The sequence below is a fragment of the Scleropages formosus genome, chromosome 8 (genome assembly GCF_900964775.1).
Source record: "Scleropages formosus chromosome 8, fSclFor1.1, whole genome shotgun sequence".
NCBI classification, from domain to species: domain Eukaryota; kingdom Metazoa; phylum Chordata; class Actinopteri; order Osteoglossiformes; family Osteoglossidae; genus Scleropages; species Scleropages formosus.
The window spans coordinates 13,970,684-14,091,770 of NC_041813.1; the positions used below are offsets into that span (position 1 = coordinate 13,970,684).

The window sequence follows — 121,087 nt, forward strand, 5'->3', positions numbered from 1 at the left end:
GTTATAGTGCTAGGTGCTTTGGACTCAAAGAACCTAGGTTCAAATTCCACCTCCTGCTATAGTAGAGCTACCCTTGATCAAGGTACTTACTTGAACTGATATAGTAATCATTACCCTGCTGCATAAATGAGTAAAGTTGATTTGGAGAAAATGTAATCTAAATCAATCAATGAATAATAATAATTCATGAAATTTGGGCTGAAGAACTGAATGCTGTATAGTTATTTCACTTGCCTCAGGATTCCAATTTAGTCATTCTCCATCGCAGTGTGGTCAGAAGACCCATGGCTGAACCCAGAGGTGTCCACAAGGAACATGCCACGCCACTTGACATCTATAGCACTGTAGAAAATAAGCACCCTGGATGTGCCCCAGACTGAAGATTCGGAGTTTTACCTGGCAGACGAGAGGGTTTCCACAGTGCAGCAGAAGAAACCTCTGACTACAATTCGTACAGGTGCACCAAACAGCCGTTCTGAGTACTGAGACTTAGAGAAGGTGACACAGCTGAGATCTTGGGTGTCTCCTACCAGTTACTGTCAGAAATGCCCTGTCTGTTTCTGTTTTCAAATCCCGACTAAAGATTTACATGTTCACTCAGGCATTCCACCTCGAAATGTAATTCCACTTTCCTTGGTTGTTTTTTACCACCATTATAAACATAAATTAACTTAAGAAACAAATTACCGTACTAACTCTGTTGTTTGCTCTGGGGGGTGCGGTGGTGCAGTGGGTTGGACTGGGTCCTGCTCTCCAGGGGGTCTGGAGTTCAAGCCCTGCTAGGGGTGCCTTGTGATGGACTGGTGTCCTGTCCTGGGTGTGTCCCCTTCCCCCTCCAGCCTTTTGCCCTGTTTTGCCAGGTTAGGCTCTTCCTCCCCGTGACCCTGTATGGGACAAGCAGTTCAGACAATGTCTGTGCGTGTGTGTGTGTGTGTACACGCTCTTGCTGAGCACTGCCTTGCTACATAAGACCTGAGGAGGCTGGCTGGTGGTGACAGACGAAACCCATGCTGACTGAGGATGATGACCAACTGCCATGATGAACGAGATGTTCCATAATGAGCTGGGGATCCAAGATACCATTTAGCAACAATATCATTATTACTTGTTAAACTGGCTTACAACTGCTACTTAATCTAGAATATCCAGGAGGGGTGGGCAACCACTGGCACATGGACCCCCAGAGGTTTTTTCTCCCTCAGCCTTCAGTTGGGAGTTTTTGTTCCTTTCCCCGGTGGCCAGTAAGCATACTTATAGCTCCATAAAAGTACTTTATTATTGTAGCCATTAGTCGACTGTCTTCTTTGTTTGTATCTGTTTTTCTTGCGTTATGCCTGTGTTAAAGCACTCTGTGTTACTGCGTGAGAAGAGCGCTCTATAAAAATAAATTGAATTGAGTTGAACTTTGTAATCATCCTGAGGCACTTCACCTCTCAGTAGGGGGCAGTGTTGCAAAGCATGTGACTGCAAACACTGAGTGATACTTGAGGTCACACACAAATCCATCAGTCGGGCTATGGGAGGTTAGAGCCCTCAAGTATCATAGGAGATAAACATGTGTGTTCCCAAGCAGTGCTCATGGATCTGTGACAGACAACCAAATTGCAAACAGTAAATTCTGAACCATGCTGTTTCCCTATGGAAACACATTCAGCATTACTGTAAATGGATTTATGTGAATGAAAAAACTCAGCATATCCAGCATCCCCAGATATAATCCCAAAAAAATTGAAAAAGCATCAGAAAAAAGGCACATGGTATAATTAATTTACATGACACCTTTATCCAAAGCCACAATATTGGGCTCACACAAGAAGCAGTTCACATTTATAGCAGGGTATTCCTTCATACAGCAGGATATTCATTCATACAACATGAAATTCTTAAACACAGCAGTATAGTCTCCAATACAGCAGAGTAGTCTTCATAAAGAAGGGAACTCTTACAGGAGCAATTCAGCATCAATCCTGCTCAAGCATACTGCAGCAGGGCTGAGATTTGAAAGGAGAACCTTCAGACCTTGCTGGGGCCATCTAACCTGGCACAGGCCTATAAATAGCCCAACCACTTTTCCTTGCCTAGGACAATGTTTGTTTGCAGCCTGGAGCAAACATCACTACCTGAGCTAGACTAACAAAAGGATTGCTGCAGAAGGACTCCAGGAACTCTGAGACTAATTTGGGATGTCAGACCTCTTCTATGGCTGCAGTAATTTCCACTAATGATAGGGTTTATAATGTCAGTGAACCTGACACTTTGTACTGCCATTCTGATTTGCCATGGGTACATGTGACATTGTGGCAGCTGGTGTCTACCAATATCAGCACTGGTGAGTGAGATGGAATCATACTGTGCACATATGTCCTCAACAGTTGGCACCTCGGTGTACTGCCTGCTCCAACCTCTGTCTATCTGAAGTGCGATTATTTAATCTCAGTGACTGGCAACAGTCTCACACACACACACACACACACACACATTTTCTGAACCGCTTGTCCCATACGGGGTCACGGGGTTGTCAACAACTGTGACTGTTCCCTGGCAACAGTCATTCAATGAATATTCAATCCCCCATAATGCTCCAAATATGGCCACTATCCTGTTTGATGTTGTGCTCAGATAATAATTACATTATGATTTACCTATAATGGCACTTGACTTGGGGGATGTGGTGGCGAAGTGGGTTTGGCCAGGGCCTGCTCTCTGGTGAGTCTGGGGTTCAAGCCCTGCTTGGGGTGCCTTGTGATGGACTGGCATCCTATCCTGGGTGTGTCCCTTCCCCCTCCAGCCTTACACCCTGTGTTGCCATGTTAGGCTCCAGCTTGCCGTGAGCCTGCTTGGGACAAGCGGTTTCAGACTGTGTGTGTGTGCGCACTTGACTTACTCTTTATTATATTATTCATGTCTTATTTTTACTTGATTATATTTTCATCTGCATGTCTTCCCTTACCCTTCTTTACTGTGGAAATTTCTGGAACACCAGGCTTCTGTATGCCTGGTCTGTTTCATGGATAGCAGAAGCTGTATAAAGAAGGCAGTGGGGAAACTACAGGAGCAGTTGACCAACAATGGTGGATAAAAGCTGATGAAATGTGACAGATCTGTAAGGGAACAACTTTTAAAGCTTATTTTTGTCTAGTCAATGAAAACTTCAAGGAACTGCGAATAGATATCTGAAAAGATCAGAGGGTTTTTTAAGTGGATATCACAAACACTTCAAAAGTCTGATGTACAAATGTGCTGATTGTTTGATGACGTAGCAACTCGTCCTTGGGCCCAGGTGAGAGATGCGGTGGGTCTGCTGTGGGTCTTTGTGTACTCAAAGAGTCCAGGAGAGAGTGGAACAAATCACAAAAATGTCATTTAGGAGTCTAGAACTCGTTGAAAAACCATTAAGAGATAAAATATGTTTTGATTAATGGTTTTGTGTTGGACTGTGGAGGGAGTAGATTATATCAGATAAGATCTGCTTGAACCACCCTTCTCCTCTTGACTCTAGTAGCTGTCCAAGGCAAGAAGGAACCACCTGGTTCTCACAGGACAACATCACGGCACAATCTCTGAATTCAATAGGCTTTCATTTTCAAATACTCACACATCCTTTACTGTATTGTTTGTAGATTATTTGTTGCACTGCTTTCAAAATTTGTTACTGCTGTATGTGGTTACCTCACCCCTGCCATGGAGCTCTGTATGTTCAATGTGTGTGAAAATTATCTGCATGGTCAAATTGCTTCTATCTGCAACAATACTTGGCCATTAATTATCTCATCCTAGATGCAGTGTGGGTTCAGCTGGTGCTTGCTGTGTGGTGGGTCTGGGGTTCAAGCCTTGCTTGGGGTGCCTTGGAACAGATTGGCATCCGATTCTGGGCGTGTCCCTTCCCCCTTTGGCCTTGCGCCATGTTGCTGGGTACGGTTTGCCGCGATCCTGCTCGGGACAAGCAGTTGTTGACAATGGCTGGATAGATGCAGTGCATATACAGCATATTGAATTGAATTTAATCTAGAATACCTAGGAGGGGTGGGCTGCCACTTGGACCCTAAGAGGTTTTTTTTCTTCCTCGATTTTCAGTTGGGAGTTTTTTGTTCCTTTCCTCCATGGCCAGTAGGCATACTTATAGCTTTATAGAAGCATTGATAATGTATTACGCTAGTTTGTAGTTAACTGTCTTCTTTGTTTCTTTGCCTTATGCCTGTGTTCAAGCGCTCTGTCACTGCATTGAATTGTGACTATACAGTATTGTATGATACATTATTTGTTAATCCCTTTTTTGATGCAGAGAATGTCAGTGTTTGCAGTTGTTCACAATTTTGACAGCTGTGATTTATATATGATTTATACAGGTGGTTTGTGACCCTGAGGTGGACTTCAGTATAAGGTCTGTGAACATGGTGCCACCAGTTCCATTTCACTCATAAATACAGGCCATGAAATCCTTGGTCTGAACTGTTCTTTTTGGATTTTTATACATTATGTAGCAGCTGTGGGCCTGTTTTCTCAGCTGTTCAGGTCTGAAGCGCTACGAAGGCTGTGAACTATAGGAATCTCTACATTCAGTTTAATTTTGCCCTTGATCAATCTGAGGAAATCCTGTTTTGGGTATAAATGCTAAGGGAACTGAGGTAGTGCAGATGTCAAGCCCATAGTTTTTGTACCCAGTGGACTGATGATTGGAAGAGTAGTTGTTTCAAAGTGAAAGACTGTGACCCAGGAGGCCATCAACTGGAACAGACCACCTGGAGTCAGTCCTTGGGGCTTTACACCGATCAGCCACAACATTAAAACCACTGACGGCTGAAGTGAATAACACTGATTATCTCGTTACGATGGCACTTGTCAAAGGGTTTAATACATTAGGCATCGAGTGAACAGTCAGTTCTTGAATTTGATGTGTTGGAAACGGAAAAAAATGGGCAAGTGTAAGGATCTGAGCGACTTTGACAAGGGCCAGATTGTGATGGCTAGATGACTGGGTCAGAGCATCTCCAAAACGGAAGGTCTTGTAGGGTGTTCCTGGTATGCAGTGGTTAGTACCTAGCAAAAGTGGCCAAGGAAGGACAACTGGTGAACCAGCAACAGGGTTATGGGTGCCCAAAATTCACTGATACGCATGATGAGCGAAGGCTAGCCTGTCTGGTCCGATCCCACAGAAGAGCTACTGTAGCACAAATTGCTGAAAACCTTAATGCTGGCCATGATAGAAAGGTTTCAGAACACAACAGTGCATTGCAGCTTGCTGCGTAGTTGCAGACCAGTCAGAGTGCCCATGCTGACCCCTGTCCACCGCCAGAAGTGCCTACAATGGGCACGTGAGCGTCAGAACTGGACCATGGAGCAATGGAAGAACGTGGCCTGGTCTGATGAATCACGTTTTCTTTTAGACCATATGGACGGCCGGGTGCATGTGCATCGTTTACCTGTAGAAGAGATGGCAGCAGGATGCACTATGGGAAGAAGGCTAGCTGGCAGAGGCAGTGTGATGGTCTGGCCAGTGTTCTGTTGGGAAACCTTGGGTCCTGGCATTCATGTGGCTGTTACTTTGACACATACCACCTACTGTACCCAAAGATCGTTGCAGACCACGTACAGCCCTTCATGGCAACGGTATTCCCTGATGGCATTACCCTCTTTCAGCAGGATAATGTGTCCTGCCACACTGGAAAAATAGTTTAGGAATGGTTTGAGGAACATGACAAAGAGTTCAAGGTGTTGACTTGGCCTCCAAATTCCTGAGATCTCAATCCAGTCAAGCAGTGGGATGTGCTGGAAAAACAAGTCTGATCCATGGAGGCCCCACCTTGCAACTTACAGGACTTAAAGGAACTGCTTCTAACATTTTGCTGCCAGATACCACAGGTCTTATGGAGTCCATGCCTCAACAGGTCAAAGCTGTTTTGGCGGCATGAGGGAGACCTACACAATATTAGGCAGGTGGTTTTAATGTTGTAGCTGATCGGTATATACAAACACAGAAGCAGAAACAGCAGCAAGATTAAACATTTTTAGGTGAGGTTAGCACTTTAATAAATATCTTAGGCTATATGACCAGTGAAAATGCCCAGTTACATTAAATTAGTTTATAGCTGGATGCCACCAGTGGAATCAAGGTGCATTCAAGTATGAATATGGATTATAATGTGCACTTTGGAGGCTGATGACAGGCACTGCTGGAGGAAAAATGGAAAAAAGCTGTGTTGTGCTCTGCTATTTGGGACTTGATGGCCCTGAATCACTTCCCAGAAGGGAGGGATTGTAACATATGATGGCCATGGTGAAAAGGGTCTGCCATCACCTTCCCTGCAGACGTTCTAGTGTGGGAACTATGTAGATCCTGCAATTTCAGAATTGCACTGCTGATGGTCCTTTTTGCTGAGTGGGTGATGATGCTCTGTGGTCTGACCTTGTCCAGGATGGGCTCCTCGGACCAGATGGTTAAGGGTCATCATTCCTAACAGCAGTTTGAAATTTAACAGCCCCAGAAAGTACATCCTCTGCTGGTCCTTCTTTATTATGGAGTTTATGTTGGCTTTCCATTTGAGCTCTAAAGAAATTTATGCCTCCTGGAAATTGAAACTCCATCTTGGTCACTATTAAAATGGGGTACTAATAACGTGAGTGGGAGGAGGGGTGCGTGCTCTAAATATCCACACAATCATCTCTATGGTACAAGCTGTACCATGGTCGCAACTGCTATGTGTGAGCATGCTAACATAACACTGAATACACCATCGTTTATACTTACCAGAGGCAAAAACGGCACCGGATCTGGGCTAAAGAGAAACCCCATACTTTATTTCAAACCACCTTTTTATGCAGTCCATCATGAAGTCTATCGTTCTGACTGCTACTCCTAGACAATGTTCACACTGCAGTTAATGTGTAAATGCAGCACAGGAAGGATGCAATACCTGTTTCGTCCCAGCATCACTTCCATAAACCAACAAGCAGCAGTCTATGCCATTCACTTTGAAGCAGGCGGAGTGAGTTTTCCCCCCACGGAACTGAAGGGAAACATGTCCTAGGTTGTTTTTTATTTTCCAGACAGGATATATTGCCCCCAGCCTTGCACCAAATGATTCCAGAATATGATCCGGACAAGTAGTTAACAAAAGTGAATGATTACCTTTGCTGTTTAGTTCCTAGTTTCACTGTTCCCACAGATCACTGAACAGCTTGTCAAAAGGCAACAGAATTTTCCAGTGTCCCATGACTGAACATCAGGTGGACATCAGCCTAATAACTCAGTCCTCTGGTCTTAGGAATGGACAGCTGGTTCCACCACTGAGCACTGTAAAGGAAGACTGGTCTGTGTTGTTAGTCTTCCACCAGGAAGTTAATGAGGGCTGTCCTGGGGGAGAGGATGGCCTTCTTGATGGTACTAGTAGCAAGGTGCTGGAGGCCCAGCGGGCTCTCCAGCACCAGCTGCCGCACCTGATCCACATCCTGGGCCACCTGGCTGGGTACAGTGACCACCCCACAGGCCCGGTTGTTGATCTGTATGAAGCACAAAGAATATGGGCAACAGAGCTTAGGAGACAAACCCACTCTGAATAACTTGGTCTAAAAGCCCTTAGGCAATCATACCTGTTCAGAGTAGTCAGTTTGCACTGCATCTCAGCAAACGGGGAACAAAACACACACTGCAGTGCTGAATACTTCGGGAGCTTTTACCCTGACCACTACCCAAAGTCCTACCCCAACTCTTGCTAACAGTGTGCTGTGACAGTGCAGTGCTAACAGCATGCAGTGCTAACAGTGCACACACAGTCAGTGTGTTTAGCCTTGTGACCAGCAGATCCTGGGCGGGATACTCACCTGCACTGAAACATCCACACTTTCAGGGGTTTCCAGGTACTTGGGATCCACAGTGGGCCAGGGCTTTTGGAGCACATCGCCTCCTACAGACAGCAGGGCACTTAGTGGGTTCTGTACATGAGACAGGCCTGGAGGATAAGGAGATTAGAGGTCAGTACACAGAAAGGGAAACACACACATGAAAAAATAAACCTAGATGCATTTATGCACATATACACCAACATACATGTGCAGAGCAGCACAGGAACACGCACGCACGCACGCACACACACACACACACACACACACACACACACACAGAATACAGCCTTCAAAAAGTCTCTGATTTCAATGCTTTTAATTTTTTGTTTTGGGTGTTTACATTTTTACTTACTTTTCTATTTAGCTGTTTTTTTTAAAGGGATTTAAAGCATTATGCAATTTACCCATTTGCAGGAAAATTACAGTAAGGTCATTTTTACTTTATAAATTCAGGGTAAGTACCTTTATCAAGGGTACAGCTAGAGGTGGGATTTAAGCCTGTGTCCTCTGAGTCAAAAGGCAGCAACTCTAACCACCATGCCTCCAGTTGCCCTCTCTGCATAAGTATGCCTGTAATCATGCACAGAGGAGAGCAGAGGCCCCTTCCAGGATGTTGTTACTTTCATTTAGTGTTTGTTTCAAATACAAACAGAAACGTATTTTACACGCTGGAAGCACAGCAAAAATATGACTGCTAAAGATGACAGACTACCTCTCCACTTTATGAACTAACAATCAGTTTTTATAAACTTCAGGAGATTCAAGGAAAGTGTAAAATTAGGAGGACTTATTTTTGTTAACTGGCAAACTTGCTTTATTTCTGCATTGCTGTAATGTGTTTATCTTCCATAGTTATACACATGTGTCTTCACATAAGGGAACACATACTCACCTCTGCTGCTCACGTGATTCAGATGCAAGCAAATGGAAAAACATAATAATACTTGCACATATTAAGGACACCTCACCTGCCCAAAGCTCAGATGCCAGGTGGGGGGCCATGGGGGCTATCATCATGCAGAGCACTGCTAGGGCCTCTTCGAACTCGATGCTGTGCAGCACCACGTGGGGGGAGCTTTGCTGAGTCATCAAAACAAATAGTCACGTAACATGCTGACAAAATACTTTTTCTTTTTACATTTATTTACTTAGCAAATGCTTTTCTCCAAAGTGACTTCCAGTTAATTCTATGTAGTGTTATCAGCCCACTCATCTTATTCACCAAGGCGACTTACACTGCTAGCTACAATACTTACAAACCCCATTTCCAGAAAAGTTGAGACACTTTCTAAAAATGCAACAAAAACTAAAAACTGTCATTTGTTCAATCACTTGAACTTTTATTTAACTGATAAAAGTACAGAGAAAACATTTTCAGTGTTTTCACTGACAAAGCTAATTGTATATTGTAAATAGAAAAAACAACAGAATGTGACGCCTGCAACACACTCAACAAAGTTGGGACAGAGGCAAAACAAGACTGAAAAGGTTACAAGTAACACTGTTCTGGAAGGTTCCACAATTAGCAGTTTAACCGGTAACAGGTGAGGTTATCAAGATTGAGTATAAAAGGAGCATCCACCAAAGGCTTAGTCTTTGCAAGCAAGGATGGGTTGTGATTCACCACTTTGTGCCAAACTTCGTGAGAGAAGTGTCAGTCAGTTCAAAGACGGTGTTTCTCAGTGCAAGATTGCAAAGAATTTAGGTCTTCTACCATCTACAGTTCATAATATCGTGAAAAGATTCAGGGAGTCAGGGAAAATCTTGGTGTATAAAGGTCAAGGGCGGAAACCGCTGCTCAATGCGCGTGACCATCGAGCACTCGGGCAGTATTGTTTGAGAAACTGTCATGCTACCGTGATGGACATAGCCACATGGGCTCGGGAGTACTTTGAAAAATCATTGTCACTCAACACAGTCCGCCGCTGCATCAAGAAATGCAACTTGAAATTGTATTATGCAAAGTGGAAGCCATTTATTAATTTTGCGCACAAATGCCACGAGTTCTCTGGGCCCAAAGTCATCTGAGATAGACCGAAAGACAGTGGAAACGTGTTCTGTGGTCAGACGAGTCTACGTTTCAACTTGTTTTTGGGAAAAACGGACATCGGATTCTACGTGCCAAAGATGAAAAAGACCATCCAGACTGTTACCAACGCTAAGTGCAAAAACCAGCCTCTGTGATAGTATGGGGGTGCATCAGTTCCCACGGCATGGGTGATCTGCATATATGTGAAGATATCACTGATGCAGAGACTTATGTTGGAATTTTGGAGAGGTGTATGCTGCCATCAAGACGACGTCTTTTCTCAGGAACTCCATGTCTATTTCAGCAGGACAATGCCAGGCCTCATTCTGCATGAGTTACAACAGCGTGGCTTCGGAGGCATAGAGTGTGTGTGTGCTTGACTGGCGAGCCTGCAGTCCAGATCTGATCCCTGTTGAAAATGTATGGCAACCATCACAAAGAGGAGAATCAGACAACAGGGACCACGGATTGTTGAGGAGCTCAAGTCTTGCATACAGCAAAAATGGGCAAAAATTCCACTTGAAAAACTGCAACAATTGATTTCTTCAGTTCCCAAATGATTACAAGATGCAATTAAAAGAAAAGGTGATGTGACCCACTGGTAAACATGCCTCTGTCCCAACTTTTTTTGAGTGTGTTAAAGGCATCAATTTCTAAATTTGTTTATATTTAACAAATAGAATTAAGTTCATCAGTGAAAACACTGAAAATCTTTTCTTTATCCTTTTGTCGGTTAAATAAAGGTCCAAGTGAATGAACAGATTAGTTTTTGTTGCATTTTTAGAAAGTATCCCAACTTTTCTGGAAATGGGGTTTGTACAATGAGTCACTCATCCATACATCAGTGGAACACTCTCTGTCACTGGCACACTGTGGGTGAACCTCAACAGCATGTCTTTGGACTAAGGGAGGAAACCCACGCAGACATGGGGAGAACATGTAAACTCCACACGGACTGGGTGGGGATCGAACCTACATCCTCTAGTACCACCCAGGCGCTGAGAGACAGCAGAGCTACTCGCTGTGCCACTCTGCCGCCTCTTATCTCTGTGAACTGAAAAACTGCAGGGTCAAAGTCAGTGAGCAGTGAAAACCCACACAGACTGTCAAGTATCCCTACAGTCAGCTCAGCTGGTGCTCCCTGGTGCAACTTACAGAAAGAGCTCTGGTGAGGATCATGAGGCGAGAGATAGCAGCATTGAGCAGGAAGTCATCTGTGTAATGATGTGTGACCTGGGAAGGGAAGGGAATGTCTATGGCAGGTTAGCTCTGCTTGAACCCTCCATGTCTCCAGCTCTGATGTGCCCATGATTCGAGCACTTTCACCGTAATCTCTAATTGGAAAGGCTATGACAGCATTTACAGAAGCTCACTGGAACACAACAAAAGTGTATAACTGACAGCCTTTCCACCAAGCACAGCAGCATGAGTTAGAACATCACATTCTACCCCTCTGGATACAGCAAGAAGGGGCACTGGTAGCAATGACACACAGTGCATTACATAGACAAAGTCACTTGTCATAAAAACATGGCAAGAAAATTAACATAACTCACTCATAAATATAAATATGTGTTGATTGTCTTCCTATAACTGTTATGGTCTCTATGTATTTGTTATTATTTTTTAAAAATACAAATACAAAAGAAAAAATAATTATACAAATAACAGAAACAGAACAAAACAGAGCAAATGTCATGGGGACAAATACACAGATAAAACAAAAAGTTGAAACGTATAGAATTCAACAGTCTCCAAAGCTTTCAAGTTAGTGGAGGCCAGGATGGTATTGATACACTAACTGGCATTTGCTACAAAATAGAACACAGAGACAAATTCACTTTTATGAATACTAAATTCTGCAAGTGAAATGAGAAGATTAATCAGACTGTAAGCGAATCTCATATGCAGTGATGGAGAAAGAATCTGGCAAAGCTCCTTACCGCAGACACGGTGGCATTCTTCAATGTCCAGAGCTTCTTGGCCTCCACATGTTCTTTCCTGCTGAGCATCTCAGAGTTGGGCGAACCGCTTGTCTGCCTGGCCTCCCTCAGTTTGGTGACGAGACCCCACAGCCGTGCCTGCCAGCGCAACACTCCTGCGAGAGCATCCACTAGGGGGACAGGAAAGGAACAGGCAGGTCACATAGAGCATTGCAGATACAACACTGAGGTTACATGAAGGGGGCAAGATGGACTGAGGACAAGTAATAATAATGAAGACATGGGAGTCTGTTAAGGTTTGGAGAGATTGTGTGGCAAGCTGAGGGATGTCAAGGTGCTAAGACTGTGTGGTGTTGTGATAAGACCTTCTAGGATCTTCTATTACATTTCTGGGGCACGACGGATCCCTCACTTTTGTGATCCCACAGAATGTCTTGCTCAGGGGGTGCTGCAGACAGGATGCAGAGACGCACGGTGTCAATGCCATACTGATCCACCATTTTCTGGGGTACTAAGCCATTGTGTTTGGACTTGCTCATTTTCTCCCAGGTTACCTTCACACTCCGTCCACTGCCAATCTGGACTGGCTCAGGACCTGAGGGAACACACCCAGCCTAACATGTACTCCCAGAAAGGCACAAAACTCATTGTTACATACATTACATATTTCCTATGTAAAACCAAGCATCAGAATCCCCTGGAGTGAGAGATGGACAGACACCAGAGAGCACACTGTTCTGAGTTCCCTTCTCCTGACTCCCTTGTTCCAGCTTTAAGAGTTGGAAATTTAACACTTAACTCAATTTAGACATTTTACATCTGTGTCTTCCTGGAAGAAGAAGCAGGGAACTGTCACATCTAGCAACTACAGAATGCTCAACTAAAGAACAGGCTAAATAACACCTGAATCCAGTAGAGAGTGGGGGAAGCGGAGTGAAGGGGAACCAAAGTCAAAACACCCCCTTTTTGTGTTTTTCATGAGTACAAGACCATCCTGGTCACAGTGTAGATTGTGCACTGGACACAGCATGTGCTATATTCTACACCAAAACTGGAACTGACAGGCTTAGACCATTTACATCTTCAAGGGCAACAGGCTACTACTGTATTCACCCAGAGGTCTGTATCTTTACTGACACACTGGAAAAAGAAGTGATAACTAATATTATTAATCATTCTATAATCAGAGTTGTTGCAGTGAGGCGGAGAAAAGGCGTTGTCAAACTCATTACTGAAAGTGACATAAACAGTAACAGATATTTCTGTCACTGATGACAGATCAACTGCTGAGAACCTAAATCATCCAGTAATGGCAAAGAGGCTGGGGGGGATGTCAGAAACACCACATCATGATGTATTACTCATTACTCCTCACAGCTTACACGACACTCACTGCACCACAGAACTACACAGCTGCATCTTGAACCCTTGTCCACATCCCTTTGACAGCTAGCAGCCCATGGTCCTCTTCCCCGTCCAACTCACCTGAGAAGTCCACATCATTTCGTGACAGGTACTGGCCACTATCTGCTAGGCAGAAGGTCTGACCCTTGATCAGACCCAGAACCAAAAGTTTCTGGAAAGGCTCCCTGCCATAGGATGAGAGACAGGTACACACAGGAGAGTTTACAAACATGTCTGAGTTCATGCATTTCTACATATGCACATACACATAAGCGCACTTGTGTGCCGGAACACATAACTGCTCACACACACAGACAAAATGCTGTGCTCTGACCAGAGTCCTTCGCAGCGCAGTTCTTCAAAGTCAGTGTGTAATCTTAGCGTATGCACATAATGCCCACATTCCTCAGTACACCTGTTTTCTGAAACACTACCCTTGTGTGGACTTCCTGCATTTGGAATATACCTGTGCGAAACCAAATGCAGATCCTTGCAGAAGTGGCTGAAGAAACGAGCATAGTAGAGGTGCATGACTGCGTGTTCCTGCCCCCCAATGTAGACATCCACCGGCATCCAGTGGTCCGCAAGGGAGTGGTCAAAGGGCCTGGGGCAAATATGACAGCATTCATTGGAGAGAAGGAGAGAGCTGTACCACTGCTCACAGGAAGAATAAAAAAAGTATGGAAAAAAAAAAGCTACGTCAGCTCTCTTCTCTTTCTACTTCTCTGAGATGTTGCTTTTGAGAAGAGCGTCTGTTAAATCAATAAAGGTAAATGTAGGGTTGCCGGGTAGGCTCCGGTTCCCCGTGACCCCGTATGGGACAAGCGGTTCTGAAAAAGGTAAGGTAAGGTAAATGTAGGGATACCCACTAGGGGGCAGCATTGCAAAGCACACCATGCAATGTGCTTTCACTGTGGAGTCATTTAGCTCTGATACCATTCAAATCCATTCAAACTGCCCAGGATATGGGTGGGCAGAAGCCCAGGGTATTATGAGAAATAAGACAAAAACTGCTGAACACTTGAGTCACTTCAACGTGTCTGTGACACTTGGTCACCTGTTTGAAACCTGATCCAGGAAAGGCAATTTTTCAGGAAATGTACATTGGACAATGTGGCTCAATGAATCAATCAATTGCTAGATCAGTCATTAAATTAAATTAAATACCTGGATTTTAACATTCAAACCTTTCACATTTACATTTATTCATTTAGCAGATGCTTTTCTCCAAAGTGACATATATCTTAGAAAAATACAATTTGTGCATTACATTCAGAGAAAGAGAGACATAGTTGCAGATGAGCAATTCTTAAGTAAAGTTTGTTTGTTTCTTTCCACAATATGCACCGATGTTCATTGCACGAGTACATGCATAAAGCTCAGAACAGACAATTCCTGATCACCTTCCTACAATTTTAAGGTACACAAACATTTACATAAACATATACATACTTTTCCTAAAGATGTTGAACTACACACACACACACACATTTTCAGAACCGCTTGTCCCATACGGGGTCACGGGGAACCGGAGCCTACCCGGTAACACAGGGCGTAAGGCCGGAGGGGGAGGGGACACACCCAGGACGGGACGCCAGTCCGCCGCAAGGCACCCCAAGCGGGACTGGAACCCCAGACCCACCGGAGAGCAGGACTGCGGTCCAACCCACTGCGCCACCGCGCCTCCCCGATGTTGAACTAAGGAGCCACATATTCATTTATTGTATTGTTTATTATTCAGCTTACTGCCATGAATATTTAGTTTATTGCTTTTTCCCATGAGCCTGTGGCTTTCTGGCAGCAGGCCAAGTTCTACCCTCAGTCTGCAGAATACACTGATAGTGGGCAGGTAACCTCTTCATAGTATAATGTTTGTACCAATATGGGGACATTATCAGAGGGGGTTAGCAACAGATTACATATACTCCTTTACTTGTACTTAAGCAAATTTCTGGTCCAGCTCTCACACCATGAAGACATGTTGTGATTCATCTGGCTGTTTGCAATTGCAAAATGAATGGATAAACTCCCATAATGCCTCATGACAGACAGGTAGGACCTGACATTTGAGCCCGACCAACATACTGCTGTGTGTTCCTTGGGTCCGTGTATCTGAAGTAATACCAGGCTGAGTCCACAAATGTGTCCATAGTGTCTGTCTCCCTCTGTGCTGGACCTTGGCACCTGAGTGGACGAGGGACTGAGTGTTACACGCTGCCAAAAAAACAGTGACAGATATGGAAACCAATTCTGGCAATTCACACAATACTGTGCCTTGAAAAAGTATTCACCCTGATCTCTTTTTGCACAAAGTCTGGAACTTTTTATTTTTTAGAATGGGACGTTTTAACAAATTATAATTCAGATAAAAACATAGTGGTCAGAGTTGTCGCCTTTCAGTCAGAAGGTCCTGGGTCTAAATCACTGCTGTTATTGTAAGTTTGCTTGAACCAGGTACTTCACCTTAATTGCTCTAGTAAAAATTATCCAGCTGTATAAACAGGTTAAATCACTGCAAATAACTTACCATATGAAACTAACACCGTAAACTGCCTTTGACAAAGGCAACAGCTGAAGAAATACTGTAATCTGGGGTAGCATGGTGGCACAAAGGATATCAGACAGGGCACTGGCTGTAAGACCATAGGTAGGTTTGATTTCCATTCCATGCAGTTTGCATGTTTTCCTAGTGTTTGCATGATTTTCCTTCAAGTACTTCCACAGTCCAAAGCCATGTGCTTCATGTGAACCAGTGACTCTAAATTACCCTTAGTGTGTGTGCATATGTTTGTGTTTGTGTGAGTGAATGAATGAATTTGTATGTTTGTGACTGCCCAGTGATGGACTGGCATCCTATCCAGGGTGTACCCTGCACAGATTTAGGAAGCACACTTTGCTTCTGGGTTGGCCACTAGACCACCACAAGTCAGTACTTCATGCAATCATACAACTAATGCAACAACACAATGCCTACAAAAGTCCACTCTTAGCCCCAGTATGCTCTGGCCAGCCTCACACACTGACCTGGGGCACTGCGTGTTGGTCCAGTGGGTAGCAGCCTCCAGAGGTGACTTCCCCTTCGCTGTTAGAGACGAAAGCTGTGGAAGTGTGACCGGAAGCTCCTCCTCGGGCACTGCCACTGTGCCACATGTGGGGCAGTGCACCACAGGAATGGGTGTGCCCCAGTAGCGTTGCCTAGAGATCAGCCAATCCCGCAATTTGGTGCTGGTGAAGTGGCCGCCCACACCCCTGTCCCTGGCTTTCTGGGTGATAGCATCAAAGGCTTCCTGCCTGCTGAGACCAGTAAACTGTGGAGAGACAGAGAGAAAATAGAGGAGGAAAGGGTTAAAGTGTCCAAGAAACAGAATCTGTTATTCATATTGGTAGTAAGAGGATGAAGGGGAATATACGAATACAGGCAATTCCCGGATTATAAACAAGTTCCGTACCTAAATCTATCTTTAAGTTGGATTTGTATGTAAGCCGGAACGGTTGGGTACGGTTTGTGACTAACATGAGTTAGTCAAATGTTTGTTTTAGTATGTAGTATATTGAGTACCTTTCCATGCATAAAAAACATTAAAAAAACACTTCCGGATACAGTAAAATATCTTAAATATAACAGTACAGTGATAATGATAATAATAATAATAATAATAATGATAACAAAAAAAACAAGAATGTAACTACGGTATTTATAATGAAGAGAGACATAGAAAGATAAAATAATAAATGTTACTACAGTATTTATAATAGAGAGAGAGAGAAGATGAGGTGGAGGAGAGAGAATGTGTATGGGTACGTATAAAAAACATTAAAGAAACTTTAATGTTCGTTTTTCCAATGTTCGCTGGCATTCCACCGTTTTCCGATCGCTTTATTATTTCCACTTTAGTTTCAATCATGATCGTTTTCCTTTTCTTTGATGCATCACCATCACTTGCATCACATTTACGCTTTGGTGCCATGGTTAGGAGGGTAAAAACAAAAAAATTAATGCCAAATACAGTAACACACAAGACACTGTTAACAGCAACGTGGTCCGTGCCATACTGAGTGGCCAGGAGACTGAAGTGTGTGTGTGTGGACCCAATCATGGGATCTTTACTGTCGGTACACAAGGGAGCAAGCAAGATTTGTGGTTGGGGACACGCATTGGTTGGTTGAGGCACAAACGTAGGTCTTGGAGAGAATCCGATGTTGTAGTCGAGGAGGCGATGCAAGTGTCAGAAGTCGTGGACATCAGGAGTAGGAATGAGGGATTGAGGAGAACGAGGGACTTGGAAGAATGGGTAGGTTGTCATGGGTTCTCTCGAGAGCACTGGAGATATGGGTTTCTCAAATGAGATTCCACAACCAGGGTGTGCAGGTGCAGCTTCTTTAAACCCCACTGCTCTTATTTTGGGCAGGTCCAGACGTTTGGGGCATGGGCGTGACAGTCCGACTGAAAAGAAGGATGTCTTTGTCTTACATCAGGCTCACGTGCCCACGAGCTGACGAACCGCTGTAGACATGCAATGTTTTGAAATGCAATGCAATGTAGCACCCGTTTGTTATTACGAATCATTGTATGTAACTCAAATTTTTAATATAGTAGGCTTTATGGGGGTGGTTTGTAAGTCGGACGTTCGTAATCAGAGGACAGCTCGTATTAACCAATTCTCACTAGCTATCAATAACTGATTACGCCAGGTTGAAGGACAGGGTGCTAGGGTAGCCACACACAGATATACACCGCAAGAATATCTGACATGTGCAAGAATTTCTACTGATGAGAATTTAAGAAAACTAAACAATGGACAAGTGCAAGTTAAAAGAAGTACAAATGAGGAGATTCAAGCACAGAGAGTGAAAAACATGGGATGTACGGTCATTCCCCATTATCTGTAAATCACGTGTTCCTGGGAACAGCCTGTATAGTGAAAATCTGGATAATAACCAGAAGTATTGCAATAATTTCAATGGGAAACATTTTAACTTGTTCAAAAGCCATTTCAAGTTCACTCCAATATGACCCTAAAACAGATAATACCATAAGAAAAAAGTCGTGTGGCTGGATAACATAGTGAATAACAATAAATGATAATTTCATATCAATATAACAACAAAAATACAGATTTAATAAAGTCAGCTTACTAGAATAATGCACAATTGGGTGCTTTAGAATTGAGCAGTTCTTGTATCTTGAAAGCCAGTATAAGTGTGGTGTTACCCATCAGGCAGTGTGTCTAATACAATCCATTTAAGGCAACTTTTAATTGCAGTCTCTGTTCACACAGACTGGATGTCTCTTCCTGATCCATATAACCAAAAATTTGGGCAAAGACTTTACATCCATTCATTTAGCTGATGCTGTTCTCTAAAGCAGCTTACAATGTTAAGATTGCTTACATTTATTCATTTATACAGCTTGGAATTTTTTACTGGAGTTTTTTTAAGATAAGTACTTTGTTCAAGGGTATTAAAGCTGAAGGTGAGATTCGAACCTACAACCCTTGGGTCCAGAAGGTGAAGAAGGGAGTGTCCCATACCTCTGCAGAGCTGCTCAGTGTGACTCTTCCATCAGGGTGGGTCTGTAGCACTGTGTCCCATGTGAGGCCAAGCGCACTAGCCAACTCTGCTGCCTCCACACTGCAGTCTGGCACCCCTGTGTACAGTACGTGTACAGGGCATACAAAGAGGAAATTTAAGAAAAGGGGTAACTGATTAAAAATTTAAAAAGTAACTTCTTCTATGGGTGCACACCTAGACATATTGACAAATATCTTGTTAAGTGCTATAAAGGGTCCTAAAGGAATGAAGGTGAAATTTCCCCTATAATATATGAAACTGTCTAATATACTACTGCTGTAACAGTACATCACAACATGAAATGTGCCAAAAATAAAAATTTGCTATTAAATAGTAATATTTATATTATTATAGAGGCAACATATACTAAAATATGGACAGAGTTCATCTGCTATGGAATGGGTAAAATACATTTATATATAAAGACACAAATTGTAACAAAGATGTTACCCAAGTCCAGACAAAATGCTGACTGGTAACTGGTAGGAAAGGTAAAGTGTGGAAGTTCTCAGTTCTGGCTCCATTGTGGTGGAATGACCATCCCCTCTCACTCAGAATTGCAGAAACTCTGTCTACATTCAAGAAGGGCCTGAAAACTCACCTTTTCCGCACTCACTTTGCCCATGATCTCTCAAGCTCACGTATAGTGAAAATGTTCATGCACTGTAACTTTATGATCATGCCCAGATAAACCTTTACACAGCCACTACTTCTGTATTGAATGTAAATGTTTGTGTACCTTTTAAAAAAAAAAAAAACTGTTGGAAGGTCATCAGGATTCGTCCATCCTGAGTTTTACGCACCTACTCGTGATGAAAATCGGTGCATAAAGTGTAAACAAACAAACTAGGTTTACTTAGAAATCACATGTCTGCAACTATGTCTCTTACTCCTAATGTAATGCACAAATTGTATTTTCTCTGAGATGTATGTTGCTTTGGAGAAAAGCATCTGCTAAATTAATAAATGTAAATGTAACTGAAAAAACTGTCTACAGTAAAGAAGGTTTTGTAATTAAGGACTATAAACTTGTCTCTTTCTCTCTCTCTCTCACACACACACACACACACACACACACACACACACACACACACACACACACACACTTACCAATGACAGTGTCCAGGTGATCTTGGAACTGCTCTTGGGAAGAGATGATCACAGGCACTTCCTGGCCAGTGAACACATTAAGAGCAGTGACAGGCGTCAGACAGTCTGCCAGGGGTGCGAGGGAAAACATAAGAGGTCACAGTGAAATCACAGGTAAGTAGGTACTGTATGCCTTGGCTCTTCATTAACAGCATTCATTAGTCAGTTCTGTCAGAGCTTTACCCCAGAAATCATACAGCCACTGTCACAGCTTTCTTACATACATTAAACATATTTTACATGTGACACTGGCACCCCACATGGTTAGTTTGTCAAGGTTACTATCCTCATGGGGATAGTGTAAAGTTCTTCACAGCTGTTGGAGAGAGAAGCGGGGTTCTGAAGCAAGGCTGACTGTAGCAGATAGCTCTCTGATTCCCCCCAGAAAAGGATGTAAGGTAGGTCCTCTGAAGGCTATAGAGACAGTGACTCGCTGAAGTGGATTTAGGATCAGGGAATCCAGAAGCCCTTTGGATCGTGGATGACGGGCCTTGTCGTGGTGGAAGGACTTATGTGATCTAGGGATCTCCAGAGCTATATCGTCGGGAGCAGTATGCTCCTGGTAAGGTCTCCCATGGCAACAAGGTCTGGAGTGAAGATCCAGACTAATATGATCTGAAAAACCCCTATGGCGAACGCAAACAAGTCAAAGTTTACCCTGCTCAAAATAGGGTCACTGGGGACCTACCCCTGCAGCCAGGCTTGTGGGTTGTGTTCCTTGGCGAGCGCCCTGTCACCGGGCAGCCCACGTAACCTGGGCGGGCTTAGCCCGAAAAGGCAACTTGAGGAGGCCATGTGGGCCGACCACCCGCAAGGTCCAACATGGGGGTCCGGTGCAATGACTTTCAGGCAGCAAGAGGGGGCAGGGTGGCACATAACATCACGGACCCCCGTGGGAGAAACTGGTTCTTTGAACGTGCAATGTAACCTCACTGGAAGGAACGGAGCCAGAACTGGTGCAGGAGGTTGACAGATACCAACTAGATGTAGTTGGGCTCACCTCCACTCACAGTGTTGGCTCTGGAACCAAACTTCTCGATAGAGGGTGGTCTCTCTCCTACTCAGGAGTTGCACAGGGTGAGAGTCACCGGGCAGGTGTGGGGATACTCACAAGCCCCTGGCTGGTTGCCATACAGCTGGAGTTTGTCCTGGTGGATGAGAGGGTTGCCTCAATGCGACTTAAGGTCACAGAGAGGAAAACTTTGACTGTTGTGTGTGCTTCAGAGTATTCTCCTCCTTGGAGAGAGCAGGTGGGGTTCTGGACAGGGCCCTACCTACAAACTCCATAGTCCTTCTGGGGGACTTCAAACGCTCATGTTGGCAATGACTAGGAAATTTGAAGTGGGGTGATTGGGAAGAACGGCTTGCCCGATCTAAAACCGAATGGTGAAATGTTATTGGACTTCTGTGCTAGCCATGGTTTGTCCATAACAAACACCCTGTTCAAACACAAGGATGCTCATAAGTGTACTTGGTACCAGAGCTCCTTGGGCCAAAGGTCAATGATCAACTTTGTAGTCGTTTCATCTGACTTGAAGCCATGTGTTCTGGACACTCGGGTGAAGAAAGGTGCTGAGCTGTCAACCGATCACCATCTGGTGGTGAGCTGGATCAGATGGCGGGGAAAACTGACGGACAGGCTCGGTAGACCGAAGCGCATAGTGAGGGTATGCTAGGAATGACTGGCAGAGGATCCTGTGCAGAATGATTTTAACTGCCACCTCCGTGAGAACTTATCCCATGTCCCGGAGGAAGTAGGGGACATGGAATCTGAATGGATCCTGTTCAAAATCTCCATTGTCGAAGCAGCCAGGCACAGCTGTGGCCAAAAGCTTGTTGGTGCCAGTCACAGCGGCAACCCAAAAACCCGCTGGTGGACACTGGTGGTGAGGGAAGCCGTCAAGCTGAGGAAGGAGGCCTTTAAGGCCTGGTTGGCCCTGGGAACTCCTGACTCAGCAGATAGGTACTGGCAGGCAAAAAAGGCTGTGGTGGTTGCGGTTGCAGAAGCAAAATCCAGAGCATGGGAGGAGTTTGGAGAGCCCATGCAAAAATGACTTTCGGTCAGCCTCAAAGAGGTTTTGGAGAACCATCTGGCAGCTCAGGAGGAGTCGGAGGAGCTTCGCTCAAGCTGTGCTCAGCAAAGGTGGAGAAACTCAGACCTCAAATGAAGGTATTTTTTGGAGGTGAAAGGAGCACTTTCAGGAACTCCTAAATCCGAGAGATATGCCTTCCTTACAGGAGTCAGGGCCAGAGGCTTCCATGGTGGCAGAGTCCATTTTCCTGGTGGAAGTCACTGAGGTAGTTGGAAAGCTCCACAGTGGCAAAGCACCAGGGGTGGATGAGATTCACCTGGAACTGCTTAAGGCCCTGGATGTTGTCGGGCTGCCATGGCTGATACACTTCTGCAATGTTGAATGGACCTCGGGGACAGTGCCTTAAGACTGGCAAACTGGGGACCGGAGAGTGTGTGCCAACTATTGGGGTATCACGCTTCTCAGCCTCCCTGGGAAAGTATATGTATGGGGTGCCAGTGCCACTACTGCGGGCCATTCGCTCTCTGTAGACGTGGAGTGAGAGTTGTGTCCACATACTGGGCATTAAGTCAAGCCTGTTCAATGTGGGCGTTGGACTCTGTCAAGGTTGTGCCTTGTCTCCACTCCTGTTTGTGGTTTTCATGGACAGTATATCAAGTCACAGCTGAAGTCAGGAGGGCATTCTATGTGGGGGCTGGAAGGTGATATCTCTGTTTTTTGCGGATGATGTTGTCCTTTTGGCATCGTCACATGGATGCCTCCAGCACACACTACAACAGTTTGCAGCTGAGTGTGAAGTGGTTGGTATGAGGATCAGCACCTCCAAGTCTGAGTCCACAGTTCTCTCACGGAAAAGGACGACATGCCCCCTTCAGGTAAGGGGAGAAAATTTTGCCCAGGTGGAGGAGTTTAAGTATCCGGAGTCTTATTCACAAGTGAGGGGAAAGGAAGCGTGAGATTGGCTGCAGACTGAGAGCAGCGGCAGCAGTAATATGGTTGCTGTACCGGACTGTAGTGGTGAAGGGGGAGCTGAGCCATAAGGCAAAGCTCTCTATATATCTGTCGGTCTATGTCCCTACCCTCACCTATGGTCAGGAACTCTGGGTAATGACTGAAAGAATAAGATCATGGATACAAGCAGCTGAAATTAGTTTTCTCCGCAGGGTGGTGGGACTCATTCTCCATGATGGGGTGAGGAGTTCGGACATCCGGGAAGAACTCAGAGTAGAGTCTATACTCCTACGCATTGAGAGGAGCCAGATGAGGTGGTTCGGGCCCTCTGGGTGCCTCCCTTTGGAGGTATACCAGGCATGGCCAACTGGGACAAGACCCCAAGGTCAGCCTAGGACCCGCTGGAGAGGTTATATCTCCCAGTTGGCCTGGGAGCGGCTGGGGATCCCCTGCGTTGAGCTGGAGGAAGTCGCGAAGGACAGGGATGTCTGAGCTTCTCTGTTCCTTATTGCCCCTGCAGCCCTAGAAAGACTAAGCAGCCTAGAAAATGGATGGATGGATGGATGGATGGAATCCTGAATGCAATGGAAGATTTTTTTTTGTACTGTGGAAGTTTGTATTGTTGTCCATTCTTCCTGATGAGTGTGGCCATCCCTACCTGACAATCAGCTAAATGATACAGTAAAAAAAAACAAAGCATATGATATGAACACTAATATACCGAGAGAACGGCATGAAGTGTATTGGGCAGCAGGTGGCGCAGTGGTTAGAGTTGCTGCCTTCTATCCAAAAGACCCAGGTTTGAATCCCACTTCCTGCTGTAGTGTCCCTGATCAAGGTAGCTGCCCTGAATTGATAGAAACATTTCTCTGCTATAGTAATGGGTAAATCAGTGTAAGTAGGTCTGTAATTTAAGTCACTTTGGAGAGAAGTGTCACACATACTTTCTGAACCGCTTGTCCCATTCGGGGTCGCGGGGAACCGGAGCCTAACCCAGCAACTCAGGGCGTAAGGCTTGGAGGGGGAGGGGACACACCCAGGACAGGACGCCAGTCTGTCGCAAGGCACCCCAAGTGGGACTCGAACCCCAGACCCACTGGAGAGCAGGACCCGGTCCAACCCACTGCACCACCGCGCCCCCACGCCCCCCTAGAGAAGTGTCAGAATAAATGTAAGTAGGGAGATTCTCACCTTTATCCGGCTGAAAGGCCTCCTCAAGGGGTCGACGGCAGGGGCTGGAGCCTTGCAAAAGCCAGTGGGAGGGCAGGATGGAGACGAAAGCAGCCCCAAACACAGCCTCAGGAGATGATGTGTAGGCAATCAACTTCTCTCCCGTCTCCTTTCCGTTCAGCTGGGGAACATACACAGGTACAGGTGTGTTTAACTGGTGTGGGTGCCACCCATATGAATCCAAGGCTTAGTTTAACACCTTTATCATAGTACAGCCACTAAGAAAAGGCAGCAATCATTCATATAAATTGCTGCTAGAACACTGTAAATGTAGGAATGTAGATGATAAATATTTTTATTAACATGCATTCAACAGACCTATGCATGTGGTTTATGCTAAAAAAATGAAGAGAGAAGAGCACAATGTCTCCACTCGTTCCATACATAGATTAACCCCTAGTGAGTGGGATTCTCCCCTGAAATTAAAAATTTTGATTCAAAGAATAGGCTTAACCTGTTTCTGAAAAGCTGGTCATTCAAGTCACTGTTGAAAACATCTAAAATCAATAAGGTCGATTTACTCTGATTATTTACAAACTAAAGTCAGTCCATTTAACGGTAAAACATACATATCCTATCTGTTCTGTTTTCATCTAAAATTCATTATTTTGATACACCAAATTACCTGGTACAGGTACTTTAATTTGTTCTAGAATAATTTACCCTGCTGTGTAAATAATTGTACATAAAATGAACACTAGGTCACTTTAAACGGCAGAAACAGCACAGGAACCTGCAGCAAAAGTATGCGTACCTTCAACAGGAAGTCAAAATAGCAGCCAGTGCACTCGCCGATCCAGTTTGCCTGCATCATCTTGACTCCGTACCACTCTGGCAGGTCTGCTAAAGCATCCAACAGCGGCTGTTGAACACATGAGAGTAACAGTGATGTCACACTACATGTGCTAGCTACGTTTTAAACTATATTTGATGAGAAATATATTAGTTAAATTTAATAATAAAGAATCTAATAAAGTCACACAGAAACATCATGCTGACAAAAAAATGCACATTTTTATCCTTAAATGAGTCAACACACAAGTGACAAAATATGTAAGCATTCAGTCACTGGTGGGACCACTTCAGCAGCAATAACCTCAACTATTTCCTGTACCTATTCTATTTGTAATTATTTTAAGCTATGTTGGTAGAATGTCCTTCAGCTTAGTGACATCTGAGGGCTGTTTTGAAAGGACAGGTCACTAAAGATCCTGCCAGATTCCACTGGGGTTTACATTTAATTTTTCACAATGCTAAATGTTTTTAATGTCATTTTGGTTCAGCTTCAGGTCATGGGCTGAAGTGTGATACCTTCTAAAAACTTCTGATGTAATGGAAAAAGTCAACGAAGAATGCTGTCCAAGTTCTGAGACAGCAGGGCAGACCAAACCATCACACTCCCACCATGCTCAGACAACTGGAATGAGACAGCATGGGTGTGGGATTTTGGAAGGAGCGAATTCTAACAACCAGATATAAGGCCTTCTCCCCAGTAAATGTGTTTAGTTAGTGTCTAATTTACTTTTGTTTCATCCTGACACCTGTGACAACTAAGGCCCAAAATAAATCAACACTATAACATCATTTTTATTTAAATAATGGCCACAACAATCATGTTAAGAGAGAAAAGGAAACTGGTTTGTCTTTTCACTATTACAGGTTTTCCTTGTACAGAAAAAGTTTATCAGAGTTGAAAAAGTGATTAATACATTGTTGATTGTTGTTAAAATGAATTATGGTGCATTCAACCAGCAGTTCAAAGTAAATTTACAAAATCTCTGTAATTGTGTCATGGTGTTAAAATTATCGACTTCCTTAGCAGATAGATCATTGAGAATTAGACATCACTAATACTACTGGATACATTTATAGTGTTAATTGAAGACCTTTCAACATGCTTCAGGGATGAGAAGAAATTTCTTGTACAATCCTTTCAAAAAGTATTTGCTTGCTTTCTCCATTTCTGCAGTTTTTTTTTTTTTATTTTAGATTAAATTCGAGGTTTCACTCGGTTGTAGTAGTACATCAACAGAGCAGAGCAAAAACTGATACCACAATTGTTTTATTTAATTTTCTCTGCTGAGGTAAACAATGAAATGTACACAACTGTGAAAAAAAACTGTCACGGTCGGTAACTGGTTGTGCCACCTTTAGCTGCAACGACTGCAACTAAACCTTTTCTGTAGCTGTGGGCCAGCACTTACAGCTCAGAGCCATTTCACCAGGCTCACAAACCACTTTTTCACAAGGCCGTCAAGGAAGCCATTATGGGTACTACTGTTATAAGTATACAGATGAACCTCTACTTAGGTAAATTCGAATTACAAAAATCTGGATTTATATAAAAAAATTCCAGACATACACATTATTTTTGGATAGCATTTTTATTTTACAGAAAACATTTGAAATACGTTACACGCAAGTCGGTGTAACCAGACAAGGCAGGAAGTGGCATCTTCCCTGTTCTCGTGTGTTTTGAGCCATGAATGCATCTCCTCTCCTTAGTGTAGTGGTTTTTTTTGCATATTTTCTACCCTTCTCATTATTTACAATGCCTGAGGATAAGCGTGCACTTGAAGAAAAATGAGAACTGTCTCGCAAGGGTACATAAATTGATTTGGAGATGAAATTAAACATAATGAGGAGGAATAAAGGTGGACAAAGATTATCATCTATACAACGGGAACAAGGTTTAGCCGTATCGACTATGAATATGATAGTGAAGGATGCTGCATCAATAAAGGAGCACGTGAAAGGAACAGCTAGCATGAAAACAACAATAATAATGAAGAAATGTCAAGGTGCAATAACTGAGATGAAAAAATTATGAATTATGCAACAAAAGCACCCTCTTGTGTGCCAGCATACTGCTACATATATGGTAAGCATGCACAGAACAAGACTGTACACGTACCGTATGCAGCAGTAAAAACTGATTTAATTGACTAAGCCTACGTTTTATTACAGTATTTATTATGTCTGACATTTACTAGAGAATTATATTGTGTAATATACTCGTGTTTGCAAGAAACGCAAAGGAAATGAGAAGGCTCTGCTCTGTAACGGAGGGGAAGGGAGAATTTACATACGTAAATTTCGACTTAAGTAAGGGGATGAAGAACGGTCTATTTGCGTAAGTTGTGGGGTGTCAGTACTTGTAACTTTTTTTTACTTGAGTAAAGCTGTATAAATTCTTTTTATTTATTTCAGTTGACCACATTTACACCATCCTACTGGTTCTAAACAGCTCACAGTTTTATATGAAAGTTGCATTTGATTATAGAAAGGTGATCAAGCTACTATTGACATGTTTTATTGTCATCATCAGGAAAACAGACTTACACTTACTCATATCTTAGATGCTTTCCTCCAAAGCGATGTACATCTCAGAGAAAATACAATTTGTGCATTACATTTGGAGAAAAAGAGAAAGTTGAAGATGTGATTCTTAAGTAAACCTAGTTTGTTTCTTTCCACTTTATGCACCAATGTTCATTGCACGAGTAGGGGCACAAACCTCAGGACAGACTAATCGTGATCACCTACATTTTTGTTTTTTTTTTGTTTTTTTATAAAGGTACATAAACATTTACATACAATACAAGAGTAGCAGCTATATAAATGCTTATCTGAGTATGATCATAAAGTCAAGGTGCATGAACATTTACACCATACATGAACTTGAGAGATCATGGGCGAAGTGAGTGCAGAAAAGGTAAGTTTTCAGACCCTTCATGAATACAGACAGAGTTTCAGCAGTTCCGAGTGAGAGGGGGAGGTCATTCCACTACAACGGAGCCAGAACCGAGAACCTTTGCACTTTACTTCTCGTGTGCGGGACCACCAAGCGAACAGAAGTAGACGAGCAAAGCAGTCTGGGTAGGGTGTAGCGGTTGATCAAGTCTTGTAAATAGCTAGGAGCAATTCTGCTGATGTATTTGTAGGCAATAACCAGAGTCTTGAATTTGATTCAAGCAGCTATAGGAAGCCAGTGCAGAGAAATGAGAAGGGGAGATACATCGGAATGCTTTGGCAAGTTAAACACAACTCATGCAACAACATTCTGTATGAGCTGCAGAGGTTTGACTGAAGTAGCAGGAAGGCCACACAAGAGAGAGCTGCAGTAGTTCAGATGGGATGTCACCATGGCCTGAACAAGTAGTTTGGCAGAGTCAGTTGAGAGGCAAGGACAGATCCTGCAGATATTATGCAGGATTTATCAGCAGGTCAGGGTTGTGGCTTCAATGTGCTGAGAGAAATATAGACTTGAGTCAATCATTACTCCCAGACTCTTACCCAAGAAGGTAGGCAAAATGAGTGAGTTGTCCAGTTTGATCGATACATCGTGACAGGACGACAGGCCAGCTGGGAGGTGAAGAATCTCTGTTTTGGACAGGTTGAGTTGTAGGTGATGATCAGACATCCAAGCAGAGATGTCTGACAGGCAATGCATGCATAAATTCCTGATGCTCCAGGTGGAAAGGAGAGGAAGAGCTGGGTATCATCAGCATAGCAGCGGTATTTGAATCCATGGAAGGCTATGACCGGGCCGAGGGAGGAGGTGTAGATCGAGAAGAGGACCCCGTACCAAGCCCTGCGGGACACCGGCTGAAGGAGACAGAGAGAAGAACAGGAGCTCTGCCAGACCACCTGATAGAATCTGTTAGATAGGTAGACTCAAACCATCTTAGTGCCACTCCTTTGATCCCAAGCTGACTAAGAGAGGTGGTTGCCAGTGTCAAATGCTGCAGAAAGACTGAGGAGGATGAGGACCGAGTAGAGGGAGGCGGCTCTAGTCAATTGGAGAGCATCAGACACCGGCAAGAAGGGCCGTCACTCCATGGACTGACCAACTTTGAAGCCAAACTGATAATGATCAAGGAGACGGTTCCAGGTGAGGAATTCAGATAGTTGATCACAGGCCACATGCTCTAGAGTTTTAGACAGGAAGGAGAGGAGGGAGACTGGTCTGTAGTTTTGGACCGAATTGGGATCCAGGGAGGGTTTCTTTAACAGAGGTGAAATGAGAGCAGTTTTGAAGGCAGCTAGAGGAGAGCGAGGAGTTGATGATCTTAGAAATGAAGGTGGATAGTTGTGGGGAGATGTTCTGTAGGAGTGACGATGGGATCGGATCAAGCAAGCAGGTGGTGGCTCTGTGTGATATAAGAGATTTCAGATTCGGAGAGCGGTCTGAATTTGGAGAGCATGACTTCACAGGGAGGTCCAGCGCTAACCGGGCAGGGTGATGCTCGGTCTGTGATTGCATTGACTTTGTCACTGAAAAACAAAGCAAAGTCATCAGCAGTGAGAGAAGAAGGAGGAGGGGGCACGGAGGACACAGAAGAGTTGAGAAAGTGGCAAAGAGTCTGTGTGGTTTTTTTAGTTGCAGACTGTATTTTGTTTTGGTAGAAGGCAGTTTTAGCTGAAGAGACAGCTGAGTGAAAAGTAGCTAAGAGTTGTTTAAAGGCATCCAGGTCTAAACGAGTCTTGGATTTTTGCCATCTTTGCTCTGCAGCCCGGAATTTGGTCCTGTTAGCATGTAATGTATCAGTCAGCCATGGGGTGGCACTGGGGCATGTTGGTCTGGAAGATAGTGAACAGAGAGAGTCAAGACAGGAAGATTGGGCAGAAAGGAAAATGTTAGTGGCATCAGCTATTCATAGATCCAAGAACTGTCCAGCAAAAAGGAGAGCAGACAGCATGGCAGAAGCAAGGCAGGAACATGAGAGAGATTTTAAGTTGTGGCAGAGGGTGCAGAAAGAGGCGAGGGAATAGTGGTGAAGGTGCAGAAAGAGGCAAGGGAATGGTGGCGATGCAGGGTTGGAAGGAAAAGAAGTAGTCAGAGACAGCGGAGTAACAGAGAGGATGGGACAGCCACAGTTACAAGAAAATACTAGGTCAAAGCAATTGCCAGCTTGCCAACAAGAGTGACTGGGGCAGTGATAGAGTCGTCTTGTATAAACAGGCCAAAAACACACTGGCAAAGGAGATCAGAGTGGCTAAGAGAAACTACTCTGAAAAGCTGAAGAAACAGTTTTCAGCCAATGATACTGCATCAGTGTGGAAAGGCCTGAAAGACATCACCAACTACAAGACACCATCCCCCAGCACTGTGTCAACTCAACAACTGGCCGACGATTTGAATGAGTTTTATTGCAGGTTTGAAAAACCCTGTCTCACACCTCACACCTCACACCCTCCCTCCACGCATCAATTAACACCTCCAGTAACCCCCACCTTCCCCCCCTCCTGCAACTTTGATCTGTGAAGAGGAGGTGTGTCGGGTCTTCCGCAAACAGAAGACAAGGAAAGCACCAGGCCCAGACGGTGTCTCACCGGCCTGCCTGAAAACCTGTGCTGACCAGCTGGCCCCTATCTTCACAAAGATCTTCAACAGATCACTGGAGATGTGCGAAGTTCCTTCCTGCTTCAAACGCTCCACCATCATCCCCATTCCAAAGAAACCCAAAATCACAGGACTTAATGACTACAGACCTGTCGCCTTAACGTGTGTGGTCATGAAGTCATTTGAAAGACTGGTGCTGGCCTACCTGAAGGACATCACTGGACCCTTGCTGGACCCCCTGCAGTTTGCTTACCGAGCAAACAGGTCTGTGGATGATGCAGTCAACATGGGACTTCCTGCAACATCTGGACAAACCAGGGACTTATGCGAGAATCCTGTTCGTGGACTTCAGCTCAGCCTTCAATATCATCATCCCACACCTCCTCCTGTTCAAATTAACCCAACTCTCTGTGCCCACCTCCATGTGTCGGTGGATCACCAACTTCCTGACAGACAGGCAGCAGCTAGTGAGGCTGGGAAAATGTTCATCCAATACTCGCAAGATCAGTACTGGCGCCCCCCGGGATGTGTACTCTCCCCACTGCTCTTCTCTCTGTACACCAACGACTGCATCGCTAAAGACCCCTCTGTCAAACTCCTGAAGTTTGCAGACGACGCCACACTCATCGGCCTCATCCGGGATGGTGACGAGTCTGCTTACAGACACGAGGTCCAAGAGCTGGCTGTCTGGTGCAGTCATAACAACCTGGAGCTGAACACGCTCAAAACAGTGGAGATGATTGTAGACTTTAGGAGAAACACCTCAGTATTATCCCCACTCGCCATCATGAACAGCACTGTGGCAACAGTGGAGTCATTCAGGTTCCTGGGCACCACCATCTCACAGGACCTGAAGTGGGAGCCCCACATAGACTCCATTGTGAAGAAGGCCCAGCAGAGGTTGTACTTCCTTTGCCAGCTGAGGAAGTTCAACCTGCCACAGGAGCTATTGATGCAATTCTACTCTGCAGTCATTGAGTCCGTCCTCTGCACCTCTATAACTGTCTGGTTCGGCTCAGCTACGAAATCAGACATCAGAAGATTACAGCAGATAGTTCGGACTGCTGGAAGAATCATCGGCACATTCCCTCCGGCTCTCCAAGAACTGCACTCGTCCAGAGTCAGTAAAAGGGCTAGCAAAATCATTCTAGACCCCTCACATCCAGGCCACTTCCTCTTCGAACCTTTGCCATCTGGCCGGCGCTACAGAGCACTGAGCACCAGGACAGCCAGGCACAAGAAAAGTTTCTTTCCTCAGGCCATCTACGTCATGAACAGCTAAATCCCCCCTAGAGATTAAACCAGTGCAATACACAACACTATTTATATTTATATCTATTTATCACATCATATGTCTTACACTCCCTTGCATTATATAGAACATACCTGTACATACATACAATGTCTAGTGACTATTTTTGTATATTGGGTACTTTATATTTTTATATATTTTATCCCTCATTCACATACTCTATCTTCTCACCTGTCTTGTCACTGTCATTCTGTCTGTGCTGTGGAGGCTTTTGTCACCAAGACAAATTCCTTGTATGTGTGAACATACCAGGCAATAAAGCTCGTTCTGATTCTGATTCTGAACATGCCATTCGAAGAAGAACAAATCATGCAGGTGGAGAGGGAGAATAGAATATTCCCACCAGGGAGAGATGAGCAGGCCTGTGCCTCCACCTCTGCCAAAAGGATGAGGGGTGTGAGAGAATGAGTAGTTAGTGGAGAGAGATGGAGGTGTGGCTGTGTTGTCTGGGTTGATCCAGGTTTCAGTTAGGGCCAAGAGGTCCAGTGAGAGATGGGAGGCGTAGGTGGTATAAAGTCAGCCTTTCTCACCACAGACTGGCAGTTCCAGAGTCCCATGGAGAAATTAAAGCAGGATGAAGGGTCTGACAGACAAGGATAAACCAGGTATTGTAGCAGCGGGAGCGTCCAGGTCTCCGGTGGTGGCGACATCGAACAACTCGGTTGTCGTAGACAACTTTAATGGTCGACATGGTTGACACAACATCCCTCACGGAACACGCTGTCGGTGGCCTTCCTCGGTGGAATGACTCCCACAGGTAGACTCCCTTGTCTTTGCAGCAAGAGACTGCCGCAATCGCTACAGGTCACAAGCTGCTATTTTAACAAGGCTACTTCCTGTAATCGAAATTGAAAGTACTCCAACAATGGCAACCAAATCAAACAAACAGATGTGATTAATTGATCAACGGAGTCACGCCCACTCTGCCCTATGGGACACAGAATTATTTAGCTTTACATGCGCCCCAACAAACCGCAAAAAACAATTCAACAAATAAATTAATAGAAATACCGACAACTACACAAACACACAACCAATTGCTTCTGAGTATCCGCACAACTACACAACAAGAATGTACGTCAGGAAAAAGCAGTAGCAACAATAAACTTACCCGAGACATGACGAACTGCAGCGACGGTCCTCCAACGTAAAATATAACAACACTATCCTGGTTATGGGGGGTGCGGTGGCGCAGTGGGTTGGCCCACGGTCCTGCTTTCCAGTGGGTCTGGGGTTCGAGTCCCGCTTGGGGTGCCTTGTGACAGACTGGCGTCCCGTCCTGGGTGTGTCCCCTCCCCCTCTGGCCTTACGCCCTGTGTTGCCGGGTAGGCTCCGGTTCCCCGTGACCCCGTATGGGACAAGCGGTTCTGAAAATGTGTGTGTGTGTGTGTGTGTGTGTATCCTGGTTATGTCTGGTTGCACTATCTACTGCATCCATGTTGTCTGAGTGATTTCACGTGACAGCCAGCAAAGGGGACGGCCTTTGATTTCTAAATGTAATGGCTTCTTCACCTTTCTGCTAAACCAGCTCTCTGAGGCTCTGCAGAACCTGGCAGACAACCTCCATGTATGATCCAAAGGGGTGCCCACCTTGGCATAATTGGTGGTCTTGATGAACCACTGCTTCAGCAGCTTCTGCTCCACAAGTGCCCCAGACCTCCAGGAGCGGCCATTCTCATCCACCTGTTCGTTTGCCAGCACCGTCTGGTCCACTGGGTCCCAATTCACCAATGCCTGCACAGAGCACAAACACAAAGACTCACACATGGATAGACAATACACGTAAGCTCCAACACCATTTAAAAGTCAATCAATTGAAAAAACAGTAACACTAGCACACAGAAACTGATATTCCTGCAATGTAATGGACAAAAAGTTAAAACTGCCCACATCAGTACTTTTCTGATACTTGAAAAGAGTGGAGCACAATACTAGCGAACACTCCCCTAGGTAACATGATGCCGGTAATCTGAAACCTTAGTGTACGTTATTGATCACAGCGTGTACTCACATGCTCTCTATTCAACACCCAATTTTTAACAATTAAAGCAGCTCAGGTGAATGATATATTACTAAGGATTCGACCTTCAGACAACAGCTTTGGGTTGTTAAATTCAGGTCATGGGGAGGGTCTTGGACTTATGTTTAAGTAAAATGGAGACACATTCAAACATTTTGCTGAATTAGTCTTATGGGGCAAAAATGTTTCGTAGTAGAAAATTTACAACTTTTTAGAATAATTAAGTGATTTACCTTCAGCCTTGTTTAACCTGTTTGATAGAGCTATTTTATTAAAATACATTAATGTCCCTTCCTGATGGGAAGGAAATATCTCAATCTTCACTGATTTGATTGAGGTAAAAGCAAACTTGTGATTGATGCAGCACACTTGCATAATAACACACAATACAACAGAACAGAGCTTGGTCACAACTACATAAAGACATAGACAAAATCACAAGGAAAAACAAACAGCAAAAATTCCATAATCCATTCAAGATGTCATGGACTTTGAACGTTATGGCACTGGCTTTTTCCAATTAAAATGCCTTTAAAGTTTATCTCCTCAAATCCATACCTGGGGTTCTCCATGACAAGGGCATTAAGACAATAGGATGTCTATACCTCTTTCTGATAGGCCAATCCTGCCTTAAAGAGTCTGACAAAGAAGTACTGTGTCCACTTGTAATACTCGGGTAAACAAGTTGTTATTTCCTGTTGAAAGAACAGAGAAAATATATTTAAGTGTGGTCAGACAGAGGAGCTTCAAAGTGTTTGTCAGATCTCAATTAAGCCTAGATTTTAACAGTACTTCTGAATAATCAATCCAGAGGGATAGTGTTTGTTTTTCTTTATTTTTTCTAACATCATAAATTCGGAATTTTATTTACCAACAACACCAAATACACGGTAATGTGGTATAAAAGGTATTTGTACATTTTTTTTCTTGATAGATTTTTTTTAAAAAAAAAAAAAAAAGAAAAAAAAACAGTAGTGGCAGACAGAAGCCTGTCCACGTCCACTTCTTGCTGGGACTCACAGCTGCACTTGGTGAGGGACTGGTAGGAGGAACTGAACAACAGGTGTAGGCAATTCAAAAGAACAGCAACTTCAAAAAGTCTGACCGGGAACTAAAGTTTGCTTCATATTCTATGTAGAGGGTGTGGCATCAAGAAGCAGATCTGGACTTGGTTTGGACACATCTACAAGTTACACCAGCTAGACTTTGACTAAGTTTGTAATTAATATTAACGGACACATAGGGTGGATTAAAATAATTAATTGAAAAAATATATTTAGCTTAGAGTGGGGGCATGGTGGCGCAGTGGGTTGGACCGGGTCCTGCTCTCCGGTGGGTCTGGGGTTCGAGTCCCACTTGGGGTGCCTTGCGGCAGACTGGCGTCCCGTCCTGGGTGTGTCCTCTCCCCCTCTGGCCTTGCGCCCTGTGTTACCGGGTAGGCTCCGGTTCCCCGTGACCCCGTATGGGACAAGCGGTTCCAAAAATGTGTGTGTGTGTGTGTGTGTGTGTGTGTGTGTGTGTGTGTGTGTGTGTGTGTGTGTGTGTGTGTTTAGCTTAAAAAAAAATCTGATGAGTGCATCAGTGTTCTGGGGGGGCATGGTGGCGCAGCAGGTTTGGCCTGTGCCTGCTCTCTGGTGGGTCTGGGGCTCGAGTCCCGCTTGGGGTGCCTTGCGACGGACTGGCAGACTGTCCTGGGTATGTCACCTCCTCCTCCAACCTTGCGTCCTGTGTTGCTGGGTTAGGCTCCGGCTCACCATGACCCCACTCGGGACAAGCAGTTTCAGTCAACATGTGTGATGTATATCAGTGTTCCTTGAAAAACCTGCATGTTAGTTGGCTGAATCTTGCAAAGTGCATTGAGGTTTGACAGCATTTACAGGCTTCAAGGATGTAAAAGAAAGCCACATAGTTCTATTAACTTGAAAAGCACTGGATTTTGTGTTATTCACTTTTTTTCTGCATTTATCAGTTTTTACTCTTGATGTGTGACATGTCACTGTGTTTGACAGATAAAGCTGCTGTGATGTAAAACATTTCAAAGTAAGCTAAATTCAAGTGTATACTACAGTGCTGCTTGAAAGTTATGTAAACCCCGTGTGTCCCTAGTTTTACCACAAAATCATTATTCCATGGAATATAATCCCATTTAATATGGGGCACGGTGGCGCAGCGGGCTTCGCTGGGTCCTGCTCTCTGGCAGGTCTGGGGTCCAAGTCCTGCTTGGGGTGCCTTGCGACAGACTGGAGTCCCATCCTGGGTATGTCCCCTCCCCCCTCTGGCCTTGCGCCTTATGTTGCCAAGTTAGGCTCTGGTTCGCCGCGACCCTGCTTGGGACAAGCGGTTTCAGTCAATGTGTGTGTGTGTAATCCCATTTCATTTTATGGGAATAAAAGAAGCATGAATGATTATTATTTAGCAGACACCTTTATCCATCTTACATTTTTAGGTTTGTACCCTAAACTACCTAGTTATTTATCCATTTATACACAATTGTATTTTACTGAAGTAAATAATAGGCAGCAGTCTGTTCAAAGCACTAAATCAAGAGTGTGATCCAGAGCAAGGCTTTCACAATGCATGGTGATGGCTCCATGGACTGTGCCTCTTGCTCTGAAATAAATACACAGCAGACAGGAGTGCAGCTCACTCACACGGTCCCAGTTAAAGCACAGTCCCAGGCCATTCAGCTGTTCTTTCATGGACTGGATGTTCCTGTCAGGAGAGATGAAGGGAATCAGAGAGGGAAAGGAGCAAAAGGGAAGAGAATGACTGGTACAGAGCACAGGGAAGAGACAATTGAGACGATGATCCTTACAGCCTGAAAGAACTTGCATACTTACAGGACATTCATACCCTAAACACAACAAGTGGTCCTCCGTGCTAATTCTTAGCCTGTGTCCCCACTGTTACTTGTATAGGCCTTTTTCAGCACATTTACATTTATTCATTTAGCAGACGCTTTCCTCCAAAGCAACAAACATCTCAGCAAAAATACAATTTGTGCATTACATTAAGAAAAAGATACATGGCTGCAGACATGTGACTCTTAAGTAAACCCAGTTTGGTACTATCCCCTTGATGCACCGATGTTCAATGATCGAGTAGGTGCATAAAACACAGGATAGATTACTCGTGATGACCTCCTACCAAATTTTTTTTCTTTAAGAACAAGGTACACAAACAATCTTTCTTATTCTAGATATTATCTTATTATCTTATTCTGGGAATAAGGTACACAAACAAACTTTCTGATTCTTAAGTGCAGTTTGTTTGTTTGTTTCTCTCCACCATAAGAACAGCAGCTGCATAACTCAAGTAGCTGCATTTTAGCACCTTTACTTCTACAATCTCCCTGGAGCCAGTAAGGATGAATCTGACCACTAAGAAGTACTAAGTGATTGGAGCAGAAAGCCACAGAGAGACTAGTTCTCCAGAGACTGAGTTTGACAACAAATACATATCACATATGTGCCTGCACACACACCCGTAGCTACAAAAACTGTGTGGATGAGTGGGCTGCTTGTTAAACACAACACTGTCAACAATAAGTAGCAAGTGAAGAACAGCTAAGAGGGTGTAAAGAGGAAGTGGCAGAAATGGAGAGAGCAAATTTTTCATATTCTCCATTAGAACAACAGTGCATGGGATATGGTCAGTCTACTCGACTTCACTGTAGCTTACACATAAATATTACTACATCAGTTGTTCATGAGAGGCTTTGGTATAAAAGATATACACAGCTATTTGTAAAAATTGGAAATGAAATCCAGCTGTGATCTAATGCAAAGTACCCTTCCCAAGTGTGCAAATGAAGGCCTGATGGATTGCACAGACATATTTCTTTGGGTAACAGCATAAATCAAAGAAAAAATTAATCATAATGAATACTCCAACTATAATATTAATTGGTCATACTGAACTGAATTATAACATTTGTTCACTGGTGTTTACCACGGCAGCTATTTGATCAATGATACCTTCTGGTCCATTCATCCGGGTCGAGTCCTCTCTCAATGGCGGCGTTCTCCGCAGGGAGCCCAAATGCATCCCAGCCCATGGGATTCAGCACCTGCAAGGAAACCACCCTGTTATAAACACACACACACACACACACACACACACACACACACACACACACACACATATATATATATAATATATATATATGAAGAATCCATCCATTCCTACCATTCTCAGCCCGTTCACACACCTGTTTGTGTGTTTATCCATTGGCACTAGTGGTGGCCAAAGACATTCCAGCCTGGTTGTGATATACTTATATAACAAGAAGTCCAGTGAACAAAAGGACAGAGTCCTTTTATCGGGATGAGCACTTGAAATTGCTCAAGTCTTGACAGGTGAAATGCCCATAGAGCAGGTGAAGGGCATGTGCAAACGGAAATTATTATTGATTGGTAGGAATCAGGGCTTGCACACCCTTCCTCAATATATATCATGTTGAAATGCAGGCGGTCCCCGGATTACGAACAAGTTACATTCCTCAGTGTCTTTAATTCGGATTTTGACGTGAGTTGGAACAGTTAGGTAAGGTTTGTGTCTGACGTCAGCAAGTCAAATGTTTGTCTTAGTATATCATATACTTTTCTATGCATAAAAAACATTAAGGAAACACTTCCAGCTACACTAAAACATCCTTAATAAAACAACACAGTAATAATAATAATACAATGTAATAACAATAATAATAATAATAAATGTAACTACAGTATTTATAATCAAGAGACACAGAAAGATATAATAATAAGTGTTACAACAGTACTTATGAGAGCGAGAGAGGAGGTGGAGGAGAGAAAGAAAATGTGTGTGTGTGTGGGTATAAAAACATTTAAAAAAAAACTTTGTTTATTTTTCCAGTGTCAGCTGGCGGTTCACATTTATCCAATCGCTTTATTATTTCCATTTTAGTTTCAATCGTGATCATTTTTTTCTTTTCTTTGATGCATCAATATCACTTGCATCACATTTACACTTTGGTGCCATGATTACGAGGGCAAAAACAACAAAATTAAAGACAAATACAGTAACACACAAAACACTACTAACAGCAACGTGGTCCGACTGAAAAGAATGAAGTCATTGTCTTACCTCAGGCTCACGCTCTCTGCCCACGAGCCGACGAACCGCTGCAGACGCACAATGTTATGATGGGTGTCGCAAAGTAGCAACTGTTTGTTATTATGAATCATTCTGTGCAGCTTGAATTTTTAATTCACAATAGGCTTTACGGAGGATGGTTTGTAACTACGTGTTGTACGTAAGTTGGACGTTCGTAACCCGGGGCTGCCTGTAGCTAACATTCTAACCCTATTTTTGGAGAGTTTTATTATTTTTCTATTTTTGAAGACTTTCTGTTGGTCTCCAGAGTTCAATGTTCACAGAATGCCTTTTACTACCTACCTGGTGACCTTTCATCCTGTGGAAGTGTGCAATGGCATCACAGATGGTGTACACTCTCATGTGGCCCATGTGAAGTTGGCCCGAGGGGTACGGGAACATGGCCAACACATAAAATTTCTTCCTCTGAGAACCCTGAGTAAAAAAGCCAAAGGGAGCTACAATGAAAGAATTCAAAACATAACATTCAGACATTTACCTTGGTCACCCAATGCTTTAATTCAGAGTAAAATTTTTCTATGTACCTATTTACATAGCCAGATATAGTAAATGCTAAGAAGTGCAATGCTACACTGAGAATTCATGGACAATTCAGTCCGCTTTGGGCAAGACAGCTATACACTGTGAATAAATACAACCTGGAGCTGAACACGCTCAAAACAGTGGAGATGATCGTAGACTTCAGGAGAAACACCTCAGCATTATCCCCACTCACCATCATGAACAACACTGTGGCAACAGTGGAGTCATTCAGGTTCCTGGGCACCACCATCTCACAGGACCTGAAGTGGGAGCCTCACATAGACTCCATTGTGAAGAAGGCCCAGCAGAGGTTGTACTTCCTTCGCCAGCTGAGGAAGTTCAACCTGCCACAGGAGCTACTGATGCAATTCTACTCCGCAGTCATTGAGTCCGTCCTCTGCACCTCTATAACTGTCTGGTTCGGCTCAGCTACGAAGTCAGACATCAGAAGACTGCAGCGGATAGTTCGGACTGCTGGAAGAATCATTGGCACATCCCCCCCGGCTCTCCAAGAACTGCACTCGTCCAGAGTCAGTAAAAGGGCTAGCAAAATCATTCTAGACCCCTCGCATCCAGGCCACTTCCTCTTCGAACCCTTGCCATCTGGCCAGCGCTACAGAGCACTGAGCACCAGGACAGCCAGGCATAAGAAAAGTTTCTTTCCTCAGGCCATCTACCTCATGAACACCTAAATCTCTCCCCTAGAGAGTAAACCGTGCAATACATAATGCTATTTATATTTAGAACTATTTATCACATATCTCTTACTCACACTGCCTTGCATTTGTATCTAGTGACTATTTTTGTATATTGGGTACTTTATATTTTTTAAATATTTTTTATCCCTTGCTCACATACTCTATCTTCTCACCCGTCTTGTCACTGTCATTCTGTCTGTGCTGTCGTAGTTCCTGTCACCAAGACAAATTCCTTGTATGTGCGAACATACTTGGCAATAAAGCTCGTTCTGATTCTGATTCTAAATAAGCATGAATTTGAATAGAGCTTTGCAGAACAAATGTCTACAAACTGGGAGATGACTATTTTTTTGTCACAGTTTAGAGAAATAAATGTAATTTATAAATTAATATTGACATTTTCTATTGATGTGACTTTCTTGGACTTATAAAGAAGGGACATGGAACAGTCATGCTTTGTGCACACATAACAATTGTTTTCTAACTATTAAGCAACTGAAACAATTTGGACTCTCTGGTTCTCTCTTTGTCCCCTCCCAGTCCAGCCTTCCGCCCTGTGTTGCCGGGTTAGGCTCCGGGTCGCCGTGATCCCACTTGGGATAGGAAGTTTCAGCCAATGTGTGTGTGTGTGGTTCTCTCTTCGCACACTGTTCACTTATGTGACTCAGTCCATGAAATGTAACCCCATCTGAAGAAAGCTCAGAAAACACATCTAAAGAATAAGGAGAATAAGGGGTAACAGGCAAACGGTGTATACAATTCTAGTGAATGGACTACAGGAATCCATCAATAAACTCTCTTTATTCAAAATAAAGGCATTTTACCTAGAGAAAGGTCCCCACAAAGTATTTTCCTCAAAAATGTGTCCAGGAGGTCTGACATCATCTAAAACCGCTTGTCCCATACAGGGCCGTGGGGAGCCGGAGCATAACCCTGCAACACAGGGCGTAAGGCTGGAGGGGGACACACCCAGGACCGGACGCCAGTCGGTCACAAGGCACCCCAAGCGGGACTCGAACCCCAGACCCACCGGAGAGCAGGACCCGATCAAACCCACTGCGCCCCCGAGGTACAAACCCTTGCCCAGGAGGTACTGAAAAAACTACAGAAACACATAAAAAGACATACCAGCCCCTCAGGCTCTCTGCACATCAGCTCCTTGATGCGAGGCCTCCAGCAGCACTCTACCCTGCGCCGCGTCTCCACCTTGTACTCCCTCTCCCACACGCCTGTTTCACTGTAGATGGACCGGTAGGCAACCACAGCACAGGGCAGTGCCAGGGCAGTATCTCTGTGCTGGAGGGACCAAGCCAGCCGCAAGTGACACGAGAGTAGCCGATATACCTCCAGCTGCATGGCTCCTGGGGAACAGTTCAGTGTCAGTACATGTCATGTGAGCCAAAAGATATGACCGATTCACTAGCTGTCAGTAATTTAAGGCCCATCATCCACTATCAACAGGATTTTCTGTTCTTACTACTCTTACAGCTAATGTTTTACTTAACCTTTAATTAACCCCTATTACTAATCTCAACCCAATCTGAAAATAAACCTTTGAGAATCCCTTAATTAGTTTATCACCAGATTTTTTTTCCCCCCATGACCATGGATCATTACGGTGTGCTCTTTCGTTTATACTTTATACTACGCTATAATATTATTTTGAATTATTCTGTGTTTCTCCAGGATATCCCAGAAGCTGGGGCTCAAAAAGTTCAAAGTTCATAAAATGTGGTTAAAGGGCTGGTGAAGAAGGGTGAAAGGTGGATACCTCAATGAGGCAAAGAGTCCAGCAAGAAGATGGTATTAACAGCACAGATGAGCCTGATGTGTTTTGGGACTTCTTGATTAAGGATGGAAGGGTTACATGAAAGCAGGGTCAATCTGGAAGAATGAATAAAGGTTGTAAAGGCAAGTCTCCAGGTCTGGTTATGGCATCTCCAAAGAACCAGGATTTGAGCATCAACCAAATCCTGGACTTCAACATGGTAAAAGTCGCTGCGCGAGAATAATGCTGTAAATCAGGTTGTTCAATACATATGGAATATAAAATCACATTAGTTAATACTTTTGTATTTAGTCACACTGCTACGCACCAAGACTGGTGGACTGCAGTCAGCTCTGCATCTTGTGGACAGGACTTTCATCACAGTTACAGCACAGACACACTGCACTGTCACTATGGCTCACCATCATCATAATGATGATCTTTATCCACTATCTCAACAGAACATATGTGAAGTCAGCTAATATGTTCTTGTATTTTAACCAAAGTCTATTCCATAATGGTTGTTGTAAAACTGTTCTGTTAAATAATGTAATTAATTGTCATTAGATGCCAGTACACTTTCCATCTGACATGACATGACATGACATGATCCTCACTTCGACTCTGTTTTGAAAGAGTACCTTAAACACCAAATCCACCAGATTGTACCTTCGGAGAACACACACAGCCAGCCAGAAAACTAGATATCACAATTATGATCAGATGCCGGCTGATTCACATAGCCTCACCACGGCACGTGCTGGGACACCATCATGTTGTATTAGATAAGAATATTTTGTCGCATTAGAAAAGGGAACACAATTATGTTGTCCGCGCTGTCACAGAACGAGAAACAAACTGGGGAAATGCTCGAATTTCATCTACCGACTTACGCCGAACGAACTGACTGTGCCACTCAGTGACACACTGACTGACTGAGTGACTGACTGAGTTTTCTTGAATGATCGAATTGACCAGGGAACTTACAGTTTTCAGATGCAGAATCCTTCTGGTTAAGATCTGATTTTAATTCGTAACCGCAACTGTGTTTAACATACTTCCAGAGAAATCTGTACAGAGAATTCAGACTCGCTAAGACGTTCGCAAAGCTCATACTGTTCAACTTTCGTGGGCGTCGCCATCTTGTTCAAATCAAACTTTATTGGTCTCTGTCACAGAGACAGGAGCGGCCAAACGAAGAGACACGGGGCGGGTATCGCGTGTGGACGCCACTCATAGACCAACAATACAGGTAAATTAGTTCGAATATAATTTCCAAGCACTCGAATACTTATTTTATAAAAGATATGGAATGGTAAAACACCAATTGATTCTATATTCTATAATTACAATAATCTTCTTTATTACCATCCTTAGCTGATGTGTTTGTCCAGTGACTTATACGGACAAATTTGCAACGATGTACCTATATATATTTCCTTTTTTGAATTTAAATAAACTTAAGCTGTTGAAAATAACACCATTTACTTTTTTTGTTTCTTGGAAGCTTTAAAGCTTCTCTCGATTAGGACCACCATCTGGCATAAGAATAATGTCCCTTATTAAGTTAAAAGAAATTAAAACATAAGTCAAAAGGTTTGTTGTGTTTCATTTTTCTGTGCACCACAGCCCCTGAGATCTGACTAAGATCCTGCAGCTTCCTGCCACTTACCTTAACCTACACTCAGTTTTTTTTACTCCATAACATGAAACAGAAACAGAAAAGGACAGTGATTACTGCCGTTAGCTCAGTTCTTTGTTTACACGGTTGTCTCTCATATATTGAATGTTGTTCTGTGGCAATAAACAATGTATACACATAGATACATAAAACTCATAAATAGAAATGATCACTGGTAGCTCCTTGGAATATCACAACCGGAACAGCATGTTACTGAGAGTGTGTTTTACTATTGTGACCTGTAGAGGGTGTGAGTCATTGTCCATAATGGGCTGGAATTTATTCAATCCATCTCTTTGTGACCTCCAGCAGGGAGTCCAGCTTCACTCCCAGGACTCAGCCAGCCTTCCTGATTAACTCGCTGAGTCTCTTAGCATCTGCTGTGGTGATGCTACTACCCCTGCATCCCACTGTACAAAAGATTACACCAGAAACAGCTGATTGGTAGAACATCTACAGAGTCCTGCACACTGCAAAGTACCTGACCATCTCAGAAGGTAAAAGTAACTCTGTCCTTTCTTTTATAGGACTGGTGTCCCTCACTGTTGCATTTTCATTTTCCCCTGTTGTAAAGATGCACCCCCAGGTATTTATATGTCCCCAATACCTCGACCTCAACTTCATCAGTCCTTACCAGGCACAGTAAACCCTTGGGCCTCCCAAAGTCCACTACCAGCTCCTTAATTTTTTGCAGTGTTGAGCTGCAGCTGGATTGCACCAGCAAACAAAGTCCTTTACCAGGTTCCTGTCCTCCTGCCCATCCCTGATAAATCCCAAAATTGCTAGGTCATCCAAGACTTCTGCCAAAGACACTACTCTGTGTTGTAAAGTCAAAGGTGAACAGGAAGAACTGTCCCTTGATGGACCCTCATGCTGCACTTGGCCATCTCTGACACACAGATAGGCAGCCTGATGAACTGTGGTCTGCCAGTTAGGCTGTCCAAAATCCAGAACGAACTGGATGAGTGCACCTGCATGAACTAAGGCTTCTCTCATAACAGCCTAGGCTGTATAGTGTTGAATGCACTGGAGAAATCAAGGTACATGATCCTCACAGTACAGCCTGCCTAGTCCAGTAAGCTCTGTTGAGCAGGTAGATGATGGCATCTTCCATTCCAGTGTGCTGCTGGTAGTCAAAGAGAGGGTCCCATTAGGGAGGTTTCATTATATATGAAGTCAGAGCTAGTTGCTAGTAGGCATTCAGGTCTGTTGGCCAACCTTTTTTGGGGACAGGTACCAAGAAAGGTGTTTTCCACATTTTTAGGACTTTAACATTCACATTTATTCATTTAGCTGACACTTTTCTCCAAAGTGACTTACAATATTAAGATATCTACAATTACCCATTTATACAGCTGGGTAAAAATTACCAGTGGCAAACCGTCAGGGCCAGCAAGGCCTTCTCTGCTGGCCTAAACACTATCAGAATCACTGATTTACGTTTTAATATATTTTTTCCATGAATGTGTATTAAATTATTCCCAATAGTCTATTCTCTTCATTTCATAGCTTTTCTCTTGGTTGCGCTGCTTCTAGTAGTGTATATTTATGTTAGAGCTTTTATCCAATCATATTTCAGCCATCATGTGTTGCCAGGAGGGTGAGGAGCTCAGTCACCCTGGAGGAGCTCGGAGTAGAGCCGCTGCTCCTCCGCATCGAGAGGAGCCAGTTGAGGTGGCTCGGGCATCTGTTTCGGATGCCTCCTGGACGCCTCCCTGGGGAGGTGCTCCGGGCTTGTCCCACTGGGAGGAGGCCTCGGGGCAGACCCAGGACACGTTGGAGAGACTATGTCTCCCGGCTGGCCTGGGAACGCCTTGGGGTTCCCCCAGAGGAACTGGAGGAGGTGTGCGGGGAGAGGGAGGTCTGGAGTACTCTGCTCGGACTGCTGCCCCCGCGACCCGGCCCCGGATAAAAGCGGAGGAAGATGGATGGATGGATGTGTTGCCAGGGTCAAATAAATCTGCCTAGAGGCCTTCAGAATCAACAGTGCGGGCGCCTGTAGCTTAAAATAAATGGCAATGAAACTTGCTTTAAACCAATCAGATTTCGAGTTGGCGACACCGGGGCCATCTAGCAGGCGTACAATAACATTGGCATTTTCACGTCCTTTGATTGGATGGTCAGAGAGCGTACTAGTCAGAGCTAGCAAACCGCATCTGTAGTGAACTGCACAAGCTAAAATATAAAGTTGGTAAGCTTCTTCAAGAACCATTTATGCTTTTGCGTTTTCTTTCCTGTAGAATTTGCACAAAAATACACAATTTGCCTTAATTTCAAATCCCCGGGGTTTCCATGGTCGGAGAACTCAAAAGGTACAAAATAAAAAATGCACGGAAAACCCGGGGTGGACTGTATTTTTTGTCATTTTATTAGGTTAATATTGATGCTTCTTCTAGAGATGATGTATGTGGCGCAGTTGTGGCTGCAGTGAAAGGAGACTTGTTGAATTATGTTAACTGGGTTTCTTGCTTTAGTAATGGCATTCATTCTTGCTGCATGAGATACCTGTCTCTGTGATGTAATGCCCTGTTATACTCTGCGTTTCTGTATAATACTGATGGTTTCTATAGCTGTGGCGTCATAATGATGGTATTAAGAAGTGGATTAATTCGGGTAGGACACCACTGAATGCCTAGGTATGAAATGCATGGCCCACCACTGCTTTTTACTGGTGCAATTTAGGGTAATTACCATATTCAAGGGTACTACAATCAGAGGTGGGATTTCAACCTGCAATCTTTGGGTACAAATGCTGCAGCTATAACTATGCTGTGCTAACCACTATGCTACCAGCTGTCCCTTGAACACGGTCGGGTGGAACATACACAGCAATACACCGGAGTTGATATACACACACCTTCAGTACCCTTGGACTGATGCAGTCTGGTCTTGCTGCCTTTCCTGTGAGTCTGCACAGCTACTTCCTCAGCTGGCTAACAATACAGGCAGTCCCCGGATTACGAATGAGGTCCGTTCCTCAGTCTGTCTTTGTCGGATTTCTATGTAAGTTGGAACAATTAGGTGAGGTTTGTGTCTAACGTCTGTTAGCAAAATGTTTGTCTTAGTGTATAGTTCACCTTTCTATGCATAAAATACATTAAAGAAACACTTCCGGATACACTAAAACGTCTTTAATATAACAATACAGTAATAATAATCCACACACACTGTCCAAAAGAGCACGTTCCGCAGTGAACCAGAGCCTAACCAGGCAACACAGGGCACAAGGCTGGAGGGGGAGAGGACATAGCCAGGACATGATGCCAGTCTATCTCAAGGCACCCCAGAGAGCGGGACCAGGCCAAGCCCGCCACGCCGTCGCGTCCCCAATGATAATACAATGTAATGATAATAATAACAATAAAGTAACTACAGTATTTATAAAAGAGAGACATAGCAAGAGATAATAATAATGTTATTACAGTTTTTTATGTATGGTGTATATGTTCGTGCACCGAAACTTTATGATCATCCCCAGATAAGCCTTTACACCACCACTACTCATGCATTGTATGTAAATGCTTGTGTAACACATTAAAAAAAAAAAATTGTAGGAAGGTTATCAGGATTCATCTATCCTGCATCTACTTGATCGATGAGCATCGGTACATGAAGTGGAAAGTAACAAACTAGGTTTACTGAACAGTTACATGTCTGCAACTATGTCTCTTTCTCTTAAAATATTACACAAATTTGTATTTTTGCTGAGATGCACGTCGCTGTGGAAAAAAGCATCTGCTAAATAAATAAATGTAAATGTATTTATAAGAGAGATAGGAGGAGGACCGAGAGAATGTGTGTGGGTGTAGGTATAAAAAAACATTAAAGAAACTTCAGTGTTTGCTTTTCCAGTGTTCACTGGCATTTCAGCTTTTCTAATTGCTTTACTTTCACGTGATCATTTCCGGGTGTTACTGTATTTGGCTTTAATTTTTTTGTAAAAACATGGAGCCCCTCATAAGACCTAAAAATGGATGTACAGAGTATTAAAGGTTGTGTTGGACGTCACAACTGATAGTGGGTATGTGACTCCAAAGTTTGAGACCAAAAAGTTTACACAGAACAGGTATTTAAAAAATCCAATTTACTTACACAATATACAGCACTGTGAAGTATCTATAATTTTGTTATTTTTGATATTAAATAAAAGCAATTCTCAGGTCAGCTTTTTTGCTTTCAGACTCCATATATAAAGAGAAAAAACTGATCAAAGTATTGTTTTCATGTAATTTCCTTGGTGTGGAAGATAATGTGCAATCATATGTAATTGCCCCTTCATCACCTCTAACTGTAATGCTTCCATTAACTGCTCACCACTGTGTTGGAATTCTGGAAACATTTTCAGGTTTTTGATAATGAACAGCTGTTTTCAGGTCACTTTTCACTCCTTGTGTCAGGAAAGTATTTCACTTTTAATCAAAGTAAAGCAAAGCAGCCTTACCTCTTATTCTTGAATTTTATTAAGAAACCAGTCTCACTCTTGATTTTGGATCACAGGAGCAAATGTCAAAAAGTTAAGCTTTGTCACCCCTGAATGCATCAACGCTGTAGATTAGAATATGACAGCTAGACTATCTAAAAAGCAGTCTGAAGGTCAATGGGTCCATCAGTTTTCCACCAGGATGGATGGATCACTTCCATAAACCAACAAGCAGCAGTCTATACCATTCACTTTGAAGCAGGCTGAGTTTTCACACCAACGGAACTGAAGGGAAACATGTCCTACATTGTTTTTTTTTTTTGTTTTTTTTTTTTATTTAAAGATAGGGTATATTGCCCCCAGCTTTGCACCAAATGATACCAGGATATGCTCCAGATTGCCATGATCCTGATCAGGACAAGTGGTTAACAAAAGTCAGAAGGCAACAGAATTTTTCACATCAGCCTAATGACTCAGTCCTCTGGTCTTGGGAATGGACAGCTGGCTCCACCACTGAGCACTGTAAAGGAAGACTGGTCTGTGATGTCAGTCTTCCACCAGGAAGTTAATAAGGGTTGTCCTGGGAGAGAGGATAGCCTTCTTGATAGTACTGGTAGCAAGGTGCTGGAGGCCCAGCGGGCTCTCTAGGACCAGCCTCTGCACCTGATCCACATCCTGGGCCACCTGCCTAGGTACACTCACCACCCCACAGGCCTGGTTGTTTATCTGTATGAGGCATAAAGAATAGGGGCAGCAGAGCTCAGGAGATGAATGTCCATACATCAGTTTCCTAAAAATGCATCCACAGCACAGTGATGAGTAACAAGAAACAAGAAGGTTGTACAATCTCAGTTTTAATGTAAAAACCCCTTTTTGGCTTTGTTTATTACTTTGACTGTACATGAAAGCAAAGAACACTTCTCCATATGCTTTGATCTGGACACGTATACATGTTCCTTTGTATGAGTTGAAGAACCTATCTATAAATCTGAATACAGGGAAAAGCATAAACTATCAGGCATCCTTAGTTAATTGAGCTTTCCCTCCAATAATATGTGTGGATCTGTACTTATGGGGGGGCTTTTTGAAAAGCTAGATGTTTATGTCCGTATGGGACTAACACCTGTTGTAGCAGAACTACATTCAAGATGTTAAAAAAAAAAAAAAATGTTGAACATATGATTCTATGACAGTTTATAAGTACATAACAGTTTGTGTAATTGTGTGTAGTACAAACAGGGTATACTGCACATGTAATGTGATCAACATATGGTTCTATCAACAAGTGGTTACAGTATGTAGTAAGAACATGTAGTATTAACAACATGTGATGAGTTTTTACCCTCAGCAGGCATAGGGGGGTACTCACCCAGACTGACATGTCCACAAAGTCTGGTGTTTGCAGGTACTCGGGGTCCACGCTGGGCCAGGGCTGCTGGAGAACATCACCCCTTACAGATAGCAGCGCACTTAAGGGGTTCTGCATGCAGGACAGGCCTGGAAAACATGGAGATCAAAGGTCAGTACACACAAAGGGAAACACAGGTGAACACATACACAAATAGCCATATGCAAAAATATGTACACACAGGCATACATACGTAGTGTATTCACATGTAAAGTATATGTAAAATATATGCAGGCAGTCCTTGACTTACAACAGAGTTATATTCCATCATCGCTAATGTTGCAAATCCTCCTACTCTAAATGAGATGAACCATAAGCTATATGAACAATTAACATAAGTTAATGCTATAATAGGTTTCCTGTAAATATAGAATAATAATTATTCTCCAGTAGTATATTTTCGTGTTGCACTATTATTTTCAATTTAATTTCTAAATGCATTTCCTTTTACTTTTTCTTTTATGCAGCACCAGAATAGTGAAATATTGGTTTGCAAAGGGACTTGAATGGAATCACAAACTAAAAGTTCTGTAAATAAAACAGAAACACTGAGACACACTGAGTCAATAATAAATATGGTGCCTCAATGGCAGAACCTAGGCTATGTTATCATATAGCAAATGTAGCAGTCAACATTACACATCAAAACCAAATGTCAAAGCTTGAAAATAGTAAATTTTTCATGAGATGATTACCATAAATCTGGGTTGACGTTAGCTGCATGTGTTTGAGGACCACCTGTACAGGCACACCTATGCACACGTTTGCACCAGTATGAATATTTTGTGTCAGTAAGCTTTGAAGTAGCTTACTTCTTAGAAACACTGAGCACTTGGAGCCCCTTTGGTGAAAAAAAACAGTATCGAGCAGCAGCCTCAGAGAAGAGAAGGCTGGGGCCATGTACGTACACACACATAAAAACAGCCCACACTTGAAATAAATAAAAGATTCTAAAACTCAGATTATTCAAACCCAACAGAAAAACATATTTTCCACAGATGGATTTTCAGCCCTAGTGACTTGTTTAAAGTCTATAACAGAGTAATATGGTAAATATATCCTCAGCTGGTAAACTCTTGGTGTAGCAGTGTGGCAACTGTGCTGTTTCCTGTGAACATGGGGCCATTTGGCACACAGCACCCCAAAAACCATAACACCATTTACTTCCACTTCTGCTTTGCTTCAGACAGAGCACCTCACCTGCCCAGAGTTCTGATGCCAAGTGGGGTGCCATGGGGGCCGTCATCACACAGAGCACAGCCAGAGCCTCTTCAAACTCCATGCTGTGCAGTACCACACGAGGGGAGCTTTGCTGGTACATCAATTTTGGGCACAAAACAAGAAGTCACAAGCAGTTCCCAGGAGCAGTGAAAATTTTTACGACAAATTCTTTACTAAAAACTAAACTTTACTAAACACCACAACCCACCTTCAGTGAGACAATGAACAGCAAATGGTGTTGCCTAATTCTCTGCTACCACTTACAGTCAGCATCTTCGTGAGGAATATCAGTCGAGCAATGGCTGCATTCAGTTTGAAATCCTTTGTATATTTTTCTGTGACCTGGAAAGAAAAAATTAACAGGTCAGTTCTGCTTCAACCTCCCTAAAACTTATGCATGCAGAAACAAATGTCTCATGTCTTAGTAAGTTCTTCAATTTCACTAGAATCCATAAATGGAAAATGTGATTATAGCCTTTACAGCAGATCACTGGTACATTTAATAAAAAAAAAAAAAATCTGCATTACTCAATATTGTTGACCCTGACCCTCCTCAAACATTACTTTCTAGACCAGCACGCCCCAGTTTTGCCCCAGGATTGACTGATACCTTACATACTAACAGTACAAAAATCCAGGCTGAAGAGCAATAATGGCAAAAATCCAAGACTTGCATGGACCTGGATGTCTACAAACAACGCTTAGCTACTTTTCTCTCTACTGTCTCCTTAGCTAAAACAACCTTCTTCCACAATAAAATACAGTTTACAACTAAAAAAACCACACAGACTCTTTGCCACCTTCTCATCCTTACTGTGTCCTCAGCTGCCCCCTCCTTCTTCTCTCACTGCTGATGACTTTGTTTTTCAGAGACACATCCCAATTTGATCCAAAACTACAGACCAGTTTCCCTTCTCTCCTTTCTGTCTAAAACTTTAGAATGGGCAGCCTGTGATAAACTATCTGAATTCCTCACCTGGAACCATCTCCTCGCTGGATACCAGTCAGGATTCAAAGTTGGTCACTCAACGGAGACAGCGCTCTTGGCAGACTCTGATGCTCTTCAATCAGTCTCCTTCGTGACCTGTCTGCAGCATCTGACACTGGCAACCACCAGGTTCTACTCTCCTCTCTTAGTCATCTTGGGATCAAAGGCACAGCACTAAAATGATCTGAGTCCTACCCATCTAACAGATCCTATCAAGTGGTCTGCCAGGGCTCCCGTTCTTCTCCTCTGCCTCTCTCAGCTGGTGTCTCGCAGGGCTCAGTACGGGGTCCTCTGCTCTTCTCAATCTACATTTCCTCCCTCGGCCCTGTCATCGCCTGCCATGTATTTAAATACCACTGCAACGCTGATGATACCCAGCTCTTCCTCTCCTTTCCACCTGGAGCATCAGGAATTTCTCCATGCATTGCTGTTTGCCTGTCAGACATCTCTGCTTGGATGTCTGATCATCACCTCCTACTCAACCTCTCCAAAACAGCTGGCCTGTCTTCCTGTCAATCTCTTGATCAAACTGGACAACTCGCTCGTTTTGCTTAACTCCTCGGCTAAGAGTCTGGGAGTGATGATTGACTCAAGTCCATCTTTCTCTCAGCACATCGAAGCTACAACCCTGACCTGCAGATACTGTACGTCCTGTATAACACCTGCAGGATCCATCCTTATCTCACAACAGACTCTGCACAACTACTTGTCCAGACCATGGTGACATCCTGTCTGGACTACTGCAGCTCTCTCCTGTCTGGCCTTCATGCTCCTGCCATCAAATTTCTACAGCTGATACAGAACGCTGCTGCCTGAGTTGTGTTTGACTTGCCGAAGCGTTCCTATTTATCTGGCGGGGCTCCCATTCTTAACAAAATTATTTTGATGGGTGATTTCAGTATTCATATAGACGTGTCATCCGATACTCTCGCTAATAGTTTTATGTCTTTCAAATTCCGTTGGTTTTAATGAAGTTTTTTACAGTTCTACTCATTCCTGTAACCATACACTCAATCTCGTCATAACCTACAGCATAGATGTTCACCATGTAAATATTATTCCTTTAAACAAGATTATTCCCGATCATTACCTATTAACCTTTGATCTATACCTGCAGGTGCCCGTCTGATAGCAGTAAGACCAAAATCGTGCAACATATTGATGAAAATACTACCGCTAAAATTGTTGTTTATATTAGAAACTGATTTTGAAACTAGCGCAGATAGTGATGAAATGGCTTTTGAGTATAATTCAGTGGTGGAATTCACCTTAGATTCTGCAGCTCCACAAAAAGAATAAACTTATTGAAACTGTAAGAAACTCACCATGGTTCAACGAATCAACTTGTGAAATAAAGTTAGAATGTCGCAAATTATAGTGTAAATGGTGTTCAGCTAAACTGAACGTTTATTATGCAGCCTAGTCCGATTGTCTAAAAAATTATAGAAAAGCACTTTTTCATGCCAGATCCGAATACTACGCAAAATTAATGAATGAAAATCAGAAAAACCTGGTTTCTTGTTTAATACCACTGCTTACTTAACTGGTAAACACAAAGATAAAGGTATAAATGTATAAATTATATTTCTGCTACCATTACTAATGCTGAATTTATGTTGTTTTTTTTAATAAGAAATTAGAGAACATCCGGGTATCCAGAATGCCCTCTAGTTCGGTCTTAGCGTAAGCACTTCTCATAATGATAACATTAGTTGTCCATACCATCTCAGCAGCGTTGACGTAATAACTGTAGAGGAAATTACTGTGCTAATTTGGTCTATGAAAGGTTCTACCTGTCTTTCAAATCCAATCCCCATTAAATTAGTCAAAGCCGCAGTTTCTGTGCTTGCAGAACCTATTGCTAATATTGTTAATACATCGTTACTTAATGGCTGTGTTCTGAAAGCTTTTAAAGTCGCCGTCATTAGACCCCTATTAAAGAAATCGGACCTGGACTGTAATAACCCAAGTAAATATCCACCCATCTCCAATCTACCGTTTTTATCCACAACTTTAGAAAAGACCATAGCTTCTGAAATTGTAAAATATCTTAATCATCATAATATATTTGAAAAATTTCAATCTGGTTTCCGCACTGGTCACAGCACTGAAACGGCGCTCACACGTGTTGTTAATGATATTCTCATCTCTTCTAATGCTGGTCAGGTCTCTATTGTTATGTTACTTACTGTAGACCATAATATCCTACTGAATAGACTTGAAAACCTGCCTGGACTAAGGGGTACTGTCCTGAAGTGGTTTGACTTGTATTTAGCTAACTGTGAACAATTTGTCTTGAAAACAGATGACTGCACCCCCTCCATCGCAACTACAGTTCGATGTGGTGTGCCACAGGGCTCTGTGACGGGTCCATTACTGTTCTCACTGTATCTGTTACACCTGGGGGACATTATTCCATCCGTATGATGGTGATACACAGCTATATGTTTCGTTTAAGCCTGATGACACCTCACGTGTGGTGTCTTTAGCTAATTATTTTACCAATATAAAACTATGGATGAGTATAAATTTGTTCTAATTGCCAGTAAAACAGAGGTACCTGTGGTGGGTGGTGATACCAAAACTCTTCACACAATCACACCAATCTTTGCCACAAATGGTATTAGTTTCAAGTGTACAGATTGTGTCAAAGATTTGGGTGTCCTGTTGGATGGGAAACTGTCATTTGTATCTCATGTAAATGCTTTAAGTTGTGCTTCCTTCAGTTAAGAAACATGGCTAAATTATGGTGATTCCTATGTAGACAGGATACTGAGAAATTAGTTCATGCTTTTGTTTCAAGTAGGCTGGAATATTGTAATGCTTTATTATCGGGTTGTCCATACCAGACTGTATCCAGGCTACGGTTGGTACAAAATGCGGCTGCGAGACTTGTTACTAGAACTAGGAAGTATGACCATGTAACACCAGTACTTAAAACGCTGCACTGGCTCCCGGCTACTTTTAGCGTCAATTAGAAAATCCTGCTTTTGACCTATAAGGCAGTACATGGCATTGCTCCAGCTTACTTTTGTGAGATTGCTGATTCTTATATCCCAGGACGATATCTTCGCACAGTGGATACAGGTTACCTTAAAGTACCTGTGATCAATAAGACCTCAGCAGGTGGTCGCATCTTTAGTTATAGATCACCTAAACTGTGAAATAGTCAGCCAGTTACTGTCAGAAATGCCCCATCTGTATCAATCTTCAAATCCAGACTAAATACTTACATGTTTACTCAGGCCTGTCTCGAAATGTAATTCCACCTAACTGTGTTTGTTTTTCCCACCTCTGTACCAAAGCATATTAAATTTACCTGTACAAGTTACAAATTACTATTTTTTTTCTTGTTGAGAATTGTCTCCCTACATTAAGACCTGAGGAGGCCAGCCAGTGGTCACAGACACACCCCATGCCGACTGAAGATGACGACCAACTGCCATGATGGACGAGACAGACCATGCTGAACTGGGAAATCGAGCTACCATACAGCAACAATGCCATTATTACTGACTTACTTATTAAACTGGCTTAGAAGTCTTATTTAATCTAGAATGCCCAGGAGGGGTGGGCAGCCACTGGCCCTTGGACCCCAGGAGCTTTTTTTTTCTCCTTCGATTTTCATTTGGGAGTTTTTGTTCCTTTCCTCTGTGGCCAGTAGCTGTATAAAAGTACTATATTATGGTAGTCATTAGTCAACTGTCTTCTTAGTTTCTTATCCGATGTATTTGTTTTTCTTGCCTTATACCTGTGTTAAAGCGCTCTGTGTCACTGCGTGAGAAGAGCGCTCTATAAAAATGAACTGAACTGAATTGAATTGAATATCTCCTCTACTCGTTTCTCTGCACTGGCTTCCGATAGCTGCCCAGATCAAATTTAAGACCCTGGTTATGACCTACACGTGCATCAGTAGAACTGCTCCCAGCTATCTACAAGACTTGAACATCCGTTACGCCCCAAACAGACTTGCTACGCTCTTCCTCATCTGCCTGTTTGGTGGTCCCAGACACGAAAAGTAAAGCATGGAGGTTCTCGGTTCTGGCGTCGTCGTGGTGGAACGACCTCCTCCTCTCACTCAAAACTGCTGAATCTATGTCCACATTTAAAAAAAGGTCTTAAAACTGACCTCTTCCAAACTCACTTCACCCATTATCTATTAAGTTCATGTAAGGTATAAATGTTCATGCACTATAACTTTTAAGATCATCCCTGGATAAACCTTTACATAGCTACTCCTGTAATGTAAGGTAAATGTTTATATGTATCTTTCAAAAAAAAATACTAGGGAGGTGATCAGGAATTGTTGATATTCTGCTAAAGTTTTACGCAGCTACTCGTGTGATGAACACTGGTGCACATGGTGGAAAGAAACAAACTGACTGTATTTAAGAATCATGCGTCTCCAACTATGTCTCTCTCTCCTAACGTAATACAGAAATTGTATTTTCTATCAGATGTATGTCACTTTGGAGAAAAGTGTCTGCTAAATTAATATATGTAACTAATTAAGTGACATTATAAAAACAAGAAAATATTTTTGAGACAGACTATTATCCATGATGACATATAAAACAGAGTAGGGATCTGATGTTGAAGATTCAAAGTTATGCTATGAGTTTCTAACACGGTGCCGGCGCGAGGCAACGTGTTGACTGCTTCTCCTCGCGGACTTGTTAGTTTGTGTATATTATTTTGTTTGTGTCACTGTCCTTCCAGCCAGTTTATTCTCTTATTACCACCAAACACTTCTGCAAATACATGAAATAGTGCGATGAGACGCAATTCTTAATGTTAGAGAGCCGAACTCGCTACCTTCGCTCTACCGCGAACAACATCATGACCGCGTCCCACCTGAGACCACACAGAAGATGCGACCTCGGAGCAGGGCCGGTGTTCAGGTGAGAGCGAAATGCCGCGGGCTACGACCTCCGATGCCAAGCATTTTCCTGTCCAACGTTCAGTCTCTGGACAAACTGGGCGATCTCAGAGGACTACTTAAATTCCAAAGAGATTTACGGAACTGATGCGTTTTCTGCTTTACGAAGACATGGTTCACCGCCAGCACTCCGGACCACGCGGTCCAGCCCGAGGGCTTCTCAATTTACCACGAAGATCAGACTGGTTCATCAGGGAAAAAGAGAGGAGGGGGCGTATGCTTTCTTATTAACAACACATGGTGCACGAATGTGGAAGTGATTGCACAGAACTGCACTCCGGACCTTGAATACCTCCTGATCAATTGCTGACCGTTCTACCTGCCCAGGGAGTTCTCGGCTGTGCTCATGGCCCCAGTTTACATCCCACCCCAAAGGAACACACACAGCGCGCTGAATGAACTGTACCACATTGTCACTAAGTATGAGAACAAGCATCCAGATGGACTGTTCATTATCTCTGGGGACTTTAACCAAGCCGATTTCAGGAACGTGTACCCCAAGTACCATCAGCACATCTCCTGCCCCTCCAGAGGCTCAAACACCCTTGACCACTGCTACACTTCACACAAAGGTGCGTATTGCTCCATGCTGCGTCCACACCTCAGGCAGTCAGTCACGCCTTGATCCTGCTGCTCCCGGTCTACAAGCAGAAACTCAAGCGAAAGGAGCCTGTGACACACACTGTGCAGCGCTGGACACCAGAAGCGGAGGAAAGGCTCCAGGACTGCTTTGACTCCGTAGACTGGGACATGTTCAGAAACTCATCCTCCAATCTGGACGAGTATGCCACAGTGGTCACAGACTTCATCAGGTACTGTGTAAATGTCTGCATACCACATAAAACAGTCCGCTTATTCCCTAACCAAAAAGCGTAGATTACCGCCGAAATCCGAAAAAAGGGCCGTGCGCGAACTTGCGCGTTTCAGTCCAGAGACACAGACGCGTACAAGAAGAGCAAGTACGAGCTCCGCAAAGCCATAGCCAGTGCGAAACGAGAATATAGCAGGAAGGTGGAATCACAGTTTAACTGCACTCAAGATGCACGTAGGCTGTGGCAGGGAATCCAAACATTAACGGATTATAAACCACAAAGGCGGTCGGTCATTGACAGGTGCCGCTGCGTCTCTCCCAGACGAACTGTGTTTTATGGCCGCTTCGAGTTCAAGAACAAAGACGCCCCCACTGCGCATCCCCACAGAACATGATAACGCCGGTCTCACCGTCTCTATGGCATAGGTGAGAAAAACTTTTAGCCAAGTCAACATCCGCAAAGCTGCTGGACTGGACGGAATTTCAGGGCGAGCTTTAAAAACATGCAGTGAGCAACTGGCGACTGTCTTCACGGACACATTTAACACCTTCTTAAAAAGCTCAACTGTACGCACTTGTTTCAAAAACACCACCATCATCCCCATTCCAAAGAAGAACAAAGTGAGCTGCCTTAATGACTATCGCCCAGTGGCACTGACCCCCATTGCAATGAAATGCTTTGAGAGGCTGGTGCCAGGACACATTAAGGACACCATCCCAGACACTCTGGACCCACTGTAGTTTGCCTACCACCACAACAGATCCACTGAAGATACAATATCACACACACTTCACACCATTCTGTCTTACCTGAATAAAAAAATTGCTATGCAAGGCTACTGTTTGTAGACTATAGCTCAGCATTTAATACTGTCATCCCAACCAAGCTGATCCAGAAACTACGAGGACTGGGACTGAGTGCCGCATTGTGCAATTGGATCCTGGATTTCCTCACCAACAGACCCCATCGTGTGTGGATTGGCAGTAATACCTCCTCCCCAGTGATCCTCAACACTGGCACTCCACAGGGAAGTGTCCTGAGCTCAGTGCTATACTCCCTGTTCACACATGACTGTGTGGCCAGTCACAGCTCCAACACCATCATAAAGTTTGCTGACGATACCACCATTGTGGGTCTGATCACCAACAACGATGAGACGGCCTACAGAGAGGAGGTGAGGCTCCTGGCAGAGTGGTGCCAGGACAACAACCTGTCTCTAAATGTCAGTAAAACTAAGGAGCTGGTAACTGACTTCAGGAAACAGGGTACGGTTCAGAAACCCATCTACATAGGAGGGTATGTTGTAGAGAGGGTCAACAGCTTCAAATTCCTCGGGGTCACCCTCACTGGACTGAGCACACAGCATCAACCATCAAAAAGGCCCATCAACGCCTTCACTTCCTCAGGCGTCTGAAGAAAGCCTGGATGTCCACTACAGTCCTCACCACTTTCTACAGGTGTGCTGTGGAGTCCATCCTCACAGGGTGTATTACATCCTGGGGTGGCAGCTGCTCCATACAGGACAAGAAAGCCCTACAGAGGGTGGTCAAAACAGCTCAGGAAATCATTGGTACACAGCTACCAGCAGTCGAGGACACCTACACCACACGCTGCCTCAGAAAGACGATGTGGATCATAAGAGATCATAGTCACCCTGCACGGGCACTTTTCTCTTCCCTGCCATCTGCAAAACAGCTTAGGTCTATTTGAACCCGCACAGCTAGGTACAGGAACAGCTTTTACCCCACTGCTGTAAGACTATACAATACTAACCAATGTGCCACCTTTAGTAACTAGAGTTGGACTGCTCCACCCAAGCACATTGGTAAATTACACTGTCACTTTAAGCATTCTCATTCTCTCGTTCTGAGTTCTCTGACTGTCAACTGGCATAATTGTTACTACTGTTACCATTATTTATTGTTATTGCTGTCATTGCTGCTATTGTTATTTACTGTCATTGACATTGTTTTGTTTGTCATTGTTTTGTTTGTGCAGTATTTCTATTATCCTTGCCCATAGTCTGTGGAGAAGCATTCAGGAAGATTTTCATGATACATGTACATGGTACTTGTATCTATGACAATAAACTTGAAACTTGATGTTGACCTCAAGTTATGTTATTGATCATGGGGTCAGGTGTCAAGATCACGTGTGATGTAAAAAGGTGAGAACCTGTCAGTCACCACATGATTTACAAGTGCCAGGCAGCGATTACTCCATTCTATTATCAAATAAAAAATTAAACACCACAAAATTTTGCTTACCACAAAAATCTGGGCAAAAATTTTCTACAACTAGTGCTGACGCCTCCAGAAAAACTCACATTCATGATACGCAGGACAAGATGTTACATGCTATGCGTACATTATAACGGCTGTACACAGGCACCCAATCCAACTAATGTTACCATAAAGCCTCAGAGAATAACATCCAGCATTGCCTACATATATATCCATGACTCAAGACCAAGAAGCTTAACTTCTTTCCCTAACCAACACAACCACAAGGTACCACAGGATATTTAATTGAGGTTGTCAAGTGGGCACCTCCCTTCATCTGTGTTTTGTAGAATTAGGCCCATGACACCTCCAGAAGGCTTAACACTTTCCAAAAATGCATTGCATTTTCATTTTTCTATTAAAAACTTGAGTTCCTCTAAACAAACATAAAGAATTCTATAGTTACACATCTATTATGTCAGACAAAAAAAGACTCCTTCTCATTAAATAATGATTTTATGATAAAACTAAGAGACACAAGGGGTTCACACAGTTTCATGCAGCACTGTACGCGAAAAGAATTTTAAAGTTCAGTAACTATAAAGAACTTCCGCTCTTTTAAATACTTATATGAACCATTCTCAGCCCTTCAGAGCTGCCAGAAACACTGTCAGACAGACAAATCTTCCCTTTGAGTAAACATCCCAGTTGGATGGATTAAGAAAAAATACAGTAAGTACTGCACTGGGCAAAAGCATACGTACCTTGTTGAATTTGTATGCAAATAGCCTAACTTGCCACATGAGCTTCCTGTAGACTCTATCCTCCACCACCACCCCACCAATATGTACATGAGTGTATGAGGTACACGGCTCTTTACCCCAGAGATAGTGGCATTCTTCAGTGTCCAGATCTTCTTGGCTTCCACACGTTCTTTCCTACTGAGTATCTCAGGATTGGGAGAGCTGCCAGCCTGTCTGGCCTCCCTCAGCTTGGTGATGAGCCCCCACAGCTGTGTCTGCCAGTGCAACATCCTGGGAAAAGCATTCACTGCAACAGAAATGGGTGGGTCACAAGCAGCATGACTGATAGGACAGAACAGAGTTACAAAATAGAGACAAGACAGATTGAGGGCGAGTACTAATAAGGAACACAAAGTAAAGAAGACATGGAAGTCTGTTACGGTTCAGGGGCATGGCATGCTAGGGGCTGTCACGGTGTTCAGACAAGGCGTTGGTGCTGTGATAAGACCTTCTGGGGTCTTCTGTTACATTTCTGGGGCATAACGGATCCCTCACTTTTGTGATCCCACAGAATGTCTTGCTCAGGGGGTGCTGCAGACAGGATGCAGAGGCGCATGGTGTCAATGCCATACTGATCCACCACTTCCTGGGGTTCCAAGCCATTGTGTTTGGACTTGCTCATCTTCTCCCAGGTTACCTTCACACTCTGTCCACTGCCAATCTGGACTGGCTCAGGACCTGGAAGGATATGAAGAATTTGAGCTACCAGCAGTTTCACGCTCATTTACAGGAAGGCAGGCATCCTGTCACTGACATTAAAATGGTAAAAGTTTGTAACAACTGCCCATGACACAAAGAGAAGCCTTCATCTCTCTTTATAGGAGTTCAGTTGCTCAGCCATAAACTCACCCCCCTGAGCCCCACTAATAAATGTGCACAAAACTCTAAACCTTGTTTGTTAAAAGAAACAAAACTGCTGAGTACTGCTGTCGTCTTCTGTACCTTAAACCCCTTAAAACCAGGTAGCACCAGTTTCAAGTCAAACACTCATGCCCCAAATGCCAGGTAAACTCCCACATCCTCCTCCATTTCTAAAAGCCTGGAGCAATGTTTTTACTCTAATGTGGTAAAATGCAAAACTCTCATAGAGTGTAAATAATGCAAATCATCTTTGAGTTTTAATAAAAAAAAAAAAGTACTACATTAACTAATTAATGGAAAAATGGAATTAGTTAAATAAAGGCTGAATACAGATGAAGCCACACATTGTAATTACATTGAGCATGCAGAAAGATAGTGTTCAGATTTAAAATCTGTGGTAAATTAAAAGTTTTACCAAAGCCATCAGGAGGAATGGAGATGGGAAGAAATTTTAAATCAGTGAGTTTGCTTTGTTTATCACTTGGTGTTAGCTCCTCACTTAATTTTCCTGTCAAGAAACCATATTTGGCACACAGAGGTCACATGGTGAAGCCCACTGGGCCCTGGGACCACTGCATGTGCTGTCCTCAGCACCAAAACTGAAACTGAGTGGCCTTCACTATCTATATTCATATGGGTATAAATGTTTGCCGTCTATACACTTATGGATATAGATGGTACTGACTTTTGGCAAGATCATAAAGGGATGGTCCCCCAAAGTAAAGAGTGCTGTCTTCTTTAGGACATGGCTATTGATCAGCATCAGTAAACATGAACTGTGGAATGCCAGGGTCAGCTTTCTTCAGAAGGGGTTAGACTTGGGAGCAGTGGGACTAGTTCTGAAAATGAAGGTATAGCTTAGTCCTAAGATTTACAATACAGCAGGATATGATTCAGTGTGCATGTGAAGGAGAAGTAGAAGAGCCTCCTCTTTATGGTGATAATTTCTTCCTTAGTCATTTTAAAGGAATGCCTTGTGGAGGTGTAATTATGTGTTTTTTAATTTATTTTTTGGATGGTTTATTGTGTGATTTAACATGTTTTTAAAGAGTTGTATGTATTTTTGGTTTTGTTCTACATTTTATTATTTAATAACTGTATTATTACTGATTATGTATAATGTTTATTTTATATATAAAGGGGTTTTACGATAGTTTGTGATTTTACATGCCTGACGAATAACTGCCTACTCCCCATGTCAGGAAGAGAGACCTCTCTTTGATGTGGGTGCTCAGGGGTCTGTGTCCATGTTGCATTAAAATGCAATGGCCTGAGATGTGTGTTTAGGACTGTCTTGATTGTTAGAAATTATAATTTGCTTGTTTTAATTGAGTTTTTAATGAAAAATTGTGTTTTTTTTTTTAAACTTTTGTTGAATAACAGACGTATTACTTTTGATTTCACATCTAAATGTATTTTCAGAATAATCAAGTTTTTGGCTTCTAGCCTTTGTAAAAAGCAATAATTTGAATGGAATTAGAAAAAATGTATTGTAAATGAGACACAATGGCTACTAGACATACTGAGTCAATAAGAAACATAGTGCCTTGCAGCAGCATGGTTAGCCAATGTTTTCATACAGCAGCTAGAGTGGTCAGTATTAGGCATTATGACAAAATAATACAACAAAGCTGATTGGATAATAATCATAAGTCACACATATCAAAAGTCAAGGACAACATGTACTGTATTTACAGAGGTCTGCAATAAACTTTATGATGGGCGGCAAGGAGGCACAGCGAATAGCGCTGCTGTCTCACAGCACCTGGGTGGTGCCAGAGGACGTGGGTTCGATTCCCGCGCAGTCTGTATGGAGTTTGCATGTTCTCCCCATGTCGGCGTGGGTTTCCTCCCACAGTCTAAAGACGTTGTTCAGGTTCACCCATAGTGTGTGAGTGACAGAGAGAGTGTGTTCCACTGATGTATTGATGAGTGACCCATTCTAAGTAGTGTATCTAGCAGTGTAAGTCACCTTGGTGAATAAGGTGTATGGGCTGATAACACTGCATAAAGATCAGTGGAAGTTGCTTTGGAGAAAAGCATCTGCTGAATAAATAAAAGTAAATGGAATGATTACTTTACAGTATCTTTACGAAAAGATATCTGCCATCGTCAGAGTTGTTGCAGTGAGGCGGAGAAAAGGAAAGCGCTGTCAAACTCATCACTGAAAGTGACATAAATTCTGATTCTGATTCTGAAAACAATAACAGATATTTCTGTCACTGATGACAGATCAGCTGTTGAGAACCTAAATCATCCAGTAATGGCAAAGAGGCTGGGGGGGGGATGTCAGTAACACCACATCATGATGTATTACTCCTCACAGCTTACACAACACTCACTGCACCACAGAACTACACAGCTGTATCTTGGAGCCCTGTTCACATCCCTTTGACAGCTAGCAGCCCATGGTCCTCTTCCCCGTCCAACTCACCTGAGAAGTCCACATCATTTCGTGACAGGTACTGGCCGCTATCTGCTAGGCGAAAGGTCTGACCCTTGATCATACCCAGAACCAGAAGCTTCTGGAAAGGCTCCCTGCCGTAGGATGACAGACAGGTACACACACACACAAGTGAGTTTACAAACATGTCTGAGTTCATGCATTTCTACGTATGCATATACACATAAGCGCACTTGTGTGCATATATGCCGGAACACATAACTGCTCACACACACACACACACACACACACACACACACACACACACACACACACACAAAATGCTGTGCTCTGACCAGAGTCCTTCGCAGCGCAGTTTTTCCAAAGTCAGTGTGTAATCTTAGCGTACGCACATAATGCCCACATTCCTCAGTACACCTGTTTTCTGAAACACTACCCTTGTGTGGACCTTCTGCATTTCGAATGTACCTGTGTGAAACCAGATGCAGATCCTTGCAGAAGTGGCTGAAGAAACGAGCATAGTAGAGGTGCATGACTGCGTGTTCCTGCCCCCCAATGTAGACATCCACCGGCATCCAGTGGTCCGCAAGGGAGCGGTCAAAAGGCCTGGGGCAAATCCGACAGCATTCATTGGAGTAAAAAAAAAGCTACTTCAGCTGAGTTAAGCATGCAGGGATTCTTCTCTGAAATGTTGCTTATGAGAAAAGCATCTGCTAAATGAATAAATGTAAATGTAGGGATACCCACTATGGGGCAGTATTGCTAAGCACACTATGCAATGTGCTTTCTTTGTGGAGTCATTTAGATCTGATAGCATTCAAATCCATTCAAACTGCCCACAGCCCAGGATATGGGTGGGCAGAAGCCCAAGGTATTATCAGAAATAAGACAATAATTGCTGAACACTGAAGTCATTTCAATGTGTCTGTGACACTTGGTCACCTGACTGCAAATGAAACCTGATCCAGGAGAAACAATTTTACGTCAACTGTACATGGACAACGTCAAGCTCTAAAAAAAATCGCTTTTCAAAATTCAAGCCTTTTCTCAAACAGCGCTGAACTCAGAGCCAAACACCTGTTTCAAATAGAAACAAGCATCAGAAAAAGGTACCAATGCTGTTAATTGTCTCCAACAGCCATGGATGTTTAAGCTCATGGTAATTTCCCATGATCCTGTGAATTTCTGGCTGCAAGCCCAGTAAGACTACTGTCGTAAATCGAACCAGTCAACATTAAGAATTGCATCCAATTGTCGGGACTCAAATGATGTGTCCGGATTAATATAATAATTCTTATATAATAATTCTATATTAATATTATTTTAACATGAATAACGGGTTAAGTCAGGTGTGTCTGAAAAACCAAGATGTAGAAGTGACTCCAGAGAGTAGTCACTCTGGATTTTCCTGTTACTGAAATATCTCCAGATGTGCAGACCCATAGTACACCATCTGCTTTTTGCACCATCAGTAAAATGAATGGATGACCCATAATGCCTCATGACAGATAGGTAGGACCTGACATCTGAACCCAGTCAACGTACTGCTGTGTGTTCTTTGGATCCGTGTATCTGAAGTAGTACCAAGCCGAGTCCACAAATGTGTCCATGGTGTCCGTCTCCCTCCGTGCTGGACCCTGGCACCTGAGTGGACAGTACAGAGGGACTGAGTGTTACACACTGTCAGACAGACCTGTCACAAAATGCATTATCACAGTTATCACAAATGATGGACATGTAATTTGCTCAAACTGGCTGGTTCACATGTTATAATGGGAGGCCACACACACTCACTCACTTGCTGACAAAGTACTGAAAATAAAGGGAAGAATAACAAGTCTTTCTAGAAATGTGATTTGTCTCCTGTGTTGCTTGTACAATTTTTTACTATGTGAAAAAACTAAAAGGTAGTTTTCCCCTCACATAATAAATAAGGGAGAACTGATCACAAAAGATCCTTTAGAAATAAGGATGAGAAATCCCCCTTTGCCAGATAATTCAACACAGTGGGACATGAGGCCGGTGCTCTCTGGCGTAAAGGACTGGAATTAGTCAAGTCGTCAAAGAGGGCTTCTGACAGAGACACATGTCTGTTACAGAGGGAGGTTCCATGTATCCACTCTCTAAACACCATATGATCTCACACACAAACACACACACACACACACACACACACACACACACACACACACACACACACACACACACACCATATGATCTCAACAAGGATATATCTTTACACTGTTTCAAAATTAATTTTTTTTTTTTAAATAGGATATATCTTTACTAGGATATATCTTTACACTGTTTCAAAATTAATTTTTTTTTAAATTCAGGTTGATCTTTATTACTTGTTCCTTACATTACTGTTACATTAATGATTATAACCCGTGAGCAGCCCTTGTCTTCTTGGATTTATGTTATGTGCACCATTTAATCGCTGGTCTCTTTCCTGTTATCTATGTGTTCGATAATTATAACCTGTCATATGTTCTGTAAACTGTGTCTTTTTCACAGTTTGTATGCACAATGTAGAAAGCATCCAGCTGAAACACAGGTGTGTATTTGGCAAATTAAATTTATGTACAGTATTTAAATTGTGTATCTAGTGTCTCTAGCATTGTAAGTCACTTTGGATGAATAAGGTGTATGCAGGTACTACTACAAAATCTTCATTGGAAGTCACTTTGGAAAAAAGTGTTTGCTGAATGAATATGTAAAGGTAACAAATTTGAGTGTGCCCTACCCTTTTGTTTCACATATAACTGAAAAATAATTTCTCACTTTTCTAGATCACCTGCATAATCATTACTATTGATGGAGTGTACTCACATTTTATTATTTTACTTTTTTATTTACTCTTTAGTATTTACTCTTTTTGCCAGTAATGTATTCTGATTCATTGTATTTTATCACATGATCCTATTTTATCATTTGCATTATTTCCTTATTATGGAAGGAAAGGCAAAGCTCAGTGAGACTCTAGGTAGAGTTACAAACCCCATTTCCAGAAAAGTTGGGACACTTTCTAAAAATGCAACAAAAACTAAAAAACTGTAATTTGTTCTATCACTTGAACTTTTAACTGATAAAAGTACAGAAAAAACATTTTCAGCGTTTTCACTGACAAAGCTAACTGTATTTTGTAAATATAAAAAAACAACAGAATTTAATGCCTTGCAACACACTCAAAAAAAGTTGGGACAGAGGCAAAACAAGGCTGAAAAGGTTACAAGTAACACTGTTCTGGAAGGTTCCACAATTAGCACTTCAACTGGTAACAGGTGAGGTTATCAAGATTGAGTATAAAAGGAGCATCCACCAAAGGCTTAGTCTTTGCAAGCAAGGATGGGTCGTGGTTCACAACTTTTTGCCAAACTTCATGAGAGAATTGTCAGTCAGTTCAAAGACGGTGTTTCTCAGTGCAAGATTGCAAAGAATTTAGATCTTTCACCGTCTACAGTTCATAATATCGTGAAAAGATTCAGGGAGTCAGGAAAAATCGTGCAAAGGGCAGAAACCGCTGCTGAATGCACGTGACCATCGAGCACTCTGGCGGTATTGTTTGAGAAACCGTCACACTACTGTGATGAACATAGCCACATGGGCTCGGGAGTACTTTGAAAAATCATTGTCACTCAACACAGTCCGCCGCTGCATCAAGAAATGCAACTTGAAATTGTATTATGCAAAGTGGAAGCCATTTATTAATTTTGCGCACAAACGCCACCGAGTTCTCTGGGCCCAAAGTCATCTGAGATGGACCGAAAGACAGTGGAAACGTGTTCTGTGGTCAGACGAGTCTACGTTTCAGCTTGTTTTTGGAAAAAACGGACATCGGATTCTACGTGCCAAAGATGAAAAAGACCATCCGGACTGTTACCAACGCAAAGTGCAAAAACCAGCCTCTGTGATAGTATGGGGGTGCATCAGTTCCCACGGCATGGGTGATCTGCATATATGTGAAGATATCACTGATGCAGAGACTTATGTTGGAATTTTGGAGAGGTGTATGCTGCCATCAAGACGACGTCTTTTCTCAGGAACTCCATGTCTATTTCAGCAGGACAATGCCAGGCCTCATTCTGCATGAGTTACAACAGCGTGGCTTCGGAGGCATAGAGTGTGTGTGCTTGACTGGCCAGCCTGCAGTCCAGATCTGTCTCCTATTGAAAATGTATGGCGACCATCATGAAGAGGAGAATCAGACAACAGGGACCACGGACTGTTGAGCAGGTCAAGTCTTGCATACAGCAAGAATGGGCAAAAATTCCACTTGAAAAACTGCAACAACTGATTTCTTCAGTTCCCAAACGATTACAAAATGCAATTAAAAGAAAAGGTGATGTGACCCACTGGTAAACATGCCTCTGTCCCAACTTTTTTTTGAGTGTGTTGAAGGCATCAATTTCTAAATTTGTTTATATTTAACAAATAGAATTAAGTTCATCAGTGAAAACACTGAAAATCTTTTCTTTGTCCTTTTGTCTGTTAAATAACGGTCCAAGTGAATGAACAGATTACAGTTTTTAGTTTTTGTTGCATTTTTAGGCAGTGTCCCAACGTTTCTGGAAATGGGGTTTGTACATCAAGAATTCCTAGAATGAACAGCATTGAAATCCAGTCTGCATGTCCTTTTGCTAAATTTTAGTGCAACTTCTATACTTTTCTTTAAAAAAACAAATAGAATGGCCTTTTTTAAAATGAAAACATTCCCACTTCCAAAAACTCTAAACATATAAATGTTAATAAAACTAAATCATATTACATAGCCTTGGAGCACTAGGATTCTTATTTATACAAACCTCACATCTCTTGGCTCAAGTGAAAGCAATTACACCCAGTGCACCCTGTGCCACCAATACCCCCCCAGTGCTCCCAGTGCCCTCAGGCCAGCCTCACAGTCTGACCTGGGGCACTCCGTGTTGATCCAGTGGGTAGCAGCCTCCAGAGGTGACTTCCCCTTCCCAGTTAGAGACAAAAGCTGGGGAAGTGTGACTGGTAGCTCCTCATCGGGCACTGGCACTGGGCCACATGTGGGGCAGTGTACCACAGGAATGGGAGTGCCCCAGTAGCGTTGCCTGGAGATGAGCCAATCCCTGAACTTGGTACTGGTGAGGTGGCCACCCACACCCCTGTCCCTGGCTTTCTGAGTGATGGCATCAAAGGCTTCCTGCCTGCTGAGACCAGTGAACTGTGGAGACACGGAGACAGAGAAACAGAGGGAGAGTGAGAGCAAGCAGGAGAAGGTGGGGTTAACAGGTATACAAGTACAATCTGCCAATTAAAACAGAAGAAAATTATGAAAATCATGAGAGGTGTTGATGAGAAGATGATGATGAGGAGGGATGGAAGAACTTCAGCTAATTAGAAATTTAAAAAAGACAGAAAGCAGAGACTGGAGAATGTGCAGCTGAAGATGTACAATGATTGAAGATAAAGGAGAGGAAGCTAAGCAGATCAAAATGGAGAGAAGTGGACAGACAACAGGAGGTAGAGAAGAGAGTGTCCCACACACACCTCTGCAGAGCTGCTCAGTGTGACTCTTCCATCAGGGTGGGTCTGTAGCACTGTGTCCCATGTGAAGCCAAGTGCCCTGGCCAACTCCGCTGCCTCCACACTGCAGTCTGGTACCCCTGTGTACAGTGCGTGTAACAAGGCATCCAAGGAGAACATTTAATAAAATGGGTGACTGACTAAAAATATTAAAAATATCTTTTTCTATGGGTGCACACTTAGAGATATTGACAAACATCTAGTTAAGTGCTATAAAGTGTCCGAAAGAGGTAAAGGTGAGATTCCCCTATAATATATGGAGGTGTCTAATGCTGTGACAGTACACCACAATGTGAAACATGCCTAAAATAAACATTTACTATTAAATAATAACATTTATATGTTTTATACAGGCAACATACACTAAAACATGGACAGATGTCAGAGTTCATCTGCTATAGAATGGCTGAAATACACACACACACACACACACACACACACACACACACACACACACTTTCTGAACCACTTGTCCCATATACGGGGTCGCGGGGAACCGGAGCCTACCCGGTAACACAAGGCGCAAGGCCGGAGGGGGAGGGGACACACCCAGGACGGGACGCCAGTCCATCGCAAGGCACCCCCAGAGGGACTCGAACCCCAGACCCACCGGAGAGCAGGACTGTGGTCCAACCCACTGCGCCACCGCACCCCCCACTTGGCTGAAATATATTTTATATATAAAGACAACATAAATTGCAACAAAGCTGTTACCCAAGTCTAGACAAAATGCCAACTGGTAACTGAGACAATTGTCTGCAGTAGAGAAGATCTCATAATTAAGGACAATAAACTGTCTCTTGCTCTCTCTCTCACACACACACACACACACACACACACACACACACACACACACAAACACTTACCAATGATAGTGTCCAGGTGATCCTGGAACTCCTCTTGGGAAGAGATGATTACAGGTATTTCCTGACCGGTAAACATATTAAGGGCAGTGACGGGAGTGACACAGTCTGCCCGGGATGCAAGGGGTGAAAAGTCACAGTGAGGTGAAACAGTGGAGACAGGACACTGTGTGTGTTCTCCTGAGTCATCATTAACAGTACTCCCTCGAGTCGGTGCTGTGAGAGGGTACCAGTGAAGCACACAGCAGCAGTGCTCTCTCTCTCTCTCTATCTCACATTCATACACACACAGACACATGTCACTAATAACATATAATAGACACACACACTGTCCAAAACCGCTTGTTCCAAGCAGGGTCGCGGCAAACCAGAGCCTCACCCGGAAACACAGGGTGCAAGGCCAGAGGGGGAGGGAACACACCCAAGACAAGACGCCAGTCCGTCGCAAGGCACTCCAAACAGGACTCAAACCCCAGACCCAGCAGAGAGAGGGACCCAGCTAAGCCTGCCACGCCACCATGCCCCTCATATAATACAGTATGTACTACAGAAAGTTTTAATAGCAAAAAAAACGCATTTTTACTTCATCAGGGTGTACCCACAAGGTCTATTTTTCAGGTTATACTATGACTATTCTATTACTATACTTACGGCAGTAATCAAGTGCACAGAACAGGGTATCTGGAGAGTGTGTCTGTGGAGAGGGCTCCTTACCTTTCCCTGTTTGAAAGGCTTCCTTAAGGGCCCGACAGCAGGGGTTGGAACTTTGCAGAAGCCAATGGGAGGGCAGGATGGAAACGAAAGCAGCCCCAAACACAGCTTCAGGGGATGAAGTGTAGGCCGTCAGCTTCTCCCCCGTCTCCTTTCCATTCACCTTGGGAATAAACACATGTATAGGGATGTATAACTGACAGGGGTGGGACACATATTGATCCAAGGCTTAGTTTCACACCTTTATCATAGTACAGCCACTCAAGAAAGCTAGTAAACATTCATACTAATAACTGCTAGGTATCAGCCTGTATTTGGGGTGAGCTGGAGAACTGCAAATCCACTTGGACAAAAGACATCAGCTCAGTAATATCCATCCATTTTTAGTAACCACTTATCCAGATTTAGTTGCTGGGATCCAAAACCTATCCCAGAATCACAGGGCACAAGGCTGCGGGGGGGGGGATACACCCTGGATGGCACAAGATCAGTACTAGTTAACAAGTGTATGTTGCTCTGAATGAATAAATATAAATGTAAATGTAACAGAACATTGAATTTCATGCCTGTAGTGAACGTCTTTGAAAAATGCCTTCAAAAATAAACCCTTTATGGTCCTTTGTTTTTATTTTATTTATATATGCTAATGTGCATGTGTTCTTTGATTTATATTGTTTATGCTGAAAATGAGTAAGAAATAGCAACCCCACAGGAATCACACTAGCTCTTATAGTTTTAATGTTCTGGTTAGTTTTCAACTTATCCGACATCTTCCAGCACGTTATATATAAAATCAGTAATATTTATAAGTATATTTTTTTTGGGCATTTCATCTTAACAGCTCAGAAAAAAAGAGTAAAGCTCTCTTGAGAAATGGTATTAATATTCTATAATACATTCCTTATACAAAACTTAAAGCCAAAAATAAGACTTAAACACAAAAGAACGACACAAAAAGAATGAAAAATAAAGGAGATCTCAAAATTGTATTTTCATCATGAATAACAATGTAATGGATGAATAAAAGTAAATGTTAAATGAAAGTCATGTAAATGTGTATTTGGGTATTTTAGGTTCAGCAAAGGTGTGTACCTTCAACAGGAAGTCAAAATAGCAGCCAGTGCACTCGCCAATCCAGTTGGCCTGCATCATCTTGACTCCATGCCACTCCGACAGGTCTGCTAAACCATCCAAGAGCAGCTGTTGAACACATGAAAGTAACAGTGATGTCACACACTACACCTGCTACCACAATGCATATACCTGCTGTTCACTTGTTAAACCATTTCACATATTTAAACTACATCAGATTACAAGTGTGTGACATCATTGATTTAAATTGATGTAAATGTTAAGAAACAGATCAATAACCTAAAATTTTTATGTTTACATTACATTAACATTTATTCATTTAGCAGATGCTTTCCTCCAAAGCGAAAAACATCTCATGGAAAATACAGTAAGTGCATTACATCAACAGAAGAAAAGACTTAGATGCAAACATGTGATTCTAAAGTACAGTTAATTTGTCACATTCCGGCATATGAACCATTATACATCATATGAGCAATTGCATAAATGTTTATCCATAATTCAACAATTTCTAATTACAAAATTATTAAACAAACGTTTACATGTTTATCATGCTCTTAAGAGGTCAGTGGAGAAGTGAGCTCAAAAGAGATTGGTTCATATATGAGTTTTGAGACTCTTCTTAAATTTAGTGAGAGATTCAGCAGTTCTGTGCAAGAGGGGGAGGTCCACTACATCAGAGCCAGAACGAAAACCTTTGTGTTTTTGATTTTGCACCTTTTGTCCGTGGGACCACTAAGCAGGCAGATGTGGAAGAGCGTAGCAGTCTGGTTGGGGTGTAATGAATTATCAGATCTCGTAGATATTGTGGAGCAGATCTGCTGATGGTTTTGTAGGCTGTAACTAAACTCTTGAATTTGATCCGGGCAGCTATTGGAAGTCATTGCAGAGAGATGAGGAGGGATGATACATGGGAACACTATGGCAGGTCAAACACAACTCGTGCAGCAGCGTTCTGTATAAGCTGGAGAGGTTTTATGACACAGGCCAGGAAGCCAGATAGGAGAGAGTTGCAGTGGTCCTGGCGGGATATCACCACAGCCTGGACAAGGAGTTGTGTACAGTCTGTTGTGAGATAGGGGCGGACCTATGGATGTTATGCAGGATGTATCTGCAGGTCCGGGTTGTGGCTTTGATATGCTGAAAAAAAGACAGACTTGAATCAATCATTACTCCCAGGCTCTTAGCTGAAGAGGTAGTGAAAATGAATGAGTTGTCCAGTTTGACAGAGTTCTCAACAGGAAGATGGGCCAGCTGAGAGGTTTCAGGATCTCTGTTTTGGAGCGGTTGAATTTTAGGTGGTGAGCAGACATCCAAGCAAACATGCCCCAGAGGCAGGCAGCGATGCACTAGGAAATGTCTGTAGCTCCAGGTGGAAAGGAGAGGAAGAGCTGGCTATCATTGGCAAAATAGTGGTAGAAGAATTCGTCGCGGTGATGACAGGGCCGAGGAAAGAGGTATAGATTGAGAAGAGTAGGGGCCCAGTACCAAGCCCTGTAGGACACCAGTTAAGAGAGGCTGAGAGGATGGTCAGGAGCCCTGGCAGACCATTTGGTAGGATCTATCTGACAGATAGGTAGGACTCAAACCATTTCAGTGGAGCTCCTTTGATGCCAAGCTGTCCAAGGGAGGAGAACAGAATCCAGTAGTTGAGAGTGTAGACAGGTTGAGGAGGATGAGGAACAAGGAAAGGGATGCCACTCTAGCCAACTGGAGAGCACCTGATATTGCCACGAGAGCCGTCTTGGTGGAATGTCCAGCTTTGAATCGAAACCGATACCCTTCGAGGAGATGATTCTGGGTGAGAAATGCAGATAGTTGATCACAGGTTGCCCATTCTAGAGTTTCTGACAAAAAATGGAGGAGGGAGACAGAAAAGGGTGAAGGTCTGTAGTTTTGGGATGAGTCAGGATCCAGAGAGGGTTTCTTTAACAGAGATGAAATGAGAGCAGTTTTTAAGGCTGATGGGAAGCAGCCAGAGGAGAGCGAGGAGTTGATGATCTTGGAGATAGAGGCAAGTTGTGGGGAAATGTCCTGTAGAAGTGGCAAACAGATCAGATCAAGGGAGCAGGCGGTGGCTCTGTGTGATAGCAGGAGGTTGGACATTTCACTTTTCTCCAAAGCTACCTCTATGGTTAAGCTACTCACAATTAATCAGCTGTGCACAATGAAAACATGAGTATGACACTCCCACCATTTTTCTTATAGACTTGGGTGAAGTTCTACTCCAAAGCAGTGTTTGGGTTGTATTAAACATATTGTTTTTCACTGAGGACAAAAATTCTCTTTGTTGCAGATGTCCACAATCAGCTATCACCTGCTTGCCGATCTTTTGGGTTGTTCTTAAAGAGATGTTGGCTGATGGAATAATCCCTTGTAGAATGACTGAGGTCTTCTGGCTGTTGAGTGATGCAGAAACAAACCCACAGAAATTTTTTTGGACAGGTAAGTCCTTGACTTAGGACATACAAGATACAATGGCCCGGACTTACAGTGGCCTTCCAGTCAACTTTACTGTATTATTTATAGTCCTGATGTCTGGTTGTAACATCTAACGCCACCGTATGACAACGTCGGCTGGCCATGCTGCTGCAAGGCACCATATTTCTTATTGACTCAGTCAGTGTGTCTGTCAGCAACTGTTTTATTTACATAAGGCTTTATTTGTGATTCCACTGAAGTTACTTTTCATTTGAAATTGCTAGTAAGTAAAAACATACATGTTTTGGTGGTGCAGAGAAGAAAAAAATAAGAGAAAATATTTAGAAATCACACACACACACACATTGACTGAAACTGCTTGTTCCGAGCGGGGTCGCGGTGAGCCGGAGCCTAACCCGGCAACACAGGGCGCAAGGCTGGAGGGGGAGGGGACACACCAAGGACGGGATGCCAGTTCGTCACAAGGTACCCCAAGTGAAACGTGGGCCCCAGACCCACCAGAGAGCAGGCAGAGGCCAAACCCGCTGAGCCACCGCACCCCCCACATTTAGAAATGCTGGTTAAAATAAAATACAGTAATGTATATTATGTGTAAAATTAGTTTTAAAAAGTCCTATTAGTTTACAGTTAAACTGCATGTCTCATACAGGCTTTTTTGTATTTACATTATATTTATATTTTATGTAAATCTTTTCATAGCATTGTGGACATTATCTGTGTATATTATATATTGTGTATGTTGTCGCCAGACTCTGGCCTGTGTACTGCACTGTCTTGTTTCTATTATCCTGTTTACAATTTGCACTATATGTTTTGTGTGGCACAGAGGTCCAAAGAGAAATGGAATTTTGTCCTCCTGTATGTGTATTTCACCTATAGGCAAAATGACAATAAAGTTGACTTTGACTATTATACAACATTGTATTCATGAATTTTAATTGTGTTTACATTTATTTATTTAGTAGATGCTTTTCTCCAAAACGACTTCTAATGAACTCTATGTAGTGTTATCAGCCCACACACCTTACTCACCAAGGTGACTTACACTGCTAGATACACTACTTACAATGGTCTCCCATCCATACATCAGTGGAACACACTCTCTCTGTCACGCATACGTTATGCATGAACTTAAACAACATGTCTTTGGACTGTGGAAGGAAACCCACACAAACATGGGGAGAACATGCAAACTCCATACAGACTGCGCAGGAATTGAACCCACATCCTCTGGCACCACCCAGGCGCTGTGAAACAGCTGTGCTACTCCATGCGCCCTGTGCCGCTATTCATATGTTTATGGTTTGCTGTATATTATATAGGGGTTTCTGTCATAAGTCTAGCATCACCTGCACATGTTTACCTGCAGGAAATAACCTGTCACCATACTGGACAGCAAAAAGGTAAATGATGGAGCCCTTGTGAGAATATTTATGTGGAGCTATTCTAATTTTGTCCCCCCAATGCTCTTATCATGGGGAATAAATGGGACAGCTCACAATCAAACACAAGCTGCAGGCATCAATACACACTGAAAGAAACCATAATTGCTTTCTACTCCACAGCTCTGTATTAACTGAAGACTGTGAGATATAGGAGATGTCTGTGCCAACATTAACAGCTGTACATAACGCCTAGCTAGAATCAGTCAGGCTTAGGGGCTAGGGGTTACAAGTTGGGGTTCAAGTATAGAGAAATCCAGTTAGGTGTTGCAGTCTTTCTGTTAGAAACCTTCTCTGTCACCTCAAGCTGTTAAGGATGTTTTACAATGGAGAATATCTATAAAGCCAGGAGAGCCTTGAGGTCACTCAGTTTTTGGGGTATTCCTGAAGGATGAGGAGTCATGTGATAAATAACTCTGATTGTAGCATGCCAAGGCAGCCTGGGGAGGGGGCAGAGACGGGGGCAAAGCAGCCACAGCTGGGGCTGATTTCACTCCCTATTTCTTCCCCGGTGCCCAGCAGTAGAAAGAAGAGACCGAGGAGGAGAACGAGACAGCGGCGAACTCGAACCCGATCCCTGACACGACGCCCACGTCCCGACCAACCCGACTCTCCCAGCCCCCCTGACCAGCACGAAGCCTCTCCCTACCTGTTCCCTGGTCCCCCTTTCCTGTCTCCTTCCTTCTCCCCAGTCTAAGGGAAAATAAAAGCCCATTGCAACGGGCAACTGCATCTCCTGTCTCCTGCCTTGTCTCTTACACTGATCAAGAGGAATTATTGTACCATTATTTTTTAGAATTATATAAAAAGTATATAATTATATTATACTGTATGATACTTTCAAAAAGGAATTATATTGGATAGACCGTTATACCATGCTGGTTGCAAAATGTTTAGCTGTATGCTTGTCACTACTACTGCAGTACTACCTCCACATGAACAGAGTGGAAGGGTGCCCAGCCTTTTGTGCATGCTATATTCATTGTTTTGTTTTCTCAGTTTGTTACATACAGCAAAGAAGCAGTAACCTTACATTACATTACAACCTGGAGAAATATGGCTATGTCATGTCTAGAGGCCCTGAGAGCATGACACATAGTGCACAGCACTCAGGGATACAACAAAAAGCATAAATACTGTATAGTAGATACACACACACATATTTTCAGAACCGCTTGTATAGTAGATATATATATTTATATACACACACACACATTTAAAGGTTAAAAACTTCAGTAGCATGTATAAAACAAGTTTTAATTTCACAGGAGTTTTGAATAGACTGGACCAGCAGTACATATATTAAAATTTAAAAATGTCTAAGGCTTAAAAATGTAATATTTGTTATCTGAAACATAAATACTTGATAGTGACAGAGCTGATTAAGAGTAAAAAGGAGAAATGAGAACTGTAAGTTAAAAAAGTGAACCAAGGGAAAAGCAGGGTTCCTATCTAAACTATGTTTAGAAAAAAAACATGCTAAATCTGAAATGCTTTATAAAAATCTCCATGGCAACCATCCAAGGCTATAAAATGCACTCTGGATAAAGTGCATTAAGTGTGTGTGTGTGTCTGAATGCATCAGTGAAGGCACATATTACTGATGCATACTTCTCACTTCTGTGGCATTGTGAATATGAACCATCTTAATATAGGATGAGATGAAATATGTGGAAGAAGAAAAGCATGCAGGAATAAAAAGCCAGAAGTGCCTACTGTGAAACACCACACATCTAAATATGATGTATTCATTCACCTGAACAATAATTTGAATTAACTGCAAAATGTGTTGGTCAAAAATTCTGAACAGATTTTCAATTATGCAAAACTGTATTTCAAATCCAATGCAACACAAATCAAAAACAATCTCTTAAGTTATTGGAATTACGATGCATTCAATACAGTGTTTTTATCTGAAAGATCAATGCAATGATTTAATTACTTTTTTGGTTTGGCTAGCAGATGCCTCATCGAGAGCAATAAATGTCACAGTAATACTCCTGGAAATCTCTAGAAGGAATATTTTAAATCAAGGTTGGTCTCATTCTCCTAGGACTAAAAATGCAACCAACTGCTTGACAAGTATTTGATACTGAAGTACTGTATATTTATACATATAAACACACACAGCACTTGAACACATTTAACTGATACTTTTCCCCAAAGCAACTGACAATGTTGAGCTGCTTACAATTATTTACCTATTTAGACAACAAGGTTATTTTTACCGGGGCAATCCAGAGTAAGTACCTTGCTCAAGGGTACTACAGCTGGAGGTAGTATTCAAAGCTGCAACCTTTGGGTCCAAAGCCAGCAGCTCTAACCACTATGCTACCAGCTCTTCCTTCTACAGATTTTGAATCCACCTCCCACTTCTCCTAATTGGGCTTGTTCCAGCCGTGGCCTCCTGTCTAGTATACAAATTCGTCATCATGATGAAATGTTAAAACGTGGAAGGGCAATAAAAAGCTCTACTAGTGTCAGTAAAGGACATCCTTTTGCTATTCTGTGGCTTTTTTCAGTAATCCATCTCAGCAACAGTGATGCCCATTCCCCCGTCCTTTTCTGAACCTAGCTTGTAAATCAGGCCATTTTCCATCAGTTTGTGGCTGTAGTCTGTGTCAACCTTTGCTAGCATGACAAATTAGGAAAACTGCGACTGTTTCCACACACAGTCGTATCTCCTTTCTTAGCAACTGGGATCTGATCTTTTCCAGTCTGTTGGCACAGACTGATAAACAATGACTGGTTCTGCTTCTGTTGTTAAAAAGTAAAATTTGCATAAGAGTATTACAGCTTGATTGGGGACTGAAAACAAAACTTCAATTAAGGGCAGTGAATGTAAGATCTAGGAATGAAAAAGGCCCTCCAAGCTGCAAAAATGCATTCCAATGCAAATGTGGAGATGTTGTGCCAAGCCAGCTCTGATGTTCCTTAGGGCCCATGGTTTAAACTGCTGATCTCCATGGGACCAGTGAGACTGTGTCAGTTAATTCCCAACATGGGGCGGCACAGACTATAACATTAATCAGCCTCTGGACTGACACATCCAGACACCCTACGGGGGTACTCCCACAGTGCTTAAGTCAGATATCAAAATGGAGGCTGGTTCTGCTGGTTCTGGGTCATTTTATTGGCCCTGTGAAACACTGGTTGCCATGGAAACAGCTTCAGGCATTGCTGTCCTATTTCAGGGAACACTGAAATATCTGTTGCAGCAGTGGGTTATATTTGCATTTCCCATCTCATTTTGTCTTTCAGACATTTCAGTCTTGATTTCATATGCAGCCACCACTTTCATTTCATTTAAAAAATCTGGTAATATTTGTGTTTCATTATTACTGGAAATAAATAAGAGCAAAGGACCAAGTCACCATTTACCAGGCCAGTCATGCTGTACAGCCCATCCCAGTCTTTTGTGTGCAATTCCATGTGAGACGGTTCAGAAAGACCTACCATCTAGTAGAAAATAAATCAACTGGTCTCTCAGTATATGTATAACCCAAATTTTACCAGAATAAGAGGTGCCCACCTTAGCATAGTTGGTAGTCTTGATGAACCACTGCTTCAGCAGTTTCTGCTCCACAAGTGCCCCAGACCTCCAGGAGCGACCACTCTCATCCACCTGCTCATTCGCCAGCACCGTGTGGTCCACTGGATCCCAGTTCACCCACGCCTGCAAACAAAACAGACACACACCACAGTTTAAAGCAATATGTTTATGAAAATTATTACACAGTACAACCTTGAAGAAAACAAGAAAACAGTAGTAATGACACCACATACAAGAAGGGCGAGAGGCCTGCAGCCCACTGTATGCTGTTCTCCTGATTTTACTCCTTGCTTATTGAAACATTTTCACATGCAGAATCACCAATGTTCTAAGGTTTCTCCATTTGATGAATATGCCACTGACTGTGGTTTGACTGATGTTCAGATCCTTAGAACTGACTATGCAACCCCGTCCAAGTTGTCAAGCTTCCAAAACTCTTCTCAAGAGGTTCTCAGAAAATTCATTTGAGGATGGCATTAATCTCTGTTCCATCAACTTCACTTTTGACTTTTTAAGAATTTAACATGTTGAAAATTATATTGGACAGGACTGCCAAAATCAGGCCTGACTGTACAGCTGACTTTAATTACACCCTTAATTAGGATGACTGAAGTTAGGGGAAATTCCATTTTCAGACTTATGACTGTAAATTTCATTGTCTTCTATACCAAAGAAATTACATGATAACATCACTGGAGTTACTTTTGACTATCAGGCTCTATTCATGTACATGCGAAACCAACAAAAGGATCTTATCAAGTACAGTGTCAAAAAGCTGCTAAATGAGAGAAAATTGGAAAGGAAGCAGATATTTTATCCGTTTAAACTTTAATTATCTCTTTTTATACTTAAATGTTTGTGTTTTATATTGTGGTCTAAAGAACTCAGGGAGTACCACTATAATTTTGTTGTATTGCACAGCAGGACAATGGCAATAAAGTCTTCAATTCCATTGGTGTTCCAACAAAATTAATACAGCATTAAGGCAAAAGGAAGCATATACCTCTTTCTGATAGGCCAAACCTGCCTTGAAGAGTTTGACAAACAAGTACTGTGTCCACTTGTAATACTCAGGCAAGCAGGTGGTTATTTCCTGTTGAGAGAACAGACATCGTGTGTTTAAGTAGCTAGAGAGATTTCAAAGTATACAGGTGGTCCTTGACTTATGACCTACAATGTGCTGGACTTACAATGGCTGTCTCATCAACCTTTTTATCTTTATTTTCAACATTGGTCGTAACGTCTAATGACAACCACTCCATCTGCTGTACAATAACATTGGTTGGCTGTGAATCTCTGTCAGCGTCTGGGTATCCAGCAACAAGTGCATTTTGTTTACAAAACTTATTCTTTGTGATTCAAATTACTTTACAATGGTTAGCAAATAAATGAGTGACCACAGTTTCATAGTGTAGAGTCAGTGACATCAAATGGCTAGTAAAAACTTGTATTTTCATGGATATTTAATGTTAGACAGGAAAGACAGATTAGGTTTGTAAGTAGGATCATTGAATGAATGACCCAGATTAGATTAGTATATTACTGTGGCAGCTATCTGACCACACCCAATTAAGGCTGAGAGCTACACATAGTGTGGACGAACATTTAATAAAGACCTCAATAAAAGCCTGAGATGCAGAAAGCCTGGAGAAGAAGGCTGGGACTGTTGTGATGAGCCTTTGAAACTAAGAGTTTATTTTGATGGTTCTGTTACTTTTCTTGTACCTTAGTTTGAAACAAAAGGCCTTTTTTGCTTCCTCTGGAGAGAACTTTGTCTTGTGACCTTCTTGAAATAGGAAGAAAAGTCTCACAAATCTACCCACTATCGTTCCCTGCCTAGCGTACTATAGTGTTTTTTGCAATAAACCTGAATGTGAGTTCATTAACCTGGATCTTGTGAAGATCGTATTATTTACTTGTCTTTGTCCAAGGGAAGTTAAAACGGTAACTGTATGCGGACAAGTTGACACAGCAAGGTGCAATTCAGCTCGATCCTCACTCACCCTGTCCCAGTGAAAGCAGAGCCCCAGGATGTCGAACTGTTCCCTCATAGACTGGATGTTGCTGCTCAGAGGGACAGGGTGTTCAAGGAGAAGAGGGAGCAGGACAATGATGGAGATGTTGGCTAGTGTTCCAGAGATTTCAAACACTGGCCTTAGTAAAACCCCTGCATACACTGGTTCTTGTTAAAGCAGACTGTTTAAATGCATATGTATTAATTAGTTGTAATTCCATATGTTGTGCAAATCAAATACTGTTAGCTGCAAGGTCAGTGTCCCTGCATCATGTTAAATTCTAATTCAGCCTTGTGTTAAGTGAGGAACACATTCAACAATCAAAATATCAAAGACATCTTTGCAACAGTACACACACACACACACACACATTTTCAGAACCGCTCATCCCAAGCGGGGTCACGGGGAACCGGAGCCTACCCGGTAACACAGGGCGTAAGGCCGGAGGGGGAGGGGACACACCCAGGACGGGACGCCAGTCCATCGCAAGGCACCCCAAGCGGGACTTGAACCCCAGACCCACTGGAAGGCAGGACTGTGGTCCAACCCACTGAGCCACAGCACCCCCCCTTTGCAACAGTAGTGCTTATTAATTCAATTTTGACATATGATTGCTGCCTACATCATTCCTAGATTTTAATGTGCTTGATGAGTCAGGAAAAGCAACATATGTAATCTGCTTTATTCTGATCAAAACACCACACATCTGTAGAACAAATTTCTTAATTGTGTGAAATTTGAACTCACACAATTAAAAAGCATTCTGAAACCTCTAGTGTCAGAAAGTAAAATTAATGAGCTCAGTTTCAATGGAAACTTAAATGTCCATGGGGACATCCACAGCCAAAACAGAAAATTCTGTTCTGTACAAATGTCATGAAATACATTCACAATTGCAACAGAGAGTATTTGCAACCCAAGAAACGGTCATAAGTAGAGTGAGCAACAGCTGAGGAGGAGGGCCACACATGGTAGACAATCCTCCTGGGTCATTTTCCGCTTACATATGTGTCATGACACGTATACACACACTGGGATTCCAATGGTGAGCTGAGAAAAATTAAATAAATACTAAGGTAGTACTAACCCTAACCATCTTCCGTCATCTCTGTTCCATTGTATTAAAAATTGTACTGGTAGCACCGGGTCACTTCTGTTCAATCAAAACAGAGAAAATTATCCATAATCCCATGGCACCTTTTGGTCCAGACTTCCGGATCGAGCCCTCTTTCAATGGCGGCGTTCTCCGCAGGGAGCCCAAATGCATCCCAGCCCATGGGATTGAGCACCTGCAGGCAAAACATGTTCTCTCAGTAATGTATCCAATGTATCGGTCAAACACAGACAGGTCAGTGTCACAAACCAGTGATGGTGTCTCTGGTGATTTCAGTTACTGAGCCTTAAACAACCTACCAGTCTTAAACACCACTTTAAAAAACAAAGCATTTACAGTATATTATGACCCTTCATATTTTTATTGATAAAAATTCATTTTAAAATACATTATCACATTTTTACCAAAAAATCTCATTACTGTAACATGTCCAGATTTCAATATCTCTACTCAAACGGATTTAGTTGTGTGATAACTTTTCTTTACAATTACAACCTTGTTAAAAAATAAAATAATTCATAAATATGCTCAAAAACAACTATAAACAAAAATGTTTTTAGTTAAATTTTGGTGCCTGGACATGTTTCTCATCACAGTTACAGTCAAGGATTAATTACAGTTTGATGCTTCCATGATGCCTCATTTCCGATAAGCACTATTGCTTTGATTGTGCAATTTTCCCATTACACAAGATTTGACACAAACACATCTATTGTGTTATAGCACTTTCTCTCTACAAGCAATCTGAGCTCTACTAGAAGCCACCACTAATCCAAACATGTGGACGTTGCATGTTTCTCTGCTGTTAATGGTTTCCAACTATCACTTCATTAACTTCCTGGCTTTAGTGAGATAATTAAAATGCTTCCCATGACCATGTTTTATTATATCTTCCTAAGCAAAAAAACCCCATCAACTGCAATGTAAACTTTGGATGAAGTTAGAAATTCACAGACAACAATAATTTTTAAAAGAAGGCAAATTCATTAAATATAAGTGAGGTAATGCCCACCTGGTGACCTTGCATCCTGTGGAAATGTGCGATGGTATCACTGATGGTGTACACTCTCATGTGGCCCATGTGAAGCCGGCCCGAGGGGTACGGGAACATGGAGAGCACGTAGAATTTTTTCTTCTGACTACCCTAAAGAAAAAAGCCATAAAAATCAACCCATAAAAATATTCATAATGCAACATTGAGACATTTAGTTGCTCAGCCATGACTTTAATCAAGAGAAAATCAAATACACTGGTTACTAATTTTACCAGAAGTCCTTTCGTGACACAATCCTAAGTCACTTTTCCCACAACTTCACAATCAATAAAAGATTAGAATAAAGGTGCTCATCGACTTGTGACGGGGTTCCATTCTGATGACCTTTTTAAATAGACTCCATTGCAAGTCCCCTTAAATTATATACTATATTAACCATAAAATATACAATATGCTTGAACTTTGTTTTCACATTTATCTGAAATTTCTTTTGCATCATAGCACCGGTATGGGACAATTGCATTTACACTGCAAGAGCAAACACACAAAGATATAAGGAGAAAAGAAAGAATAAACAGATAAATAAAACAGTGCTTTTCAAATGAACATACACATTAACACAAGACATCATAGTACACGCAGAGACTTTCGAGCAACCGTTTCACTTGTCCTGTCCTGCAAATGAGACTGTAAGTGCACTTGCCTCAGTGGCCCATTGACCTGGAAGAGCAGCCTAAATGATTGAGGAATAAAAGAACTCTTAAGAAGCTGCTCTAAAGATTTCATCACCGCTGGCCACCGGATCAAAGGTACTGTGCCCTTTAGGGTATGGTTTCTTAAGAATGGGTGTGATATGGGATATCTTCCATATTACCGGAATGGTGTGTGTATGGAGAGCAGGAAGACTGTTTGACAGTTCCCTTGGAAAAATGTAAAAAGACACTAAAGGTACTGTGTTACCTGAAGGTGATCACTGTCTGAGCCAAAGAACAAGCTAGTGGTCTATTTATGAATTACTGCCAAGCATCGGAACCTTTCATCATCCATTTTAATATTATGGCACCAACTGTGGCAACACAGAAGATGACCACAAACATACCAGGTAACATTATAATGACCTCAGAGGAGAAAGAAAAATGAAAGCTCCACTTGTTTTGTACAATTACACACACTTCAGGTGAAAGAAGCATAGAGAACAACAAGTGGCACAGTGGTTTAAATTGCTTCCTTTGGACTTGAATGTTGCAGGTTTCAGTCCTACCTCCTATTGTAGTACAGGCAGTCTCCAGATTACGAATGAGTTCCATTCCTCAGTCTGTCTTTAAATCGGATTTTGACATAAGTTGGAACAGTAAGGTATGATTGGTATCTAAGATCAGTCTGTCAAACGTTTGTCTTAGTGTATAATATATTGTGTACCTTTCTAAGCATAAAAAAAAGTGTGGAGAAGCACTCAAGGAAGAATTTCACTGGAACTTGTACACAGTACTTGTATTTATGACAATAAACCTTGAACCTTTGAACCTAGGGTAAGTACCTGGCTGAAGGGTATTACAGCTCGAGGTGGGACTCAAAACTACGACCTTTGGGTCCAAAGGCAGCAGTTCTACACTACCAGCTGCCCCCAGCTTTAAAAGGGCATCTTCCATAGAAAGACACCCACAAGAAGAAAAACATACACAGACCCAATGAGTGCCCTACATGTACATGTACAATTATTCATTTAGCAGATGCTTTTCTCCAAAGTGATGTAGAACTCAGAGGGAATAGAAGTGCATTTCACCAATATAACTGCCATACCAGCCCCTCAGGCTCTTTGCACACCAGCTCCTTGATGCGGGGCCTCCAATAGCGCTCTACCCTGCGCCATGTCTCCACCTTGTACTCCCTGTCCCACACGCATGTTTCACTGTAGATGGACCGGTAGGTAGCCACAGAACAGGGGGGCAGGACCAGGGCAGTTCCCGTGTGCTGGAGGGGCCAAGCTAGCCGCAGGGCACATGAGAGCAGTCGGTGCACCTCCAGCTGCATGGCTCCTGGGAAACAGCGCAGTGTCAGTACATGAGCACCAGAAAAATGATGTACTGACCCTGTCTTTACAACAGTCCCCCAGTACAGCCATGATCTTCAGCTTCAGTCATCAAAGAACAAGACAGCAGGGTGGGAGTCACCCTTTTAATAATAATAAAATTCATAGAGAGTAATTAACGGCTGTCATCTTGTTGAGTAATACTGTCATTACTGAAGTAACTGTGTGTGTGTCTGTGTGTCCAATGGGAAATTGTTGTATGGGGGGGGGGGGGGGGGGGTGGCTCGGTAACGCAGAATATCAATACATAAGATACTAATGATAATTAAATTTTCAAGTTACGATAAGAGTTTTTCGGGAAGAAATTACCGGCGTCATGGAGGGGTGACTGTCCTACTTGCCACTGACTTGCGAATCAATAAATTAGTAGAACAACGACGATAGATACCGACAGCAGACTCCTTCTTTGTTAAGGCAGTTATTATGAATTCTTCAGCCACACTGGTCGTGCTTACATATACTTCTCAAACACCAGTATATGAAATAAATCCGGTTTTCAGAGGAGAAATTGGATTTATTGCTACCGTCTTCGGGCTTCAGCGTGTTTTATTCAACCTCCATGGGCGCCGCCATCTTGTTCAAATCAAACTTTAGTAGGGACTGTAGGGCGAAACAAAGCAATGAACACGTGTCGTGTATAGCTATAGGTGAATTTAAAGTTTGAAATAAATACATACATACATACGTACATACAAATAAATAACTGCGTCATCGTGACCCTAATAATGCTATACTACTAATATACTGTATTACATTATTGTTAGTGTCAAGTAGATACAGTAATTTACTTCGAGCTACGATTAAAATTACATTTTGAAAGGATTGAAAATAAACATACAGTCTCTCCACACAAATTCATTCTTTTCACTGATTTTATCTCATGCAACATCCACTGTCTTACTTACCACCAACAGTCCAGACATGAGTTATAAACATCGCAGAAGAAAAGGTGTTCAATTCATCCAGTCCCACAGAGATATACTCTGTGTGGGTGTAGTTTACTGCCAACTGACATCTGGATGTGTAAACACGGATCTGACGCTTGTCCTGCAGCAAGCAAACAAACAAATGTGAAGATAGACAAAGAAGAAAACACCATTTAAAAAGAAATAATGTTTATATTACTTAAATGCACTGGTTGATACTAAGCCTTAGGCTTAGCTTCCCAGACTGGGTCCCAAAGTATTTAGTCCTATTATTAGTAATTTTTGTCAGTCACTAGACTTAATTGATGCTTATACTATAGATTCTCGATTGCAGACTCTAAAGAGATATCTGTACTATATCTGTAAATTCAGATATATATCTGAAACCACTAATCTCTGGTTAATTTTGGATTCCTTCTCTTGCTTCTGTTCAGCATGCCCTGGCCTGGAGTGCATCAGAGTCAAATTTTATTGACAGGGGTTAGTGGAAGATAAACTCTTCCTTGCTACTCCAAAAATCTCACTGTACAGGAATCTTACTGTACAGGATTTTGATCCCCTTAAATCCTTGCTCATCTGCTGTTACTGTTCTTAAAATCTGAATGCAGGAAGTTTAGGGTTTATTAAGAGAAAATAAAACCAGAATGCAGCCTTGATTAATGCATTACAATGCAGGTCTTTTCTAACCCATTTTTGGCATTCTAGGGATGTTAGTCTTCTTAAAGTTATAGAATTGTCTGTGTTCCAAACACGACATTTTATATTTTTTTTTTCTGGGCTGTGGCGCAATAAACAATGAGACAATGTAGTATACAAATTTGCATATCAAAACAAATACAGGTAATTTTTGACCCATGCTCTGCATTCTAGGAGCTATTTTTCTAAAAACAGAAATATCTATTTCTGTGAAAGGTACTCTAATGCCCCAGGAGGTAGACCTTTAAACAGCTAACATAAGAATAAAAGAAGGGTATGAGTTATAGAGCGGATCATTAAAATACCTGAAAAGCTCATTTAAATTAAAGCTAATTTAAATTTCCTGTTGAGAACTTTATGAAACTCGAAAAATAGCTCATGTCAGAGTAATAATCAGTCCAAGTCTCTCCTTTTCCCAGCACATCTCAGCCGTCACCCAGTCCTGCAGATATACCCTCTTCCCACAGCACACTCCACACAACTCCTGGTCCAGGCCATGCTGATATCTCATGTTGATTACTGCACCTCCCTCCTGTCTGGTCTTCTGACCTCTGCTATCAAGCCTCTCCTGGAGACCCAAAAAACTGTGGTATGAATTGTGTTTGACCTGCCAAAGTGTTCACATGTGTGTCCCCCCTTCTCTCTCAAGTTCAACACTCTGGTTATGGTATACAAAATGGTCAAAGGATCTGCACCCTGAGCTATAGGATCTGATCACTTCCTACAACCCATCAATAGCACTCTGCACCCCCTCTGGCGAATTGGTGGTCCCACTCACAGGGTTTCAGACCTGAAAGTCTGTAGGTTTTCTGTCTCAAAATACAGCCTTTGGGAACCCAATTCTACCCTGATCTCCAAACAACTCCTTAGGTGTACTGCACATTCCATAACTTGTCAGAATAACCTTCATATTTCCCTTTTAGTTGTACAGGCTGCTACAACATGTTGCAACAATGTACTCCAGGATAGTGGTATGCGTGGCTGGGACTGTATCCAGCTGTTTTCGTAGGAGGCCTTTAATGCCATGTGAGAAAAGAAGTACCAAAACTAATATTAACACCATCCACTAGCAAGCAGCTAAGGTAAAACAAAGCAACACCCTGCTTTCAGAGTTGAATAGAGGATCTGTTTTATCCTGAGAGGGGGGAGATAAGAAAAAAAAGAGGTCAACACAGCAGCAGAGGAATGGAGCTTTTCCTGCTGCAGAGCACTCTGCAGAGCCTGCAATATTTTTCAGTAATCCAGATTTACAGTAAATTCTCTGGTGGGGAGGACCCTGGCACTCACATTAATCTCCTATACCACTGCAGTAATCTCAGGTAATGGGCATGGTTTTATAATCCCAGTAAGTCACATGATGTCTGTGACTATGAGCCTGGGGCAGAACATGTGGAATTGTGTGTGTTCACTGTGGCTTGTGTCAGTCTACCCATAAACCACACTTTAAAACACAAAATGTAAGGGAAGACAATCCTCGCAGCCACAGTAGACACACATGTCCCCACACACATATCAAGAAGCCAAGGAGACCCAGAGGACAGCCTCCCAAGTTCTTTCTTCTTTCTGTGAAGGACGGCAAGACCGTGTTGGTCTACGTATTCAACTACTTTGTATCTGCAGCAGCCGTGGGAGTCTTCCTGAGGTGTGGTAACAGGGAGTTCAGATGTTCGCCATACACTTAAGACTCTTGAACACGCGGGACTGCTGGCTATTGGTGCTGAGAGGCCTGTCAACCATAATCCATTCAAGAAGCTGTGGGGTCAGTAGGACAGCATGATTTGCCCTTCTGAAGAAACAGCATAACAAACACAGACAAGACCCAGGATGGAGTAACAAAAAGCAAACAATATCAACAAGAAAATGGAATGTTGTGGGGGGGTGCTATCATACTTAGAAAGCTTATCATATCATCATCTTACCATTCTTTCCTAATATCACCATTTAGAAATGAAGAGATATGGATCAATATTCAATCAATGGCTTCCAGTAAAGCACCAGGCCCCTCAGCAGTTTTTCTGCTGAAATCTAAGAAATTTTGTTCTGAATTATGCCCTTTACTTATGCCAGTAATTAATAACATACTTAAAGAGAGCTGTATCCCCCACTGTTGGAATTCAGTCTCTATTAGTCTAAGTTTAAAGAAAGAATTAGATTAGAATTTTTCTCTGTTGGAAGAAAGAGCCAACAAGGCTTCCGCCCTCTCCTTCTTACTATTCAAACTTATGATTGAACCTTTACAATAATACATTAGGAGCAATCAAGACATCCAGTATTAGGGTAGATGAAGAGGACCATCGCATTTCTCTATATGGTGATGATGTACCGTTATACCTGAGTCACTCTGAAACATCAGTCCCAGCACTACTAAAAGTGATATCTTTCCATAGCAGACTTTCATATTATAAAATTAATCTCTCTAAATCTCTGGCCATGCAGCTGAATACCCCCCTTAACTCAGAATCAGAATCAGAATCAAAACGAGCTTTATTGCCAAGTATGTTCACACATACAAGGAATTTGACTTGGTGACAGAGACTTCCACAGCACAGACAGAATGACAGTGACAAGACAGATGAGAAGATAGACAGATGAGAAGATAAACAATAAAACAACTGTGGAGCTCCACACTGAGGCGGCCATTCGCGGCGCCATTATTCAACCTGATGTTCCCCTTTCAAACAGGCAGACAGGCTCTTGATCTCAGTCTTGTTTTAGACACCAATCTGTAACCGCTAATTACTAAGATTAAAGAGGACTTAGTCTCTTGAACTTGTTTACCTGTTTCAATGTTTGGTAGAATTAATGCTTTACCTCAGTCTTTATACCTAATCTGAAGTCTACCCTGTTATATGTCAAATTAAGTCTTTTTTAATTACACCTTGATCTCTAACTTTATCTGTAAAAAAGTTTTCAGTCCAAGTCTGGGCAATTTATCACCCAGAAGACATGGGAATAAGTTCTGCAATAAATGAGATTTTACTATTGAGTTGCACAGATTAAACAAATGACTAATTGGTTCTATGCTGGCAAGATTTGCTGTGGGTAAGGAGTCTGTTTCATGTCACCTAACACTAAGATCTTTGTTTTTCATTTAGAAGTTTCATAACATTCCATCTTTATCCATAAATTGTCATATTCAACACTTCTTGTTTAGAAAAATATTAAGAGAGACCTAGGGGGTCCTGAACAGTTTATCATTATGGTCTCCTATTGCGCTCAACCCAGATCTTCCCAACTATTTGCCAAAATAGGCTGCAGGGGGTGTTGAATATTTCATTTTTTATTTGCAAATCAATCACTACTGAGCTTCGACCTTTTAAAAATTTCAACCAACTGAATATAGGCTTCTACAAATATCTACAACTGTCACTTTATTGCTGCCCTAAAAAAAAAATTCAGGTGCATAGCTTTACTATGCTGCATATATTTACGTAGAACTATGTGTGGGTGGTGAGCCCTGACCCACTCGGCCCAGATATTAGGTCAGTCGCTGCTGCATCTACGTCCATGGGCTTGTGCTGCACGGCAATGTCGGGTGCGAGAGAAGTTGATGGTTGCGGCTCCGAGGCTGCCTGAGTCGATTTTGCAGCCTCTCACGCCGCCTTTTCCCAGGTACGCTGCTCACACTTTCACTGAGCCGGTGTCTTGGCTAGTGTCTTTCGAGTCCCAGAGGTCTCGGCTTGCTCCCTAAGTGCAGCTTGTCAGTCGCAAAAGTACTTTGCATCGTGTTTCTTGGGGACCTCTGAAATTTTTAATTCAATGATCCGCCTTTGGGCCCCTGCCCTGGTCTAAATTTAGGTTTTCCTGCCGGCGCGATACGCGTCTGATAGCGCGGCTCTGTAGCTACGAACTGAGTTGCTGAGGTCAATGCTATGACATGTGGTTCAAACATGGTGACATCTAGCACAACGCACGTCAACTCCATTACGAGCCAAATGTGGGACATTTTCGCAATGTTACCAGATCGCTCAGGCTGAACCAGCAGCGGCCGTTCATATCTTGTTTGATATGGTGTTTCTTCCTCTATCCAACGGTATATGCACTGTCTCTGTGTCTTTTCATTTGCGAGCAGTAGCAGTGAGAGGAGGTTGTATTTTTATGTGACGGTCAATTCCCAAGTTATCCCCCATACCTAATGAGGAGAAAGACGTAGTGCTACATCAAAAGGCTAACAGAGAGAGACTTGGGAACAGGACCTTGGCATGTCTTTTAGTGACCATATATGGTCATCTATATGCACTACAGTCTTACCTGCTTGCACCTCTGTCAGCATTCAAGAACAAAACTTCAACTCCATTCATAAAAGCTCAGTCCAGTGCACCTTCACAGGATGTTCCTCCAGACATCTCAGCTTTAAATGCAAAGCTTCTCTGGGCACTTTGATACTTTTATTCTAACAATGTGATAAGACACAACCTTACTGGACTGCCAAAAAAAACAAAACAGCACATGATAAAATAGGGGTTGGGGTATCTTGTAAGGATTAAATGACCTGTTATTTACCCAAGGATGGGGAATCTGCAACAAACCTGTGGGGTTACAGCCATTGTATGATGTCCTTCTCTATTCTAAACGTTAGGTCAGCCCAGATTTTATGGTACACAGTTAGTTGAGTTAAAATTTTAAAAGCCCCTTCTGATGTCACAGCCTCCTTTCTGGACTTTTTTCTTCTTTGGTGCAGAGGCAACCTTTTTTCTTTTTAGGACTTCTGCTGGGGTAGGGGCAGGACTTGCTCCTAGGAGATCTTCAGTCCCACCAAGGGCCTCTCCAGCCCCAGCTGCCATTTCCATCTCCACCCCGATGGATTCTTTCTCTTGCAGTGTTAGAGCCTGAAGACCCTCCTCTAAAGACATCCCAGTTCCAGATAGGCCATCTGCATAGCAGGGCCTGTACTGTGGGCAGAGACTGGTCAAATGATCTTCACTGCTCCAGATGTTACAGCAGCAGGGGCCCTTGCACTCCCTGGTGAAGTGCCTGGTCTCCAAGCAGTTCATGCATTCCATATTTCTACATTCTTCTCCTGTGTGCCCCTGACCCTGGCAGAGTCTGCAGATAGGAGGATGCTGGGGGGAAAACAGGTGCAGGATGCAGGCGCGCCTGAAACTGCCCACACCCATTTCATATGTCCAACTCGGCCCGAACATCAGAGTGGCCTGCTAGGAGGTTGATGCTGTGTTGTAGATGCACACGATTATTATTCTTCTATCCATCCACCACAGGTGCTCAGCCTTATATTGTCCCTGTCCTTTTCCTTTTTACATGTCTCCACTACCTTCTGGTAGGTGTTTTTGGCAAAGATGGTAACGTCAACAAACCTATAGGGTCAGTTTATTTGGATGCAAAGAACTTGTCTGGTGGCCAGGCCCAATGTCCTGAAAAATCACCTCCCTAATGAAACCGGGGTGTTTTATTAAAAGGGCTGTATTGCGCTATTATACTTTGATCATAGCCAACAGACCAAGAAGCACTTAACATGTCCTGTCCACCTTCAGACCATTATGCCTGAAACAATCACAAGGGGTTCACCCAAACACTTTACTCAGACAACCCATTCACATATCATGGACTGACAACTGTATGGCTCTATAAAGGGGTAAATCAATGTTACTGTAAAATACTACTGTAGCAGAGCTACTAGAGACCAGCTCAGGGTAAAAGGAATGTGCTCTTTATTCAACATGCACATGTCTTTCACCAGCACTCTTAACAAAGATGCTTCAGACAGTACAAGTGGTACTTAACACTGGAGAATCCCCCTGGGTCACTCCCAGCCCCCCTACCGTGCCCCACGGTCAAGGGGACACCCCTAGAACTCCCCAGAATCCCCTCTTAAACACATTGGGAATAAACGGAACAGCAACCAATCAGAATAACACACACACAATTATGTATACATGTGAACACTGATATCAACTATTTACACAAAGCTATTAGACCTCCCCTCTGCGCCGTTACTCTACTATGGTAAGTGGGACTGACAAAGACATCTGAAATAAAGAGTGATTAAATAAGATATTAATTTAAATGAATTATACTGCAGGATGGACAAATAAAATAATCACTAATAAGCGTTTAGCATCACAATGACACCCCCTCATCACATACGTGTTACATTCAGACACAAGGTCCCTTTTCTACTGTCTTCAGTTCAAATAGTTGCAGTGTTGTTGTTAAACCCGCCTATGCTGGTCCTAAGCCTGGATGTGAAAGGAGGAGCGTTGGATGTGGGACTAGCCCCTTCACCCGTAAAAGCTCTATATACTACAGAAACATTTCCTTCCTGTAATGGGTAATTTTACTGAAGCAATTTAAGATATATACCTTCCTGAAGGGTACTGCAGCTGAAGATGAGACTTGAACCTGCAACCTTTGTGTCTGAAAGCAGCAACTCTATGTTATTGTATGTTATTGTATGTTATGTAGGACCCAAGTCAGCGATCATTTATCCGTTGTCTACAGGCAAGGTGTGAATCGTGGGCTGGGACAGGCAGGGGTCAAAGAATCGAAGAGCGAACGTTGGACTGAGGGATGATCCAAAGTTGAAGGTCATTGATGAGGGAGACAGGACTTGGGGACGAGGAACCAGGACAGGGGAGATGAAGCAGGAACAAAGGGCAAGCGGCAGGTTGAAACCGCACAGACAGTGGACAGTTGTTTCAGCTGAGATTCTACAACCTAGGAACAGTGGTGTGTCTTCCGTCATACTCGCTCCTTCTGATTTCTGCCTGGTGTGTTCGCGGGGGTGAGGTCGGGGGCATAACAGTTACCAGCTATATTATTAGGAAGTCTGTAAGAATATTGCTACTGTAGACTTTCCAAATATAAGTGTAATAATAATAAATGCAATAATATCAAATTTTGGGAACTACGACTTAGAAGCGCTAATGTGGGTAATATATATGACACAAATGATTGTTTTTCTCTGGAATAAAGAAAAAATTAGGGGAAAAAGGGCATAGTGGGTTTATAAAGACAGCTGGCGCTCTTCTCTAAGCGGATCACCGTATAATAATCTCAAGCTCCAGTGAATGCAGAGCGTGTCTGTGTGTGTGTGTGTGTGTGTGCGCGCGCGCGCGCGCGCGCCCGCGCGGTCACTGAACGCGGCGGCGACACTTCTTCAGGAACAGCACAGCCCTCAGCGTGCCATGTGAGCTCGGACGCGCGAGGTGCTATGCCGAAGAGTTGGTCGATCTTCCTGTTGGTGCTGAGCACCGCGGCGGCGCGCTTCCCGCGCTCCCGCGCCTGGAGCGACCAGGACCTGCTGCTCCCCCCTGTCAACTCCACCAACAGGTTCCTGGCCAACCTGGAGGTGGACCTGCGCTATTCCAAACGTTCCGTGGAGGAGAGCGGGACCGCGCCCGAATTTTCGCCCGAGTCTGCGCCGCACCCAGCCTGCAACGTTAGCGTGCACAGACTCTTGCCTACAGCGCTCGTGGCGCGCTGGGACCCGCGCTTCGGCTTCCAGTGCGATGTGCTCGTATACACCATTAACAACCAGGGGAGGGCGTTCTTCTCAGCGGCCTTCAGCCGGGTCGTTTCGCCTGTCTTCATCGAGCACGTGGGCGTGTCGGGCGCGCAGCAGGAGTTCCGCCTCTGCGTAGGGTGCGCGCTCCCGTGGAACCGGCGTCTCAGCCCTGGCAGGTCGCGTTCTCCGCCTGCGGGAAGGGCCTCCAGCTTCTGTTGCCTTGAGTTCGGCCTCGATGAGCTCCTGGGGGACAAGAGCTGGCGGCTGAATCGTAAGCCCGTCGAATCCACGCTGGTGGCCTGTTTTATGACTCTAGTGATCATCGTGTGGAGCGTTGCTGCCCTCATCTGGCCGGTGCCCATCATTGCAGGCTTCCTGCCCAACGGTATGGAGCAGCGGAGACCGCGCTGAGTGCCCCGCTATTCTTGTGGTCTAGTGCCGGTGAACACAGCTGTCCGCAAACACACTGTGTCAGGCGCTAGCACCCGTTCCGAGGATTTTTTCCGTCTCAGTTGCGACTAAATACGCAGAGTCCCGCATAATCCGCGCGTAATGCGTCTAGTGTCCTTGTTTTTTCCGTAGTGGACCGAGCGGCGCTCCTTTCGCCGGTCAGTCTGCCGATGAATTCGACTTTACTTCCCCGTCAGGACTTAACAACCATACGTACCGAAAATAAAATTCTACATTTATTTCGTAAGTTATTGATTTTTACAGTCACTTATCATTCATATACTGTGCGTACGTTATGGTAACGCAGTAGCAGCAGTGGAAAACGAACGTTTTTTTTTTTAACAAAATATCTGCTACCCCACTGACTGTAAAAGATATATAAATAAGCATAGTATTTTCTTTTTTAAAAATGCCTTTCTTATAATAATAAATAAAAACGACAGTTTTAAATTAAAAAACAACAAAAAAATTGTCTTATCCCTCTGCGGGTTTAGCGTGACACGTCTCGGGGTCGAAGTGTCTTACACTACAGGTTTTAGAGTTACGAAGGACATGTAGGAAATGGTGTATGCGGAGACCGTCTATGCTGAGAGCTCCTATGATGAGAGGGAGCATAGACAGCAAATATTTTTATGAACAGCAATTTGTTTTATACACTACTGTTCCATTTGCTTGTTTTAGTGTAATACTTAGGTGTTTGATAATACTGTTTTTATCCTTTTCTAACTTTGTCGAGCTCTGCTTAACAGTCTTGAATGTTGTTGCGTACAAGTTATGACTAGCAGTTGTAAAAGCCAGGCCATAATTAAATTATTTTACATAAAAGGATATATATAATTGTTAGAATATAACAGGTTTTACAAGTAGATTGTATAGTATGTCAGGGACATTCCTAAGATTAAATTATTATATAGCCAAATTGTAAGATATTTTGCTCTATAAATTGTGATATTGGCCTGAATAGCTAAAGAATCATGTTTATATTTATTTGTAATAATTAAAAAATTTTGCTATCTGAGACACTAGTATGAGTAGTCTGTTTTTTTGTATTGCAAAAACATGTGATGCTTTCCCAGGTGTTGTATTTATGCATTTTAATCAGCTAATGTCAGTACAGCTTGTAAAAGGTAATTTGGCGAAGGATTCACAGGCAGCAGCTATGGAAGTAAACATCTTCCTGACAGTCACTAGTCAAAAAACATAAAAGAGGGGATTTTACACCATTTTAACCATGAATTAAGAATGATAGGTGTTGGTTTTCTCATCCATGTGTTTCAGTTCTAAAGTTGGAACCCTGCTACTGTATGGAAAAGTGAGCATTATTGGTCCGATGTGGTCCCTGACTAAAGAGAAGCTCAGCAGTAACTTATGTTGGTCAGTATACATACAGTAAATAGAACATGTATTGCAATACTAGTAGGTTACATAACTAACTCCACATCATGACTTACATCCTTAACCAATGCACAGGATCATACATTTACATTTATTCATTTAGCAGAGGCTTTTCTCCAAAGTGAGATATCTGAAAGAACAATACAAAAGTACATTTCATTAACAGAAGGAGAGATCTAGATGCAGACATGTGATACTTGAGTACAGTCAATTGTCACACATTATCTCCGTATATACGGGTACACATTACATGAGTAGCTGCATATAGGCTTTTTTAAAATACTAATCAGTAAAATCACTAAAGTGATTTGTACAACCCACTTATGAATGGTTCTGTAACACAGAATGAGGGAAATGTTCAGCACATGACAATAGAGGACACAACAATGGGATGAAACCAGGTGCTCTATGTTCAAAAAACAGCTGTGCTTATCTGCAATACCAGGACTTAGTTATATTTGACTGATTAGTTTCACATGATACATAAGTTGCCTCAAATCCAGTGTCTGCTGTTTCTTATAAGTGTTGCTGTGCTACTAAATTGTTTGAAATACAGCCTATTGCAACTGGAAATATGAAGGGTATGTGAAGGGCAGGAAATGATGAACAGCTGTTACTGCTTGAGAGCACATTTCTAATGCAGGTGTTTGTGGATGAACTGATTTTTTTTGTCATGTCCCTATGATTATCTCAGCCCATCAGCAGTTTTATGCTTTGCTGAAAACTGCCCAAAAGCACAAACAAGCCAATTGTGTCAGTTCGCATCTTTTAGATGAAATAGGTTGTACTAAATCAAAAGGGGGTGGGGAGGCTGGTCCACAGCAGGTTTGGCCAGGGCCTGCTCTCTGGTGGGTCTGGGTTGAGTCCTGCTTGGGGTGCCTTGTGATGGACTGGTGTCCCATCCTGGGTGGGTCCCCTCCCCCTCCAGCCTTACGCCCTATGTTGCCAGGTTAGGCTCCGGCTTGCCGTGACCCTGCTTGGGATAAGCAGTTTCAGTCAGTGTGTGTGTGCGTGTGTGGGCCGTGGTGGCACAGCAGGTTTGGCCAGGGCCTGCTCTCTGGTGGGTCAGGGGCTCAAGTCCTGCTTGGACTGCGTTGTGATGGACTGACGTCCTGGGTCTGTCCCCTCCCTCCAGCCTTGCGCCCTGCGTTGCTCGGTTAGGCTCCGGTTTGCCACGACCCCGCTCAGGACAAGCGGTTTCAGACATTGTGTGTGTGTGTGTGTGTGTGTGTGTGTGTGTGTGTAAATCACAGTGAATTCATTTTCCCTGCATTTCTACAGAGATAATTTAGCAGCATATAATAAATTAAATAACTAAGGAGTTCATTTTTAAATTCCTGTTGCTGGAATAAACATTATCAGTAACTTTCTCACATCTAACAAATTTTCCAAATTGGTGTTTTCACATCCCTTGTTTTTAATTTTTTGTATAAATTGCTCTTTTTTATTTGTTAGTTATTTCAATGGTGTATCTTTGTGTCTGGGTTTTCCTGTAAAGGGATATTAGTGGTGGTAAAGGAGAATGTCTTCTAACCCATGGTTTGCTGGTTTGAAACCTGCCATGTGAAGTACTGCATTTGCATTGTGCTTGTACCTTGTACTGCTCCAGAATAGATATGTATAGAGCTGTAAACTGCTTTGACTAAAGGTGCCAGCTTTGGAAAACACAGCAGGGACACTACCCAATGGGACCATCCGCTACGACCTTCGACCCCCACACCGCCCATAAATACGCCCACCCTTGTCGAACATTCCATTTCACATCCAGCCTTTGCAGGATGTGGAAGCTCCCTGAAGATGCTTCCAACAAGGAAAGTGAAATGTCTGAACCAGTTTCCTACACGACGCGGTCTCATCCAGAGGACTTAAAGCCCCAGTCAATATGTAATTTTCTTCATATTGCTGATTTATTGAAAAGATACGTAAAGGTAACTATCTCTTTAAGATGCTAACAATGCTGGTGATCCAGAACGTTGTAAAGTTTAATTAATTAATTAATTTTGCTCTACCCACCTGAATCAAAGCAACTTCGTAGCTGAGTAGTTTTATTAGTTTTACTCCAGTATATTTTTGTGAGAATTTTTACTTAATCTTTTTAAAAATGAAAGTATTTTTAATTGAGTATTGTTTCTGACTGCACTTACCCACCTCAGATAGTGGAATTTTGTCTATTTTGGAAGTTACCTGTAGTTTCACACTATGTGTCTATTTCAGACACGTGGTATCAGATTACACCGTGCTGTTCTTGGATGTGTCCCTGTGGCTTTCGCTCTGTGTCTCAGGTAGGACGCTGTACAGATTGTACTTCCACTTTGCCCAGATTCTCACTGTCCATCATCTTCATAATATGTGTATGGAAAATCCTACAGATCGTCTACTTTAACAATGATAATTGGTCATTTTGATGATGATTTTTTCCCCACAAGGATGGTATATCACTGATAAATTAAATTTGAATGTCCTGTCAACTAAATTACAGGTGTTTTATGCTGTCTTTTATTTAATGACATTAGTGAAACAAACTTCATGACTGTTTATGTATTTTTAGTCTTTGTAATCTGTAAAGTCTAATGAGGCACTTCTTCATCTGTTTAGGCTGTCTGATGCAGAATACTTACATAATGTGACATGAATACTTACAGAGGTTTGGAATTAGTTTTGTAGCATTACTCTTACCATTGCCATTACCTTTGATTCACCCATCTGTCCATCCTTCCTCCTTTGGTGTTTTTTCTGGGAACTGAATTCTCGATCTCATTCCACTGTATACAAGCTGTATAGAGGAATGACAATAAAAACAACTTGAACTTGCTGGAAGCGACTGCATTTCGGCAACCAGCATTTCACTATTGGTGTTACATAGTGGTATTCTTATGGTTATTTCAGTTTTCTTATTTTATCTTATTTTGTTAGCCTGATTGGGGGTGCAGCGGGTTTAACTGGGGCCTGTTCCGTGGTTGGTCTGGGGTTTAAGTCCTACTTGGGGTGCTTTGCAGTGGACTGGTGTCCTGTCCGGGGTGTGTCCCCTCCCCCTTCAGCCTTGCGCCCTGTGTTGCTGGATTAGGTTCCGGCTCGCTGCGAACCCCTGCTGGGGACAAGTGGTAGTAGGCATTTTGTGTGTGTGTGTGTGTGTGTGTGTCTCTTAGACTGGTGTAATGTGGGTCTAATTCTGAACAAGGAGAGCTCATTTTGCAAGCATTGCACTATGTGGTAATAGCCAGATTTAACCCATGAGCCCACTTTCAGAAAGTGGGGAATAAGAAATAAAAGTGTTTAAGATAATAAAGCTGAAGTAAAAACATTTATATTTTTATCACTGACCTGAGAGTAATTCACGAAGAGACAGCTAATAACTTCTATGTAGTTAACTTTTCCAAAACTTTTTTGCAAACATTTACGTTACAAAATAGCCTTTTAATTTGTGAAGGCAGCAAAAGCCTGTCCCATGGTAGGGATAAACTATCAGAAATCTTGTACTTTATTGACCTTATGCAAACAAAACATTTCTAAGGAATTTAAATGATCATGTCAGTTGTAGGCCAAAATCCAAAACTTGCAAATGTCACAAAAAAAGAAAACAGATGTTACAGCAATAAACTTTTAAACTTTAAATATTTTCAAGTTTACAGGCTGATGAGAATGACTTACTGCATATCACTACATCTACACACTTCAAAAAAAAACCAATATCAAGAAATAAGCATCACCATTAATTAGAAAACATGGAAAATTCTCATGTTTAAGCAGCTGCACAGCCTACAGGATGACTTGTTTTCTCTAAAAACTGCCTTCTGAATTAATGCCAAGGTACTACACTAAATTATTTAATTTGTCATTTATTTCCCACACTTTTTATGATTGTTTCCTTCATTGACCTGTTTTCCACCAGTGTAGAAGGTAGCAAAAGCCGTGGTGTATATTTTCAATTAAAGTATATATTTTCATAAACCATTGTTGAAGTTTTTCCATTGTACAGGACCCCATCATATGAGGGATAAGTGTACATAGGGATAGCTAATACAAAACTAGGAAAAAAAAGGCTACACTGCTTTACCAGGACTGGTCAATTATCATTATCTAAGAAGTTTAAAAAATTTCACCAAAAATTCCAGATGCTTTTAAATTGTCATGGAGTTTGAATCTGAACATTTCTAGTGGGACTAAACGAGTCAAAGATATATTTACTGAGGGAATCGCAGTAATGAAATACATCAATGCAATACATTATATAAACATCTATAAACAGTTCAGCATAACAGAAATACAGGGTCACACGTTAATTACACATCTTTGAAACAGTTGAATGAACACAGATCCCCAGTACATCGGAAACACAGAGGAGTGTCTGGAAATCTCCCGTTTACCTTCTTCCTCTGTGCTGGATTTAGGTAATTTCTCAGAATTAACTTAAAGTTTTGTTCCTGTATGCTAACACTGGCTAACATGGGGAAAACGCCAATATTTTCAATTATCAGTCAGGTTTACAGATGTTTCGAACTGCCCAGGTGTGTCACTTTGCACATATTTCATCCACATAATAGTTCAGAAGTGTTAGGCATGGCTGAACTATTTGAAACTGCTGAACTACTTGAAACTTCAGTTAATCAGCAAAAACCAAATGAAGGCCAGATAAGTCACAGTGACAAGAAAGAAAGCCAGTTTTGAAAATGAATAGAAATAAAAGGCTCATCAGAGAACTGGGTGAGATTTTTGGACAGCAGGGCCCTGAAAAGACAAAGCACATGACTAAAAAAATATTTCTAAATATAAAGAAAAACCCTTGTGAGCAATAAGCACAGAAGGACTGTGAAAGTGCAAGAAAGGAATTCTGGAACAAGGTTTTATGGACAAGTGAAACCAAAATGAACATCTGTCATGGTGATAGAAAGCCTTTAGTTAGGACAAAAACACAACCGTACTGCTACTTCAGTACAGCACAGTGGTGGGGGTATCGTGGCACAGGTGCTTCCCAACAGATGCTTTTGAAATAGGCACAGTAGTCTTACTGGTAACTTCACTAAACATAGCAGTGAGGGTTTTTTCATTTTTCGTTTTTGTTTCATTGCAGCTTGAAATCAGAAAATTCGTGAAGTCGTACCACTAATTCACGCCACGTACATTCTAATGATAATTAAAAAAACAACTGTAAAGCTCAACCATTTTTTTAAAAGCCACTTAGGGGTGGCATGGTGGCACAGCAAGTAGTGCAGGTGCCTCACAGTGTCTGTGGTGAGAGTTTGGATATAGGTTCAACCCTTTTGCAGTTGATGTGGAGTTTGCAAGTTGTCTGCAACAGCTTTCCTGCCATTGTGCAAAGATGTTTCTTACTGAATTGCTGACCCTAAATTGCCCCGTGTGTGTGGGGAGAGAGAGAGAATGAGTGAGATCACCCTCCAATAGATTTGAGTCCTGTTCAAGGTGTATCCTGTACCCTAAACCATGCCCCATGCTTCTGGGATATGCTCTGGACCACTAGACCCTATTTTGGAAAAGTGTTCATTGATGACGAATGGACAGCTAGACTTTTACCCCTTGGTTTACTTCCACGTGAGTCAAGCTACATTCCATCCTGTGTTGATTTCTCCTTCAGTAAGCAGTGACAGTCATTGCTGATAGGGGGAATCATTGTGATTGTCACCTGGAAGGTGTCAGGGTTGCCCTGTAAGGTATGCACTGTGAAGGGTGCCAGGCACAACTGTTACAGCTCAGTGATTGTACACAATGCCCATAATGCGACCGTGGAGTTCACCTGTCCCAGGTCAGAGGATTTCTTCACGGTGGCAATCATGAGGCCGGGTGCTGAATTGGTTTGACAAACTTTCCAAAATGCTTTATATATTATTATTCAGTTGTATTTAAATTAAAAAAAAAAAAAAAAAAAAAAACACACTTACCAAGGTAATTACTTGGAACATCCATACTTTATACTGTGAGTGTATATTTTGTGTAGTATATTTAAGATTGCTTTCTCTCCTATTTTCCATACCCAGATTTCACCAGTTTGTCTTGTAAACTGGACATTGGACAAAAGGAATCCTGCTCCTTCCTGGAGTTCAACCGAACATTCAGCTGGGTGTTGACAGTCCTCCCATCCAAGGACTTCTGTCTAAATTTCTCTGCTGGGGGCCTGAAGCAGGTGGTAAACCCTGATGGCTGTGCAGAGGCTCAGATTGTTTCCCAGTAACAGAAGGAGAAGGCTGCCATTGGGACCTTCTGCCCAACTGGAACTAGCTTCACTATCCTGGCCTTACACAAAGGGATGGTGACCATGGAGGTTGTGGTGTTAAAATTTAGTAGTCATAGAAATTGTTAAGCATGGTAACTGGTAATATTTTTGTACTGGGTTTAAGGCTGTGCTCTGTGCTATGGAATGTAACACCAGTGTGGGAGAAGCAGGTTGTACCAGGCACCAGGTCAGAGGTTATCTGATAAAGACAGGCTGCGGACACCAAGAGCGTGACATAAAAGGTTGTTAGTCCTGCCTTACCTGGAGGGAGGTCAGTTTAAGGTAAGCTGGATGATGGGGGTTGGATGGTTTGGCTTTAGGGTGAGGGGTTTTGAGAACAAAAGAAGCGTAAAGTTACTAGGCAAAAAGGCAGAAAAACACTGAACACACCTCTTGTAACACCCTGTAATTAATTATTTATGTCCTTGGCAAATAAAAACAGGCAATAAAGACTGATCAGGGAGACATCCCTCTGGGGCTCTCACATTGGCTGATGTTGCTGTGAAAGTCTTTGAGTGGGTTTCTTTCAGTGCCTCCCTGGCTGAAACAGGAAAGGGAAAAAAGGCACGATGGCAGTGGAAAGTGGACCCACCATGGTTCAACATTTCGATTGTGCCTAAGATCATGAGTCAGTGGTGGACAGAAATTAACACCTTTGCCATATACACTCACCAGCCACTTTATTAGGTACACCTTGCTAGTACGTTTTGCCTTCAGGACTGCCTTAATTCTTTGTAGCATGGATTCAACAAGGTGCTGGAAACATTCCTCAGAGAATTTTGTCCATATTAACAACAGCATCACGCAGTTGCTGCAGATTTGTCGGCTGCACATCCATGGTGCAAATCTCCCGTTCCACCACATCCCAAAGGTGCTCTTTTGGATTGAGATCTGGTGACTGTGGAGGCCATTTGAGTATAGTGAACTCATTGTCATGTTCAAGAAACCAGTTTGAGATGATTTGAGCTTTATGACATGGCACATTATCCTGCTGGAAGTAGCCATCAGAAGATGAGTAGACTGTAGTCATAAAGGGATGGACATGGTCAGCAACAATACTCAGGCAGGCTGTGACATTAAGGGGCCCAAAGTGTGCCAAGAAAATATCCCCCACACCATTACACCACCACAATCAGCCTGAACCATTGATACAAGGCAGGATGGATCAATGCTTTCATGTTGTCTACGCCAAATTCTGACCCCACCTTCTGAATGTTGCAGCAGAAATCGAGACTCAGACCAGGAAGCATTTTTCCAATCTTCTGTTATCCAATTTTGGTGAGCCCGTGTGAATTGTAGCCTCAGTTTCCTGTTCTTAGCTGACAGGAGTGACACCCGGTGTGGTCTTCTGCTGCTGTAGTCCATCTTCTTCAAGGTTCAACATGTTGTGCATTCAGAGATGCTCTTCTGCATACCTTGGTTGTAATGAGTGATTATTTGACTTACTGTTGCCTTTCTATCAGCTTGAAAGAATCTGGGCATTCTCCTCTGACCTCTGGCATCAACAAGGCATTTTCACCCACAGAACTGCTGTTCACTGGATATTTTCTCTTTTTCTTACCATTCTCTGTAAACCCTAGAGATGGTTGTGCGTGAAAATCCCAGTAGATCAGCGGTTTCTAAAATACTCAGACCAGCCCGTCTAGCACGAACAACCATGCCACATTCAAAGTCACTTAAATCACCTTTCTTCCTCGTTCTGATGCTCAGTTTGAACTTCAGCAGATTGTCTTGACCACGTTTTTAATGCCTAAATGCATTGAGATGCTGCCATGTGATTGGCTGATTAGGTATTTGCGTTAACGAGCAGTTTAACAGGTCTACCTAATAAAGTGGCCAGTACGTGTATTTCAGGATGCTTTGACAGATTAACCATATTCATTGTCTTACCTAATAAAGCAGTAGCTTTTCCAGTCAAAGTAAAAATATCCTACAGAACCATTCCTACTGGTACCTCTTGCAGAAGTAGATATACCTCATTTATACATTACGCTGAGGTATTTTTACCCTAACTCAGCTGTAGTCCTCAAGGTTTCAAAGACCTCTTTACATTTGCCCTGGCCTCATCAGCACAGACCCACACACTGTGTGAATCCGCTTGTCCCGAGTGGTGTCATGGCAAACCGGAGCCTAACCCAAGAACACAGGGTACAAGGCTCGCGGGGGAGGGGACACCCAGGACAGGACACCAGTCTGTCGCAAGGCACCCCAAGCAGGACTCGAACCCCAGACCTACCAGAGAGCAGGAGCTGTCCAAGCCCACTGTGCCACTGTGCCCCCTGCTCAGCATAGAACTGTTGAGTTTTTAAGGACAAAAATACAAACTAATTATTTTTCTTAACTGAATAGTACATGCATGTTATCTGTGATTTCCTATTTTATTTTTCTCCTGTCATTTAGCACTAGCAAAGGTCCAGGTGATGTTTCCAAGCTGTTTGTACACTTCCAAGTTCTTTTCTCCAAACTATCCCAATGGCTTTCCAAACGATGACTTCATGATGTGGGACTTTAAAGCCCTGCCAAAGCACACCGTTCTTTTTATGAACTGCACCTTGCCCCACTACCTGAAGAAGGAATTGATGGTGGAGTATCACCGTGTGAATGAGTTCACGATAAGAAAGAAGCTGACGGATCCCCAGCTTGCCCAGAGACTGGGAGACTTCAGCCTGTTTCTCAGGAACTGTGAGATGGACAAGGCACCCACCTCACCTGGTCTCTCCTTGGCCTTCCAGGTGTTTGTGACTCCAGTCAGCATCCCAGGTATGTGAGATAGCACCACCACTGTTCTCACATTATTTCATACCAACTGGAATGATCAGAGGGTTTCCCAACAACTTTTTATATTTACATTTAAATGTATTTGTGACAAATGATGTAATGCAAATTTATGGAGAAGACAAGAGATATATAGAAAATTGAGCCAAGAAATATGTTTTGAGACTGCTCATGAGAGGAATTCAGCAGTTTTGAGTGAGATGGGGAGCTCATTACATCACACTGCAGCCAAAACTGGCAGCCTCTGGAATTTTGATTTTAGACCTCTTGTGCATGGCCTTATAGAAGTAAGTAGTTCAGCAGATAGAACTCTTACTGTAAAATTAAATTATCCAAAAACAACAGAAGATTTTTTTCTTTTACACTGTATTTAAAAAAGTATACAGCTTTATGAATGCCTAATAGCTTCTATGGGATATGGTGGGTGCAATTGGTTTCTATAGAAAACCCTTTTCCCTTAACTGCAAAACATTGTCTTTCAGCTCCTGCAGTTCTCAACCCTGGTCTCAAAAGTGATCCACACTGCTGTCTAAGAACAGATGAAGTATTTCGGATGTGGCTCTGTTTCAGACAACAGTGACTCATTCTTGACTGTAAAGAATAGCTTCTTTTTACAAGTCTGAGGAGTTTCCAAGGTTGTTTCATGTTCTTATTTATTGCTCCTCCACATTTCATTAGCAGCTCACCACTCCCTGACCTCAGAGGAATTATTCTTCAGTTCAACATATTTTTATGAAGCACTCTTCTCAGCAGAGCAACACAGAGAACTCAATAGCTGAGCACAAGTGACACAGTAGTGATAAAAGAAAATGAAAATGACAAAGACAATTGTTTACAAACAGTGGCTAATGAAGCAAACTGACAGCTGAGGAGAGGAAAACAAAAAAACTCCTAATATGAGAGAAGGGAAAAAATAAACCTTTTTGGGTCAAAGTGGCAGCAGCTGCCCACCCCTCCTGAGCACTGAGCATTGTAGTGTATTACACTGGGCAAGTGTGGGAAGTGACTATAAACTAATAAAAACAGTTCATTAAGGTGATATAGAACCAGTGTCAAAAAATTGAAAATTCATAGAGAGCTGATTAGCTGGGCATCATCCCAGTCATCGGATAGAGAGAGACTTGTTCAAAACAATGTGTCATGCTTCGAACACACTGATGGAAGGAGTGTCCTACTGTAGCACACCAGGGCGGTCTGAAGAGGGGGCGGAGCCGGGGACGGGCCAGCAGCAGCTGAAGCTAATTAACGCCTCTATTTCTTTCCCTGGACCAGGCAGTGAGAGGGAGGGAGAGAGAGACTGAGGAGCCAACGATGGAAATGGCCTCAAGACATCAGCAACCCTGACCCCAACACCGACCCTGACTGCAGCCCCACACACTGAGTTCCCCCACGATCTACCCGTTCCCCGTCTCCCCGTTCCACCCTCTGTCTGCTTCCCCGCATGAATAAAAGCCCCCCCGTCTCACGAACTCTCCTTGTCTGTGCCGGCGCTTCTTTTCTACACTTACACGTCAGTTAGTAATTAATTCCAGTTTAAGGGTCCTGTAACTGAACACTCTGCCACCTACAGTTTTCCAGCAGATCTTGGGAACTATGAGAAAGTTGGCATGCTATAAACAAAGTGTAAGACTTGGTGTGTAATTTGGTAATATTCCAAAACAATCCAGGCAGCTGTGTTTTCTACCAGATGAAGAGAGAGGAGATGCCAAATGTTGGGGTGCTGGACAGCAGTGTTAGAGCACTCCAGTCTGCTGGAGGAGGAGCTAACTTTATGGTGTCATATTTGGAAAGAATGAAATATTCCAGGGTGCAAGAAGCAAGGCTTAGTTCATCCATCCATTGTCAACAACTGCTTGTCCCAAGCGGGGTTGCGGTGAGCCAGAGCATTACCCAGCAACACAGGCCACAAGGCCGGACGGGTGGGGACACACCCAGGACGAGATGTCAGTCTGTCTCTAGGCACCCCAATCAGAGCTCAAACTCCAGACCCCCACACAGTGAGCAAGTTAAATAATAAATTACTAAAATTTGGTCACCGCTGCTCATGTTTTAATCCATGAGCAGAGAAAGTATAATACAGTGTATCCCTATATAGTGCTGTCTTGAAGACTGACTTAGAGTATGTTCAGATCTCTTCTTTTGTTTATGTAATGAACTTTTTGTATTGCTCTCTGAGATGTACATTGCTTTGGAGAAACCAAAGTCCCGGTTGAACTCTGGGAAGCAAGAGGACTCCTTTTGTCCAATGTCCAGTTTACAAGACTTGGGTTGCTGAAGCAAATGACAAATCATCACATATAACATGTATCTTCAAGACATTATATATTTAAAGAGTAAGTGCAACTAATAATGTGAACAAAAGCAAATAAAAAATGACTGCATGCTTTAATATTTCTTTACTTTTTGATGAGGAAGTGAACAGCTGGCAAGGGAAGCTCTAAATTAAACAGGAAGCCATACTGAAGACTTCAGGTTTGGTGTTTGTTCCTATTTCCTAGTTCTAAGAACAGAGCTTGCAGCAGCATTTTGAATTATCTGTAGGCTGAATGTGGTTTGATTCCAACAGCCCATTTTTGGGGCATTTCAGTGGTCGTTTCTGCTGTAGATCAAAGCATAGACAAGCTCGTCCATATCTTGACTGGAATAAAGGGTCTTATGTGCCAGCTGCTAGGGTTCAATCACAGCACATACTGATTCCTGATACCTGCTGTAATGGTCTGAAATGGGGCCCTGCTGTGGGAGTCACTTTTAGCAGCACGAGGGACAGAATTCCAGGTTCCTCCCGCACCAGCAACATGAGTCATTGTTCTATAGACCTCCTTGACCCTGAGGACTGTATGTAATTCTACATGTTGATATAAATCAATTCAGCATGAGCATAAACTCCCCCCCCACCTTATGAAGGTAATGTGTTCCTTAAAAATGCATTGTGTGGTGAATTCCCATAAAGCGAAGATGTAATGACCATCATTTTCAATGTTATTTTATGCATTCTTAAGACCCAAAATTGACACCCACTTATGCTAGAATAATCCATTAAAACTGAAGCAATACACTTAACAGGGCATTTTCCCTTTGTTAATTACTCTACTGTATAATATTGTATGACTGTTCATTACCTATGAGGGTGTGGTGGCGCAGTGGGTTGGACCGGGTCCTGCTCTCCAGTGGGTCTGGGGTTCGAGTCCTGCGTGGGGTGCCTTGTGACGGACTGGTGTCCTGTCCTGGGTGTGTCCCCTGGCCCTATGCCCTGTGTTGCTGGGTAGGCTCCGGTTCCCCGCTACCCCCTATGGGACGAGCGGTTCAGAAAATGTGTGTGTTTGTTCATTACCTGCATGTGCTTAGCTGTTTTGTAGCTATAGTGCAACATAGACGTAAAAACTAAACATGCATAGATGTGATAGGATGGGGCAGCTGGCACTTTAGTGACTAAAGCTGCTGCCTTTGGACTCAAAGGTCACAGGTTTGAATCCCACTTCTGGTTGTAGTACCCTTGAACAAGACCACGAAGCAGTGAAATACAAATTTGGTCATCTTAAAGGCAAAGAAATGTTTCATAAATTGAAGTAGGGTGTTTTAATTGAAAAGTATTTAAATGAAAGTCCTTGTAAAGTCAAACTCCAACAACTGTAGTGAGTATATTTTGGGGATTACCATGTTTTTCTGAAGTAAAGCTCCGTGTCTCTTGTTTACAGTGGTGTGTGTTGTGGATCTGAGGAATGAGGTTGCTCTTTCCCTCCGCATAAAGAAGAAGAATCCAAAGTCGAACTGCAAGATTATAATGGGCTCCATACCACAAGATGAGGTCACTGTGCCCTCGGCAGGACTGTCCACCCTGTCACTGCAGAACAGACGCACAGCTGTCAGTAGCAGTCCACAAGACCATCGGTAACACTCCACCATATCCATATAATACACACAACATTTCCATGTCTGCTGAATCTGCACAGGTTGACTCCACTAGGTAAATAGATGCATGATTAACAACACAGATATAAGGCTGAGATAAATATTTATTAGAAATCAAAATTTAGATGATCAGGTTTCTGAAAAGGGGGGGATGTGGTGGTGCAGTGGGTTTGACCGGGCCCTGCTCTCTGGTGGGTCTGGGGTTCAAGTCCCGCTTGGGGTGCCTTGCGACAGACTAGCGTCCTGTCCTGGGTGTGTCCCCGCCCCCTCCAGCCCCCTGCCCTGTGTTGCCGGGTTAGGCTCCGGTTCCCTGCGACCCCATATGGGGCAAGCAGTTGAGATGATATGTGTGGGTTTCTGAAAGGTGTTGTTTCATGTTTGTCTCTGTGTCTCTGGTCCTCCCCAATCTCCATCAGTGTGCAGGCATTGGAAGGATTGTCTGAGCGGTAGTGTCCCTCACCATGCCTGCCCTCCCTTCATGCCTCCCCCCAAGCCCTTGGCAGTATTACCTGGAACCTGCACACTACAGCAGGAGGGGCCTTGCAGTTTATGCCCCCTGCTGGTGGCCTGCAGACACTCCTGCCATCAAGCTACAGCTGCGACAGCAGTTACCTGCTCCAAGTGGCTGAGGACGATGGCACCTTGGTGGAGCATTACTGCCCTGCGGGAAGCATTCGCAAGGTCCAGATCCAAGGCAATGCGTCTGTCACCGCTATACCGATTGGGAACCATGGTTTTAGCTCAAGTCCTTCTTTGATGTCTCTTTCCTTGGGGAAATTGCAGGTAGAGGCAACAAAACATAGTAGGAGTAACATCTTTTAGTTTTATGTTCCAGTCCACTCATGGATAACCTTTTACATTCATGGTTAATGGTTCTTTATTCATTTTTTGTATTACATATCCCATGCAAAACACACTACTTATTTTCTGATTTTGTTTTCTTCAGTCTGTTATGCAAGTATTCCCTGTCAGACTGCTTTTATGACCTTTACTGGGCAGAGGAGGAATCTACAAATGTGAGGAAAATGGCAAACTAGCTGTGTTCTGGTACAGGGTTGGATTGTAACAAATGTGCTTTTAACTGAATGTTGGGGTTTTCTTTCACTTTTGATGCTACATTCATTTATTTTGGTTGGGTATTGGATATGGGGAAACTCCTGAGAGGACATCACTAGATGTTTTTTTCATCTCTAAATGACTTTGTCCCCTAAATCAATAACAGATCATTTAATATTTGATGTTTTTTTTTGGGCCCACTGCCATTGGCCGGTGGGGATGCAGGGCTTTCTGTGTTTACATCATTGTTGATTTGTTGCCCTTCTCTTTAACAGAGAGCTACAAGAGGGTGTCCCTGTCCTGCTGGCCACTCTGGGATGGCCAGGGGGATGAAGCCTGACTTAACAGTGTCGTGGACGGTAATCCTGCCAACCGGTATTCAAGCAGAGCTGATTTTCACCAGCATAAGCCAGGCCAAATGCAGCCATCAGCACACGGACATCAAGGTGCAGGTGATGGGCTCACAGGAAGAAATCTTCAGCCACAGGGACAATGAGAAACCAGAGGGCAAGCTGACAGTGCCCAAGAGCTTCTACCTGAGCATGTCCAACTGTGAGCCTGAATGCAGACATTTCAGCATGCTCAGTCAAATTGTTTTGCAGAAAAATACCAGTGAGCTTATCCTCTGTGGCTTGTTCGCTCTCCCATGTGTTCTCCTTCAGAGAGACAAAGACAACCAGAATGGTCACAGAGGGAAACATCTCAACTAGTATAACCTTGACCACATCCTGGCAGGATGCAGAGTTCTCTCCTTCCTGATTGGCTTTGTTGTGTTTCCACTATAGCCTCCCCTGCTTTTCCTGGCTTTCATCTCCCTGGTTTCCATCTGCATGATAAGATGGTTAGTGGGGTCATGACTGGTGACAGCTCTTTGATATTTACATTTATTTATTTAGCTGACACATTTCTCCAGAACAATGTATAATGTCAAGCTGCTGACAAATATTTACCCAGTGATACAGTTTGGTAATTTTACTGGGACAAGTTAGTGTATGTACCTTTCTTAACAGTACAACATTAGTGAGATTGAAACCTGTGATCTTCAGAACTAAAGGTAACAGCTTTAACCACTATGCTATCAATTGCTCAAATAAGCTGTATTTGAAAGGTATAATGGATATCACAGCACACACACACACACACACACACACACACACGCAGCCCTTATTCTAGATCTCAGAGCTTATCATGTGAGTTGTGAGGATCACGACTGAGCCTCATCCATCTCCCTGCAGGAAGAGGAAGCAACACAATTCCCACTAGGTGTCCATCAATGATGCCAATGGGACTTTCATCCTCCCAGGACATACCTTGTTCCTCAAATCTCAAGCAGACAAAGAGTTACATGTGTATACCTTTATTGATGACACCATGGTGTACAGAAACCTGCTCAAAGACCTTGAGCACTCTGGACTGGATCCAGGATGTTATTGTGAACTGTAGAAATATGCATCTCCTACCTTAGGGGGACATTTACTGGCCCTCTGTGGCCCTGTTGTGGGCTCCCATCAGGTTTGTGGGTAGCAGCGATAGCCAGAATAAAAGTGTGCTATGGACAAAGGGTTACTTACAAAGAACAAAGATGTCTTAGAAAGAGAATGTGAGGACACTGGTTGATGATGGGGAGAAGATCAGTATGCACTACGTGCGTAAGGATGGATCAAACATGTTCTCTGCTGACACATCACAGGAGTTCTGAAGTGTGTCATTGTTGAAACATGCCAGCCATCACGCACTTGTCTCCGAAAGGTACAGAGCTGGCATTGAATTTTTTTTGATATTTTTATGTTATTAAAGCAAACAGTTTGGTTCTCCTAGATCTATTTTTATAATAGAACTTGTGGTGTCAATGACACAAAGGGGTGGGCAGGAACTGCTACTTGGCCCCTCAGAGGTTTATTTAGGGGGGCCAATATTCTTCACGGGGGCCTAAAATTCATAGGTATGCCCCTGTGTGCGATTATGTGTTGGTTCCCTGCAGCGGACTGCCATCCTGTCTAGGGTGCACCCCGCTTAGCCTTGTGCCTTGTGCTTCTGGGATGGGTTCTGAACTGCCATGACTTTGACAAGCAGTTACTGATTTTGACTGAGTGTTTCCTATTCCCTCTCAAAACTTCTATTTCTGAATATCTTTTTTTAAATGATCATTTTTTTAATATTAGGAAGAATATTGCACACATCTAAAAATATGGATGATTGTTTTAATAGCAAACTACAAATAAGTTATGAATATTTTAAAACATTGTGAAATGTTGAAAATACAGGTGTGTAGAGGATAAAGGTGGAGAATGTGCATTGTTTCCCATGTGATATTATCCTTTGCTGGACAGATTGATAATTCAAGGTTGAGTGGAATGAAAAGCACACTGTGATATGTTGAAATAGTGTGTCACCAGAGAGTTTTGTCATACTGAATATCCTAATGTCAGCCTATATTGTAAATGTACATGTTCTTAAATGCTCACATTAGGATACACACACATTGAATGAAACCCCTTGTCCAAAGCAGGGTTGCGGTGAACCAGAGCCTAACCTGGCAACACAAGGTACAAGGCTGGAGGGGGAGGGGACACACCCAGGAGGGGACACCAATCCGTTGCAAGGCACCCCAAGCAGGACTCGAACCCTAGACCCACCAGAGAGCAGGCACAGGCCAAACCCGCTGTGCCACCACACCCCCATGTTCCCATTAGGCTATTAAATTTAAATAACTGTCCCAATAACCAGATTAAATTTGATTACATATTTCATGTGTTTGTTTTACACCCAATATTTAGCTTATGGATCGCAGCTGTCAGGAAAAAAAGCCTTTATAAACCCCCGTGTGCTGTAATTTCAACACATACAGTGTTCCAAGGTGGAAGTGTTTCAAATGATGGGGAAATGACCCAGATTTCTACAGGTTTTATTCTGTCATTAAACTAAGAATAATAATCATTGTTCATATACTGGCAGAAGACACCAGCAGCAATACTGCAAATGTACTAAATTCAATAAAGTACAAAGAAAAGTCACTTTGAAATTTGTAATAACGCTTCGCCCATTTGACATTTCAGTTGAATGAAGATTTGTTAGAGTCCCCCTGAAGAATATCGTATTATAATGCAAGCTACATGGAAGTTAACACACATTTGATATTAGCTCGAATACAATGGGATATTTAACTTAATCTAATTATAAGGTAAAGCCCAGTAAGTTTTCCAGCCCCCTGGAAGAAAAACACATGCATATACTGTGGAATTGAGGTTCTAGAGCTTATTTGGAAAAGAAATGTACTGGCTTAGAGTTGTGAAATATTTCTTCCATTCTTTTATGCTCACAGCATAATGACAAATTCCAGATGCTGTATAATATACTGTAAGAGGCGTAACCTGAGGAAGAAGGGGAGGACTGCCCAGCTCTGCCCATCTCTCATGGTGACTCCTGCTTATATCATGATTATATTAAACAAACAGGCAACATGGGATCAGGACCAATGTTTCTGAGAATGACTGCTTTGATTGAGTTTAGATAATGTTGAACTCGCACACAGAGGCCTTTTCTGCCCGACAGTTCTCGTCAAACCACTTGCCGTTGGCGGTGGTGGAGAGCACCACGCAGTTGTGCACCCGTCCACCATCAGGCTGGTGGGTGATTTCTGTCTCCCAGTTCTTGTAGCGCACGCTGAAAGCTGCATGGTCCACCCAGTCGCCTTCACTTGCCATGTCATTAATGCCAAGCCACACGTGCTCCTCCGGCCCCATGCTCTGGCGGACATACTCGTGCAGCTGCTCGTTCTCCTCATCCGTCCGCGGGACACTAAGGGTTCCACCCTTGGCTATACAATCCTCGCTGGCTGTATGGTATTGCTTCTTCACACCATCTGCTAAGAGACATTTTCCATGGATTTTGGTTCCTTTCAGACAAACTGGGAGAAAAGGTGGAAGAGTGTGAGCAAAATCAAAAGCAAAATGATGCCGTTAGACACGATGCATTAAATAAAGTACACAAGTCAGAAATAAATACAAATGCAGCAGTCAAATACATCAAAAAACAGCAATAACCTCAACAACTCGAGTAGAGAAACACCTGAGTGTTACTCTTGTGTTAATAAAATATTGCTTCTCCACCATGCACCATAAACAGCACGTTACATACATGCCTGCAACAAATGGGGAATTTCAACTTGTTCTCTGGTTACATTACATTGTATCACGATCAGATGTACATGATAAACACGATAAACAGTGGAATTTCGACACTGAGTCCTTGAAAAGTGCATAAGTGTGTCGCCTTTGCCACATGCTTTCAGAGCAATTTTAGATCATCCACTGCTATAACCTAAGCACAGGTGCATCATGTGGTAGTCTCCATGGCAACTAGTTATATCAATATAAATAATGCTGAAAAACAATAATGTAACTCACACACATTATCAGAACCGCTTGTCCCTTACAGGGTCACGGGGAACCGGAGCCTACCCGGCAACACAGGGCGTAAGGCCGGAGGGGGGGGAGGGGACACACCCAGGACGGGACGCCAGTCCGTCGCAAGGTACCCCAAGCGGGACTTGAACCCCAGACCCACTGGACAGCAGGACTGCGGTCCAACCCACTGCGCCACCGCACCCCCCAATAATGTAACTAAGAATAATAATTTAAATACAATACATTAACTATTCTACTTCACCAAATCTCAGCTCAGTGGGTGTAGGTCAATGTGTTTTGTGTATGAATACGGACAGCTGTACTAAGGAGACATCAGAGTTTTTACTTCAGTATAATGTTCTGTCCTTGTGGTATTTCAGTGGTGTTGTCCCAGAAATGTCTACCATTACAGCAGTGGCAATAGCTTGACTCTTGGTTCGCAGATCCTCTTGAACTTTAGTCTTAAGAGTCTTTGATCCACAAGGAATGTTTTTACCACCATAGCTTTGCCCCACCCACATAAAACCTGTTAAAAGGGCCAGTTGCTCCTTCAGAAGGCTCAGCTCCTGCATGATGTTCTCCACCTGCTTCTTCAGTTCTTCAATGGCAGCTGTGTTTGCACCCTCTAAACAGAAGAATGTCATGCTCTTTGAGAAAAGTCCATGCCAGGGGTACAGTGAAAATTTGGTGGGTCTTTCATAGCACTTAAGTTGTATCTAAAAATGTGTGTGAAGCACAGAGAACCCAACGAAATGGGACATTTGAAAAACCAGTGTATTGCTGGAGTCCATGCTGTAAACTGTGGTAAAATATGTAAAAGCAGTCCAGTGGGAAATGTCGTATAGTAATACAGTATTTTCTTTTCAAAAAATTTTGAAATGGTGTTATGAATACAGGTAACTGGTAGAATAAAGGGTAGAGGTGCTGAGGGATTGTGGCCCAGCGCCTTATAAAGACACTTTATATGTGTCTCCTTTATTTTGGCAGGTACTTGTAGTTCTAAGTTAAATTTTAATGAAATATAAATGGGACTTTGGTTCCACTCTGTGTCTTGACCCTCCAACTCTATCACAGCACATACTGTATGGTCTTATTCTTTTTAATGCCATAGTTTTTCATTTGGCAAAACCTACTGTATATTGCACCTTTTGCACTGCTATGAATTAATTCTACAGTTCCAGTAAGACTTTGTCCTTTGGAAAGTATGAAATGTGGGACCAGTGAGGACTTTGTGCACCACTCGAGTTTTCTTTTCTGAGAACAGAAAAGAACTGGGTGAAAACAATACACTGACAGTAGAGTATATTATATATTTGTATTCTCTGTAATCAGTACAAAATACCTACAAGACACAACTTCACAACTCATAAAGTTACAGTGGTTAGCAAGGGTGGCCCTACACCCAAAAACATCCAGTAAATAAGCCTGCAAATGTAACATATCAACTTCCAGCATGTTTCTGGACACTTTTCTGCCCAAAATTACAGCTTTCCTATAGTTGGCAACGACTGCGGAGAAAGCTGAAGAGCCCGTTATACGACTCATGTGTTGCCCGGATCATTAAAAATCGAGCAGAGAGAACCTGGGTACGAAGCGCTCCTACCTTTCTTTCCAGGCTTCTTGGGCGCGCTCTGTGAGGACGCGCAGTGCGCCGCGAGCAGGACGCAGAGCAGCAGGCGCGAGCCCTTCACTTCCATGACTGGTCTTTACAATTGATGTTTCCTCAACGATACAGTGTATAATTCCCACAGAATGTAAACCGGAGTGTTAAAAAATCGCATGGAACACGTTGTCTGTTGTCAGTGAGTGAAAGGCGCCGGTGACAGACGGAACGGAAGTGTGTGCGTGAGAGCCTGCAATCGTGTGTGGCCTCGCAGAAACTCCGAAAGACGATGTGCTGCACATGAGTTACTGAGACCGTTTTGCGTTGACAATCTGACAAGTACGTGTGTTTAAGAAAAGTGAAATGAGGAAATCACCGCCCCGCAAACACAGGATTCAAATTCAACATTACTAAGTGTAGCTCGTGCGAGGACCCTCTCGACTATTACCGAACTATGATGAACAATAATAAGCTACCTCCACTGTTACTGTAAATTAACTAGTACAAAGCTGCATATTAAATATCAGACATGGATGCAACGCGCTCGCCGCAGAGGTACGCCTGCTCCACTACACAAGTAAATACTATTGTAGCGCGTTGCTCTAGGTTCAGATGAGACAGAGAAGGACGCACGGACACCGTTAATTATGAACGTTTATTGGAACAACGACGTACGGCAAAATGTATCGGCGAGTATCAATGCAAATGATATTCTCGGTCTGAGGATTTCATTTTTTTTGCCAAACTTTATTGAATAAAGTTGTTTAGTAACACGACGTCACATAACATTTTTTGCTTGCTTGAACAGCGCCTTCTACTGATTATCCATTAGGTTTCATAATATTGTAACGGTGCTGGTGGGGGCGCAGGGGGCGGGTTTGGCCGGTGCCTGCTGTGTGGCAGGTCTGGGGTTCGAGTCGTGCTTGGGGTGCCCCACGATAGACTGGCATCCTGCCCAGGGTGCCTCCCCTTCCCCCAAGCCCTGCAACTCATTCTCCCAGGATAGGCCCCAGCTCACTGCAACCCTGCTCAGGAAAAAGCAGTTGTTAACATTGGCTGGTTGGCTGACAGGGGCTGTTGTGGATTCACAAAATTAAAGGAACACTTTGAAAACACATCAGATCTCAATGGGGAAAAAAAAAAATCATTCTGGATATTTATACTGATATGGACTGGGTAATGTGTTAGGAACGAAAGGATGCCACATCATTTGATGGAAATGAAAATTATCAACCTACAGAGGGCTGAATTCAAGGACACCCCGAAAATCAAAGTGAAAAAATGATGCGGCAGGCTAGTCCATTTTGCTGAAATTTCATTGCAGCAACTCAGAATGGTACTCAGTAGTTTGTATGGCCCCCACGTGCTTGTATGCATGCCTGACAACGTCGGAGCATGCTCCTAATGAGACGACGGATGGTGTCCTGGGGTATTCCCTCCCAGATCTGGACCAGGGCAGCACTGAGCTCCTGGACAGTTTGAGGTGCAACCTGGCGGCGTCGGATGGACCGAAACATAATGTCCCAGAGGTGTTCTATTGGATTTAGGTCAGGCGAGCGTGGGGGCCATTCAATGGTATCAATTCCTTCATCCTCCAGGAACTGCCTGCATACTCTCGCTACATAAGGCCGGGCATTGTCATGCACCAGGAGGAACCCAGGACCCACTGCACCAGCGTAGGGTCTGACAATGGGTCCAAGGATTTCATCCTGATACGTAATGGCAGTCAGGGTGCCATTATCTAGCCTGTAGAGGTCTGTGTGTCCCTCCATGGATATGCCTCCCCAGACCATCACTGACCCACCACCAAACCGGTCATGCTGAACGATGTTACAGGCAGCATAACGTTCTCCACGGCTTCTCCAGACCCTTTCATGTCTGTCACATGTGCTCAGGGTGAACCTGCTCTCATCTGTGAAAAGCACAGGGCGCCAGTGGCGGATAGCTCATGGTCAGATGTCACAGCAAAGGGGAAGCTTTAGGGGCAGTGGCCACTGACAACTTCTAGTGTGCCGAGTATACCCTGAGTACTCCTCAGCCCTCCAGGAAGACTTGGTGCTGCAGACGTTCCACCAAGTGCTCGCCCCTGAGCATCTGCAGCAGTGCATCATACTTGCTACCATAACTAACCGAGATACAGCACTGCATGAAGCGGAGTGCAGAGAAGCCATCCCAAGGGGAGCCAGGGCGCCCTTGACATGTTCTGAAGGCCATCACTGATGGTGAGACGGAGGTTGAAGAACTGCCCCCACAATTATAGATGCCCATTGTCTGTTGGCGTTGCCAGAAGCGAGGGTACCAAGCGCGTCACTGCAGGGGTTCAAGCCCCCATCTCGTCTCGGGACAATGCCAGTGGGGTGGTGCTGTGAGGGGAGGCTTCACGCTATGACTACGTCCCCTCTCAAGCCGCACCGTCCTTCCCAGTGGGTCATCTGGGGATACACTGCTGCCTCTGCCTGCCCTGACTTATAGAGGGTGTACCATGCAAAGTCCTCTTGGTACAGGATTGACAATCTCCTTCATCTGTACAGAGGTGATGCTCGGAACAGTGGGCAGGCTGCTGCTGGAGCATTAGTTTTGGCTTGCAGAGATCCATGATTCGTGCATTGTAGGGATGGACCTCTTAGCTAAGTTGGGAGTGCTACTGGATCTCGGCAGAAAATCACTTTTCCTCTGCAGTGACAGCAGTGGACCTGAGAGGCCCGGGTTCCCCTCCCCAGTTTGTGGGTGTGCGCATTGCAGCGGTGGTTGGAGAGACCTAGGAACACAGCGAGATGGGACCTATATGGCACAGTGGGGATGTCAGAGGCGTATCCTGTGACTGGCATCCCTCCACAGAGACATGTATAGTGGTCTGGGCACTGTGGCAGCGCAGTAAGGCAAAATTGGAGGAGGTCCAACAAGACCAGGTAAGGGAGCTCCTGGAGGCCTTCGCAGACATTTTTGCGGCAAGGGACAAGAACTGCACCAGGACAGATCTGATGTAGCACCACATTGAGACAGGCAACACGACCCCCATCCACTTGTGACCACATGGTCTGGTTCTGGTGAAAAGGCAGACTAAGGAGGAAAAAGTTAAAGAGATGGCCACGGTGGGCATCATCAAATCTTCCAGTAGCCCCTGGTCAGCACTGGTGGTCCTGGCCCAAAAAAAGGATGGCAGCTGGCGGTTTTGCATGGACTTCCGCTACTCAAACACAGTGACCAAGCAGGACTCGTATCCACTTCTGTGCACTGACAATGAGCTGAACTGTTTTGCAGGTTTGCAGTGGTTCAGCTCTCTGGACCTGCAGAGCGAATACATTCAGGTTACATTGGCACTGGAGACCCGTGAGAATATGGTATTCACTCTGGGGTGTGACACTTTATGGTCATGCCTTTCAGTCTTTGCAATGCGGCTGCCATCTTCAAGTAGCTCATGGAGGAGGTCCTGTTGAATGGTCACAGATGCATTGTTTCCCTGAATTACCTGCTGGTCCACGCCCCCTCTTTCGAGTCTGCCCTGGTGACCTTAAGGGAGATGTTTGCTGCTATTCCCGCAGCCGGGCTGAAGTTGCATGTTGTGAAGTGCAACCTCCTCCAGCAGCAGGTGAAACTCCTGGGCCACATCATCGACTGGGACAGAGTGTCCATGGAACCCAACAAGGTGAAGCAGGTATGAGGCTGGCCCACCCCATGCGATGTGTCGGAGCTGAAAAGCTTCCTGGAGCTGGCATCCTACTACTACTGGTATATGTGCAGTTTCCCCAACATTGCTGCGCCACTGCACCACCTCACTGCTAAGTGGACCCCATTTGAGTGGATCTCCGAGGGTGCTGCTGCCTTTCTCCACCTAAGGAAAGCATTGGCATCTGCCTCTGTCTTGGTCTTGTTGATCCTGCAGAAGCCCTTCATTGGACACCAGCAATTTTGGCATCAGAGCAATGCTGTCACAGGCAGGAGGAGAGGGTGAGAAAGTGGTGAAGTTTTATAGTCGTTAGTGGAATCGTGCAGAGAGAAATTACTGCATCAAGCTCCTAGTTGTGGTGGCGAGCTAGAATATTTTTGCCTCATCTCTATTACGAGGTTTCTCCTGTGGACTGACCATGCCTTACTCATGTGGCTTCTAAACTTTAGGGAGCCGGAGGGACAGGCAGCGCAGTGGTTGGAGCTCCTGCAGGGGTACAACTTTCACATTCAACACTGGCCAGGACACTTGCACATCACCGCAGACATGCTCTCGCGGTTCCCCTGCAGTGCAGACTCATACAGATACTGCAAGCAGTTGGAGGAGCATGAGGGGACTGCAGTCAAGTCCTACACTGCGCTGGGGGGCAGACACAGCAAGCGACGGAGTATCTGCTGATGATGCAGGACTGTTCTGCCAGGCCCAAGAGACTGACTTGGAGTTGGCAGTAGTACAGGGCTTCCTGCTGTTGGGGCAAGATCAACTTTAGACTGCTGTTACCCTGCACAGGCCCATCATCAATTCTTACTGCTCCCAGTGAGACAGTCTCGCCCTGTGGAGGGACTATTGTATTGGCGGCGGGAATGGCCGATGCATGGCTAGGTCCTACGGCAGCTCCTTGTCCCCCATAGCGTCAGGAAAGATGTGTTGTG

The 121,087-nt window shown here is 43.1% G+C and overlaps 4 protein-coding genes and 1 long non-coding RNA gene across 8 annotated transcripts; 2 read left to right on the top strand and 3 right to left on the bottom strand.

Moving 5' to 3' along the window:
* Positions 1 to 6,899: 6,899 nt before the first annotated feature.
* LOC108935838 (probable leucine--tRNA ligase, mitochondrial) lies at positions 6,900 to 43,110 on the bottom strand. 3 transcript variants are annotated; one of them, XM_018754744.2, is made up of 22 exons: positions 42,939 to 43,110; positions 41,955 to 42,067; positions 41,312 to 41,544; positions 39,246 to 39,377; positions 37,805 to 37,896; positions 36,479 to 36,539; positions 34,433 to 34,522; positions 33,398 to 33,541; positions 24,904 to 25,011; positions 24,111 to 24,270; positions 19,897 to 20,001; positions 18,747 to 18,862; positions 16,240 to 16,523; positions 15,340 to 15,399; positions 13,682 to 13,819; positions 13,297 to 13,400; positions 12,224 to 12,406; positions 11,812 to 11,981; positions 11,024 to 11,101; positions 8,808 to 8,919; positions 7,819 to 7,946; positions 6,900 to 7,497 (listed from the first exon to the last, which is right to left on the bottom strand). In XM_018754744.2, exons 3-22 carry the CDS (start codon positions 41,537 to 41,539, stop codon positions 7,318 to 7,320), a joined length of 2,673 nt encoding a protein of 890 aa, XP_018610260.1. In that variant the 5' UTR covers positions 41,540 to 41,544; positions 41,955 to 42,067; positions 42,939 to 43,110; the 3' UTR covers positions 6,900 to 7,317. The 3 variants fall into 3 exon arrangements, with proteins under 3 accessions (XP_018610260.1, XP_018610258.1, XP_018610259.1); XM_018754742.2 differs by having other exon boundaries at positions 15,301 to 15,399; XM_018754743.2 differs by lacking the exon at positions 41,955 to 42,067 and having other exon boundaries at positions 15,301 to 15,399.
* Positions 43,111 to 43,118: 8 nt separating this feature from the next.
* LOC108935839 (uncharacterized) lies at positions 43,119 to 50,884 on the top strand. Of its 2 annotated transcripts, none has more exons than XR_001966237.1 (4): positions 43,119 to 43,203; positions 43,942 to 44,129; positions 49,444 to 49,571; positions 50,647 to 50,884. It is a non-coding gene; the product is annotated as an uncharacterized LOC108935839 (long non-coding RNA). The 2 variants fall into 2 exon arrangements; XR_001966236.1 differs by having other exon boundaries at positions 43,120 to 43,203; positions 49,458 to 49,571.
* Positions 47,337 to 86,566, bottom strand: LOC108935837 (probable leucine--tRNA ligase, mitochondrial). The gene is made up of 22 exons (XM_018754741.2): positions 86,487 to 86,566; positions 85,891 to 86,181; positions 85,293 to 85,528; positions 83,511 to 83,642; positions 82,582 to 82,673; positions 81,373 to 81,433; positions 80,373 to 80,462; positions 79,349 to 79,492; positions 71,933 to 72,040; positions 70,844 to 71,003; positions 70,133 to 70,237; positions 69,231 to 69,346; positions 68,621 to 68,904; positions 65,256 to 65,354; positions 64,179 to 64,316; positions 63,741 to 63,844; positions 60,941 to 61,123; positions 60,523 to 60,692; positions 50,946 to 51,023; positions 50,661 to 50,772; positions 49,422 to 49,549; positions 47,337 to 48,778 (listed from the first exon to the last, which is right to left on the bottom strand). The coding sequence occupies exons 3-22, from the start codon at positions 85,521 to 85,523 to the stop codon at positions 48,599 to 48,601; spliced, it is 2,715 nt and encodes a 904-aa protein (XP_018610257.2). The 5' UTR covers positions 85,524 to 85,528; positions 85,891 to 86,181; positions 86,487 to 86,566; the 3' UTR covers positions 47,337 to 48,598.
* A 7,777-nt stretch (positions 86,567 to 94,343) lies between these two features.
* tmem158 (transmembrane protein 158) lies at positions 94,344 to 95,473 on the top strand. Its single transcript, XM_018754700.1, has one exon. The coding sequence runs from the start codon at positions 94,375 to 94,377 to the stop codon at positions 95,077 to 95,079; it is 705 nt and encodes a 234-aa protein (XP_018610216.1). The 5' UTR covers positions 94,344 to 94,374; the 3' UTR covers positions 95,080 to 95,473.
* Positions 95,474 to 113,129: 17,656 nt separating this feature from the next.
* LOC108935808 (tetranectin-like) lies at positions 113,130 to 117,044 on the bottom strand. The gene is made up of 3 exons (XM_018754685.1): positions 116,489 to 117,044; positions 115,412 to 115,510; positions 113,130 to 114,386 (listed from the first exon to the last, which is right to left on the bottom strand). Exons 1-3 carry the CDS (start codon positions 116,580 to 116,582, stop codon positions 113,986 to 113,988), a joined length of 594 nt encoding a protein of 197 aa, XP_018610201.1. The 5' UTR covers positions 116,583 to 117,044; the 3' UTR covers positions 113,130 to 113,985.
* Between the last annotated feature and the right edge of the window lie 4,043 nt (positions 117,045 to 121,087).

Coding starts and splice junctions, on each gene's coding strand:
- LOC108935838 (XM_018754743.2), bottom strand. CDS start 41,539: ATGCAGCTGGAGGTATATCGGCTACTCTCGTGTCACTTGCGGCTGGCT. Junction 24,271..24,903: donor ATTTTGACTTCCTGTTGAAG/GTACGCATACTT, acceptor TATGTTCCCCAG/CTGAACGGAAAGGAGACGGG. Junction 11,102..11,811: donor AGAATGCCACCGTGTCTGCG/GTAAGGAGCTTT, acceptor TTCCCTTCCCAG/GTCACACATCATTACACAGA.
- LOC108935837 (XM_018754741.2), bottom strand. CDS start 85,523: ATGCAGCTGGAGGTGCACCGACTGCTCTCATGTGCCCTGCGGCTAGCT. Junction 82,674..83,510: donor ACAGGATGCAAGGTCACCAG/GTGGGCATTACC, acceptor TTTTGCCTGCAG/GTGCTCAATCCCATGGGCTG. Junction 60,693..60,940: donor CATTCTGTGGGATCACAAAA/GTGAGGGATCCG, acceptor TTTCTGTTGCAG/TGAATGCTTTTCCCAGGATG.
- tmem158 (XM_018754700.1), top strand. CDS start 94,375: ATGCCGAAGAGTTGGTCGATCTTCCTGTTGGTGCTGAGCACCGCGGCG.
- LOC108935808 (XM_018754685.1), bottom strand. CDS start 116,582: ATGGAAGTGAAGGGCTCGCGCCTGCTGCTCTGCGTCCTGCTCGCGGCG. Junction 115,511..116,488: donor CAAGAAGCCTGGAAAGAAAG/GTAGGAGCGCTT, acceptor TCTTCTGTTTAG/AGGGTGCAAACACAGCTGCC. Junction 114,387..115,411: donor GCAACTGGCCCTTTTAACAG/GTTTTATGTGGG, acceptor CTTTTCTCCCAG/TTTGTCTGAAAGGAACCAAA.